The sequence below is a fragment of the Rosa chinensis genome, chromosome 5 (genome assembly GCF_002994745.2).
Source record: "Rosa chinensis cultivar Old Blush chromosome 5, RchiOBHm-V2, whole genome shotgun sequence".
Lineage (NCBI taxonomy): Eukaryota > Viridiplantae > Streptophyta > Magnoliopsida > Rosales > Rosaceae > Rosa > Rosa chinensis.
The window spans coordinates 4,129,682-4,269,668 of NC_037092.1; the positions used below are offsets into that span (position 1 = coordinate 4,129,682).

The 139,987-nt window shown below is 37.1% G+C and overlaps 16 protein-coding genes, 1 long non-coding RNA gene and 3 pseudogenes across 27 annotated transcripts; 10 read left to right on the top strand and 10 right to left on the bottom strand.

The window, feature by feature from the left end:
* Positions 1–6,979: 6,979 nt before the first annotated feature.
* On the bottom strand, positions 6,980–9,914 carry LOC112165614 (transmembrane protein 184C). The gene is made up of 5 exons (XM_024302192.2): positions 9,759–9,914; positions 8,823–9,120; positions 8,615–8,737; positions 8,007–8,297; positions 6,980–7,450 (listed from the first exon to the last, which is right to left on the bottom strand). Exons 2-5 carry the CDS (start codon positions 9,084–9,086, stop codon positions 7,241–7,243), a joined length of 888 nt encoding a protein of 295 aa, XP_024157960.1. The 5' UTR covers positions 9,087–9,120; positions 9,759–9,914; the 3' UTR covers positions 6,980–7,240.
* A 1,913-nt stretch (positions 9,915–11,827) lies between these two features.
* LOC112202948 (probable disease resistance protein At4g27220) lies at positions 11,828–28,534 on the bottom strand. Its single transcript, XM_024343992.2, has 7 exons — positions 28,306–28,534; positions 17,243–17,303; positions 15,838–15,928; positions 12,604–15,463; positions 12,399–12,433; positions 12,165–12,257; positions 11,828–12,054 (listed from the first exon to the last, which is right to left on the bottom strand). The coding sequence occupies exons 3-7, from the start codon at positions 15,842–15,844 to the stop codon at positions 12,038–12,040; spliced, it is 3,012 nt and encodes a 1,003-aa protein (XP_024199760.2). The 5' UTR covers positions 15,845–15,928; positions 17,243–17,303; positions 28,306–28,534; the 3' UTR covers positions 11,828–12,037.
* On the top strand, positions 18,042–25,338 carry LOC112202949. Its single transcript, XM_040505686.1, has 10 exons — positions 18,042–20,068; positions 20,807–20,902; positions 21,626–21,679; positions 22,207–22,242; positions 22,539–22,676; positions 22,779–22,925; positions 23,028–23,087; positions 23,183–23,233; positions 23,317–25,262; positions 25,306–25,338. The coding sequence occupies exons 5-10, from the start codon at positions 22,541–22,543 to the stop codon at positions 25,336–25,338; spliced, it is 2,373 nt and encodes a 790-aa protein (XP_040361620.1). The 5' UTR covers positions 18,042–20,068; positions 20,807–20,902; positions 21,626–21,679; positions 22,207–22,242; positions 22,539–22,540.
* Positions 28,535–33,503: 4,969 nt separating the features above from the next.
* LOC121049562 lies at positions 33,504–35,136 on the top strand. Of its 3 annotated transcripts, none has more exons than XR_005800739.1 (6): positions 33,504–33,820; positions 34,010–34,082; positions 34,173–34,218; positions 34,349–34,427; positions 34,620–34,686; positions 34,796–35,136. It is a non-coding gene; the product is annotated as an uncharacterized LOC121049562 (long non-coding RNA). The 3 variants fall into 3 exon arrangements; XR_005800740.1 differs by having other exon boundaries at positions 33,548–33,623; XR_005800738.1 differs by having other exon boundaries at positions 33,504–34,082.
* Positions 35,137–35,145: 9 nt separating this feature from the next.
* Positions 35,146–35,643, bottom strand: LOC112202950 (disease resistance protein RPS5-like). Its single transcript, XM_024343994.1, has one exon. The coding sequence runs from the start codon at positions 35,641–35,643 to the stop codon at positions 35,146–35,148; it is 498 nt and encodes a 165-aa protein (XP_024199762.1).
* Positions 35,644–35,874: 231 nt separating this feature from the next.
* Positions 35,875–43,097, bottom strand: LOC112165611 (annotated as a pseudogene).
* A 4,445-nt stretch (positions 43,098–47,542) lies between these two features.
* Positions 47,543–52,602, top strand: LOC112165610 (beta-galactosidase 8). Its single transcript, XM_024302187.2, has 19 exons — positions 47,543–47,835; positions 47,970–48,065; positions 48,177–48,289; positions 48,419–48,485; positions 48,602–48,694; positions 48,796–48,939; positions 49,111–49,199; positions 49,330–49,435; positions 49,531–49,618; positions 49,696–49,814; positions 49,961–50,125; positions 50,303–50,484; positions 50,569–50,675; positions 50,825–50,934; positions 51,109–51,216; positions 51,344–51,454; positions 51,529–51,746; positions 51,856–52,186; positions 52,303–52,602. Exons 1-19 carry the CDS (start codon positions 47,659–47,661, stop codon positions 52,411–52,413), a joined length of 2,535 nt encoding a protein of 844 aa, XP_024157955.1. The 5' UTR covers positions 47,543–47,658; the 3' UTR covers positions 52,414–52,602.
* Positions 52,603–52,646: 44 nt separating this feature from the next.
* LOC112165613 (quinone oxidoreductase PIG3) lies at positions 52,647–58,387 on the bottom strand. Of its 2 annotated transcripts, XM_024302190.2 has the most exons (7): positions 58,252–58,387; positions 54,443–54,815; positions 53,975–54,154; positions 53,755–53,836; positions 53,573–53,680; positions 53,308–53,466; positions 52,647–53,103 (listed from the first exon to the last, which is right to left on the bottom strand). In XM_024302190.2, the coding sequence occupies exons 2-7, from the start codon at positions 54,692–54,694 to the stop codon at positions 52,907–52,909; spliced, it is 978 nt and encodes a 325-aa protein (XP_024157958.1). In that variant the 5' UTR covers positions 54,695–54,815; positions 58,252–58,387; the 3' UTR covers positions 52,647–52,906. The 2 variants fall into 2 exon arrangements, with proteins under 2 accessions (XP_024157958.1, XP_024157959.1); XM_024302191.2 differs by lacking the exon at positions 58,252–58,387 and having other exon boundaries at positions 53,582–53,680; positions 54,443–55,031.
* On the top strand, positions 55,231–58,423 carry LOC112165615. 2 transcript variants are annotated; one of them, XR_005800737.1, is made up of 4 exons: positions 55,231–55,386; positions 57,195–57,366; positions 57,526–57,661; positions 58,285–58,423. XR_005800737.1 is itself a non-coding variant. In XM_024302193.2 (3 exons), exons 2-3 carry the CDS (start codon positions 57,196–57,198, stop codon positions 57,592–57,594), a joined length of 240 nt encoding a protein of 79 aa, XP_024157961.1. In that variant the 5' UTR covers positions 55,231–55,386; position 57,195; the 3' UTR covers positions 57,595–57,874. The 2 variants fall into 2 exon arrangements, 1 of the variants encoding a protein (XP_024157961.1); XM_024302193.2 differs by lacking the exon at positions 58,285–58,423 and having other exon boundaries at positions 57,526–57,874.
* A 1,224-nt stretch (positions 58,424–59,647) lies between these two features.
* On the bottom strand, positions 59,648–62,090 carry LOC112165612 (quinone oxidoreductase PIG3). Its single transcript, XM_024302189.2, has 6 exons — positions 61,791–62,090; positions 61,416–61,595; positions 60,996–61,077; positions 60,762–60,869; positions 60,488–60,646; positions 59,648–59,990 (listed from the first exon to the last, which is right to left on the bottom strand). Exons 1-6 carry the CDS (start codon positions 62,040–62,042, stop codon positions 59,794–59,796), a joined length of 978 nt encoding a protein of 325 aa, XP_024157957.1. The 5' UTR covers positions 62,043–62,090; the 3' UTR covers positions 59,648–59,793.
* Positions 62,091–62,780: 690 nt separating this feature from the next.
* LOC112168245 lies at positions 62,781–64,436 on the bottom strand (annotated as a pseudogene).
* A 1,378-nt stretch (positions 64,437–65,814) lies between these two features.
* Positions 65,815–69,187, top strand: LOC112167251 (endonuclease 4). Its single transcript, XM_024304254.2, has 9 exons — positions 65,815–66,058; positions 66,454–66,628; positions 66,855–66,962; positions 67,057–67,112; positions 67,284–67,367; positions 67,592–67,684; positions 67,806–67,876; positions 68,335–68,408; positions 68,690–69,187. The coding sequence occupies exons 1-9, from the start codon at positions 65,945–65,947 to the stop codon at positions 68,806–68,808; spliced, it is 894 nt and encodes a 297-aa protein (XP_024160022.1). The 5' UTR covers positions 65,815–65,944; the 3' UTR covers positions 68,809–69,187.
* LOC112167250 (endonuclease 1) lies at positions 69,156–71,636 on the top strand. Its single transcript, XM_024304253.2, has 9 exons — positions 69,156–69,329; positions 69,539–69,719; positions 69,804–69,911; positions 70,053–70,108; positions 70,213–70,296; positions 70,434–70,529; positions 70,646–70,710; positions 70,849–70,922; positions 71,047–71,636. Exons 1-9 carry the CDS (start codon positions 69,189–69,191, stop codon positions 71,202–71,204), a joined length of 963 nt encoding a protein of 320 aa, XP_024160021.1. The 5' UTR covers positions 69,156–69,188; the 3' UTR covers positions 71,205–71,636.
* A 2,317-nt stretch (positions 71,637–73,953) lies between these two features.
* Positions 73,954–78,309, top strand: LOC112167737 (internal alternative NAD(P)H-ubiquinone oxidoreductase A1, mitochondrial). Of its 5 annotated transcripts, none has more exons than XM_024304788.2 (10): positions 73,954–74,322; positions 75,006–75,025; positions 75,065–75,684; positions 76,190–76,403; positions 76,517–76,677; positions 76,776–76,841; positions 76,924–77,087; positions 77,194–77,308; positions 77,630–77,806; positions 77,906–78,061. In XM_024304788.2, the coding sequence occupies exons 3-10, from the start codon at positions 75,088–75,090 to the stop codon at positions 78,059–78,061; spliced, it is 1,650 nt and encodes a 549-aa protein (XP_024160556.1). In that variant the 5' UTR covers positions 73,954–74,322; positions 75,006–75,025; positions 75,065–75,087. The 5 variants fall into 5 exon arrangements, with proteins under 5 accessions (XP_024160556.1, XP_024160555.1, XP_040362603.1 ...); XM_024304787.2 differs by having other exon boundaries at positions 73,954–74,240; XM_040506669.1 differs by having other exon boundaries at positions 75,006–75,684.
* A 24,588-nt stretch (positions 78,310–102,897) lies between these two features.
* Positions 102,898–106,048, top strand: LOC112166768 (PAP-specific phosphatase HAL2-like). Its single transcript, XM_024303670.2, has 3 exons — positions 102,898–103,351; positions 104,614–105,301; positions 105,594–106,048. Exons 1-3 carry the CDS (start codon positions 102,976–102,978, stop codon positions 105,895–105,897), a joined length of 1,368 nt encoding a protein of 455 aa, XP_024159438.1. The 5' UTR covers positions 102,898–102,975; the 3' UTR covers positions 105,898–106,048.
* A 3,362-nt stretch (positions 106,049–109,410) lies between these two features.
* Positions 109,411–110,273, top strand: LOC112202099 (glycine-rich cell wall structural protein). The gene has a single exon (XM_024343010.2). The coding sequence runs from the start codon at positions 109,549–109,551 to the stop codon at positions 110,002–110,004; it is 456 nt and encodes a 151-aa protein (XP_024198778.1). The 5' UTR covers positions 109,411–109,548; the 3' UTR covers positions 110,005–110,273.
* Positions 110,274–110,591: 318 nt separating this feature from the next.
* LOC112202098 (secretory carrier-associated membrane protein 3) lies at positions 110,592–114,812 on the bottom strand. Its single transcript, XM_024343009.2, has 12 exons — positions 114,529–114,812; positions 113,810–113,926; positions 113,660–113,722; positions 113,158–113,191; positions 112,877–112,999; positions 112,435–112,497; positions 112,233–112,326; positions 111,815–111,860; positions 111,656–111,723; positions 111,366–111,414; positions 111,100–111,165; positions 110,592–110,987 (listed from the first exon to the last, which is right to left on the bottom strand). The coding sequence occupies exons 1-12, from the start codon at positions 114,586–114,588 to the stop codon at positions 110,901–110,903; spliced, it is 870 nt and encodes a 289-aa protein (XP_024198777.1). The 5' UTR covers positions 114,589–114,812; the 3' UTR covers positions 110,592–110,900.
* Positions 114,813–115,846: 1,034 nt separating this feature from the next.
* Positions 115,847–120,835, bottom strand: LOC112202096. 2 transcript variants are annotated; one of them, XM_024343006.2, is made up of 16 exons: positions 120,315–120,835; positions 119,693–119,788; positions 119,493–119,612; positions 119,345–119,374; positions 119,028–119,135; positions 118,769–118,849; positions 118,578–118,696; positions 118,192–118,293; positions 117,703–117,819; positions 117,555–117,620; positions 117,136–117,202; positions 116,828–116,881; positions 116,580–116,675; positions 116,454–116,471; positions 116,323–116,358; positions 115,847–116,201 (listed from the first exon to the last, which is right to left on the bottom strand). In XM_024343006.2, the coding sequence occupies exons 2-16, from the start codon at positions 119,750–119,752 to the stop codon at positions 116,061–116,063; spliced, it is 1,215 nt and encodes a 404-aa protein (XP_024198774.1). In that variant the 5' UTR covers positions 119,753–119,788; positions 120,315–120,835; the 3' UTR covers positions 115,847–116,060. The 2 variants fall into 2 exon arrangements, with proteins under 2 accessions (XP_024198774.1, XP_024198775.1); XM_024343007.2 differs by lacking the exon at positions 120,315–120,835 and adding an exon at positions 120,017–120,058.
* Positions 120,836–124,799: 3,964 nt separating this feature from the next.
* Positions 124,800–126,181, top strand: LOC112202951 (annotated as a pseudogene).
* A 235-nt stretch (positions 126,182–126,416) lies between these two features.
* On the bottom strand, positions 126,417–129,603 carry LOC112165428. Of its 2 annotated transcripts, none has more exons than XM_024301926.2 (5): positions 128,992–129,603; positions 128,432–128,481; positions 128,140–128,217; positions 127,207–127,804; positions 126,417–127,124 (listed from the first exon to the last, which is right to left on the bottom strand). In XM_024301926.2, the coding sequence occupies exons 1-5, from the start codon at positions 129,142–129,144 to the stop codon at positions 126,588–126,590; spliced, it is 1,416 nt and encodes a 471-aa protein (XP_024157694.1). In that variant the 5' UTR covers positions 129,145–129,603; the 3' UTR covers positions 126,417–126,587. The 2 variants fall into 2 exon arrangements, with proteins under 2 accessions (XP_024157694.1, XP_024157695.1); XM_024301927.2 differs by having other exon boundaries at positions 129,011–129,146.
* Positions 129,604–139,987: the final 10,384 nt, after the last annotated feature.

Here is a 139,987-nt window from a genome sequence, read left to right on the forward strand (position 1 = left end):
GATAGTGGGGTTCAATCTGGTTCTCGCTAGTTTTTTATGTTTTTTTTTTTTTTTTTCTAGTTACTAGTTAGGTGACAAATCTGCCACCTCCAACCCTAACCAAAACTAGATTTTTCCAGTTTCCATCTCGTCGCTCGTCCGGCGGCTCCCACCAGTGGCAAGCCTCTGGCTTCGTCACTGTGTGAAGAGTGCGACCGGAGGGGAATGTCTTGAGGCTATGGCTCCGGTGGTCTGAAAAGTTTGCTGCCGCTCGGCAGGTTTGTTGAGGTAGTGGGGTACTGATTTGGAGCCTTCGATGCGCGGCGGTGGGATGTACAGAGATGGAACTTGGGAGGTTGGTCATGGCGGCATGGTCGTGGCGTTGATGTTCATGGCGGCGTTGTTGCAGGCGACTTGGGTGTCGTGGCAGGCTAGACCGAAGGCAGGGACACCTGCTGTACGTGCTACAAGAACGTGGAGGAGGGGAAAATTTGGGCCAAGTGCTGATCCACCTGCTAGGTTTGGGTCGTGGCTTTTCTATGGGCTGCCCTTGTGGGTTATTCTATTTAGTTAGTTTTTTGCTTTCTAATTAATTTCCTATTGTTTTTAGGGCAACTATGAGTTTTTACCTTAAGCTTGCTTATTTCCTATGTTTTTTCATAGTGTATAGGTTTGCTTAAATAAGTGAGTATAGGTACCGTCAAATGATCTGACATAATCTATGTATCGCTGTGGTTTACCACAAACTCTTTATCTACCCAGAGATGGTAGAGGGAGGATATGTGATGGTCCTTTTCTGGCCTGAATATTAATATATCGACATGATATTCTTCAAAAAACAAAAAAAAGTTAGGTGACAAATCACGGTAAGCTTGATCGGGTTTATCTTGTCTAGAGAGGTTGGGTTTTATATGTACATGCAACGTGTTGGGCCTTATTTAGGCAATTGTAGTTCCGGTCTCAAAAGTAGTACGTAGAGCTCTTGGAAGCTAAAATTAAAGCAAAAGTTTTGGTCTCTTCTTTTTTGGTTATTGTGGATGGCAATTAACCCTCATTTAGTCTTACTTCTCATTCTCCAACTTTTTGGAAAATGGTAAGCACTGAGGTTTATGATATATAAAAATGTTTTCGTTTTACTTTATTTTTATCAAGGGAAAATAGGAAATCACTATTTATATCGACTTCATGGTGCATTTAAGCCTAACTTAAGTACAATAGAGATCACCACTCTTCTTGACAATTAATTTAGCTATTTCATCTACTACCTTGGTGCATTTTATTTTGTTACAAAAATTTTGTGGTTGCCCACAACTAAAAATTTAGGCGTAACTGCTAAAATACACCCTAAGTCTAGCAATAATTGCCAATTTACACTTTTAACTTGCAATTGCAAAAATTAACTCTCTGAACTTGGCGAAAACTGTTGATTTGCACTCGCTCCATCAAATTTAACGTTTTCCATCCAAACATGAGGGGGTAATATGAACATTTTATATTTAGTTATTTGAATAATAACAATAAATGAAAAAAAAAATCTTTGGAAGGAGATTCATGCCCTTCCATCTACTTATATATTTATTTATTTGTACAATTTCATCTACTTACAGAGAGTCTAGAATGAGTAAATAAGTAGATGAAATTGTAAATTAAATAAATAAGTAAATAGAAGCGCATGAATCTCCCTCCAAAGAAATTTTTTTATTTAAAAAATGAATATAAAATGACCATATTACTCTTCATATTTGTATGAAAAACATTGAATTTGACGGATGGTGCAAATCGGCAGTTTTCATCAAGTTTAGAGGGTCAATTTTCACAATTGAAAGTTAAAGATGTGAATTGACAATTATTGCTAAATTTAGGGTGTATTCTGGCAATTATACCAAAAATTTATGACTTGATCCTCTAGACATCATTCAACCTAAATGCAAAAAGATTGTTTAAACTAAGCAAGGATGCGCGTGATTTTTATTCCCGGGTTTGATGTCTCCATCATTGAACCTCTATGACATGCTTATAGAGGCAGAGGGTGTTGCTTCTTGTATGCCGATCCCTGAAGAACAAAGATTATTGACCCAGCTATTACATTTGATTTTGATCAGGAGCAACATGATAAAGGGGAACAATGCATGCTTTGTCCTCGCTCCATGCTCGTGTACAGGGGCTGCAGTCGCCTCAGGCCACCGGCTCCGGGGGGCCTCGGAAGTTTTATAATATGATCTAGAATAGAATATATGGATGTTTCGCTTTTATAAACACCGAAGTGTTGCTCCAGCGGGAGTGGTCTTAGCCTACAGAGGCCCAACCAAGGTTTGAGTCTCCCTCTTGTTTCACTTCTTTTTTTTTTTCCTCCCTTTTTTTCAATTAGTGTGTAAAAGAGTTATTTGATTCTGTTGCATTGGCAGCTCTTCTGAAAACAGCAACAAGTGCTGCTGTAACAGATGGTAAGAATCTGACTTTGTACACTGTGCCCACCTTACCATACTCTCCTGCATTTGTTGTTAATTCTAGAGTGAGTATTAGTAGAGATAAGAGAACAATGATAGGGGATGGTCGTAATTGTAACATGGGTACTTCTTTGGGTACTAATAAGCTTATAAGTGATGCTTTTAAATCTGGAGAAGGTTGTAAGTAATGGCAACAATTGGAGAATCAAGTACCACCACTTATCCCTAATGTATTCCTCAGATGCATGCTAATTTTGTTAACCCCAATTTTCAGCCGATTTCTTCAGTGCTAATCAACTGTGCCTTACCTAAGTGTTGTAGGTATGGAAAGGATATTGGTATCTGCTCTGTAGTGAATGTTTTTAATGCTTTGTGTTTGTGTGTAACGCTTAAGCATTACATTGAGGGTTCAAAGAAGATTAGCCACCATGTACTGCAACTATGATTCTCTGGATTCGATAAGAAGGTTGGTGATAAAGGTAGTACTCTCTTAACAGATGAACTTTTTATGGAGTACTTTGCAGAGACAATGGCATCTGGTAATAACTTTCACTGATATTTGCCTTGATTGAATTTTTGAGTTGTGAATATGTTGCCAAAAAAACGAGATGGTTTACCAAGATTTCAGTGACTAGTATTACTAGTGGGTGCATGGATATGCACCATGATCAGCGGCTTATTTCTAGTGGCATTGAATGTAATAGTTTCTTGGTGAATAGAACTGATGGATGCATGGTTGTTCTTTGCCCCAACATGTTCAGAGATGGGTTTAATTTGGAGAACAAGTGGGAGACAAAAGGGTCTGGATTTGCTTATGCTGGCTCATCCTCTACATGTGAAGCTTCTGAAGAATGATGCACTGGTTTCGAATCAGTTCTATGTGTTGGTAAAGGAGCTGGGGAGAGTAGTTGCTATTTTGCCTGTGAGTTTGCTCTCAAAATTACGGCAGAAATTAGAGAGCAGATTAAGCTTCTTCACCGACAAACAAAAAGGGCAGAGTTTTATGTTGACTTAAACATGTGAAAAGGAGAGAAGAGCTTTTGGCATTAATGGGGGGCAACAATGGGAGGAACAAGAAGAACAAAGGGTTTGTAAACTTGGTTATTGATGAAATTATTGAATTTCTCCAAATCAACTTAAGAGTTCTCATCTTCGAGGGGTACTGTTCTGATCCAGTTGTTCTAATGACTACAATTGCTATTCAGTCCATTGCGCTCCTAATTTTCCACACTTTCTTGCCGTTGATTCCTGAACATAAGAGCAATATTGACAAGAGCACTTTTCTTCTTAAATTACCATTTGTTACTCTGGTGGCACAATGGTTGCTTTTGAAGAATGTATTGGATCTATTGTCAGCTGTGTTATTTGTAATTATCTCACATATTTTTGAGTCTTTGGGTGTTATCCTTGTTAATAAGCCGAATCATAAGAATGAATCACTTGACGTTATTTGACCTTCGGCCATCTTTTTTGTTCCTTATGTATTGTTTTTGCCTACGCAACTTGTGGAGATATATATGCCACTTCAAATAGTGGAGTTTACTCAACAGTACATGAAAAAGAAAGAGTTGGCCACTTTTTGGATTTGGGTTCCTACAGCACTGTCAAGTTCAACAGTGTGGCTACTTAACTCGCATGGTTTGATTGTGATCAAGGCTCATCTGTTAATTGGTGACATATTCCTGGTAAGAGAGCTTATGTTTCATATTGAATTTCACTCCCACTGGAGCAGTTGCTATAGGACTTGTACGTTTTTTATTCTGGTGAAGACGTGCATATTACCAACTCAGATTCACATATGGCTCACTATAACATGTGTTCGCGGCACACAAAGGGCAAAGTGAGGGATATATTAAGCAACTTTGGTTTGAAAAGCTCAATGAATTATGAGGAAGAGATTTCAAAGCTAGAAGCAGAAGCTCAAAAGCAAACAGGGAGTGGTGGACAAATTGTGGCATGCAATTTAAACAATCTCATATCCTTTGTTTCATATTGCAATTCCATGGCTTTCGTAGCTGATGATTTTGAAACAACCAACAATGAAGACGTCAAAGTGCTAGGTTCTAGACTCTGCAACAGATATTATGATCATTCCTCATCTTCTCAATTCATAATTCCCAACATCTCAGATAAATTTTGATAAGGTGGACAGAAGCTTATTCACGTGGCCTTTATACCTAACTATGCACTGAAGAGTCTATTGCATCAATGCTCCAGAAGTTGGATCATCACCATTATCTTCATATTCTTTTACATTTCTGTTGTTAAAGCTGCAAATGATAGTTAACAACTGAGTTTCTGGTGATTCTGGTGATTGAGAAGTACTTGAGGGATGCAATTGAGTTGTGGTTGGATGGAACTTTTGGTAAAAATGGTTCTTGTGAGAGTAAATGGGGTGGCAATTTTACTAAACAAGGATCATTGGATTATGGTGCAGACTTCGAGTTTGGACTTTACATTGATCGCGATTATCACTTGTGTTACTTTTTGTATAAATTAAGATGCCCTTGATGATCCCCAGACTTCCTTTTAGACTGCGGAAGATTATGACAAATTAGCCATGGCTGTAGGTGCATTTCTCATTAGCAGTCTACGAAAGGCATCGCAAGTGAATCAGTACCTATACGAAATGCAGGTTCCATCATTTGATCCCAGAACATGGTTTGTTGAATGAAATGCTTTTTAGTATAATGAAAAATGGTAGGAAGGAAGAACAGAAATATAGAAAACGACATAATTGTTAGAATCCGTGTTCTGTAGCAATGAGCGGTTTCTAGATTCAGAAGGCACAAATTCTAGTTCGCAAGTCTTTTGACTCGCTGGTCAGAAATTGCTTTACGAACTTTGAAAATAATAGATTCTGTTTTAAGTTGAATTCTAGTGAACATAATTAAAGTTGTGATGAATGCAAGTGCGAGTGTTTCATTAAATTCAAATTTAAGAAAAAGCTGGTTCGAACTCAGTTATTCACCTACAGTTTATCTCAATTGCCGCCAAATATATAGAGAAACCACGCATCAATCACATATATAAATAAGCAAACGTTCTCATTGCAGAGTTCTGAAGTTCATTTTAAAACAAAACTAGAAATTGAGAGTAATGCAAATGCAATTTTTCGATAGATAAGCTTGTTAGTTTCATCACTTCTTCATCTTAACCACACTATCAGACTCGGGCCTGCAAATGAACCAAAAGTCCGAGTTAAGTCACCGAAATCACATTAGCATAAGAAGTTCTCACTAGAAAACTGTTTAGTCTCTAATAGCTGTCATCAACTCTCTGCATACAAACCTCACAACTAAAATACCAATGACAGAAATTTGCTATTTTGGAATTTGATTGGCTGGTATAATTAGCATATGAAGCTAGGCCCTTGCAACAACCCCCTTTTCATACATCGATCCTGTCTATATTTAGCAACAATAAGCACAATATAATAGCACATTTGCAATAGTGAAAGAGAAATACAACGAAGATTAAAAAGAGGTGCCAAGGTGCAAAATAAGACCTGGTGGCCCATGCCAGCAATGATAATCGGGTAACAGGCAAGAATGCGACGACGAATATATATGCCTTGTAATCTAATTGTATCCTGACTCCTAAGACCACCCAAAACTAGCTAGCTAGCTAGGAGCTTCACATTTTTTAGGGCAAATTTTGCTGCAACAACTTACAGGAACAATAAGCAATTTGAATGTCCAAAAAGATCTATCGGACTATGATGGAATGAATGATTTGACCAATGAATATTCAATTCTTCTTTCAGTTTTAATTCGGAATCGAATCACAAAAATTCATTCATCCATCATACAACAGTAACTCACAAGATTCTAGTCTAAAAAACTAAAGCACAGCTCAAAATAAAAAATTATCGGAAGACTTTACCTACCCATACATGATATTAGGGATGCTTGATAAGTGCAAAAACAGAACTGCAAATTAACCAAAAACCACAACATTGAAGAATCAGAACAATTCATATGTAACAAAAAATTAAAATAAATGAAATTCCAAGGACATTGAAAATTATAACAAAGCAGCGATCAATTGATGAAAAAAAATTCTTACTTCTTGGTCTCCTTAAGCATCTCAAGTTGGTCACGCTTAATCGAGAGCTTCTCTTTTCTATATGTCTCTTTGTCCCGACGCTTAGCAGAGACATGATAGAACAGAAACCCAGCTGACCCAGCTGTCATTACAGCCGCAGTGATAGGCAGAATCAAATTTTTTGAGCCAGCATCATCCATGTTTGTCCTATGAGAATTTAGGTTTCGGATTTAGGGTTCACTAGCTAATATAGGATTCCTTCTCAAGATAGCCTTTCTTCACCACTGGGTTTCCTATTGTTACTTTTTTGTACTTTTGGTAAGAATACCTAGATCATAAGTTAAGGATATAGTTTTGCGTACGAGTATGATAACACATTTCAGACTGAAATGAGTGGTGTGTAATTTGAAAACACCATATACTTGAAGGGTTCAATCTACTTTAAGAACGTATAAAAGTAAGATGCCTTTGATGATCCCCAGACTCTCTCCTTTGGATTCCGAAGATTATGACAAATTAGCCATGGCTGTAGGTGAATTTCTTATTAGCAGTCTACAAAAGGTTTCACAAGCGACTCAGTACCTATACTAAATGCAGGTTTCATCATTTGGTCCCAGGGGTTTGTTGAACGAAATGCTTTTTAGTATATGGTAGGAAGGAAGAAAAGGAACATAGAAACGACTCGTTTTGAAGTTCCAGTCTCAGGGCTATCGTGTAATATCATGGAGAGGTTAAAGATAATACATAAAAGAATGGCATTCTTGAAATCATTCCTTCTTCTTGTTTAATCTCATCTTTGTTTCGACGTCTCCACTGTAAGGTGCAACATGGTAGGCATACTGCTGGAGAACAGAGAAGACGACCATCTCAAGACATACCAAGACATTCTGAATAGCTTCTTCAATGTGCTCCACATCCAACCAGAAATGATGAGATCGAATGATACCGATAGCAGCTAATATCTCAAGGACCACTCCCTGCAGATTGTTAAACACTTATCATTTGATAACAAGTAAAGCAAGGTCGGTAAGAGACGACTAGTTTTAAAAGAATCTCTAGGCAGTATTGCACTACGAACCAACTAACTACTTGGGCCAACCTTTGGCCAAAAAAATAAAAAATAAAACAACACTCAGTCTTAGATGAATCCCTAAATGGTGTTCAATCAGTTAAATAAGTCAATATTCACTCTTTGAAGAACAACTAAAAACTAAATGGTGTTCAAATTTCCACTCTCAACATGGAATTGCTTCCCCCAGTCTAGAACCACAGAATATTAAAAAGACTTGAAGTGCAATAAATTCTATACAATTGCAATTCTGCCAAATAAGGAGAGGAGCTCAAAACAAGTTATGACCTTCGTCCAAAAGACTAAACCAACCACTCAAAGTCAATACTGAGGGGATTCATATCATCGTCTTTGGTGTCTATATATATCTATGTTATTCTAGATCCTTGTAAACATTTTTTTAATTTGGGGCAGCATATATAAATCAGACATGCAAAAGAACTGAAGAGGTTGATAAACTATACCTGCCAAAAGCAGAAGAAGACAATTCCCTTGATGCACATGAACTTTGCAAGGGGTTTATGTGGTTCCAGTTCCTTTGGAAACACATGGTAAAACACAACCAGAGAGTACAATGCCAATGAAACGGAAACATTAAGAATGATAGTGAAGGTCCAGCTCAACCAACTGGGATAAACTCCAAGTACTTGTAGTGTTATCATCAAAACAGAAAAAACTGGGCGGATGACGACGAACTGCCAAGTCCAATATTTGAGTAGCTTCAGGGTTTGGTGGTTTAGCCGAATAGTGTGAGGCTGCAGTTAGTTAAGCCACAATTATTCTTAATTATAAATAGATTAACGCAAAATATTATATGAAGTGCTTTTAACTACAAAGAGAAGCTTATATATTCCATAGTGTATGTTATCAGGAGCCAGGACCAACATGTTCATTGTATTGGCTTGGCACAAGAGTTCACCAATCCACATAAGATCCGTATCTTTACTTTAAAAAAAAAAAAAAAAAAAAAAAAAAAAAAAAAAAAAAAAGAGAGAAAAATTCAAGCCCTGACATATGACATATGCATAGAAACTCTTAGTAGGAAATAGAACGAGCATGAGCTATGCCATACCTGAAAAAGAGTCATTGGAAAAGAGTGGTGGATTTCTCTTCCTTTGATTTCGTCTGGCACAATACTTTTGCTTATAGATATGTTCAGGTAACTATACATTAGAGCCAAGAACTTAGCAATCACCTGAAAGTAGAACACAAGAACTTAGGAATTCTGACAAGCCATAAGAGAACAAGGACAAAGTCATAGTTCAGTTGAAACCACTAACCAGAGCCTCATAACACTCCTTAATAGAGTCTAAGAGCATGAAAACTGCTTTGCTTCCTTGAATATCCAATAAACCTACAAATGAGTCAATTGCATATAGTGGAGCCATAAGAATGATAATTATTATAGCTTTCTGTTCCTTTGGGTTCTTCCAGTAAAAGAGATGTTGCGACAATAACTGGACTGTGAAATGCATTGTGAGCATCACACAACCAGCTGATCCTAGCAGGGTCAACTGCCCGCGATCCATTGTACTCAAATCCATTATGCAGCAGTGAAATGGAAGCCGAGGTTGGAATCTGCCCAAAGAATGTTAAGTGAGCTTCAGATTCTACAGGTTAACTTCATTAGTGTAAGGTACTAATTAAACAGTCACAGATAGCATCTACAGGAGCAACAATTCAAAAAGACATTTGCAATGTTCATACATCATCCAGCGAGTTACACTTCTTCATATTAGCATTCAATTGTTCCGGTTCTAAGCTTTCAATTCCATCCATCTAAAAACTGAGCCTAACTGTTAATATAGGATACTTCCTAACATAATTGAATCTCTCACTCACTCCAAGTTTTCACCCTGCAATTGGTTTTTGCCAATGCACCAATAAAATCAGACATCAAGGTCTTAACTTTCTCAATTACTACAGATACCCTTTACCTAAATTTTCGATTTCATGAAAGGGGGTATGTTAAAAACCAGTTCTTGCATACACCCATGAAGATTTTCAGCTCAAATTTACCAAAAAAATCACACTCAAGAAACCAGTTCTTCCTTAAAAACCCATAACTGATCGCAAGGAGCATTAAGCAAGCATGAAGTATAGCATAAACAAACATCAAAGAGTTCCAGATATAAAGTAGTAAAGCGCTTTAAAGGGTTGATTGCAATTTATAAGAACAGGGGAAAAAACGAGTTGGGTAAGCAGCAGAAACTCACCGAGTCGTGGATGAATCAGAGTTTACCAACCCACTTCTGGGTTTTTTTTGGTCAATACCCACTTCTGGGTTCGAACAACCCTCGAAGGCTCAAAATCTCAAATTCAAGTTGGCATTGAATTACTAAGCAAATAGGTGCCTGCTGCCATTGGCTGGTTTTTGTATTTGTATACGTGTTCGTATTAGCCAATCATCGTATTGGTATTTGTAATCGTATAAAACTCGTAAACACAAATGAGTATTCTTCATTTTTTTTTTTTTTACTTTTTATAGATTAGTGTAATGCCTAGTTATACTTAAGTGTGATTAAAAATAAAAATAAAATAAAAAAATTTTCCCGTGAAAATGCCGACGACTTCATGATGTTTGATTTTAGATCTCCATAATTGAGATGATCATTTTTCAGTCTCGTGGTGTCTTTTCGAACGTAGATTATTTTATAATACATTAATGTATCAATACATTAATAGACTAGTTCGACATAGAAGTAGACTAATTTGATATCAAGTCAAGTTAGTCTACTTATGCATGGATTGATTGTACATTTATGTCAAATATAGTGTAGTTAATGTATTGATACATTGATATACTAAAAAATTTATTTGAATGAGTAAATAATAATTGGACTTGGATCCTCTGAAGTTAATTTACCTAAATTTCATAAAATCCTAATCCTTCTTCTAATCCAATGAATTTAATTGTGCCACATAAGCTAACATTGTTTTTTGGACTTCTCTTCCTCTCAAATAAATCTTAACGTCGTTAAAATACCACAACTCCACCAAAAAACAAAAACTTAGAATGCCAACTGAATTCCATCTATCCTCTGATTCCCCTCTATCGTCTTTTTCTCCTTCTCCTTTCTTTTTACTCCAATCTGTCTTTCGGAATCAAAAGAGTTTTGCAAGTGAAAAGGACCTGAAGGTTGAGATGAAAACTCTCAAAAGGTATTAGAAGGGTTTGACATTGAAATCTACCTGAAGCTTATTGGTTTAAAGCTGATGTCCTTCTGTTACCCATATTATGACTGTTTAGGACTTTGATCATTGTTCGTGGATTTGGGGAAATGAGGATAGTAATGACCGACTTCTGTTTTGAAATGGCATGAGAATTAAGGCGGTTGCCATATTTTATATTAGGTCGTATTTCATGAAACGATTCGGTGATCATTAGCATTTGTGTTGTCTGTTCCCTAGTACAACTGCATTGGTGGCAAATCCCAGTTCGTCAGCTCTTCATTAGTTTGGTTTTTTTGTTTTTCGTCTTCGAGTTAACGGCCACGTTATGAAAGTTGGGAAGAAAAATGATTTGAGCTGATGTGGCTATGTTTTAGCCATTAAATCACTTGGAAGCTCCAGATTTTAGTAAATTTACATAACTTCACACCCTCTGCACTGCAGAGGAGCCAGATCCATAATAATTCCTATTTGTATTGTTCAAATGCTTGAAGTGTACATTGGGATGGTGATGAATGGTGTACGGTATGAGCCCATCAGCAACTCCTTAGAACACAAATTAGCAGCTGAGAGGGCTCAGTTTTTCTATATCAACTGGTATTAACTATGAAGTTGTACACTGGTTCTCAGGCATGGAAATAAGAGATCTCACGCTGGAACTGAATGTCCTAAAGTGATCATTTTATCTTATTTTGACTACCTATATGTTGTACATTGGTTAGTTGATCGGCCTTTGAACCTGTTATCATTACTTTCTAGCCTTCTTTATAATCCAAGTCATCCTTTTCCAACGAGGCACCCTACAATTTGTAGTTTGTAAGTCTCAACCCCAATATGAATCTTCGCTGGATTACCATACTTGTTCATGCACTCGATATGCAATGAGACTTTCAAGGGGAAGACCACTGAGTCTAATATATTTTCTTTTTATTTCTTCTTCTTGTCTTCTAAAGTATTTATGGTTGAAGTTGGGTTATGTATAGGTCCGTCAGTAGCTCCTGTTTGTATTGTTCATATTTGTAACATTACAAATGTTTGAATAGAACCATCCTTAAGTGAAAGCATTTAAATTACACATTATAATAGTGTTAATGTTATTCCTAGGAGCCTCTCTAATAGACTTATACTCCACCATTAGAATAAATCATAATGCAGTACAAATTATTAATAACCAATTCGGAAAGCAAAGACTCTATTTCAAGTTCAACCAGGAAATAAAGCTCTCTAAGAGTTCAGTCCTGTATTATTAGTACAACCACTAAAAGAGTTTGAAAAGAGTAGTCATGGCTGATTTCAATAGTTAGTTCCTCTCTGATTTCAATAGTTAGTTCCTCCTCCATCCTGCATATGACATCGAACTGCTTTTAGAAAATATAGTAGAAAGAGCAAACTGTTTCTACAATCACAGAAAATAAAGAAAAAAATATTAAATTTGCTTGGCGATGTATTACCCTTTGCAGCATTACGAAATTTGGGTCCAACGGATTCAGGAGCTTCCGCTGCATTGATATTAATCGAGTCCAGCAGTATAGTCTCCTTGCCATCTGAATGACAAAGGAAAGGGTTCATCGAATCAAGAAACAAATGCGAGTCCAATGTGTGTATGTTCTTTGATGTAATTCCGGAAGTCAAAGAGTGTAGCAACATTTTTTCTCAAAAGAAATGGTTATGGAGATAGTACGTACCTAAGCTATAACTCCTTTGTAGTTGATTGCTCCCACTGTTTGATATGATAATTTCATGCCAAAAACAAAATCAGAGTCAGCAGCGAGTACCTAATTTTGATGCTGGTATAACAAGTTGTCTTAAAACTGTGGTTTATATAGAAGGAACATTTGAAGAATGTGAACATGAAAGCGAACATAGCTGAATCATCTGTGCCATACTAACCTTGGCCTGTGAAGCAGTTCTGCAGGCAGAGAAGTTATCATTGGCATCTTTAGAGCTGGACAGTTCCAAATTGTTTCGCGAGAGTTCCACTTCATTTCTCCATTATAGATGCATTTTAATTCTTGCAAATCAACCAATACTAACTCCTGTAACTTTGGAAGAATTGCAGGGTAGACATTTGGCTCTTGTGACTCTATTACAACTTCTATCATCTGGCATCGTTTGATGGAGATCTCTAGGAGCTCCGGGAAGTATTGCAGCATCTCATTGTTGAATAAGTAGACCAAACTTTCGCAGTCAGAGATACGGATGACCTTTAGGTGTTTCAGACGAGGTTTAATCATGTCATCAGATTCTTCTGGCTCTATCAAGCTCACGATCTTTGGACATTTCTCGACTAAAATGGTTTCAAGGTTTGGAAGATTCCCCAACATGTCAATGGTGAATAAATGGACCAAACATCTGCAGTCACAAATGTTAATGACCTTCAGGTTCTTTAGATGACAATTAACTTGCAAGCAAGGTAGATCCTCATTGCTTATGACATGCAGTCCGGATGTGTGTTCTGGGAGTGAGACTGGTTCTCCATTCACAAGGAAGTTACCCTTGAAAACTATGCTGTTTTCAAGTAACTTTTCTTCACAAGAGCCACCCACACCGAACCTGAAACTGGGCGGACAAAGATGCTTATCAACATAGCTAACAAATGTTTCTGCATTTAGGAAGTTGGCATGGAGAATAGCTAAATTTTGGCAGGAGCTCAGCTCGCTGATATGTGCTCCCTTGGTTGATCCCCAATAAAAACCTGAGTCATTAATTAGCATCAACAGTTCTTCCAGATGTGCTAATGCAGGTGCTAACTTAGATGGAAATATCTTCACATTGGTGCGAGATATGTTTAGGCGAATAAGTTTGGTCATTTTCTTCATCCCGGCTGGTAATTCTGCTACAGGAGTATCAGAAAGGTCAAGAACAAGGAGTTTCTTGGACTGTTCCAAAGAAGGTACAGTTTTTAGGTTGCGACAATGATGCAAGAGAAGTGCACTCAGTTTTGTCAATTTAGAAAAAGATGACTGTGGAAGGGAAGTGATATCAGTGTAAGAAAGGTCAAGAACATTGAGATTAGGCATACTACAAAAGAAATTCTCATGCAAGTATAAACCTATGGGGTTATGCTGCAGAAGTAATGTGGTTAGCTTGGGCCATTTGGGTTCTCCCTGAAGAAACTTAAACTGGTTTCTCATCAATGAGGCTCTCTCAACATCTTGAAGCCACTCCCCTTGCAAAGGAAACATTTCTAGCTCTTCTCCAGCTTTGGTGAGAAACTGAGGGCTTGTTTTGGTCAGGTGGATTGCCATATGCTTAGCTAAGCTGCGCATCTTAATGGATTCTTTGCCCCCTTCTTGACTGACTGTTTCCAGAAGGTAAGATGTTGCGAGCTCATCGAGGATCTCTTTTGCTTGTATCATATCTTCTATCCTTCCATCTCTCTTTCTGGTATCTAATAAACCCTCCCAAAACCAATACTCCACCAACTCTCTTTTTTCAATTTCATGGCCAGACGGGTACAATGCACAATAGAGGAAACATTGCTGAGCTTCTTTACTCAACATGTCATAAATATGCTTCAAACGAGTAAATGCCCTCTTAGTCATGCTTTCTAAACGAACTGGAGAATCCTTCAGCTTAGTCAAAGCTGTCTTCCATACTTTATCAACATCATCAGAATCATTGGTCATCAATTCTTTCAAGTTTCGTGCCAGCAAGATAATTGTGATGGGAAAACCATCACATTCATCTATCATCTCCTTTGCAATGGCTCGAGTATCCTCCCCTAGATTTGAAAATTTAATTCCAGCTTCACTCTCAAACAGTTCTTGTGCCTCTGCAGCAGATAAAGGTTTGATCTCAAACTTTTTATCAACGTGGATGTCGCTGCACACCGGAAGTGATCTGGATACAATTATAACCTTGCAGCGATTCTCTTTGTTTGGCCTTGGAATGCCGATTGCCTCAAAAGAGAGTTCTGTCTGCATATCATCCAAAATGATCAGAAATCTTAACTTGGCCAAGGCACTTGCCAATGCATCATCTGCACTACTTCCATTTTCCTTGTGAAGATCAATTTGTAATTTATCTGCAATCTGCTTCTGCAGATCCTCAACGGATGCTTTGGTTGATCCGAGCTCATTCTTTACAGTCACAAAAAGAACCTTATCAAAATGGCCATTTCCTGTGCTGTTATCATCATCTTCCTCCTCATGTAATATCAGGTCATTAACTTGCGATACAATATTCGACTTGCCTAAACCAGCCATTCCATAAACACGTATCGTCCCAACCTCTTCTCCTGATACACACTTCTTTATCTCTTCAACTGTAGCATTTGCCGTCTCCCCCATGAGCTTGCTTCCGCGTATCATTTTCCCAACCACATCAGACCCCTGCATATTAATGAATTTTTCGCCTTCGGTTATTAGTTCAACCAACCGGTCAATTCTTTCAGAAATTTGTTTTCCAGCTTTATACTGTGACCTATAGTTGGGTAGACCACAGCAATACTTCTTATGTATACTCTCCTCAAACTTCCATGCAGCAGCTTCCTTGATAATATTCTGTGTCTCTTGCAACCACTCAGAACTTCTCACAAACTTACGCACCACCTTCTCCTTAGATTCCTGATCTACCTTACTCCTTTTCTGTTCCAGCTCATTCAGTTTAAGTAACAGAGCACGAAGCTTTTTTTCTCGTTTCCTGAAGAAATCATATTTTTCCGTAAGGGGTACACGAAAACAGGGTGCCACCAGAGTTACAGCTACGGTTAGGCAACCAAAAACGCTGGAAACAAGTGCAATTGTTTCTGCAATGGGGAAATATACTAGGGTGAGCTGATATCAGTTCATGTCATCATAGTTTAAGTAAAACCAATACGAACTCATGTTAAATAGCAAAACTGCAAAAGCAATCTGTTTTGTTCTTACAAACTTGGAGCAAGTTTAATGAATTAGATTGGCTGTTGACATTATTGTAGGCATATCAGATCATTAGTTCTGATGTAATATACAACTCGTAACTTAACTAACTCTTATCTACGAGACATGCATAAATGATTCAGGAGAGTTACTTCCAAGTATAACGAGAGAAAGACTGAGAAAGCTCTTGAGTTACGAGGAGAGTTAAATTGAAGTTGTAACGAAGTTGAAAATTATAGAAAACTCTTAGCTGGTATCATACCTGCCATTTGCAACTCGTTTGAGTCGCTGTTTCACATCTAACCCCAATGCCAGGTTTTTACTCGGTCATGAACTTCAGAGAAGAATGAGAGCTGCCCCAATGATAATACGTTGAGAGTAAAAACAAATATCAGTAGTGAAAGAAAAAAGAAAAACAAACAACTTTTGGGAGTCCCACCCACCAACTCGATCCATGTTGCTTAGTTACAGTTGGTGGATTTCTGTTCACATTGTAATGAGGAAGAATGCTACCCCAACTTGTCAGTACAATGATAAATTGATTCAGAAACAATGAATCTAGATACAGTATGGTTAATTAAAAGCTAGAGCCACAGAGAAATACATTAAAAGCAATTACAGCAGTTCACAGAAGAAAGTCAGAAAAAGCACGGTAACATTAACCACTCAACCAACTGACAAAGAGACAGATATTCAACCAAACTCCTAGCTAGCTTATTCATACCCGGTAAAAACAAAATAACAAAGTAAAATACTTTTCAACGTTAAAAAGTTGAAAAACCTTGTACTTGGAACTTGGAAGAACTTGTAGGGAGAGGCTTGTTTTGATTCTCATGGGACTATAAATAAAAAACCTCATCTGCGGAACATTTTTGTTATCTGTAAGCACTCGTACTGGTTCTGTGCATCTTGAAATGTCTAAACCAAAATTCATGAATACAAGCATTATGAAAACAAACCAACCTGAGCTTTTTCTTGCAAACAACAAAGTATTTCACTTTCAGCGATTCATCAACTGCAACTATAAGTTGGTTAATAAATAAGCATGAGGATAACGATTGATATTTAAATTGCAGTCTCCTTTTCAAATTTGAAACCGACAGCTCTTTAATTGAAAACGAAAATGCAGGGTCATTTGCCAACTTGTTACTATAATGATAAATTCATTTAAAAAAATAAAAATAAAAATGATAAATTAATACAGAGACAATAAAATCTTGCAGCAATAAATGCCCAGGATATTGTATAGATGATAAACCACTTAAGCCCACTTCATAACACCAGTTTAACACAAGGAAGGTTAGGTTGGTCAGGACTCAGGACTAGCTAAGACACATGCATGTGGATTAAAGCTAGAGTGAGGTAAACCTTCAGAGGAGTACTGTTCTGGTAAAGAGAGTCTCTTTTATTGTCTGCTGCCATCCACAATATGCCTCAAAACTTTCCAAATATTTCAGTTCATTATTGTTGGAATGGTGCATGGGAGAATGATATAAGCAAAAGATTATGCAAGATTGATGAGGGGTCCTGAGTTTGACTCATGGATAACTTTCTCTTTTTAGGTAGCCAAAAAGGGTAGTAAAAACCAAAAACAGCCTTTTTAGTTACATTAGTTATTAAAATCCATTATTAACATAGAAAAACCAATATGATGAGTAAAGAAATACCTTGTTTTTTAAAGTAGTACTATGCCCTTCGGCTTTGGTATTTCAACAAGCAGCACTTCCTCTGCAACCAATTACCAAAGTGTGCCAAATACATATATATCAGTGCATCCCCAAATGGCTAAACCAAAATTCACTTTACCAACCTGAGCTCTTTCTTGCAAACAAATAAGTATTTCACTTTCATCGATTCACGAACTGGAACTATAAGTGAGTGATTAAATAAGCATGAGGATAAGTATTGACCCAAAATGGCAGGGTCATTGTTATTTGTTATTTTTAAGAATATTATTCCAGCTTAGCAGTGGTCTGTCTTTAAGTCTCCTTTTCACACTTGAAACTGACAGCTCTTCGAAAACGAAAATGCAGGGTCATTGTTAATAATATTATTTCGAACTTGTTACTATAATGATAAATTGATACAGTCAATGATTCTTGCAGCAAACAATAAATGCCCAGGATATTATATGGATGATAAACCACTTAACTCCACTTCATAACACCAGTTTAACATAAAGAAGGTTGGGTAGGTCAGGATTGGCTAAGACACATTATACTATATACGAAAGGCCGGTTTGGGTGGGTACTGTTACTACTGTTCATCAGGTCTTGAAAAGTCGCTTTTGCCCTTGCTTTTGGATTCATGTATACAAATCTGGAAGCCTCTATCCTTTGCTTTTGGATTCATGTATACCGACCTGCAAATCTGGAAACCTCTATTTACGCCGACCTATTCCACCGACAAAGCCCTCTATCAACATCTTCGAATAGAGCATGGAGCCACTATATATACCGAAATTCGGTGATTGTTTCAGGTTGCCACAGAAAGTGCAGAAATCCATCAAGCAAATAATCGTAGCCCACCGGTGTACACCCTTCTACTGAGTTACTGAGCCAAATCTTTAGAGTGAAATAGAGAGAGAGAGAGAGAGAGAGAGAGAGAGAGAGAGAGATTCAGGGAAGGGGATTATCACCTCATCATCTCAGTCTTTCTGAGCCGATTTGCCTTCGAATTTCTGGGTTGTTGTTATCAGTTTTTGATTTGATCTGTTGAATATTTGGGCTTTTCTATTCTGATGTTGTTTACAATCTTGATATGATATATAGTGAAAGGGAGATAGTTTTGATAGAGTTTTTGTTGTGGTTGGTTTTGAATTGATAATATGAGTTCTTGAAGTTTCAACCTTTATTGCTTTGGATCGTTTGTCATTTCGTTTGTTTAGATTTTGGTGAAAGACGTATGAGATTGAATAAAGTTACTGTGATTAATGAATCAATTCACATTTTGGTTTGAATTTTATGTGCTTCCCTCTGATCATTTTCGTACTTCTGAATCTGTGTAATCATCTATGGACCATAAAGATCCAATCTTGCCTTCCGTGTTTTGATGGCTTCACAGGTTCTTAGTCATCTTTTTCGTTTCAATAGGTGTGATCACGTTTTGTTTCTCCTAATTAGTTTGAGCCATTATCTGGAATGGATCTATTTTTTCAGTTGTCCTAATAAGAGACTTCTATTTATCATACCCTCTCCAATTGAATTTCTGTACTTAAGTTTTTGTTGCTGCAAATTCCTAGAACAAATGTGCTATATGAGGAGAAGCGTGATTTTGGTTTTATGTTTAGATGACTCATCTGTATTCAGTTTTGGTTTTTTGGTCCAAACTCTTGAATATAGACCCTAAAACAATATGCTAAACAATGTGGAAGAGTTTGGACCGCTACTCATGACTATAATTACTGTTAGGAAGCGAAACCTGGTCCTAATTCTTCCCTATAGACTGGAAGAGAGGTAGAGGGTTTTTAGGTACCATTCTGTTTTCTCTTTTTTTCTCTTCTACCAGTTTCTTTACGTTCATGTCTCGATCTTCTTCTGTGTTGATTTCAATGATCTTTTTCTGTGTTGATTTGAATGATTTTTATTTTTATTCTAAATAGAAGTTTAGGTTATGGCTTTCTTGCCTTTGCTTTTGTTCTAAGTTTCTAACCTTGGAATTGATTGTAGGCTATGTAGAAATACTCCTCCTTCTTTCTTCATTTCATGATCAGACTAATCAGCAAAAGAAGAAGAGGTTTCATTTTCAGCCAAGGCAAAATAAGAATTGGGGTTCTTTTCTTGGTATTAGGTGTTCTTCGATTATGTCGTATTGTGGTTTTCATTGAGTTATTTGTTTGTGAATTTTATGCGACACTAGATGGTGGCTCACTTGATTTGATGGCTTCAATTGTATGATGCCTATTTTCTTTTTCTTTTTTTTCTACTGGTAAGTGATAAGATTGTGAGTTTGTGATGACGTGATCAGAGATGTATGAACATGCCTATTCTATATATTCTAAAGTTACTAACTGATGTATGAACATGACCGAAGAACTCATAGATTACAGTAGAAACAAATAGAAGAAACTCAGGTTTTTGGAGAATATGAATCACAGTGGATTTGCCGTAGAACTTATGGGTCTGTCTCCTCGAGCAACCGAGAGGGATGTCTATGATTCTTCATTTTTTCTCCTTCTCTTGCTCAATTGAGAGCATTGAAATGGTCAGGTATAGATGAGCAATTTGTGTGAGAGCTCATAATTTTACCTTATTTTTTTATTTCCGGTAAATCATATTTTTGTTGTTTGGTTTGAAAAATTACAGATCCAGTGAATGTGCATGTACTGCCTATGTGACGTCCAAGGATCCGTACTCTCATGAGACTGCTTGCTTGCTCAGTGCGAGTCTTTCCTCAACTCTTTGCCCTTTATGTAGTGATTAATATGTTTGCTTTGGTCAGCTTCAAATGCTGAATGAGAAATAATTATAAATTATAGTTATCACAAATTGATTGTAAGTCTACCATTGGTCATTTTTATGGCATAAGAAAAGATGTTGCTTTCATTGGATATTTGTCTAAATAAAACTAAATGGTAACTCCCAAAACTATTGATTTCCGAAAAGTAGATTTGATGAACTAAGCCTCACCTTGGCTAATAATGGCTGATATGTTCGCATCAGTTGAATGAGATAGTAGGTAGTGGTTGCTGCAGATAACATGTTATGGTAGTAGATGTCAGCATAACTATGTTTTTCATTCAACCTCTGGGTTTCTTTCATTTTGTTCGAAATTTTTGTTTGTCTTTAATTGGACAAATTTAGTTTGAATCCATAAGAACAGTGATGGTTGGAAATGTGGCTATTGGCAGTGAACATCCCATAAGGATTCATAGGAGGTATCAGGCTGCATGTCACAATGGTTTACAATTGCTTTAGCCTACTTTTTGTATCTTCTGTTAATGATTATGTCTGGGATTTTGGTTTACTTCTTAATGTCATCCTAAATGGTCAATTATCGTACTAAGCTATTAAAATCTGATTTGAGTATCTCCTAGGCTACAGTACATAATACAAATGGAAAACAAGAAAAAGATAATATGTAACTTATACTCTGCAAGTACAATTTTCGGATCACTTAATTTTACATATTCCTCGCTTCATTTAAAGATCTTATTCATCTTTGTTAATCAAACCATACGAACGAACGAAATCTGCAACTAAGTAATCATTGCGTAAAAATTCTACCTGCAGCAACGCGCGGGAAACATTTCTAGTAATTACTGTTAGGAAGCGAAACCTGGTCCTAATTCTTCCCTATAGACTGGAAGAGAGGTAGAGGGTTTTTAGGTACCATTCTGTTCTCTCTTTTTTTCTCTTCTACCAGTTTCTTTACGTTCATGTCTCGATCTTCTTCTGTGTTGATTTCAATGATCTTTTTTTGTGTTGATTTGAATGATTTTTATTTTTATTCTAAATAGAAGTTTAGGTTATGGCTTTCTTGCCTTTGCTTTTGTTCTAAGTTTCTAACCTTGGAATTGATTGTAGGCTATGTAGAAATACTCCTCCTTCTTTCTTCTTTTCATGATCAGACTAATCAGCAAAAGAAGAAGAGGTTTCATTTTCAGCCAAGGCAAAATAAGAATTGGGGTTCTTTTCTTGGTATTGGGTGTTCTTCGATTATGTCATATTGTGGTTTTCATTGAGTTATTTGTTTGTGAATTTTATGCGACACTAGATGGTGGTTCACTTGATTTGATGGCTTCAATTGTATGATGCCTATTTTCTTTTTCTTTTTTTTCTACTGGTAAGTGATAAGATTGTGAGTTTGTGATGACGTGATCAGAGATGTATGAACATGCCTATTCTATATATTCTAAAGTTACTAACTGATGTATGAACATGACCGAAGAACTCATAGATTACAGTAGAAACAAATAGAAGAAACTCATTACAAATCAAAATTCTGTTTTGCTTATTATTCTATTAGTTTTTATGTAATACAGTTTCTATTAGATTATCTATATATTGTTCTCAATTTTTTAAACTGATACCAGTTTTTATCTTCTACAGATTCTGTTTGCCCTGCAATTTCACATCTAGGTGATTAATTAAAACAACTTCAAGGTATGCTTTTGATCTATCACAATTTCAAACTTTTCACTACTGATCTATAGCATCTGCTTTGTACTCTTAATTTCAATAGTTTCTTCCAGTAAAACTAATTATCTACCAATGTGTTTTTTTTTTTTTTCTTCACAATGATGTAAACTTTAGGCACTTAAGTGTCTATGAATCTATAGTTTAGTTCATAGATTGTTTTGAGTTCTTCAGATTTATAATAATTTCTATGCAAAAAGGTGTGTGCGTGGTTCTCTGAGCGCTGTGCTTTTTTAGATTGTTTGCTGTTATTGTGAAGTTGTATGCGTCTTTAGGCATGTCAATTTTAGTGTTTTTTGTGGATTTTGGGTATAAAGCTAATATGTTGGCAGTTGTATTTGTTCATTTATAAGTTTAAATGCCTAACTTTCAAAATGTATAAGGCTGACTAGGACTTTCCCCACAGTATATCCTTAGTTCTTTATGTTTGTGTTTCAATGGATAAGCAAGTTAAGCATCTATTTATTTGATGCTGCATATTTATGTGTATCTAGCTAGCTTACCTCAGCTCATTCACAACAAAATTCAAGGTAATATAGTTGAGCTATCCTTTCCTGTTTTTTCCTCTCCCGTGAGGATGAAACAAATTTAATTGAGCTTTGATGAGGAGGGTCAAAAGTTAAACAATTTCATCTGATTTTAATAAATTATGATCTTCTGTTCACTATTTATCATTTTTGATTTTGTTTTTGTAGTATTTTAGCCCTAAAAAGAATTCAGAATAATGTTTAGTCTATTACTAATTTCTTTAGCAATTATGATTAGTGTGTCTATTATAAGGAGTAATCATTTATCATTTGTAACTATTATGTACTTTTAAATGCAGTTATGGCACCAAAGATGAGGCACAGCAAGATGAAGAGATTATTACAAGAACATCAGGCTGGAGATCATAATGATAGAGAAAGAATGCAAGAAATGTATGATTATCAAAATCTTTATACCAGTGTAACTAAGGCTGAAGGTGTTGTTTCCAGTTTAGATTAATTATTGAATCGTGTTCCATTGAATGAATGCTTTAGCTGCAAAATCAAGCTAACTAACATTTTTTAGATTTTGTTTACAGGATTGACTGAATCAAGAACTTCTCAATGCAACAATGTTGATGTATTTCAGCATCAAAAGAAACGATTAAGAAGTGATAAAGGAAATGTTACTGCAATAGAAAAGGAGCGTGTGTTCAGCAATCCAAACTCAAACGTTTTTGCCTCAGGTATATGACACATAATCTGTACAATTGGTTTAATATGACGAACATTAGAAAACACACTGAAATAAATAGTATTAATTTCTTTAGATTGATTTTCACGTGTAGAGGCACAACAGTGTTTAGAAAACGATTGTTCTCAATTTGTGCGTCCAACTGAAATAAGAGGTTTATTTTTTGTAATTAATAATCAGTTCATGTTTTTACAATACAAATAGCCTTTATTTCTGGGGTTAATCGTTTTCGCCAAATTTGGTGTTCAGGTCAAGCTACGTATTCAGTTGGGCAAGCAGTATATCAAAGAAGTAGACAAGGTAATTCATACTTGATTTCACTTACTATTTTGAAATAATAATATTATATGAATTGCTGACAAGATATCAAATTTTGATTACAGTATCAACTGTGACGTATGAAGATTCAGGTGATAATATTCATACATGCTCCTACTGTAACGCATCTTTTTGGTTTGGAGAGGCGCTTAAACGATCATCATCAAATGAACCTCTTATTTATACAAACTGTTGCAAGAAAGGCCAAATCAAACTTGAAAAGCCAAAGCCAACACCTGCTTTTCTTGAAAAATTATTGGATCCAAATAATGGTTTAGAAAGCCGACTTTTCAGAGAGAATATCAGAGTTTATAATTCAATGTTTTCTTTCACATCAATGGGAGCAGCAATTGATTATAAAATAAATACTGGATCAGGACCTTATGTTTTTAAAATTAGTGGTCAAGTTCATCATTTAATGGGTTCTATGTTACCTTCAAATGGGGAATGTCCTAAATATGCTCAATTATATATATATGATACAAAAAATGAGGTTTTAAATCGTCTTAATGCTATTGATCCTACACATGATAATATAAATATTAAATTAGAAATTATTGAAGGACTTATTAAAATGTTTGATGAAATTAATGAATTAGTGAAAGAATTTCGAACAATAAGGGATAAATTTGAAAATCGTTCATTACCTTCATTGAATATGACTATACTTAATCGTCAACTTACTGATAGTAAACAATATGAAGAACCAACAAGTGAAGAAATTGGTGGTTTAATAGTCGGTGATATTGGAGAACACAATTCAAATAGAGATATTATTATCGAATTAAATAGTGGAAAGCTGCAACGTATTTCTAAAATACATCTAAAATATATGTCACTACAATATCCAATACTTTTTCCATACGGTGAAGATGGATATAAAATAAATTTACAAATGCACCAAATTGGAGGAAGTTCCACACAAAAAAGACAAAAAATATCAATGCGAGCTTACATTACATATCATATTCAAGATAGAAATAATGAAATAAGTACTTTATTAAAAGGTGGACGATTATTTCAACAATATTTAGTTGATGCTTATGCAACAGTTGAAGAAGATCGCTTGGATTGGATTAGAAGGAATCAAAATAATTTCCGAAGTGAAACTTTTAAACATCTTTGTGCTGCTGCTTCAGCTGGATTTAGTAAAGGTCGTGACCTAGGACAAAAAATTATTCTACCGAGTTCTCATACTGGAAGTCCTAGAGATATGATTAACAATTATCAAGATGCTATGGCAATTTGTAGACAATACGGTAATCCTGATTTATTCATAACTTTTACGTGTAACGTAAAATGGCCAGAGATAGAAAGATATTTAAAAAATATGCCTATATACAAAGTTGAAGACAGACCTGATATAATTTCAAGAATGTTTAAAATAAAATTAGATGATATGATAAAATATATCAAATCTGGAAAACCTTTTGGAGAGATTGAAGCAGATGTTCATACAATAGAGTTTCAAAAAAGAGGATTACCTCATGCTCACATGTTATTCTGGTTGAAAAAGGATTACAAATGTTATACAGCGACTGATATTGATTCTATTATTTCAGCAGAATTACTAGATAAAAACGTTAATCCCGAGCTTTTTAAAGTTGTTAGTGAATTTATGATCCATGGACCTTGCGGAGAAATAAATCCAAAATCTCCTTGCATGCGAAATGGAAAATGTTCTAAATTTTTTCCAAAACCATATAATACAAACACTATATTTGAAACAAATACGCCTCCAATATATAGACGTCGAGAAGATCATGCAAAATTTGTGGTAAAAAATAATGTACATATTGGAAATAATTTTGTTGTCCCTTATAATTCAAATTTATTATTAAGATATAATGCTCATATTAACGTTGAATCATGTTCTCAATCAATGTTAATTAAATATTTATTTAAATACATTAATAAAGGTCCAGATCGAGCCCGACTATTGCTGCATGATGACTTAAATGATGAAATTACAAGTTATTTGAATTGTCGTTACTTAACTCCTCATGAATCTGTATGGAGATTATTTGAATATTCAATTCATTCTCGACATCCAGCTGTACAACATTTGCATATTCACATGCCTTTAGAGCAAAATATTGTATTTAATGAATTTCAATATGTTCAGTCAATAATCAAAGAAAAAAGTACAGAAGATACTACGCTTACTGGTTGGTTTAAAGCGAATTCTATTTACCCAGACGCATCTAAATTAACTTATACAGAATTTCCAAGCAAATTTGTTTGGAACAATCGAAATAAATGTTGGACACCAAGAAAACAATGTCAGACTATTGGTCGAATAGTACATGTACCACCAACTTTAAGTGAATTATATTTTATGAGAATGTTATTAAATATTCAAAAAGGTTGTCAAAATTATGATGCAATAAAAACAATTAATGGTATTACATATAATTCATATCAAGAAGCTTGCCAAGCTTTGGGATTATTAGGTGATGATAAAGAATGGACTGAAGCACTAAGTGATTCTTTATATACTGCAACGGCTTCTGAAATCCGACAACTCTTCGTTACGATAATTTTATTTTGTGACGTTGCAAATCCTGAAAAGTTGTTAAATCTGTTTTGGTTAAATATGTGTGATGATATTTTGCATAACACTAGGATTGAAGTTGGAAACCCAAACTTAATTTTGTCAGAATCAGAACTAAAAAATAAATTATTATACGAATTAGAGCAAATGTTTAATAAATCATCAAGCTCACTTAAAGATTATCGATTGCCAATGCCTAATGTAGATAAAATATTAAACTTAAATAACAGATTGTTAAAAGAAGAATTAGATTATGATTGTATTCGATTAAAACATGAACATGCAAATTTAGTTAGTCAACTAAATGCAGGTCAAAAAATTGTTTATGACGAAGTAATTAAAGCGATTAAAGAAAAAACATGTAACACATTTTTTGTTCATGGTCATGGAGGAACCGGTAAAACATTTTTATGGCATACAATAATATGTAAATTAAGATCTGAAGGAAAAATTGTTTTAGCTGTTGCTTCATCTGGAATTGCTTCATTATTACTTCCAAAAGGTAGAACTGCTCATTCTCGATTTAAAATACCTTTAACAATCAATAATTCATCGATATGTCTAATAAAAAAAGGTACCCATCTCGCAGAATTGGTTAGTAAAACAGAATTAATTATTTGGGACGAAGCTCCAATGTCTAATAAATATTGTTTTGAAGCATTAGACAAATCTTTCCGTGATATTATTATCTAATCCAAATAAATTGGAAACTAATAAACCATTTGCCGGTAAACTCATGTTATTAGGTGGAGATTTCAGACAAATTTTACCTGTTATTGCAGGAGGAACTAAAGAACAAATAATTGAAGCTTCATTAAATAGTTCATATCTTTGGTCATCATTTAAAGTATTTCATTTAACAGAAAATATGAGATTATCAAGAACAAATTTAACTAATGAAGAGAGAATAAATATTTCAACTTTCGCAAATTGGCTATTGGAAATTGGAGAAGGTTGTATATGTTCAATTAATGATGAAAATGATATAGATACATCTTGGGTTGAAATCCCAAGCGATCTTCTTATTTACAATTACACAAATCCAATAGAAGCTATTTTCCTTGCAATTTATTCAAATTTCAAAACTAATTACGATAATTTTAATTATTTAAAAGAACGTGCAATTGTTACACCTCGAAATACCACAGTTCAAGAAATAAATGATTACATTATTAATCTATTGCCAGGCGATAAAACAACTTATTTAAGTGCTGATAGTATTTTATTAAATTCTGGAGATAATGAAAACATTAATGCCTTATATCCAATAGAATTTTTGAATAAACTTGAATTTAATGGATTACCATCACATAAATTAATTTTAAAAATTGGAATGCCCATCATATTATTAAGAAATTTAAATCAAATGTCTGGCTTATGCAATGGTACAAGATTAATAATAACAAAATTATTTGATCGATTAATAGAAGCAAAAATATTAACAGGAAATAATATAGGTCAAAAATGTTTTATACCAAGAATTGTTCTTACTGCATCTGAAAATAAATGGCCATTTATTTTTAAAAGACGACAATTTCCAATTAGACCATGTTATGCTATGACTATTAACAAAAGTCAAGGTCAATCATTAAATCAAATTGGTATATATTTACCAGAACCTGTTTTTACACATGGACAATTATATGTAGCACTTTCAAGAGTTACTTCAAGAAATGGGTTAAAAATTTTGATAAATAATAATAATAATATGCCAAATACATATACCAAAAACATAGTATATAAAGATGTGTTACAAAATTTATAAATAGAACCATATGTAACATTGTGTCACTAATAAGTCTCTATATATTCTATACATTGGCTATCAATTCCAGTCAAAATCGAGCAGAGAAGTGTCTATGATTAATAAAGTGAATAAGACTTCTACCTTTGCTTATCACTATTTGGAACAATATCTAAAACATGATACAAGCTCTGTGTACAACCTCTTGACTCAGTGTCGTTGACTTCATTTTGTACTTTTTGAATGCATTTGAATGAAACTCATTCAGTGCATTTTCTCTAGCTGCAACTACTGTAATTTAAGTTTTTGGACAAATGCAGCTAGCTAATCAGCTAAAATGTTTTGTACAAGTATGACTGGAGTTACCAACTTTTTGAACAAACTCCAGTAAATATGTGAACAAACCTGTGGCATTGCGCGGTTGATTTTCAATAAAAAAAATTCATTATTTCATTAAACTATTCATTAATAACAATCAATTCCGCAGCAAAGCGCGGCACTATTTCCTAGTGTTGATTAAAGCTAGAGTGGGGTAAACAGCCCAAGAGGGTTAGCCAACTTAACCATAAAGGAAAACCATTAAAGCAATTACAGCAGTTCACATTTCACAGAACAAAGTCAGAAACAGTAGGATACCATTAACTACTCAACCAACAAAGAAACTCTAGCTACCTACTCAAGCTTCAAGTTTCATGTATGGTAAAAACTATACAGAAAGAATGTAAAATAATTTTCAAAGTCAGAAAGTCGATAAACCTTGTAATTGGAACTTTGGAAGAACCTGCAAGGAGAGGTTTGTTTTGGTTCTCATGGGACTTTTAACAGGCACCTAATCTACAACAAAAATGTTCCAAATATTTTAGCTCATCTACAACAAAAATGAGCTTTCTTTTCTTCTTGAGCCCTGATCATGGGTAGAATTACTGAAACTTTCTACCATTTGCAATAGAGCAAAACTGAGATGGTACATAAGACTGAAAGACAAGTTGACGACGATTTACCCAAAACTTGAGGGTCGATCATTTTCTAATAGCTCTCTGGTTCTAGAACTTAAAGGTTTTCCAAATTCTCTCAAATGCATTTACTTTGTTATTTTAGAGGTCATTCTTTTATTATAAGAGAAGGATAAAGCCAGAGACCAGACTTATGATAAGTTCATAACATAACGGTTCAATTTGGTTTGGTTTGGACCTCAAAAAATCAAAACAAACCAATCCATCAAAGCAAATCTCGCATCATACCTACCATCTGCAACTCATTTGAGTCACTCTTTCACATCTAATCCAAATGCCAGGTTTTCTGAGTCATGAACTTCAGAGAACTTGGAAGGAGAGGCTTATTTTGGTTCTCATGGGACTATTAACGAGCACCTCATCTGCAACAAAAATGTTCCAAATATTTCAGCTCAGCATTGTTCATATGGCCTAATAAGCCTAAATAAAATGAACCCATTAAAGTTATTACCCAAAGAAACGTACCCAATTCCCATAAAAGTTGTATGAAACCAAACCAACCTGAGATTTCTTCTTCTTCAGCTTCAAAGAAATGATCATTGGTTAGAAAGAAACTTTCTACCATTTGCAAGAGCGCAAAAGTGAGACAGTATATAAGACTGAGGACAAGTTGATGACGATTAGTTGGGGGTCATTTTCTAATAGCTCTATGGTACTGGAACTTAAGGGTTTACCTGTACCTCTCTAAAATGCACTTACTTTGTTACTTGTTTTTGCCACCACTCTATGATAAATGCAAGCACACTGAAGAACTAAGCTATCCAATCATACATACACATCATACGTGGACACTTTAAGCCACATTGTCCATTAATTAAACAAATTCATCATGGAGTACATATTATTCATACAAGTCACTTTGGGAAAGCAAAGAGTCTACATCAACCAGAACAAATATAGGCCTTTCTATGCTTGGTGTTACTAGCAATACATTATGTATATATGACTGGAGTTTGGTCCTGTATTGTTACTATGAGATAATTAAAAGTGTAGATAAAGTACTTTCTGCAGGAACTCGAATCAGGCATAAGAAAGTAGGTACTGCTGGAGGTAGTCAAACCAGCTTATCGATAGATATTTCGACCCTGCATTTATAGAGAGTTGGATCATCAGAACTACAAATAAAGAGAATATTGTCTCCAGAGCCACGGATAGAAAAAAAAAAAAAAAAAGGGCTCCAGTTAATTTGTTTTCAGTTCTGGAAAAATGTTATGAGATATGGATACGATGCATGGTTTGGCAATAGATTTAAAGCACTCAAATGCAGCTAATCCATTTATCGGTATTTCAATAGAAATATCGGGACGGGGCATCCGTTCTTTCTCTTGTTCTTGAATCGATTGGAACGGAATGATGAATCTATTTCTTCGCCTCTTTGTCAATAAAAAATTATCATGGCGAATATAGGGGAAGGCAACTAGCTAGGGTTCATTTTAAACTAATATCTTCCTTTGATTTTTCTTATCGAACAAGTCTCGATCTTCTTTTCTCATGATATGAGACATTCCTGGAAATTAAGCCATCAGTACAGGGAAGAGTTGACGACTTCAAATCGTTTAAGTCTAGGTCTTCTTGTATGATCAAGAAATTGGGATAAAATAAAATGCAATATTTTCTTGACTATTTATCACGTAAATTGGATATATACATCCACTGTTCCACAAATAGGAGAGCTGTCTCATTAGGGCTAAGGGAGAATGTGAATTCATGACCATTCCAGCAGAAGAAAACAAAATTGCCAAATCGGATTCAAAAGTCCACAAGGATTGTTTCAATTGTAAAGGATGACAAGATGACATTGTATAGTAATGGGTGACATTCAAGTTATAGTATTTCACGTTTTATGAAATCCTAGATAATGAATTTTGTTGAAAAAGATTTCGACATTAGTGTGTGCTGTATCATTATTTTTAAATTAATAGACTAGTTTTACTTTTTTAATGCAATATATATATATATATATATATATATGTATATATATTTTGAAGTAAAGAGCTCATATAATTAAATATGGCCCTTAATTGCTCATGATAGTATAAAGAAGACTACTCTATTTAGATAATGGAAGCGCAAGGTAGTCTATGCTAACAAAATCAATTCGCCTAATAAGCAACCTATTCTATCTAACTCTAAACGCCAAGCTAGCTGTTGTGGTACGCTCAAGCTAAATACTTCACTTCTAGGGAAGCTTCTACTAGCATAGACATTATTTTAAATAAAACAATTGAACAACTGCGGGCTCCTTCCGGTGAAAAAGGTTGGAGCTTTTGACAAGCTCTAGCAGCCCAAAAATTGGGACCAAGCCCAAAGGCAGAGTCCCAGGCCCAGGCAAATCCAAGTTAACAGGAGAACGATGCTGCACCTCCTGCCAATCCATCGCCGCCGCGGCCTCCAAGCCTTCTGGCTGCCGGTCTTTCCACCACTACATCAAGGTTGAAATCCTGCAAGTCGCTCAGCTGTCTCCCTAAAATCGCTGACAGGATCGACCCCAATTCGCTTCCCCAAACACCTGCAACCAATTGGCTGCGATGCCTCGCTGCAAACCCAACAAACTCATAGACTTCCTGTTCCCAATTCCTGCCGCCGACACCACTCGACCCAGACAACAAACCTCTAGAAATTCATCTCCGATCGCTAACTCTGTCAGATCGAATAGACCCAAACAAGACTCACTCCTCCAGCTAAGAAGCCCTACGCCCGGCGTCGCTGAACACAACGGGCGGATAAGCGCCGCTGCTGGACTCGAAACATAGGCAATGAAGAAGATATGTAAAAAGGAAACAAGTTGAAGTTGATTGGGTTGGAATTTAGAAATGATTCAAGTCAAGTTTTGGTCGGAACTCGGAACTACCTCACGAACCGAGTCAACCGCCTCTATCACAGGGGCGGAGCTATTAATTTTCATGGAGAAGGGTTTAGTTTTCTAAAAGCATAGAGGGTTAAGTTTTCCGCCTTAAGAAAAATCTTGTATTTAATAATATAAATTATCAATTACAGACTGAGTAACAAGTTGAAAATCAGGGCATTAGGATTACAATAATGGCTAAGATTATTTCATGAAACATGGAGCATCATGCACGTCGTAGAATTTGCGTCTCTGTGCCTAAACCAATTACCTTTTGACATTCAAAATCTAACACCACCCGCGTTGCTTTCGGTAGTTGGCGGTTTTTCTTACTTATCCGAGGAAACCTTTGAAACTATGGGCCTAGAAAGAAAACTTGGGCCTAGATGAAGCCCAATGGCTTTTTCAACTTGTTTGGTTTCAGACTACAGCTTTCAGCTTCCCTGAAGGATCCGACCCGGCCAATTTGGGTAGTGGGGACGTAGGGTTTGGGCAGTGGGCTTTGGGCCCTTGCCCTTTGGGGCTATGGAGATGTAGTCTGATGAACCGGACCTAGGATGGTCTAGTTCCCCTAGCTTTTCTCTCTCACTTGAATTGGGTATGGTTTGGGTTTTTTAGGAGGTGGCCTGTCCTGCTCTAGTCCTACATTTGCTCCTAGCCTGTTTGCTGTGGCTGTGTTGGCTATTGCAACTTACACTCAGAGGTCTTAGGCGTCAAGATGATCAAGACGGTGGTTTCATGGTTAGGCAGTGTAAGATTAGAGAGTTTTTAAATTATGTATTTTGTTTTATGCAATTCCTCTAGGATTTTAGTTACTAAAGTTCCGTTTTGGATTTTAGTCATATTTACTTGAGCATCGATTTGTAATATGAGAGGTCTGAAGACCTCTCATGCTTGACCAAGTGAGGTTGTATGATTTTATATCAACAGATTAGTCTTCTGTTGTCCTAAAAAATATTTAAAAAATCGTTTGCTTCTAACCATTTTGAAGTATTTGAAAATACAACCTTATCTAGAAGCTCAGAGTTCTAAGCGTTCTCAATCACTAAAATTATGAACTTCTATCAAAGGTACGTATATTTACTGATTTCTTGACAAATAAAGTCTAGGTTTTGCAATATGTAGAACAAGATAATTATCAAATTAAACTAGTACATATCTAAAAACAGATGAAAGCTTTATAAAGCGCACCAACCTCAGCTTGAGCTGGCTTTTCGTTTCCTCAGAAAAATGGTGGTTGGAGAAAAACGGAGCTCTAGTTCATTTTCAGGTTCTGGAAAAATGTTAAGAGAGATATATGATGGCTCGGCTCATTAGATTTAAAGCACTCGATCGAAGGCAGCAAATATAGGGGAAGGAAACTAGCTAGGGTTCATTTTAAACTAATATCTTCCTCTGATTTTTCTTATCAAACAAGTCTTGATGATCTCTGCTAAGCCAAACACGATTTTGCAGCACACCATAGGGGCCGGTGCCCTAAGCTAAAAATACAAGTAGATCGATCTTACATATAAGTATACATTGGTGGTAGATGTCCGTGGTGCGTGGTCGATCCATAAAGGAGGAGGATGGAGTTGACAGAGATGGTGGAGTCTGGGAAGAGGATGGCGGCGGTGGAGCAGACGACGGAGGCAGTGATTCAACTAATGGTTGCGACTCAAACACGTCGGAGGGATTAGAAGGAGGCGGAGGAAATGGAGACACGGAGATGTAAACGGATGGAGGTGAACGGAATTGGAGCGGTGGTGCCTTGGACTAACATGGAGGAGGAGGTGAAGGATACGGTGGTCGTAGAAATCTGTAGTGGTATCATGGAAGCGAACACTACCACAAGGAGGGTGACTAAAACTGAAGCCCACATGGCTACTGAGAAATTAGTTACCTAATTAATGTCGTAGTTTATTTATAGAGGGGGATTTGTGCCCGTTTCTTAGCTGCAACTTTACCAAAATCAACATGACAGTGACTACTGAATCTCATAATTTATTTATAGGGGATTCTTAGCTGCGTCCTTCCCCAAAGTTACAAGGACAATTTGGTAAAATCAACATGATAGTGCCCCTTTTTCTTTGGTAAAAGGACAATTTATATAATTTTCAATTTATATAAATTTAGAGGTCAATTTCTCAAGTCCTATTCGGTTTCTGATTGAATCAGGCGATAATTGTCAAATGCTTGATGAACTGCTCCTTGTCTTTTGGGTCTTGAGGAATCAAGTAACTGAGACCTATTTACTTATTAGGATTGATTTTCTGTAAACTAGTTGTCAATGTAAAGTTGTCTTCGTTTTCAAATTTGCTTTCTGTCCAATTTTTGTTGGATTCGGATACTATTTGGATCCATGTTTGTTTTGGTCAAACAGTATTTCAATTGCTTGTATCGTTGAGTATATTTTTTATTCTAATTGAAATGGGTAGGTGCTGTTTTCTTTGATTTCTGCTTTCATGATTTGTGATTTTCTCTTCTTTGTTCTGAGAATCAATTTGGAGGTTGAGAAAGTGTGGTTTTTTAGTCTAGTTTTAACTAATTAATTGAAAGATTGAGGAACATTCTCCCATCTTTTTGTCTAATTTGATTTTTACATTGTTTTGGGTGTCCTCAGGGGTTGTCATGAACTTTTCACATGATATGGATGATGAATATGAGAAAATTTGCAGGAGAATGAACCCACCAAGGTTTGCAAGCTCATTTTCTTCATTGTTGCTTAAAGTAGATGAAATTTTACCATACCTGTTTTGAGATTTACACCTCTAGTGTCTTGTTAGGGTTGTAGTTGATAATGAAGCCTGCAAGAATGCTACGGTAATAAGGGTATGGTCGCCCTCTCTTATCCTTTTGTGTGGCTTTTTCGCTTTGTTGAGTTTCGTATGCTTCTCTGTTGAGCTCCTTTTCTTATCTGAGTTTATTTTCACATATAAATTTTTGGTTCTCTCTTAAATAGTTGGGCTATCGGCCGCTGACACAGTTGATCAGGTGAAGTGTAAAACAATTGCTATCTGCCTGCATGAAGATCACCAAAGGTATGCTGTTTTCCAACTATCAGAATACTTCAGCAATTAAGAAAACATGCATGAGTGTGGCTGTAGAGAATCTTGACTTATGAGATCACTGAATGAATAGGTTCAATTTGTGGAATATTAACCGTCTGAGATTGACTGATTGCTACAATTCATAGTTGACCCGCTTATCATTATATTTATGAATTCATGCAGCCTGGTTCGATTGAAACAACAATCTAATTTAAAATATGGTGTAAAAGTTGTGAAGTCAGATGAACAGGTTGTATCCTTTTGCATGCTAATTGAATGAATCTTTCTTTTGGTGTTTTATTTCCGAAATTCTTAACTGTTGGCTGATTATTGAATGGGTGTTTGTGACCTTTTTTTAGGTTCATCTTGTTAAAAGGATGAGCAAATGTAAGCCGTCCAAACTGAATTGAACAGCATTGAAACTCGTATCCACAATCCTTTAGCATTAAGATGCCAATAGCAGCACTTACTCAACTGGCACAGGAGCAATCTCAACAGATCCAAGAGTTGCCATCAGTTGCAATGGAAGGGTATGTGTCTTTACTTGGACACTAGGATGCGAAACTTTAGGAGAGTTTGTTTTTGAAGCATATTGCTGGTATCTATGATTCATCTCATAAGTAATTATTATGGACGTCTGGGAGAACAATGACCCCTTGTATGTTGCTCGTCAATGAATGAAATCTGTGTAGGAGGCTAATCTTTGGATTCAGTGTTTTTGAAATAGTTGTTGAACAGTACAGAGGTGATTGTGTAATGTACAGCACTGTGTAATCTCAACCTTCTTATCAACTTTGATGTCACTGAACACTGGAAGTGATCTGGATGCTATTATAGCCTTGCAGCCATTTTCCCTCGTTGGCACTGGAATCCCAATTAGCTCAAGAGACAGCTTCTTCCGCATATCATCCAGAATGATAAAAAATCTCAACTCCTTCAATGCACTATCCAATGTGCCTGCTCTACTCCCAGTGGCTTTATTCAGATCAATTTGTAATTTCTCTGCAATTTTCTTCTGCAAGTTGTCAATAGATGATTGAGTTGGTCCTTGATTCTCTACAGTAACCCAAATAACTTTGTCAAAATGGTCTTCAGTGTATCTACTGCCGTTATTGGTACCTTGTGGGGCACAACTTCTGTAGTCATTCGGTATGAGGTCATTAACTTCTGACACAACTGCTGTCTTTGCCAGAACCAGCCATTCCATAAACACGTATAGTGCCGACGTCCTCTCCTGTTACATACTTCCTAATCTCTTTAACCATACTTCTTGCTGCCTCACCGAGTAGCTTTGTGCTGCCGCCTATCATATGTCCAACTTTTTTGGATTCTTCAAAATTGATGAGCTTTGTGATTTCACTTTTCAGTACATTCACCTGTTTAATTCTTGCTGCTATATCTTTTCCTGCTTTATACCGTGACCTATTAGTGTGATAGACCGCAGCAATTCTTGCTTATTCTGACTGCTTGAAGCTCTGGATCAAAGCCACTGATAAATTGATCTGCTTTTTGAAACTGAATAAGAAAGCATATCGTTTGTTCCTACTGTTCTTGATAATATACCTGTAATCACAACAACAAATGGCAATAGTTAATCCTATTTTTTTGTAGTGAGGTGTAGAATTACTGGATGACATTAAGATAGCAGTAACATGTAGATTTCGCTCCATAAAAACATGTGAAAATCCTAGTTCTATCTGGTGAGATAATGAATCCAGAAAAAGAAATGACCAAAAATTCGGACAAGAGTGCGTAGGCATACAACATGCGATTGGTGCTTCCTCCAGTATAGACTTTCTTTTTTCAGTCTGAGCCTCTAGTATAGACTCTGCAAACACCAAAAGAAAATCCTAATTAACAAATATAATCAGGGAGAATTTAAGGTCTGCATAAATCATATATTATAGAACAGTGCTAAACATCACTACATATGTTTGCAAAAAATAAAAATAAAACAAAAGCTTGTTTTCTGAGTTCAAACTTCAAATGCAAACAGAAAGAGTACGCGCAGTGAAAGCCAAATGCTTCAGCCCTAAGAAGAGTTAAAAAGGAGGAAAAAGATCCGCATAAGAATTGGTGTGAAAATTATTTGCGGAAGAAAGGACGGACCAAAGCTGCGATTCCTTTGCAACTGGTTCGCGCCGCTCAATGGTGTATTCCTGAAAAATACAGACTTCATAGTTAGTAAAATTCATGCAAGGTAAATCATAAAACCAACCAAACTTCTTAACTTGAAATCTGCAAAAGTATAAATTCTATTGAACATCATTTGATAACCACTAAAACAACTGTCAAGTGGGTTGTTCATATCGTCTGTAGGCTAAAGAGTTTAGGTTGACACCTTACACTGGTTAGTATTTATAAGTCTTGAACATGTAAATTCACAGAAGGAGAAGTAGAAGAATTTGAACATGTATAATGAATCAATAGCAACAAGGCATTATTGTATGTCTGTGGTTTTGTGGCATACTAACCTTGGCTTGGGTGGCAGAGAAGTTATGATGCGCATTTTTAGTTCAGGAAAGTTCCAGATGGTTTGCTGAGAATTACCCTCCATTTCTCCATTACTATAAATGCTCGTCAACTTAAGTGGATCAACAAACAAACGTTCCTGTAATCTTGGATGAATAGCAGGAGGATTATATGGCTCCTTTTCCACTTCCATTGATAACTGGCGCTGTCTGATGGAGATTTTTTGAAGATTTGGCATGAATCTCAGCATCTCAATTTTGAATAAGTAGACCAACTTTTCACAGTCAGAGATATGGATGAACTTTAAGTGCTTTGAATGAAGTGAATGATCAGGATATTCTGACCACTCTATCAGTGCCTCCATCTTCTGACATTTTTCAACTGAAATTGTTTCCAGGTTTGGAAGGTTGTACACCATTTCAATGTTGAATAAATAGTCCAAACTTTCGCAGCCAGAAATGTTGATGGCCTTCAAGCTATCTAAGCAACAACTTGGCAAGCAACGCAGATCCAAGTTTCTCATTACATGCAGCTCAGAGGTGCCTTCATGCAGTGAGAATGGTTTTCCTGTCACAAGGATGTTACAATTGATGAAGGCTATGCTGTTATCAGGTAACTGCTTCTTACAAGATTCGCCAACACAGAATTTTAACTTGGACAGAGAATGAGTCCTTGAATTGACATATCTATTAAAGGCTTCTGCATCTACAAAGTTGATGTGAAGTATAGCTAAATGCGAAAGGGCTCCCAGCTCCTCATTACTTGCTCCTTTGGTTGATCCCCACAGAGAACCTGCATCATTTGTTATCATTAGCAGTTCTTTCAGATGTTGCAATGCGTGCACTAGTACAGCTTTGAGTTCTCCCACATTGGTACGAGACAAGTTTAGGCGAATAACGCTTGTTAGTTGCTTCATCCCATCAGGCAATTGTGTTATGGGAGTATCAGAAAGGTCAAGAACGAGTGGTTTCTTAGAGGTTGACAAAGAAGGCAGAGATTGTAAGTTCTGACAATTTCGCAACAGTAATGCCTTTAGTTTTGTCGAGTTAGAAAAGGTTGATTTGGGAAGGGAAAAGATACGAATATGAGAAAGGTCAAGAACTTTGATGTTTGGCATACTACGAAAGAAATTATCATGCATGTGAGTGATGGGATTGTGCTGCAGAAGTAATGTGGATAGCTTGGGAGACTTGGGTTCTTCTCAAAGTGCTTTGAACTTATTTCTCATCAATGAGGCTCTCTCTACTTCAGACCAGTACTCGTCTTGTGATGGGAAGTCAGAAAGCTTCTCCTCTGCTTTGATGAGAAACTGATCAGAGCTCATCTTATAAGATGGACTGCCATGTGCCTAACTAAGTTTCTCACCTTGATGTATTCTTTGCCACCTTCTTGACTGTATATTTCGAGAAGGTGAGCTCCATTCAGCTCATCTAGTATCTCTCTTGCTCCTTTCATATCTTCGATCTGCCCACTTCTCTTTCTGCCATCCAATAAACCCTCCCAAAACCAATACTCCACCAACTCTTTTTTTCAATGTAATGACCAGCTGGGTATAATGCACAGTAAAGGAAACACTGCTGAGCATCTTTCTTCAACATATCATAGCTACGTTTCAGACGCGCAAATGCCCTCTCATTCATGCTTTCTAAGGGGGCTGTAGATTCTTTCAACCAAGTCAAAGCTTTTTTCCATTCACCGTCAACATCCTCAGTATCGTCGGTCTTTGATTCTCTCAAGGCTCGTGCCAGCAAGATAATTGCCAAAGGAAAACCATCACGTTCATCTATCATGTTCTTTGCAGTGGCTCGAGTATCATCCCCTAGTTGTGATAACTTAATGCCAGCTTCAGTCTCGAAAAATGCTTCTGCATCTGTACCTGATAGAAGTTTAATCTCAAACTTCTTATCAATGTGGATGTCACTGTAGACCGGAAGTGATCTAGACACAATTATAAGCTTGCATCCATTTACTTTGTTTGGCCTTGGAATCCCAATTGCCTCGAGAGAGAACTCTGTCCACATATCATCCAAAATGATCAGAAATTTCAACTTCTTCAGTGCCCTCCCCAATGTGTCTGCTCTACTCCCCGGTGAGTTATTAAGATCCACTTGTAACTTCTCGGCAATTTTCTTCTGCAGATTTTCAATGGATGCTTCAGTTGATCCCAGATTAGTCTCTACGGTGACAGAAATAACTTTATCAAAAAGCTCATTTTCTTTGCTGTTATTGACATCTTCTGAGGCACAGTTTTTGCAGTCATTTAATACAAGGTCATTCACTTCAGCTACAACTTTTGTCTTGCCACATCCAGCCACTCCATAAACACGTATCGTCCTGACTCCGTTTTCTGTTACATACTTCTTAATCTCTTCCACTGTTCTTGCTGCCTCTCCCACTGATTTTGTGGTGCCGATCAGTTGGCCAACCACATTGGACTCTGCCACATTAATGTATTTTTCACCTTCCTTCTCAAGTGCAGTCAACTGTGTAATTCTTTCTGCAATTTCTTTTCCAGCATTATACTGTGACCTACAGTAGGGTAGACCAAAGCAATTCTCAAGTAGTCTGTCATCAAAATTTGAGTCAGTAACATCCTTGATAAATTTTCGTGCCTTGTCCAACCAGTCGGATACTTTTAAAGACCTGCTCACCACCTTCTCCTTGGATTGTCGTTCCACTTCACTAATTTGCTGTTCCAGGTTTTGAATTTCACTTTGTAAAGTAGCAAGGTTTTCTTTTCTTTTCCTGAAAATGTTGTATTCTTCTGATAGGGGATCACGTAAACAGGGTGATACCAGAGTTACAACTACAGTTAGACAGCCGAAGACGCTGGAAACAACTGCAACCGTTTCTGCAAGGTAAAATGTCAAGGTCAGTCAAACATGTGGTTAGCGTACTGGTTGTAAATTAAGCCCCAGTACTCAGTACAATCTCAAATTGATAAAGCAATCAGATATTGTTATTAAATTGGAATGGTTGATAGTGGTAAAAGATTACAGCATATGATATAACCTTTTTTCAATGTATAGGTCTTGTTATAACATTAAATGAAATGAGAACAAATTGTCTGTTAGAAATATGGCAGTGCCACAATCTTTTCTTTATATCTGTGGATTTGATTTGAATGGTGGTTAGAAACATATGGACGCCAAAATGAAATAGACAAGGAGACATCTACGAAATTCAGGAAAAAATTCAAAGGGGACAATTACAATTTTCTTTTTCAAAAGCGTAATGAGTGAGAGAGTGAGTGACAGATTTTGAGAAGAAGAACAGTATCAATTATGACCTGTGGTACTCTTGATTAATTCTTAAAATAGTAAAAACCAGTCATGGTGAACAAATAGATATAGCCATATAGGCAATCTGTGGATTTGCCGAACTGAGTAAATTCCTATGGCACAACAATACAAGTTTACCAGAACTTTTCCCAAATTTTAGTCACCAAATGATATAACAAAACAAAATCATATGTAATGCTGAATTGCAGATAAAGATAAGTGTAAGGATATGTGATCCAGCCACCTGATTTAAAAGTCTATATTATTTCTGTAGTACTTAAAATTCATATATGGAGCACAATAATTATCCTTTTTGTTTCTCTGCCTTCAATTTGAAATTCAAGTGTTACTGCCTCTGTAGAAGACTATAAAGTTTTCTGGTTTTGCTTTTCTGTCCAGAAGAAACTTATATATATATATGTTGAGATGAACTTGAAACTATGGAAAGTAGTATTCAGTGGAGAGACTAATAAAAAGCCAGCTAAAAGAGTATCGTACCTGCCATTGATCCGCAATCTTTTTACTCGCTCTTTCCCATTTAGCTCATTTTCCAGCTTTATATGGCCCCTAAACATGAAAATAGATAAATAAATAAATAAATAAACGAAATATAAAAAAAAGGGTAGAAGAAAATAACTACAAAGTTCACTTGAGAACCTCCCACAAACTCTTTGAAATGAACTCAGTGTTGCTGATATTTAGTGATGATACAAATTATCTACAATCTGGTGATGACAAACAATGCTTCTGAGGTACTAAGATGATTGTAATTGATATTGGTTGGCTCTTTCACCAATATTAATCTGTTTCTGGGGAATAAAGATCTGGAGCTCAAATATCTTGCAGTACTCAAGCTTCTTATTAATAAATAGTTCAACTCCCCCCGGTCGTCATAATGAAATGCAGCAACTTTGTTGACAATAATCTGATTGTTTGACAAAAAGAAGAACACGCAGGGAAAATGAATAATGATCGTAGCTAAAGAAAACATAATGGTGATTTAGACTCAACAGCTGCCTAAACAGAAGTCTTACTGTAAAGGAAAGTTTTATGGATCTATGAATCTAACAATAGAGGTTTGTCAATGCTAAGGCCCTATGTTGATTGTAGTATCGAACTGGTGTCAACTTAAGGCTCTCATTGAATTGGATCTGATGAAGCCAATAAAATCCATTTGGACCGCAATCTTCTGGCTAAAGTTTAGCATGGAGCAGAGATATGGGAGCAAGCTTGTTTGTCTTACTTTTATCTTTTTCATGCATTAAGGAAACTCAAAGTGGGAAAGAAAAACCTTCAAAGGAGTACTGTACTGGTAAAGAGAGCCTCTTTCATTGTCATGCTGCTTCCACAAGCGTATGGTCTGCACTCAAAAGTTTTCAAATATTTCAGTTCATTATTGTTGGTATGGTGCATGAGAAAATGATATAAGCAAAAGATTATGCAAGACTGATGAGTCCTGAGTTTGACTCATGGATAACTTTCTTTTTTTGGTGGCCACTCTATAGCCAAAAAGGGTAGGAAAAACAAAAAAAAGAAGCCCTTTTTAGTTAAAATAGTTATTAAAATCCGTTATTAACATAGAAAAAACCAATATGATGAGTAAAGAAATACCTTTTTCTTTAAAGTAATACTATGCCCTTCGGCTTTGGTATTTCAACAAGCACCTCATCGGCAACCAAAGTGTGCCAAATATATATATCAGTGCATCTTGAAATGACTAAACCAAATTATTCATGAATACAAGCATTATGAAAACAAACCAACCTGATCTTTTTCTTGCAAACAACAGAGTATTTCACTTTCAGCGATTCATAAACTGGAACTGTAAGTGAGTGAATAAATAAGCATGAGGATAAGGATTGACCCAAAATTGCAGGGTCATTGTTAATAATATTATTCCAGCGTAATGGTGATCTGTTTCTAAATCTCCTTTCACACTTTAAACTGACAGCTCTTTAATAGAAAATGAAAATGCAGGGTCATTGTTAATAGTATAATTCCCGGCCAACTTGTTACTATAATGATAAATTGATACAGAGACAATAAAATCCTGCAGCAATAAATGCCCAGGATATTATATAGATGATAAACCACTCAACCCCACTTCATAACACCAGTTTAACATAAAGAGGGTTAGTTTGGTCAGGATTAGCTAAGACACATGTTGATTAAAGCTAGAGTGGGGTAAACAGCCCAAGAGGGTTAGCCAACTTAACCATAAAGAAACACCATTAAAGCAATTACGGCAGTTCACATTTCACAGAACAAAATCAGAAACAGTAAGATACCATTAACTACTCAACCAACTAACAAAGAAACAGTTGAGTTCAATCACCTCTAGCTAGCTACTCAAGCTTCAAGCTTCATGTATGGTAAAAACTATAAGGAAAGAATGTAAAATACTTTTCAAAGTTAGAAAGTTGATAAACCTTGTAACTGGAACTTTGGAAGAACCTGCAAGGAGAGTTTTGTTTTGGTTCTCATGGGACTTTTAACAAGCACCTCATCTGCAACAAAAATGTTCCAAATATTTTAGCTCAGCATTGTTCATATGGCATAATAAGCATAAATAAAACAAACCCATTAAGCTTATTACCCAAAGAACAGTACCCATTTCCCCTAAACGTTGTATGAAACCAAACCAAACCAACCTGAGCTTTCTTTTCTTCTTGAGCCCTGATCATGGTTAGAAAGACTGAAACTTGCTACCATTTGCAATAAAGCAAAAGTGAGATAGTACATAAGACTAAAACTTGAGGGTCTTCTCCTAATAGCTCTCTGGTTCTAGAACTTAAAGGTTTACCAACTTCTCCCAAATGCATTTACTTTGTTATTTTAGAGGTCAATTTTTTATTGAGAAGTATAAAGCCAGAGACCAGACTTATCATAAGTTCATAACATAACGGTTCAGTTTGGTTTAGTTTGGACCTTAAAAACCAAAACAAACCAATCCATCAAAGCAAATCTGGCATCAAAGTTGTTCTCAACTCTAATAAGCTAGCTTCCCTCTTTTTGCCACCACTCTTTGATAAATGCAAGCAAACTGAAGTAACTAAGCATCCAATCATACATGGATACTTTAAGCCACATTAATGTCCATTAATTTTAAACAAATTCATCATGGAGCACATATTATTCGTACAAGTCACTTTGGGAAAGCAAAGAGTCTACATCAACCAGAACAAATATAAACCTTTCTGTGCTTACTGTTACAAGCAATTAAGTACATTATATATTACTCGAGTTTGATCCTGTATTGTTACTATTATCTCAAGTGTAGATATACTACTTTCTGTAGGAACTCAAATCAGGCATAAGAAAATCGGTACTGATGGAGGTAGTCAAAGCAGGGCTTATCGATAGATATTTCGACCCTGCATATATAGAGTTGGATCATCAGAACTACAAATAAAGAGAATATTGTCTCCAGATCCCAGATAAAAAATATATATATAAATAATCAGATCACCATCAAGAAACTAATAAGATTAGTCCGTAATCATATCATCACAATAATTGCTGTACTAGAAAAACAAATTAAAAAGGTATTGCATAAAGCCATAAATTGCAAAAAAAAATAAAAAATCAGTAAGCAACTAGAAATTAAAATATCACCTGCTACTCTATCTTTTCGAGTCACACTCCAAATATCGATCAGGTTTCTTTGTCTCCTGTATTTTGGAGAACAGTGAGAGCCCTATAAATAAATTAAGGTTTTAAATTAAGGAATATATAGTATACAAAATTCACATAAGAGCGCCGATCCAATGATTATCAACTTTAACCATCTTGCAGATTTTATAGCTAAGAGCTTGAAACCATCTTGATGATTTGAAAATACAATCTTAGCCAGAAGCTCAGAGTTATGAGCGTTCTCAATAGCTAAAATTATGAACTTCCATAAAAGGTCTACTGATTTTTCTTGACAAATAAATGCCAGGAGAAACAACAGTTTTCCAATATGTAGAATTAGATTATCAAACTAATCAATATATAATAAAAACGTACAGATAAAATCTTTATAAAGCAAACCAACCTCAGCTGGAGCTAGCTCTTCAATATATTCCTCAGAAAAAATGGTGGTCGGCCAAAATGGTAAGAGATATCGATATGGTGCATGGTTTGGCAATAGATTTAAAGCACTCAAATGCAGCTAATATAGGGGAGGGCAACTAGCTAGGGTTCATTTAAAACTAATTTCTTCCTATGATTTTTCTTATCCAACAAGCCTCTATCTTCTTTTCCCATGATATGAGACATCCCTGGAAATTAAGCCATCAGTACGTAGTACAGAGAAGAGTTGACGACTTCAAATCGTTTAAGTCTATGTCTTCTTGTATGATCAAGAAAATGGGACATAATAAAATGCAATACTTTCTTGACTATTTGTCACGTAAATTGGATATATACATCCATAAATAGGAGAGCTTATTGTTAGGGCTAAGGGAGAACGTGAATTCATGACCATTCCAGCGGAAGAAAAACAAAATTGGCAAATCGGATTCAAAAGTCGGCAAGGATTGTTCAATTGTAAAGGATGCCAAGTGGACAATGTATATTAATGGGTGACATATGCTAAATAAGGAATTTTTATTTGAAAAGATTTTCGGCATTAGCATTAATGTATGTGCGATATCATTATTTTTTAGTTTAATAGAAAAATTGGGTTGGAATTTGGAAATGACAAATCGTCGGAACTACCCCTCGAACCGAGACAAGTCAGACAACCGCCTCTAACCCCAAGATTAAAATGGCAGGGCTATAAATTTTCATTGAGGATTAAGTTTTCCGTTAAGAAAAATTTTGTATATAATAATATAAATTATCAATTTTTTTTTTTTTTTTTTTGAAATAATGGTAATTCCATTGATAATAGCGCATGTCAAGAAGACCATTACATACCCATCCGCTGACACATAACAATGGCCAGGCAAGACTTCGTGGAGGAGCCACAGTGATACATAGGATAGACCAACTATATTTGAACTTATCGCTCGCATAACAGCGAGCCTATAAGCTATGAAAAAAACATAGCAAATAGACAAGCTAAACAAAACACTCGTTAGGTTCCTAACACAAGGGAACTAAATGTAATTAGACAAAAAGCTAAAAACATAGGTTTGGGCCAAGAGCCAAAACCCTAGCCCAAAATAGTAATGGACTAGAGCAGAACCCAGCCCAATATTTTGTGGCCCAACAGGGTAGTCCAGCAAGGAAATTGCACCAGGCCCATCAATTCGGTACGGTCCAGTCCACCTTTTCCTCCCCTCCCCTGACGTGCATCACCGTCCGGCCAAGTTCCTGTTGACACACATCACCCGGCCTGCGTCGTCTCGATCGCCCTGCCACGCCATCATCCCGGCGATCCAAGCCTTCCCGAGCTACGTTGCCGTGACGTACACCAGCACAGAAAAACAATCTGGATCCAGGCCTCAAATTTCCACCACCTTGGATTAATATCCATGGCAACGCCGATCCAAAAACCCAACAACACAGATCGCCACCGAACAGTAACGCATGAACCCCGCCGTCGCCAACCTCCCAGCCGAAACCTTATGACAAAACCCAAGCAAATCCTCCGATTGAGTCCTATGGGCATTAGATCTCCCGTCCGGCAGCAAACCCCATGACTGCGGCAAGGCCGGAAGCCCACCCCCATGTCCGGGCGCCGCCGGACGAGAATGAGAATTCGAACGGGGTAGGCCTTAGGGTTTCCCGAGGTGAGAGAGAAACCTTATCGGTGGTTTGGTATATAAATTATCAATTAAATAGTAAGTAACCAGTTTAAAATCAGGGCATTAGGATGAGAATAATGACTAAGATAATTTCATGAAACATAAAGCATCAAGCGTCCTAGAATTTGCGCCCCTTTGCCTAAACCAATTACCTTTTTAATCAGACTAAACCACCCGCATTGCTTCTACGTATAGGGGTGTAAATGAGCCGAGCCGGAGCGAATACCAAGGTGATCATGTTCGGCTCATTTATTTTTTTATCGAGCTCAAGCCGGGCTAAAGCTTAAATTTTTTTTTCCATGCTCAAGATCGGCTCGGCTTGAATATTTTTCTTAGGCCCGAGCTAGGCTTGGCTCGGCTTGATTTATTGGATGAGCTCGAGCTTGAATAGGCTCGGCTTGGCTCATTTGACTTTAAATTAAAAAAAATAAAATAAAAAATAGAAAGAAAATTTAAAATAATAATCCAAATTTGATGTCTAACCATCATATAAATCCCTTTTATTGTCTAGAATAAACTCAAAATGATGAATCCAACTCAAAATTGCACTTAAACTAATTAAATAAGAATGGGGCCTTCAACATAGCTTCAGTATCAAAATTCTAAGAATCGTTCTATGCGTTTTGACTTTGAAAAGTGAAAACCTTATGGCTACCCGATCTCAATTCTTTTCTTTTTATAGTGGTTGCTAGGGTTTGATTTAATTGTTGCACAAATATTGTTATTGATTGTAATATATTTTATTTAAATTTTCAAATTCTCTTCCAATTGAAAAGGAATGTAATAAAAAGAATTGAAGAATTGAGATTAGAAAGATTATATTTTTATAGTATAAATTTTCATTAGTCGAGCTTTAACAAACGAGCCGAGTTTTAACAAGCTCGAGCTACTCATGGAAAATACGAGCTACTCACGAGCTAGACGAGCCGAATATATCCTTGCTCAAGCTCGGCTCGTTTTTTTGTCGAGCTTAATATTGAGCTCAAGCTCGGCTCGTTTATCTTACGAGCACGAGCCGAACGAGCTAAAATCGAGCCGAATACGAGTCGAACACGAGCTGTATCGAGCCTACTTACAGCCCTATCTACGTACAGTATGACGGTTATTCCTACTTATCCGAGGAAACTTTTGAAACTATAGGCCCAGAAAAGAAAATTTGAGGCTACACGAAGCCCAATGGCTTTTCCAACTAGTTTGGTTTCAGCCCAACTTACAAAAATCCACAGTTTTTGGCCCAACTCACAAACCTCTTCAGAATGTACTCCCATGAACTTTGCAGACTCATTTGGCTGTTCTCTGTTGGCATCAAAACCTTTGTTTTTATTCTTAAACCCAGCGCCATCAGCTTCCCTCCAAAACTAGCTTTGTAAATCTCGTCTGGATAAACATGATAAGATAAAAGCAATTATTGAATACAACAGCTAAAAGCATGCTTTCTTTGTCTCTTGTCAATTTCACTTTCTCTGTTTAATTCTTTAAAACATTCAGGTACCATTCTTTAACTCCTAGCACCTAGCACATTGTGCATTTTCAATACAAGCAAACAAAACCCAGTATAGCTTTCATGTGTAGTTTGTCTCTATATAATAGTTGCACCAATGTTATGCTCTTTTCATCTTGATGTGAGGCTCAGACTGCACTATGGGTTTTGGAATTTATCGGAGAGTTTTGTATGGTTAAATTTATGTGGTGTGTTTTGCATTCTGGGTTTTGTTGTTTTGGTGAAACTGAATAATGGGTAGCAAAAGTTGGGTGGCATTGGTTCTGTTTGCGATCATAGTTTTTGAGGGTTATTTCATTGAACCAGTAAATTCTGCCACTGTGACATATGACCATAGAGCACTGGTTATTGATGGGAAGAGGCGGGTTTTGCAGTCTGGTTCTATCCATTATCCTAGAACCAACCCTGAGGTGAATTCTGAATTCTGAAATCTGTATTAAAGGGTTCTGATTTGTTTTGTTTGAGAAACTTTGAAAGGCTATTAGAGGATCAATCATAATGGTACTGATCAAGGGATTGAACTTGTTTTTGGGGTACAATGCAGGTGTGGCCGGAGATTATTAATAAGGCCAAGGAAGGAGGACTTGACGTGATAGAGAGTTATGTTTTCTGGAACTATCATGAGCCTGTAAAAGGCCAGGTATACATAACTTTATCATTTGTTGTTGGTAGTTTACAAAGAAACTTCAGCGCCTGGTATTAAAGTTAGAAACCTTCATATTAATGTGGATGGTTTCTTTTGGTGTTGTAGTACTACTTTGAAGGCAGGTTTGATTTGGTGAGATTTGTGAAGACAGTGCAAGAAGCTGGCCTTCTAGTTCATTTGAGGATTGGCCCTTATGCTTGTGCTGAATGGAACTACGGGTTTGTTTCTGTTTCGTGTTACCTTTTTGTGATGTATTGACAATGGCATCAGTTTCGTAGTTTTCTTACTTTAGTGGAATATTGTTGTAAAATTTTACTGATTCTTTTGGTATCATTGTCTTATGGCAGGGGATTTCCTATTTGGTTACACTTTATTCCCGGAATTCAATTCCGTACTACAAATGCACCTTTTAAGGTTAGTACATGTATTCTTGTCAGTGGAAATAGTTTCTCACAACAAATGCACTAGTCTCAAGTCGGTTTATATTGATGTCTTATGAACAAGGGAACTTCTCTATTTGTCAAATGCAGAATGAAATGAAGCACTTTCTTGCAAAAATTGTTGAAATGATGAAGGAGGAGCATCTCTTTGCATCACAAGGGGGGCCGATCATTCTTGCTCAGGTGCTTTTTCTTTCATAGGTTAGCTACAAGTTTCAGAAATGACACATCATGCTTTGAACTTTAAATTCTTATATGCTCATTACTTATATGTCGTCTAATAGGTTGAAAATGAATATGGAAATGTCGAAGGGTCATATGGAGTTGGTGGAGAATTATATGTCAAATGGGCTGCAGAAACTGCTGTTAGTCTTAATACAAGTGTACCTTGGGTGATGTGTGTGCAAGATGATGCACCTGATCCAATCGTGAGTGTTTTACTTAATTTTCCATGAAACGGTATTGCTACTCAGGAGATTAGTTTGCTTTTCTTAAAAGATTGCATGAACTTTAACTTACCAAATTATCTCGTCTAGACCACTTTTTTTCTTTTCTGGTTTCTGTACAAAGGTTTCATTATTTTCATAAACTACCTGCAGATAAACACATGCAATGGATTTTATTGTGATATGTTTGCCCCAAATTCTCCAAATAAACCGAAGATGTGGACAGAGAATTACAGTGGATGGTAACAATCTAGCTGATTTAGTGTGTGTAGCTATTTGCCTATTAGCCTATATACAATTTATATGAACAAAAACCAGCTTTTTTGTTCATTTTAGAAACACAAAATATTGAAGATCATATCTTATTTATAGGTTCCTTGGATTCGGCAATCCAATTCCTTATAGACCTGTTGAGGATCTTGCTTTCGCTGTTGCACGGTTTTTTGAAACAGGTGGTACATTTCAAAACTATTATATGGTAAGCCACGCAGGATTCTGCTTCTGTAGTTCCAGCATGATTGATAGACGGATTATCATGGTCATCATCATATAATTTCTCTTATTTCCTTGCAGTATTTTGGTGGGACCAACTTCGGGAGAACAGCTGGAGGCCCTTTGGTTGCAACAAGCTATGATTATGATGCTCCTATAGATGAATATGGTAAACTATCCAGCAATTGGTTTGAAATGCTACTAGTCATTTTGTTAATAGGAATTGCACTCCATCTTATCATGCAGGTTTTCTTAGACAGCCAAAATGGGGCCACCTGCGTGATTTGCACAAGGCAATAAAGCACTGTGAAAAGTATCTGATCAGCTCTGATCCCACTCGAGTGCAACTTGGAGTAAATTTAGAGGTGCTGAACGTATTTTAATCGAGAAACTTCAATAATCTATCTGGTCTTAAATGCAGTGTCTTTTTAGTTCAGTTTTAACCAGTCTTTTCCCTTGATCGATCTTATGTCTTACTCCATTCTGACTTATGTTTTTCTTTCTGTGTCAGGCGCATATCTACTATAAACATTCCAATGAGTGTGCAGCCTTTCTTGCCAATTATGGAAGTAGATCAGATGCAAATGTCACATTCAACGGACATGTTTATTTCCTTCCAGCTTGGTCTGTAAGCATCCTTCCAGATTGTAAGAATGTTATATTCAACACCGCCAAGGTACTTCCTGTAATTCGTACTGCAATGCAGTATTTCATCTTGCACATTCAATACGTATTAGATCTACTGGAGAGACGGTCCATTATATGATCATAATTGAAGGTCTCATTAACGATTACACGCCTTTATTGGCCATCTTTATGAAACTTGTTCTCACAACAATTATCATCCTTGAAGGTTGTCTCACAAAAAACTCTTGGAGATCCTCTTTTTGCCAGCACAACACTGAAACCATCTTCATGGGGATGGTACAAAGAAAGAGTTGGTATTTGGAGTAACAGTTCATTTAGTAGCCCAGGCTTACTGGAGCAGATAAGTACCACGAAAGATACTAGTGATTTTTTATGGTACTCAATAAGGTATGATACATAACAAATCCCCGGCGTACTTGTATTCTAGTACTGATCTGACAACTCATTTGATGTGCTTCACCATACTGGCAGTATCAATGTGAATGAAGACATTGCACCTGGTCAAGGGAAAGAACTGTTTTTAAATATTGAGAGCCTGGGACACGCCGCTCTAGTTTTTGTAAACAAAAAGCCTATAGGTAGGCACTCTTCCCATCAATTTGTAGTGGAGTAAAAGACTTGCCACCAAAACTTTAGTCCTGATGTATCTATAGAAGTTTCAAATAATATACTGTTCCTTTTGTGCTTCTTTCTATCCAGAAGAACCTTCAATATCACTATCTTACAGGATTTGGATATGGTAACCATGAAGATGCTAGCTTCATCCTTAATGAGAAGGTTGCTCTGAACCCTGGAAACAATACCATTGATATGTTGAGTATGATGATTGGTGTACAGGTACATACTACTATTTGATGTCAACTTTCATGGATGTAAAATGATCTTGTGGAATTTCCTAACTTATTGTTAGTAATCTACCATCCTCTTTAACATACTCATCGCTTCTTGATATAGCATTCAGAAAATTTGTGTATTAGGTTTACTAACTATTCTCTGTGTGTAATTGTCCAGAACTATGGACCGTGGTTCGATGTTGCAGGAGCAGGAATTTTCTTTGTTGTTATTGCTGACTTAGAGACTGGAAAAGTTGATCTTTCTGATGAAGAATGGACCTACCAGGTTAAAGTCTAATAGCTTCTACATGAGAAATATTGAGTTTCAAAATCCTTCCGCTGGAAATATATATTTTCTATTTATGCTACAAGTATGATATCACATTATATACTTGATATTTCCTTATTTTCAGGTAGGAGTGGAAGGGGAATACCTTGGATTGGATAACATAAGTCTCGCAAATAGTTCACTGTGGACTACAGGGGCTACTCCACCAGTTAATCAGACTTTGATATGGTACAAGGTAAACAATTGGCATGCATAGTTCGATGTTCTTTCTTTCACATGCTTGGGTTGATGTTCTTTCCTCATTCTCAGGTTTCATTCCTTGCTCCTGAAGGAAAGGGTCCTTTGGCATTAGATCTTGCTAGCATGGGAAAGGGGCAGGCCTGGGTTAATGGGCAGAGCATAGGGAGATATTGGTCCACGTATCTCTCACCATCTACTGGTTGCAACAGTAGCGGTGTTTGCGACTACAGGGGAGCCTATGATGCAAATAAATGTCTAAAGAACTGTGGTCAACCAGCTCAAACTCTGTAAGATTGGATAATTGGTTTGCTTGTTTTCATTTCTATATAAAAAATGTACTATTTGTCTATTGCACAAGGACTTTAGCTAATGAGAATGAGGATATTATGATTTTAGGTACCATATTCCTCGTACTTGGGTACAAGATGGAGAGAACCTTCTAGTTCTCCATGAAGAGCTTGGGGGTGACCCTTCAAAAATCTCTGTGAGGACACGAACTGGCCAAGAGATATGTGCGTATGTATCAGACACTGATCCTCCGCCTGCCAGTTCTTGGAAACCAAACTCTGAATTCATGTCCCAAAATCCTGAAGTTCAACTGACCTGTGAACATGGATGGCACATTACTTCAATTAACTTTGCTAGCTATGGAACTCCTATCGGAAGCTGTGGTGCCACTTTCACTCTGGGAACTTGCAATGCTGATGTCTTAACAATCGTTGAGCAGGTAAGAGGAATCTTTTCTTCTTTCTATATTATAATGTGGAATTTGTGCATTTTTTGGTAAGAGTTGGAGAAAGCTCAAATAAGCATGCTTAAAACTTTGTTTCAATAAACTTGCAGGCTTGCCTTGGCAAAGAAGGATGTTCGATTACCATCTCCACAGAAACCTTAGGTGATCCTTGTCCAGGTGTATTAAAGAGTTTAGCTGTTCAAGCTCTTTGCAGAAATTGAGTGACCATCGCCTTACACCAAAGACAGTTGAAAGGATCCTTCCTAGGTGCAATGGGATTTTGGTGTTTCAAATTTGGGATCTGATACCGATGTCCCATATGATTTGTTTCTGTGATCTGATACTGATAAGTCACTACGATTTTCATTTGGCACCTTACTCGTGACAATGTAATTGACATTGTTCTTACACTAGGCAAGTGAGTGCATCTTGAATGATTTCTATCAAAACTCCATATTATCAGTGCATCAGTCACATCTTCACTTTGATAATCATAGATATCAGTTCAGTATACATCATCACCGGTTACTAAGATGAATCAAAGTTACAAAAATCCATGGGACGGCATGAAGCACCAAATTACAACTGAATGATGGACTAATCCCAGAATGTAAGAGCACAGCAGTACATAGTGAAACAATAAATGCACATTAACCTTTTATTCATGAGGTCTAAGCATGTTGTTTGCTTAAATACACCCCAACAATCATATCATCACGGAAAAAGTAGAATCTTTCCGATATGCTGGCTACTTTCCAATAACTGGTGAGCCTCTGCAGCTTCAGACAAAGGGAAATGCTTGTAGATCACAGGTTTCACCTTGCCAGCCACAATTGCAGGCCACACATGGTCCTCCACCTCCCTAATTATTACTGCTTTGTTTTGTGGACTTCTGACTCGCAAACCAGCCGCTGCATACACAACAACAATATGATACAGATCATAAACAAGGTGCAGCAACTCTTTGCAAAAGAGCGGTGGAAGGCATCACTAAATTAGCAGGATAAACTATCGTAGTTGCTCAATTATCTATATATCAGAAAATGCACAGCAAAATAACCTGTGGAGCAAAAAGCATGTGGTACTAGAAGTATATGAAGTGAAAATTGTAGTACCTTGGATGGTAAGGCGCTTTGAAAGCACCACACGGAGATCTAATTCTGTGACAGAGCCACTCATTGTCCCAATGAGAAAAAGCCTCCCATCAAAATTTAAGCTGTCAAGGTTTCGCTGAAAATAGGCTTGCCCGAGGCTATCCAAGATGACATCAACACCTGCCAATGGACATACTTTTCATGTACAACAGCAACAGAAAAGAACTCATAAAGGTATAGTAATCCTTTTTGACTAATACTAATGGGGTGTTAATATAGAACAAACCTTTGCCACCTGTTTCTTCCTTTACGCGTGCAACAAAGTCCTCTGTCTTGTAATTGATACATACATCAGCGCCAAGATCCTTACAAGCTGCTAACTTTTCCTCATTACCTGATGATCCAAGATTAATATACATAAATACGAGAAAACCAGTTTTGTGCCATATATGCAATAGTATGACTTACCTGCTGTGACAAACACCCTAGCTCCCCAGTATTTAGCCATCTGAATCGCAAATGTACCAATTCCGCTAGAGCCCCCATGAATCTAAAATTTCGACAATGTTAAGAGGTTACACAAAGCTATACATCAGAGACAGAGAAAAAGCAACCACAGATGCTTGGAACTTAAACAACAGCATTTGCAATGTGATGATTATATACCACATTTCCATAAGGAAGTTACCAAAAGTATTTCACCGGAAGATAGCCGGCTAATCATAAAAATAGTGGACCAAACAGTGCACGCCACTTCGGGAAAGCTTGCAGCATCCTTCAAAGAAATACCAGGTGGAACCGGAAGAACCTGTCCTGCCGGAACAGCCACCTTCTCGGCATACCCTCCTCCATTAAGTAGAGCACACACCTACATTATCCGAAAAAGGTCAAATCTGATTTCCCTGATTGAACATAACAAAGGGTCATTTTACATTATAACAATTTTATGGAAACTTAGATTGTAACTGATTAACTACTAGACCCTAGTACTCGAATGACAACGAATCAATGAAGCAAATTCCAAATCTGATGAAAACAAAATCCAAAACCATGATCAATGGTTTTGAGCTCATGTAATCAACTTAAGCTACTCATCAGCAAAACCTTAATTTGGCTTATGATTTACATCCAATCTTCTAAAGACAACCCATGTTACCTGATCGCCGACTTTCCAGCGTGACACGTGTCCTCCGACGGCCTCGATGGTTCCGGAACATTCGAGACCAGGGTAGGGACTAGCACCCGGAGGTGGTGCGAACACTCCTTGCCTCTGAAACGCGTCGAGCTTGTTCAGCGCCGCCGCCTCGACTTTGATGAGGACCTCGCCGTCTTTGAGTTCTGGGTCTTCGACTTGTTGTAGTTGGAGGACCTCGGGCCCACCTAGGACTGTTATCACTACGGCCTTCATTGACTTTCAGATTCAACTGTGTCTGTGTCTGTGTCTGTGTCTGAGTTCCGGCGGGCTTTGTAGTGAAAACAAGCGAGGCGTCGTGTGGAATGACAAAATCATGCATGATTAAACGAATCTTCTGAGATCATGAGTCCCATTGTTATTAAGATCATATTTCGGATTTTTCTATTTCTCTTAATAATTTAGACCATCGTTTTTCATTTAGCATTTTCTTACTGAGAGAGAGTTGTTATTACGAATTTCATTTTCAGACTTTCAAACTACATGTCCACCTCTAGTTGTCCTTGGTCTGTGTGTTGAAGATTTTGTTCGTTTGCAACGTCGAAAAAGGCGCATAGAAATCCACAAGTTAATTTATGTAAATTCAACTAGTGGCATTCAGGACTACATACATACCTGTGAACCATCCAGAAGCTGTTCTTACACTAGAGGTTTACCGTAATGTGAGAATTGAAGCTGGATTTTACTATATACTAAGCGTCCTATACTGTTGCGGACAGTATAATGACGGTTTTACCCTCAGTTTTTCCCTTCAGTTACGGTCCTGCCATTATTGAGATATGAATAAGAACGCAGGCGCATGCGCATGGAGATGAAATCGGTAGAGAGAGTGTGGAGAGCGAAGAGTGAAGATCGGAGGTGGTTCGATCTTCCTCAGCATCACAGGCTCATCGATCTACCCGTGAAAGGTAATCATCGATCATTTGGTCTTCCCTTTTTAGTCTTTCGTCATTGCAATCATCGATCTACCCAATGAAATTATTTACTCAAATTTCCTTTTGCCCAATCCAATCATGCTTTTCCATACCCACCCATTGCATCCTTATTGAGTTTACTATAAATATGTGGTTCTACGGCTTCTTCAAAGGTGGTTGATTCTATTTTTGAATCTGTATTCTTTTCCCCCTGCATGGTGATTACTTTACTTCAAAGAATTTGATTATGTTTGGTTTTTGGATTAAATGGCTTTTGTATGATCATCCAGCCCTTTCAGTCTCTCTTGCTTTAGCTATCCCTAAATACAATGCCTCTTGATTCTATTTTTAAAGCATACCCATACCACTATATGCATTAAATTTATGCATAAACTGGATATAGTCAATTACAAAAAGAATATATGCATTAGTATTCTTGCAGTTTATGCATTAGTATATACTAAAGGTACCACTATTTTCTCTGCGTGTCATTAGCTGCCTTTTTTTCATTGTTGTTGTTGCAAGCAGCTCAAGTTCTAATTTAACAAAAACTTATCAAGGCGTTATTGAGTCTTGATTTGGGGAGGAAGCTCTCAGATGTTTCTACTCTTTGTGTGAATATTTGTTTGTTTTTCTTTTCTATCACACATGTTTTGAAAAAACGGTTGCATGATGTTTACACACCTACATGGATATAAATATTTTCAGCGAAAAGTGTAAAATGTTGTAATCCATTGCAGTTCAACGCTTTACTACTAGCTATATGAGATCTGCCAGTGTTTTTACTTGGTCAAAATTATAGAGGTTTCATTTTTGTTAGGTACTCGATTGTTTGGATATATGACTTTATGTTGGTAATAAAATTATATTTGTTTTTTGATTAAAGATTTTTGGTAACTTTATAGATGTGAATGTGATAATGAGAGTTTCTTAGGGGTTAATAAATCCGGAAGATTAAGTCCTTTTCTGACAAAATCATTTTTGTGCAAGACAACTGAGATTCCAAATTCTTTTAGTCTGTGCCTTGGGATTTGGTATTAGTTAGTTTCTAGTTCTCAAATTCCCTCTTTTATACCTTTATCAGTGAGGTGGATTGGCAAATTTGATGGGCATTCACATTGTACTATGGTTTTGGATTTTGGTTGTTGAGATTTATTCCATTTTCTTTACATTCTTTGTAATGAGTGATGATTTTAGCAGAAGTATAAATCAGTATATGATGCTAAAATTACTTTCTAAACAAACATTATTTGCTCTTTACTTATTGAGTTAAAACACAGCAGAATCAGGGATCCGGAATGGATTACTCGCCTTGTTTACGATAAGTCTTTCTTTAGATGATATGAGGAGGCTGAATGCTAATCTTGGGACAAATTGGGGTTTTGAAGCATTGAACTGCAATGGATTACAACATTTTACACTTTTCGCTGAAATATTTATATCCATGTAGGTGTGTAAACTCACATTTTTAGGTTTTCTACTCTGTCGGAAATTACATTCGTGCATAAATGCCTTCCACTTATGAGAAACTTGTCATGCTAGCTTAAAGAAAAAGGTAATGGTAGTGGTCATGGATGGAAATGCACTGATCATTATTTGAATAATTTGTTTGTATGCTTCAATATCCAAAAGTGAAGTATGTAGTATTATACTGAGGATGGTTCATAACTATAAAAGGATGTCCAGTGATTCCTTTTTATTGTAATTTTATTTGCCTTTAGATTTGTATGTCTGATCCTTGTTTCTATAATTGGGCGAGCCTGACAGTTTCTTGCTTTCTCACTTATTTGTGTTAATCACAGAATGGGTCGCAAAGCAGGTTCGATATACATTAATCCAAAGAAATTTGGTGCTTTTCACAAACCTTGCATGAAGGAAATGGTGACATTTCTCAGTTGCTTGGCTCTTAACAGCAACTGTGATGAGAAATGTGTAAGGCAGAAGGACCTTTTGAGTACTTGCATGGATTCTCAGGTACATTTTAGATTTCCTTTGTTGTGGGTTCTGCATGTTCACAGTTTCTTTTCCCCTTTTCTTTCTCATCATTTTCTATTAGGCTTAAAATCTGTCCCTTTCTTCAATTAGCAAACTTTCTTCAAAGACTGTCTCTAAAATATCTGGCCTTTATTACAGAGCAAGAAAAACAAGTCAATGGGAAGCATTAATTACCACTTGCAGAGGCTGAGCAGGGGAAGGAAGTAGTTCGCGTCTTGTAGAGAGCAAACTTAAAACTAAGGTCTGATTCTTTGGAGTCATTGGGTGGCAGATGGTAAGTTAGGGAAGCTGTTCTATTGTTGCACCTTAGAATGTTCACATGTAATTCTCCATTTTGATTGTAGTAGTGCCTAAGCTGTGAGAAATTATGGATATATTATTTTCAACTATTCTCTTGTAGTTGAATGATATTTCAACGAATTTTGTAACCAGTCTTGAACAATTACTCCTCTAAAGAAACATAATATCTTCAAGAAAAGTTTAGAGATACTGAAATTGTAATTTATGAAGGTGTTACCAATATATGCTGAATTGGGTCAACATTCTCAGGTGCAGCAAATTCTGACAAACACACAAGCGCATTGCAATATGTTGGTTGTGTTTCGTGCAGATCGATGCGCAGCTGAGAATGCTGAGCCAATTTAACATATGTTGGGTTCTTGCTGTGCTTGGTGTTTTCTTTTCATCTAAGATAGAGATAGATTTGACCAAAAAATAGAAACAATAAAAGACAGGCAGAGACATCTAGTGGGAATCCATTTTAGGTGGAGCTAACATAACTAGCAGTTGTGGAAGGTATAAAAGGCTCACGTACAATTGCCTCATTATAGAGTTATTGACATGCACAAGACAAAGTTTATGGACCTGAAATTTCGACTTGGTGCTGGATATATCTGGATTGTCACCAGGGAGACTGCAGGCACACCATTGTAATTAGAGACATGCGATTGCTTCATCAGGAGGATGTGCAGGGCAGTGCAGTTTATCCCATACTGTTATTCCAACTGAAGCTACATGTACGAAAGTGTAATGTTTGTAGGATACATAGAGCTACCAAGGTGACTGTAGATGACAAATATGCTCTGAAGAACCCTTGCTACTTCTGTAAGCAGTGCTATTACTGTGGAGGGTAATGGTTCTCTGCATTATCAGGACTTCAAAGTGTATGATTATCAGCATGATCAACTGCGTTGATGTGTTGATGTCTTTGTAGAATGCCTCCATAGTACCTTCCTCTTCATGTATTTATATTACTTCTCCTTTTATTCCTTGATTTGGCTGTCTCTGCAAGTCACAGCAATGTGAATATGAAAATTGGCCATCATTAAGCTCATGAATGTGCTGTGCAATTCTGTAGAAATCGAATATCTGCATAGTACAGTTCAATATCTGCAGAGAAAAGCGTGATTGTATATATTGCATATGTATCTGAAGGTTGCACTCATCTGAATATGAAATTAGCTGAACCAAGTCCATTTTTTTGTTGAATACTTTGATTACAAGCCTATTCTCCTTCAATGACTAGGGATTTGATTATTCTTACATGAGGTATTGCAACTACTTCACAAAGAGGTTATTGTTAATAAGCTCATAATTTTGCTGCATGATTCAATTGAACTGGGGTTGTGGCTGACGATGTTATATCATATGAGAACAAGATCCTACAATGACACAGAAGGGAAAGAACAGCGAAACACACTAGCTCTTTGATAATAAGAAGTCAGTACCATTGCAAGTAAAAGAAGATGATAATGATGATGGATTTTGGAAGATCATACTGGGGAAAGTACCAGATTAGCATCAGTGCATTAGCTCTTTGAACCTTGAAGACTAGTAGTTCAATTGCTCCAAGATACAGTGCCTAAATAATTGTTCATGCCTGGCTTATGCAGTTGTTAATAATATTGGGTGTTTGGTCTGGTCCAAAGACCTTATTGATATACAGGAATTTTCCAAGGGGGGAGTTGATACTTATATTCGCCTTGCACGCTAAGAACTAGATAAATGATGACAATGTCTGCAAAACTGTAGTTAGCAATATTTTATATATTTGTTTTCATATTGTAAATTAATTGGACAGGTGAGGAAGAGCCAATTATGTTGATTGCCGGCCTTACAGCAATTGGTTTAGTGATTATGTTGGTTGCCATGGTGTTGGCCTGTTGGGTTTGCACAGGTTGCGAGCTAACCATTATACAGTATCGTTATTTACTGAGATGCATCAGTTTCACAAGAATTCTGAGGGGGAGCACGAAGCACGAAGCACGAAATTACAAACCGTATGATAGATTAAGCTTCATGTATCAGAAAATAAGAGTACAGCATAAATATAGCTAAACCAGAGTCACATTAACCTTTGCTTTATTCCCAGAACATAGAACCTGGGTGCATGAGGTCTGAAGCATATCACGGAAAAAGTAGTATCTTTCCAATATGCTGGCTTGTTTCCATTAGCTGGTGAGCCTCAGCAGCTTCAGATAATGGGAAACGCTTGTAGACAACAGTTTTCACCTTGCCAGCCACAATTGCAGGCCACACATTCTCCTCCACCTCTCTAACAATTACTGCTTTGTTTTCTGGACTTCTGTATCTCAAACCAGCCGCTGCATGCACAACAACAATTTTTTAGAGATGTCTAAACAAAGTGCAGCAGCTCTTTGCAAAAGAGGAGGGTTATCACAAAGGTTTTAATACTGAACTCAAGATTTGATCACTGTTGTGGAAGCAGATATGCAAGATGACATGTAATACTGAAACGTAGTAATGTACTGACATAAATCTATTAAGGAACAAAGGAACCGAAGTTGGAGAAAACACATTGTGCTAAATGCTAATTAAGAATCATCAACTCCATAAAAGGTCACAATACTAGGGACAAGTCAACTTCTGGAAATGCTTGATATTGATAGCCACAAGGATGCTTAAAAATCACAAATCATTTTCAAACATGGGTATCCAGTAGTATTTTCCTCTCAAATGAAACTCAGATTTCATCATAAACTATCATAGATACTCTATCATCGGTATATGAGAAATTTCTGAAAAGCAATATACGAGGCAAAAAGCCTGTGGTACTAAAACCAAGTAAAAATTCTAGTACCTTGGATGGTGAGGCGCTTTGAAAGCACCACACGAAGATCTATTTCTGATACAGCGCCACTCAGGGTCCCAATGACAAAAAGCCTCCCATCAAAAGCTAAGCTGTCAAGGTTACATTTAAAATAGGCTTGCCCAATGCTATCCAAGATGACATCAACACCTACCAATGAGCATACACCAATATGTTATTCATACTCAACAGTAACTGAACGAACACAAAAGGCCATGTAATGCTCTTGCGTAAAATTAATCGGGTGTTAATAAATAGAACAGACCTTTGCCGCCCGTCTCTTCCTTCACCCGTGTAACAAAGTCCTCCGTCTTGTAATTGATACCCACGTCAGCCCCAAGCTCCTTACAAGCTGCTAACTTTTCCTCACTACCTGATGATCCAACATCAATAACCTTAAATGTGAAAAACTGAAACTTGATTCTGTGCCAGATGTGAAAAAGTATGGCTTATAAACTGAAAACTGATTCTGTGCCACATGTGCAAAAGTATGGCTTACCTGCTGTGACAAATACCCTTACTCCCCGGTATTTAGCGATCTGAATAGCAAATGTACCGATTCCGCTGGAACCCCCATGAACCTGGAATTGCGCCTCTGTTATGGAGATACACAAAGCTAAAGCAATCCACTTGTTCAATTATTTTATGCCTAGATCTAAAGCTTTGTTCAAGACAATATAAGCAAAACAATGCCATAAATACCAACATAAAGATCATCTACATGATAGAAATTTTACTTCTAGTAGTATATTCCATACATCATCACGAAAATGTATCAAGCAACAATTTGAGAAAACCAAATACTGCAAGTTATTCAATACAGAAACAAAAAGCAACCAGAGATCGATGTTTGTAACTTAAACAACAACATTTCCAATGTAACACTAATACACCAGATTACAATATGTAAGCAAATTACCAAAAGTGTTTCGCCCGAAGATAGCCGGCTCATCATAAAAATAGTGGACCAGACAGTGCACGCCACCTCCGGAAAGCTCGCAGCATCCTTCAAAGAAATCCCAGGTGGGACCGGAAGAACCTGTCCCGCCGGAACAGCCACCTTCTCAGCATACCCTCCTCCACTAAGTAAAGCACACACCTACATAATAATCCGTCAAATCTCATTTCTCTAACTGAAAGTAACAACAGGGTCATTGAATATTCCTAATTCCAATTCCTTGTTAGCAAATATCATTACATTTTTTCTCCCTCTAAACTTTACAACCAAAAACGACCAATTCCTCTGAGAAACAAAACACACAAAGCATAAGATCAATTTTTTTCTTCAGATTACCTGATCGCCCACTTTCCATCTCGACACGTGTTTCCCGACGGCCTCGATGGTTCCAGAACATTCGAGGCCGAGGTACTGACTGGACCCCGGAGGTGGTGGGTAGAGTCCCTTCCTCTGAAAAGTGTCGGCTCGGTTCAGCGCGGTGGCCTCGACTTTGATAAGAACCTCGTCGTCTTTGATTTCTGGGTCTTCAACTTCTTGTACTCGGAGGACCTCCGGTCCGCCGGGGGTCGTTACCACTACCGCCTTCATTGAGCTTCGTCGGCTGTGTCTGAATGGTCTGACTACCTTGTCTTCTTCCTAGCGGGAGGGATATATATAAGTGTCACTGCGGCGGTGATAAAACGACGTGTCGTGGAATTAGGATGCTATCCTTTTCCAACAGCACTATCTTGAGTTCAGCACTTGAGCTCATGCGTGACGTCTTTTATACCAAGGCAAAATTATCCATAAATCTGAAAACAGTTTCCGGGTGAGTACGAAAGTTTTGATTTTATGTCTTTTTAGTCAAGTGAGAGTCACCATTTCTTATGCCAATGAAAATGGTTCAGATTATGAACTTTTGCGATACTATTAGTGAAGTTGAACTTACACTAAACCCTAAACCCTTATGGGGTTAACATCAATTCCAATGTATTGTTGTTGATGGCAGATGGACATAACATTGCTACTGTATCACAACTATCACATTATGGTCGAGCGGTACCAATGAGAAGGACCAGAAAATGGGCAAGGTATGAAAACAATGAATAACGTCTAAGCATTTTGAATTATTAGTGGAGGCGCCTCAATTTTACTGTATGACGATATGGTATATAAGAGTATAGTAAATTATTAGTATATACTGAGATGAAATAGTTTTACATTAATTAATCTGAGGCAGAGCATGATACAACCACATACAAACATGAACCTAGCTTAGCTTTATTCTCAAAATATACACCCGGATTCATGAGTATGTTGTTCAAATGAATATTGAGAATAATGGAATCACGGAAGGAGGAGTATTTTTCCTACATGTTGGCTACTCTCCATGAGCTGATGTGCCTCTGCTGCTTGAGAGAAACGGAAAATGCTTGTAGATCACGTACTGTTTTCACTTTTTCACCTTGCCGGCCGCAATTGCAGACCATACATTTTTCTCTGTCTCACTCACTATGAATGCTTTGTTTTTCTCGACTTCTAGATCGCAAGCCAGCCGCTGCATGCACAAACACGAAAGGATAGAGATGTTGCATGTTAAACAAAAGGTCAAAAGGTCATAAACCTCTTGCAAAGAAAAGGGGAAACAAATTCTAGTACCTTGGATGGTGAGGCGCTTCGCAAGCACAACACGAAGATCCAATTCTGTAACTAAACCACCCATGGTCCCAATCACGAAAAGCCTCCCATCAAAGTTTAAAGCGTCAAGGTTTCGCTGAAAATAGGCTGCCCCAAGGATATCCAAGATGACATCAACACCTGCCAACGAGTATATATCAGTATGTACGACATCACTGGGGTGTTTACACAACAGAGCAAACCTTTGCCACCAGTTTCTTCTTTTATTCGTGCCACAAAATCCTCCGTCTTGAAACTCAAACCACCGGAGATTTTTGAAACTCAAACCATTACGGCACGCATTTCATCGGAACAATTAATACCACAGTATTAGACTATGTTGTTACCAAAAATATTTCCCCAGAAGATAGTCGACTCGTCGTGAAAACAGTCGACCAAACAGTGCATGCCACCTCTGGGAGACTAGCTGCATCCTTCAAAGAAATACCGGGTGGGAGTGGAAGAATTTGTCCAGCCGGAACAGCCACCTTCTCGGCATAGCCTCCTCCCGTAAGAACAGCACACACCTGCATTACACAAATTGTTACAGTTCTGAAAGTATATGCATTCAGCATTCATGATTCATATACACTTCAATCACAAAACCGAATAGAAAAAACAAGATCAAATTATATTTGCCAGTAGAATTAGTGTTTGATGGGAAAATTGGGTTCCTTTAACCAAACCTTTGTACTCTGTACTCTAATTTCAAACCATTGATCTAGCAATTCAAACTCTGATGAAAGTAACGCTAGCTAAAATAATCAAACTAAAACCTCATTTCACCATTTCAGTAATCAAACGCAGCATAAGAACAAAGAACATTCACATTCCAAATCGATCACCTGATCACCGGCTTTCCAGCGTGACACTTGTCTCCCGACGGCCTCGATGGTTCCAGAACATTCCAGGCCCAGTAACTCGCTGCAACCCGGAGGTGGTGGGTAGAAGCCAAGCCGCTGTAAGCTGTCGGCCTGGTTCAGTGACGTGGCCTCGACTTTGACTAGGACCTCGTAGTCTTTTATTTTGGGGTCTTCCACTTCCCGTACTTGGAGGACCTCCGGTCCGCCTGGTGAGGTAACCACTGTGGCCTTCATTGATCTCAGCTTCTTCAATTATATCAGACTGAAGTGGTTGATTTGAGGTTTCCGTTTGAATGTACTGGCTTCTCCTCCCAACACACACACACACAGAGACAGATTTATATATTATGCATGTGTGTGCGTGTAACTCTCGTCTCTTTCTTTTCATACGTTCATAGTGGTTTAGTACTAATTCAATTGGTTGAGATTATAAAATGTGAACTTGATCAAGCATTCAAGCTCATGCGTGACGTCAAAACTATTTAAAGCTCTATTGATTTTCTTTCGAGACTTATGTGTGAGTATATTGGGCAATTACCATTCAATACATGATTTCCCATTGCCACAAGGAAACCGGAACTTCAAGGAAACAAAGAGGAAGATACGATCAAGCATAGTTGATCCACTGATCTTGAGTTTAATATATATTCGTTCCAAATCATGTTACACATTTTAAATTGATTTACATGTCTATTAAATTGATTTGGTGCATTTTGCATTAAAGACTTTTTGCATGCAAAACAAATAAGTTTTGATATCTTTCTATATCTATCTTATTTGGTGTTTAAAGAAAAAATTTGTTTGAGGGGGAGTTTTCCTCTTGTATAAAAGGCTTCGAAACTAATACATGTTGTGGGGGTTTTCATCTGCAGTATAAAAACGTTTGTTCATTCTTGAACCATGAGTTTCTGTCAAAAACTATTTTTCTGAAAACTCTCTTTATTTGTTTCATGCTTTATCTTGTGTTGTCCGGTACTTTCATAAATTATTCTCAAAGATCAGTGAGACATTGAGGACAAGAAAGATCAGTGATTTGATTAGAGTTGATAGATTGAAAATCAAGTACATGTTAGATCAGTTGTAAATCAAGTTAGCATTTGTTGCTAAGTGATTGTGTATGTTATGAACAACACAACTTGTGTACTGTAAACTCATTTGATTCATATTGGATTGATCTTTCGTGTTGGCTACGTTAAAAGCCACGCAGTGAAGTTTCCTCAGTGGAGAGGTTTACACTGCGTTAGCAAATTCTGTGTCCCTATTGATAAAGTACTTTTGTAGTTAAGTTGGTCTTTGGGTTATAACACAATATCGTTCCATTTGGTATTTTCATTCTGTTTTTCTTTTTCATCTCTTTAGGATCTTTACATGTTATTTGCCTCAAGAATCAAGATCTTTTAATAACATTTTATCGGAATTAAATTTTATAATAGATGTTTTTGCTTCTGAAAGATTTGTCATCGACCGTCTTTTACTTAGTAAATATTACAATACCTATGTACGCTCAACTTTTATGTTTGATCAAGTTTGTAGGGGTTGTGAACTTGTGATTGGGTCTCTATTTTTTTTTCTTGCTCAATTGTTAGGTACAAGAATTTAAGCAAATTTTAGTTATATATATACAATAATGCAGAAATTAAATGTGGGTTGGAATTATTCTCAAAAAAAAAATGTAGGTTGGAATCAGATATGTTTTTCTCAGATGTGACCGGAAAATTTTTCTCAAAAAATTCCTCATCTTTAACCCAAATTTGTGGGGACTGACGTGACCCACCATATATTTTTGTCTTCTTAGTAATTTTAACCAAACGGGGAGCAAACGACATGTCGTGTGTGTATCAAATAGAACTGGATTTTGTTCCTCCTCTTCCGTAAACATTCTGGGAAAAAAAAAGAGAGAGAGAAAGAAATAGAAGAAAGCAGGAGACTTTGGTTCAATCCAAACCCGAAAAGCTACCATTTTTAAGATAGATGGGTTTGTTTGGGCTGTGGTGGAATGGAAGTGCGGTAGGGTTTCTTCTATTGGTGCCTGGAATTCTGGGTTGGGGCAAAGAAGGCCATTATGCAGTTTGCAAGATAGCAGAGGTCAGTGAGTTTTTACAGTACTAAAGAACTCATCTTTATTTATTTATTTATTTTTTAGATATTGGGTGCTCTTGGTTTTGTATGATACTGCTTTGAAAATGTATTAGTAGAATGATGTGATCTTGCTTTGATATTTGTATACAATTTTGCTGCTACATGGAATGGCCAGTAAAATTTGATGTGGTTGATGAAAGAGTGGTTTAACATGATGGGTATTAAATTTGGGTAGTAGAGTTGTCAATACCATATAGTTGGAGCAAAATGTGTTTGAAAGGTCAATTGATGAAGTAAGGGAGGTTTTGTAGACATGTTTGCGCCTATATTGTTACTTTGAAGATGGTGGTGAGGTGGGTTTGGAATCTTCAATGCTGATGAGATACCATTGTTTTCTTCAGGGATTTCTGAGTGAAGATGCTTTAGCTGCAGTGAAAGAATTGCTACCGGAATCTGCTGGAGGTGAACTTGCTGCAGTTTGCTCCTGGCCTGATGAGATTCGCTTTCATTATCATTGGAGTAGTGCTTTACACTATGTTGACACACCCGATTTTCTGTGTAACTACAATTACAGCAGTGAGTAGCTAGTTTTCAGATGGTTCAGTAATGCTATTTGATGTATCATATGTTTCATTTTCTGAATGTTTCTCTAATTAGATGACTGAGATTCTCTGTTGTGCTATATATGCATGTGTTATTATTTCAGTGACTTCTGCCTGCAAGTTGAGTGCATGTGTTAATGCAGGCTCTATTTTGCCTAGCTTCTCGCTCTTACTTTGATTCATGTTGATATCTCTAATAGGAGACTGCCATGACTCTGCTGGACATAAAGGGAGATGTGTAACTGCAGCAATATACAACTATACGATGCAACTTTTGACTTATCAGGATTCCATCTCAAAATCAAAATGTACGCACACATATTTATTGGATTCACTCTGCCATTCCGAAATATTAATATTCCTGAATATCAAAATCCTTCATCTTTTTGTATTTTATCACAGACAACTTAACAGAGGCACTTCTTTTCTTGTCTCACTTTATTGGGGATGTCCATCAGGTTTGCTCTTCATACTTGTTCCTCAAAACGTAAACACCTATAAGAAAAGCAAACCGTGCAATGAGTCAATCACATACTATCTGTGTGTTTAGAAGCTTATACATTTTGGCTTATTTTAGAAGAGAGGAAGTGATTTTCATTTTTCCTGAACGTCATGTATGGTGTTGACAGCCCCTACATGTTGGTTTCACTGGAGATCTAGGGGGGAACACAATAATAGTCCGTTGGTATCGCAGGAAGACAAATCTTCACCATGTAAGTCATACTTTCCCTAATTGCCAGTATAGGACTTCAATACACGTTTATGCTCTTTCCCTATACTTCCACTTTAGTTCCCTAGTCTTTCTTTGTGGTTTTATTTTTTATGTGAATGATTGTGCAAAGCAACGACCAGATATTATAGGTTTGGCTTACATACTGTTTATGTTATTTATAAGCAGAATGAAGTTAGGTTCTCTAAAAGAATGTTTTTGTTCCAGGTGTGGGATAATATGATCATTGAATCTGCTGTAAAGACAATGTACAGTGAGGATCTTGGACTCATGATAGAAGCCATTCAGAGGAATATTACGGTGTGAAGTTCATCTCTTATTGTTGTTTTGTTTGTTTACTTGATCTTTTGCCCTGACAAGAGGTTTATATACCTGTGCAGCAACATAATACTTACGTTTTTTTAATTCTTACTATCCATAGGATGCTTGGTTCAATGATATGTCATCATTGCAGATTTGTACAAATAATCGGACAACTGTATGCCCAAATGAGTATGTACATGTTCCTTTTAGTTCATTTATTGCTCAGTACCGCTTTGTGTGTAACATGATACCTAATAGCATGAGGTGCTTGATATGCTTATATACCTGATACTTGGTCTTTTTACTTCCCAAGTTCTAGTTTACATATGTGTGAACTGTGAAGTAGATGGCATCGTATATTTTTACTTTATTTTAGTCTCCTGAGCACCAAGTTGATAGTTCAAAGCTGTTGAAAGTTGTGATGAGTCTGGAGGATTCAAATAGATTCTAGCAATTGATTGGTCCTGAAAACATGCATATTCAATTTGGCGCCAATGATTCGAATGTCTTATCATGGCTGAAAGAGTGAATACTAATGCGACTCTTAGACATCAATGCATTCTATTAGTTACATTGTTGTCTGGTAGAAAAGAAATTAACACATTAAATCTAGTATGAAAATATTTAACTTGCTTTTGGTCTTGCAGGTATGCTTCTGAAAGCATTCGTTTAGCATGCAAATTTGCTTACAGGAATGCCACTCCAGGAAGCACTCTGAATGGTATTTTCCTTTTTCTTCTTTCTAACCGAATTATAGAATAAGATGATATCAAACCCTAACTCAATAATCACTTTCTTAAAATGGAAAAATCTCAATAATATTGAACTCTAGCTTCTCTACTGGTTTGCTCTGGTTGACTTTTGCATCAGCGACAACCTAACATTGCATATTCTAGACATATTTATATGATCACATCACATGGACACACAGCATTTTCTTTTGATGCTCTGTATATTCTAATTACAGTGTTTTCGTTTCTAATCATGTGATTATGTTTACAGATGATTACTTTCTTTCTCGGCTACCTGTCGTGGAGAAGCGGCTAGCTCAAAGTGGGGTTCGCTTGGCTGCTACCCTCAACCATATCTTCTCTTCTGAACCAAAAATTGCTGAAGCATGAAGATAAAGAAAGGATAGGGATGGTGATGCATCTGCAGAAGAACATAATTGGGCCCAGCATTTATTGCTTAAAAGCTATTAAGATTGAAGACCTTGAAGTTCCTCATACGCGAGTCGTCTGCTTAATATATTCCTCATATGTTGGTGATGATCCCTTTATGCCAGAATATACCCCATAAACCCACCTTGCTTCTGTTAAAGGTCAACTTTTGGGGTACACTTATAATAGTGGGAATATCAAACTTGTACTCATTGACAACCTTTGGTGACTTGTAAATTTACGTAACTAAGCCCTGCCAAAGGCCTATAAATAATCTGTATAGTATCCTTATATTGGAGGAACATAACATTTGGTCAATTAACCAGAGAAATTTCTTCCAGATGGATAGTTACAGAGGCTTTGGAAGATTTGCCAATTATTTTAGTGAATTTGTTTTGTTGCTTGCATTTGTTTGCATTTTAGTCCCGAGAGCTCAGGGATGGAGCAAAGAGGGTCACACTATGACGTGCCGGATTGCACAGGTAATGTCAATTCCATTCTTCTCCGAATTTGGTCTTGTTCTGTATGGAACAACGAATTTCAAACTTATTGCCCAACTAGTTGGTAACAACGCGTAAAATAGTCCCTATAGAGCATCATATTGCGTAACCAAATCAGAACTTACAAACTTAAAACCCATTAGGTTGGAGAATATACTGACTAATTATTGATAAACGACAACTGCATGCAGGCACTCCTAGAGCCTGAAGCTGCAGAAGCTGTTAAAAATTTACTACCTCATGATGTCAATGGCGATCTGTCGGCTCTGTGTGTGTGGCCTGACCAGATCAGGCACTGGTACAGATACCGGTGGACTAGCCCTCTTCACTTCATTGACACACCTGATAATGCTTGCAACTTTGAATACTCAAGTAAGCCTAATTAGAACTGCTTATCATCGAGGATTATCACAAAGTTAATGCAGTAATTAAATTCATTTGGATATGCATTAACAGGAGATTGCCATGATGAACATGGTTCCAAGGACATGTGTGTTGCTGGTGCAGTCCAGAATTTCACATCTCAGCTTTCACACTACACAGAAGGAACATCTGACCGTCGATGTAAGGAAGCTAATCGACCAAATTAATATCCATTTTATATATTGATGATATTGCTTGAAGTTTTGTCAATGGCTAGCTTTCTTGTATTGTACCACAACATCACTTAACATGGTCTCTTTGTCATTGACTTTTTGTTTGTAGATAATATGACCGAGGCCTTGCTTTTCTTGTCACATTTTATAGGTGATCTCCATCAGGTATATATACACATACGTGAATGAATTTGCAGGTGGAGTACAGAGAATGATTTCTTTAATTTAAGTTGTCATGGTCATCGTGACCATCTTCTTGTTTTTCATAGCCAATGCATATTGGATTCACGACAGATAGAGGAGGAAACACAATAGACTTGCGTTGGTACAGGCACAAATCCAATCTTCACCATGTAAGCATGCACTTGTTGTTGCAGCTTATAAGAGGAACAATCAGATAGTAGTTCATCATTTTAGCTAGCTGTTACTAATATTTTCTTATTCATTAAAATAAATTAGAAATGATGATAAGAATTCAAATTGCATGCAGGTTTGGGATCGAGAGATTTTACTTCAAGCTCTGCATGATTATTATGACAAGGACATGGAACTCCTCCTGCAAGACATACAGGGAAACATCACAGATGTAAGTGCCGGATGATAACAATATATAGTTATCAATTAATTACTAGTCTAACAAATTGTGCTAAGTTCTTAAAAGAGTAGAGGCGTTAGTTATGTTGTTGATTTCTTCGTAAACAGGGAGTCTGGTCTGATGATGTTACCTCATGGGGACATTGTGATGATATCAGTTCTTGTATAAACAAGTAAGCTCGCTCCAATCATTCCAGATTTTTGTGATCATTTAGTGTTGTATCTGCATTTTCATATTCTATTATTGTTGGTTAGTACTTTTCATCGATATTTACATCCTCAATGCTAATACCTTGTTAATGTCAATGTAGGTATGCTACAGAAAGCATAAACATAGCTTGCAAATGGGGTTACAAGGGCGTTGAGTCCGGTGATACTCTAACAGGTATATACTACATTTGTATATGCACAGAGTTTGTAATCAATCTTGACCCAATTCTTTGTTAGTTCTGCATAATATGATTGAATGAGAATTTATGGTTTTGTTGTAATGGTGTGAATTATTGTAGAGGATTACTTCCTCCCTCGGCTACCTATTGTGGAGAAGAGGATTGCCCAAGGTGGAGTCCGGTTGGCAGCTATCCTCAATCGTGCCTTCTCCTCTGAATCTGAAGCACAACCTGCTGATCATCACAAAAACAAAAGAGCATCACATTCACCCACTTAGAACTACAAACAGTCTTCAACTAGAAAAGGAGCTGCTGGTCAAACTAGTTCCATTGTTCAAGCATGAAGCTAGAGAGATCTTTCAAAGCTGCTTGAAGACTAGCTTATAGTTCTAATTCGTTCCTAATTGTTATTTATTCTTCCTCCTCTTGTCTAAATCTAGAATGGTAATTGTATTAATTTAGAGAATTTTTAGATATCATTTTATTCCCATTTCCTAATGTATCCATGGCGGCAGAGGGATTGGTTTGAGCCCAGCCCAAATTGTAAGCCCAACTTGGAGGCCCATTCCTTGTTCTTGGTGCATCAATTCTTCACGGACTCTATTGTGACGTATGTATATAAATCTACATCCATCCATGACGCAATTGAAACTATATTCTCTTCGATGGTCGGATTATGTTTCAATTTCAAGCCGTATATTTTTCAGTTCTCTGCAATCTTTGCCCTCTTCTTCTTTTGCACGCAAGCATTAGTCTATTCTCGCAGATTGTAAGTATCAATTTGTATTATTGTTTCAGTTGCATGCGAGTTTCAGGTTCTGAATCCGCCACCGCCTAATACCATAATTGGCCATGGCTTCTGCGGGATCTAATATGCAAGTATTATCAACTTTGGAGCTACTGTTATTATGTGCCACTGATACGTACTGCTCTATCACAGTCTTCGGACTCCTAGCTCATTTTGGACATAGGATGATCATGGTTGCCTCCAGACATAGACCAAAAGAAATTATAAGTAGCCCGAAAATCTACCTCCCCTTCGTGTCGTTAGCGTTGCTAGATATTATAGAACTCCAGACTTTCCAATTGACTAACATCAATCTTCCCTTGATAACACACTCGCCTTGTATGAACTCATTTGTGTGATGAGGTTACACTACTATGCACTTGCGTGTTTAAAAGCCATCGTCGGGCTACTGCAAGGCAATGCTAGTGACAATAGGACCGAAGGTTACACAACTTTCAAATATCCAATGAAAAAAGGATCGGGATTGTTTACGTGCTTAGGATTGCACTTCGTCCATAATGAATATATGTAAGGGGTTTATCTATTTAAGCATCGATCGTTTGGATTCTGCTGTGCTTGATTAAAGTGAAAGTAATAAACGGAGATGCTCTCAGTTGGGATGCTGCGCAGACAGAAGCTCTAGTTAGTTGGGATACATGGAAAGATATTTACTTTATATTTTTGGTAGAGTTTTACGTCCTAACTAATTGCGGCGAGTTCAACTTTGCGCATGCATCGGTTGGATGGTATTATGCAGGATCAGAAACAGAGATGCACGCTCCGAGTTGGATTAGGTGGATGGAGCTTTGCGATGAGTTTTTGCTAGAACTTATGACTGAATTTTTGGCAGCGTTTCTTATGGGATTTAAGAAGGTTAAACGGCTTGAATATGATTGTTATCTGGTATTGAAGGAAACTATCATATGTTTCATGCTATTACCCGCAATTATAGTCATAAAACTCATATCTGTTGGAAGAGATGATCGGGGTCGGCTGAGTCTACAGCCCCATGATGAGCTGCCTGAATCGTCTACTTTGATCCGGCCACCCACCCTTTGCATGTTGACTGATGGCGAGTACCCAACAGCTGAAGGAAATGAGCATTGAAGTGAATCAAGTGATTATGTTAGCATAATCTGGAGAAACAGGCCAATTAGTCTATTTCGCATGTACGGAGTTAATTTGCAGCAGTTGAATTTTTTGTTAGTTTTCACTTCTATATAAGAGACTTTTGAATTTTCGATCATATGTAATTTTACCCTTCGAAGTTCGAAGTTACTTTATTAATTTTGCTCAGTCGAACAAATTAAGAAAAAATTAATGTTGTTGGAGTTGTTTTTATAAATGACTTTCTCAACTTATGGGAAAATTTTATATAGAAGCAAGTCTACGCAGCTAACTAGGAGTGACAGACATGAAGATTATTAGGCTTGATTGGTTACTACTTACTACACATATCATCTCTACCGTAAAAGGCGATTGTTCTAGAAGGTTCTGACTACACTGTGATATTGTTTAATTACCATCGATAATAGTAATTTTCATACAAAAATCACTTTGTACGAGGCAATTAATAACCATGTAATGAGGTAGCTCTTGTTGGCTAATTAGCAATCCGAAAGCTACATAACACAGTCAAACAAATTGAAAGCCTAGCTATGCAAACAATTATGAGTACAAAGCACAACATGTAACTTTTGTGCACGTGTTTGTAAGAAAAATTCATATCATATGAGATGTAAATATTTGTATGGTATAGTTTTCAAATACGGCGCGTTCGTCTCACGTAATCCTTAAAATAACAAGAGAATGAATTGCCTTACCCAATCAAACAAGCAATGCAAAAGCAAAAAGCCCGTTTGAGTTTCTCATATATAATTTGACAAGTAAAACAAACCAACGGAGCTGATGAAGTCATTTGGATGTGACACAAAAGTCCTGGATCAGACAATTAGGCCCATGTCTATTAGGTAAATTTTCCAAACTCAATGAGTCCACAAGAAAATAATTAATAATCAAAATTAAATCACATTGAAATGAAATGACAGCCGCCTACTAAAAATTTGGCACACCCTCAGTCTTGTCTCTTCACCACTGACTAGGGTTTTAGGAGGGTTTTAGGTTGCCTTTAGGTTTTAGGCAACCAAACACATCCTATTTAGTCTATACATACAGCTGGAGCCGTTTCAAGAACCTCTTTTACTGATTCAACCACGCAAAACGACACCGCTTCACGTTCTGCAATCGCCAAACTTGCTCTGTATTTTCTTTTCAGACAGCTCTGATTTACCAAAATACCAACCAAGGCATATGCTTCGATCTGCTTCCTTCCCACATGACTAACACAACCAAAACCCTTTGTAGTTTCTCTTCCATTTTTTTAATCACGACCAACTTTTTTTGACCACTACTTAATCAAAAGCACTTCTCAAATCTCAACAAACCAACTTGCTTGCGCCCCAAGTCGGCTCCTTTTCAACTCCCAGGATCTTGGAGATCACGCAGCTCTGTCTAAACAAGAACCACAGTAAATCGTCTTAAACCCTTCTGCTTCATAAAGATCACATTTTTATTGGTTTTCTCTGTTCATGTTTCAATGCTTATCAATGGTTTGTATTCTCTGTGTTTCTGTTCAATCTTCTTAGGCTCTTCTTAGCTTTAGTGTTTCTGTTTCCCCAGTTTGTATGCATTTTCTGTATCTTTGTATTCGGTGTGTATAAGATCTGGGTGTTTTGTACTGGAGATTGGTTTTTAAGCTTGAAAGTTCTTTTTTTTGTTGTTCTGGGTTTAACATTTTTCTGCCTTTCATGTTGATTTTTCATATAAAACAGAGAGCTTTTGTTTACATTAGAGAATTCATGATTGTGATGGCTGAGATTCTAAATTTGACATGTTAATCACCTTAGTAGAAAGACTGATGAGTTGGGTTTGTCGATTATTATGTGTTTTAGCAACGTACAAGTAAAAAGCTACTGTCTTTTTAGCTTTTTATTAGCTGCTAAATTTACAAGAGCTTTCTCTTTGTTTCTGCCATCAACTGATGACCAAAGCAATGTTGGTTTTTGTTTTGCTGTCATGTAGTCTTGGAATCCATCGTTGTCCGACTTAATAAATTTACTTTGTTTAATTTGGAGTAGATCTTTATTTGTCCTGCCTGCTGTCATTATCTCTCCACATTTTTTGGAGTGGTATATACAGCTACTTATAAATATGTGTGCCTTCAAATGTTACTTCTATAGGTGTTTGCAATTTGCACAGCTCACACTTTTTCATCTGTGATTCAATTCCACAGGTTGAGCAAGTGATCATTTGATTCCGTTTAGAGGGTTTAAAGGGTACTTATTAGTCTTAATTGAGGGACTGATACTTTCGAAATGGCTTTAGAAAGGATTGCTAGGACTGCTAGGAGTAGCTGCAGAAGGTCAGGAGGTGCCTTTGGTGGTCACAAAAGTGAAAAGGATATGTCCTCTGAGGGAGCATCCACGCGCAAATATTGTTCCTTACCTTCACTTGAACGTGACACCAGAAATAGCAATTTTTCGTACCTTTCCAGCATTCCAAAGGTGAATCACAGTAGCTTTTGGAGCAGGGGAATAAGGACAACCCCAAGTTATCAATTTCCATCTGCAGAGAGGATTGTTGAGGAGTCTGATTTGGAGTGTAATGATCCCAAGTATCCAGGTTTAGAGGCAACTAAGCCAGGTGAAAAGCCAAGAGTGGTTGTTCTTGGTACTGGCTGGGCTGCCTGTCGATTCCTTAAGGGACTAGACACAAAGATTTATGATGTTGTTTGCATATCACCAAGGAATCACATGGTCTTCACTCCCTTGCTTGCTTCAACTTGTGTTGGTACCTTGGAATTCCGTTCAGTTGCTGAACCTGTCAGTCGTATACAATCTGCACTGGCAACAAATCCCAATTCATACTTCTATCTGGCTTCCTGCTTTGGCATTGACACAAACAAACATGAGGTACTCAAAGTCTCTTTAACCAGTTCTCCTGTTCATTTACTTAATTTGGTTTAAGGTGTATAGGGTCGGTGACATATATAGCATCTGATACATATAGGTTTCTCACTAGATGCATTCATACAGCATGTTCCTCCTTTGCATGCAGTTCCGTAACACAATGAAAAATGATGTCAATATGCTTGTTTTATGGCTTTTATATGTGTTGACAGTGTTCTTCAATATGAAGTTGAAATACAGCATATAGTTCTGATATTAAAAATCTCTCAAAGTTATGATTGTTTGTGAAGTAATGCATACTAGACTTAACTTGACACGAGAATGGATGTTCATAAGTTATAGCTTGATCTGAAATCAGTACCTGATTTTTTCCAAATGGGGAAAATGTATACTTTTTTTGCCCATTGATCAAACATTTTTCCCCGTTGATCATTAACATACTGAACATTAACAAGGAAGAAGAATACAGTCAGCAAGCAAAAAAGGTTAATCCTCTTCTCTCATATAGGTGTACTGCGAGACAGTCAGCAACGGTGGTTTGCCTAATGAACCTTACAGATTCAAAGTTGCCTATGACAAGCTTGTCATAGCAGCTGGATCCGAGCCCTTGACATTTGGGATCAAAGGTGTGACAGAAAATGCATTTTTCCTCCGAGAAGTGAATCATGCCCAAGAGATTAGAAAGAAGCTTCTCTTGAACTTGATGCTCTCGGACAACCCAGGTGAGTGTTATCTCTTAGAGGATGGCTGTTCTTCTCTCTAAAGGGTGATTGAAAAAGAATATTGCCAAACATTGGTTTCCTCTCGCAATCATCTTATGCATTTTCATTTACAGGCGTATCAGAGGAAGAAAGGAAACGCCTCTTGCATTGTGTTGTTATCGGAGGTGGCCCTACCGGGGTGGAGTTCAGTGGTGAATTGAGTGATTTCATCATGAAAGATGTCCGTGAAAGGTATACTCATGTTAAGGACTACATCAAAGTCACCCTCATTGAGGTACTTGTTTCTTATTCACTCCTATACGTATAGTCATATATACATTTCACTTTTGGCCAAGAAAATTTGATTTTCTCTCATGTATTTTCCTGGAATAGGCTAATGAGATTCTGTCATCCTTCGACGTTGGATTAAGGCAGTATGCAACCAATCACCTGACCAAGGTTAGCAGATTTTGATTTTTGTTTTCTGAGGGATATTCTTGTAGTTCGGATAACTAATTTGAAGGTTGAACTTTTGCATCAGTGTGGTGTTAGCCTTATGCGAGGTGTTGTGAAAGAGGTGCATGCAAAGAAGATAGTTCTTAACAATGGCACTGATGTTCCATATGGCCTATTGGTCTGGTCTACAGGCGTTGGTCCCTCACAGTTTGTGAAATCACTTGATCTTCCCAAGTCCCCTGGTGGAAGGTATATGCACCAGAATTTCTCTCTGCTATCTCGTCTTTTCTTGGTGGACTGTTTACTTCTATTGAATGTATTAAGCATCTAAAATGAGTGCTATTGAGTGATACAGGATCGGTGTTGATGGGTGGTTGAGAGTTCCTGCTGTGGAAGATGTGTTTGCACTTGGAGATTGCGCAGGTTTTCTTGAAGAGACAGGGAAGCCAGTGCTTCCAGCTTTAGCTCAGGTTAGAACCGGTTTTGTGCTCTACAGAATGTAAATTGCTCTCAAGATTATTATGTCTGTGTTATATCAATCTTGCTACTTTTAAAGACTGATAAAACAGATGGAGGTAATTGTAAAACCACCTTAGATTTCTATATCTGACTGAGAAGTTCTAACTTAGCCTTGTTCCCTAACAATATGGAAAAACAAATCTAATTGCATGGTAACATTGTCATTGCTATGGCATTTCTTCTGCAAAGTGCTCATCAAGTTCAAGAATGTATATTAGTCCTAGATTTTCGAACTCATCTAATAACAATTCATTTCACATTGCCTGAAATAGGTGGCAGAAAGGGAAGGAAAATTTCTGGTGGCGTTGTTTAACAGGATTGGGAAGGAGGCAGGTAAGGCCATGAGTGCAAAAAATATCTATCTGGGAGAGCCTTTCGTCTACCAACACCTCGGAAGTATGGCATCCGTTGGAGGTTACAAGGCACTTGTTGATCTGCGCCAATCCAAGGTTAGTTTTCATCAAAACTTTTACTCTGGATGATGATGAATGTGCTTCAAAAGCAAAAACTAGGCATTGACTAAACTTGTGAGTATAATTTTGTTGCAGGATGCAAAGGGCATAACGCATGCTGGATTTGTTAGCTGGTTCATCTGGCGCTCTGCTTATCTTACCCGAGTTGTAAGTTGGAGGAACAGGTTCTATGTTGCTGTCAACTGGGCTACCACGCTGGTGTTTGGCAGAGATAACTCAAGAATAGGTTGAACTTTGAAGTTAACTTTCCCTACTAATCTACTATAGCTCGTACTTTTTATACATGTTAGGAGGCCAAGTCCTTGAGTTAGATTTAGGCTTTTCGCTTTTCTTCAACTTTGTTCTCCCTATGTGTAATTGGGTGCGATTTTATTATACACTGCCAGTTAAATGCTTCTTGTGCAACAAATGAAGCACTCAACTATACTGATTTGCTGCATCTCAGTTTCTATAAGCCTTGAGTTGATTCCATTCATTCAGACACTAAAGAGTAAAACCCCCATGAATTTCAGTCCAAAAGTTTACTCTTTGATTTTGGAAGTTACATGAAGACAATCGAGATTCATGATCGAAATAACAGATCAAAACGAAGATAAACCAAATGCAATTCACTAATCTGTGAGCTACAAAAATTTGTACAATGCACAAAACAAAAGCTCAAGCTTTCCAACCACTCATCTAAATCTCTCACACCAAAAAAAAAAAAAATCCAACACAGACCAATCAGCTAAGAGAAATGATGAGCATCAGCACCACCACAACGGTGAGAGAACATAGAAGAAACAGAGTGAAGCAGAATCCCCACTATGGCCATCTTCACCTGACCCCTCTTTGGGATCAGACGAGCAGTAATCCTCTGACTCAAGTTCCCACCGTTGATCATAGCACTCCTTGCACCTTCCATCTAGTTTTTGCTTCTGGGTTTGCTTTAAAATCCAAAAGGGTCACTGAAACTGAGAAGAGAAGCTTGAAACTTTGAAGCTGTGTTTGGGTTTGTGATTCTGGGTCTCCTTGCTTGTGCATTATATAGTACTCAAAGACCCTGTAGGCCACCTCATCAGTGTGCTTTCATTTTTCTAACGTCAACGTTGCTCGTAGAATTTGACTGCAGTTTTTGTTTGATAAAGACAATCTTGACTTGCCCGAGTTGATTGGTCGTGCTCAATGTGAACACCCCCGGGTTTCTTGTCGTGTTTTCTTTAATAAAAAGCCAAAACTTTCACCTTGTATTCACAACCGGAAAAGCTCATCTTCACGGCGACTTGACCTTGAAAAGTCACTCTCCTCTCGACAATGGTGGGAAACCAATCCGGACACAGCTCTATATTCACTAGCAACAAAACAAAAGTCGCTACATTTTCTGAATACATATTTCTCTAAAGTAAGATGCTGAAAGGGTTACAAAGTTAGGCTTAATTAATAGCCTCCCAACCCTACGAACCGTAAGGAAGGAAAGGAATTAAAGCAAAGATTACATTGAATTAAAAGGGCAATAAAAAACTAAATGCACTTATTCAGCAATAATCAGCAAGGTAATTGTGCAAATCAATCACACTTCAATAGCAGCAATACCAAATGATCTGCTCCTCCTTTACTTGTGGACACAAAGTCTTTGAGGTAAGGTGGAGTTTGGGTCTTAAGAGAAAGCTTCTTGGTATCAAACAAGACCCGCAACAACTTTGAATCATGAAAATTCTTAGTGGGATTAGTTTAAAAAATTAAGCACGTGGTCAATTGGTTCTGATATAAATCACAAAGATTAGTCTATTTTACGCATTGAGTGCTCATCTTTTCCCGGAGAGCCAAAAGCTAGCTCATCTTTTTTCGAAGAGCCAAAGGATCCGGGCCCTTGTCCACATGGACCAGAATATTAGGGGACCCCGTCCATACTACCAAACCTTCTTTATCTCCTTCTTTCTTTATGCCCAAGTTTTCTTTCTAAATTGATGAGATAGGGACAAGAGACCAACTCCCAAATATAGTGATGCAGTGGTATTCTATCTTCAAAGCACATACTAAGGCCTAGTTTGATGTAACTTTGCTTTTTAAATAATAAATTTTAACTGTGTTGAAAGAATAATCGGCTTACAAATTAAGTGGCTGAGTGTTTGACAAAATATATTTTTAAAAATATTGTGAGTACAAAAAGTAGTGTTTAAGCGTTTGGTAAACTTTAATACTAGTGATGGGAGTGTATAAAATGACCAAAGTCAATCAGCTTTTAAAAGCCCAGCTTATAGAAGCATGATATTTGCAGCTTCCATAAGTTGCATAGGAAAGTGTGAGATTGCACTTTAAGTTGTTGGCTTTTGTTTTATTAAACATAAATAGCTGCTTCAATTATTTTATAAGTCACAATCTCACAATCACCTCGGGACCAACCTGGGCCTAAGAAGTGAGATAGTTTAGAAGTGGAATTTACTGTTTGTCTATTTTGAGTAATTGCATGTGCTTACAATATAATTCCGTTTGGATCATTTAAAATCGTTCATCTTTAAATTTTACGTACCTGTGTCAAATTAACAATATAATGATTATTACTTGTGTCTTTATCTTCTATCAATCATCATTAGTCTATCTCATTGTAAGAAAATATCAATCTTCCACGTTATTATTATCATTTGTAACAAAATAGTTTAAGAATAGGAGAAAAAGAGTTGCCACGGATGAACTGTTAATTACGAGATTAATTAATGTTGATCCCATCATTAATTTCATATTATTCCCAAGTACAATTATGGGAGCAATACCATTCACTGAATCTGATAGAGGAAACACCTTGATTCATTGTACTTTCATGCATCTATAAGCTTAATGGGCACAATATTATAATCATGTCATGAGATTGTGTTTAAGGGAACAGATCGTATCTAATGATATTGATTAGGACCAAAATTATAAGGCTGCCAATTGAACCCAATGTTTAGTTTAATAATAGCTGTGTGTTCAATTATAGAGGGACCCTTTCAAGTGCTCGTAATTCATATGCAGCATATAGAGAACAATTAAGTTACACTTGCCAAATATGAGAAAGGGGTCTAAAAAGTAATGAGAAAGGGAAAACATCCTCATTTTCAAGTCTTCGCTCATAGATTTTGATTTTCAGTTGGCAATTTTGACCTAGCTAGCTGTTTACTTGCTACAATTTCATCAATACAAGTATACAACACATTTCTAGACTGGTTTACATACTATCAACTATCAAGTGTTTGGTATCTGAAGGCATAATTGTTAATACAATTATAAACAAAAAGATGATTAACATACCTAAAGTAAGGTTTACTTTAATCAAGCTAAAGTACTGAAGTAGGGCAATGTTTACCCTTTCATAAATGCTTGGTTCCTGCATGCTACCGACTAAACTCACACGCCCATAATGCTCCCACTACAAAAAAGAAGTCAATTCTCCATGACCCAATGTGCCCAGTAAAAGCCGGCTTTCAGGCAATTATAATATACTTAAGGAGAACAAAATCAAATTAGCCTTCACTAATCAAAGAAGATCTTGCAACCTCTGTTTAGAAGAACCCTTTTTTTTTTTTTTGAAAGGAACCCTTTTTTTATTATAATGGGAATGACTAATTTTATCAGAAGACCTTGATGTGTGGCTATTATTTTCTGAGAGTAGAAGACAGAAATAAAGTTAAAGAAGAGCCTGAGAAAGAGTGTGATCTAAGAACATTTCATTATCACAAAAGTTTATTTGAATTGTATAATTAGTTATGACCATATGTTATAATTTGAAAGGTACATAAAACCATAGTACCATCATTCATTGAATTTAATTAAATTGTACTGAAAAGGACTACTAAGGTTCATGTATGTACTTCTTCTCAAGATCTATAGACAGTACACATGTCCAAAATTATGTCTGATTGTGTTAAATAGATTCGGATCTAAGCAGTGGGATTATGATATTAGAATTTGGTTGATGCTTGTTCTTCATATAATAATTCACTAATATATCTTGGTGTGATACATGGGATGCATATTACGGGTTTGGCTTCAGCTCCCTACGGCATCTGCAAGTATTTTTTTTATTAACCTTCCCTAGCATCGTTGATGTTCTCTAAAGGCTAAATGCGCATATTTATGAATAGAATACGGATGTGTATTATGTTATGGAATGAATTACATGAGGTCATGAAAATCAATGAGTACGATTGTAGCAAATTTTACAGAAATTAAGGCCCTTTACGAAACGTAATGATAACCAGGACTCCGGTCCGTGACTCATACGTACTCGTACTCTCTCACCAGTCTGGACGGTGAGGCTTGAATTAAACAATGTTGTGTGGAAATCGGTTCATGACTCATGATTCTAACTAAATAGTAAAACCCACATGAATTTCTTTTTCGATGGGAACACCCACATGAATTTCAGTCCAAATGTTCACTTTGGAAGTTACATGAAGACAATCGAGATTCATGATCGAAATACCAGATCAAAACCAAGATAAACCAAACACAATTCACTAATCTGTGAACTACAAAAATTTGTACAACCTTTGATGCACAAAACAAAAGATCAAGTTTTCCAACCACCCATCTAAATCTCTCACACACAAAAAAAAAAAAAAAAAAAAAAAAAATCCAACACAGACCAATCAGCTAAGAGAAATGATGAGCATCAGCACCACCACGACGGTGAGAGAACATAGAAGAAACAGAGTGAAGCAGAATCCCCACTATGGCCATCTTCACCTGACCCCTCTTTGGGATCAGACGAGCAGTAATCCTCTGACTCAAGTTCCCACCGTTGATCATAGCACTCCTTGCACCTTCCATCTAGTTTTTGCTTCTGGGTTTGCTTTAAAATCCAAAAGGGCCACTGAAACTGAGAACGATATAAGAAGATCGAGAAGCTTGGAACTTTGAAGCTGTGTTTTGAGTTTGTGATGAACAAGACTCTTCCAGCTTGTGCTTTATATAGCGCTCAAAGACCCTGTAGGCCACGTCATGAGTGTGTTTCATTTTTTAACGTTAACGTTGCTCGTAGAATTTGACTGCAGTTTTTGTCTGATAAAGACAATCTTGACTTTCCCGAGTTGGTCATGTTCAATGTGAACCCTGGGTTTCTTGTCGGGTTTCCATATATAAAAAGGCAAACTTTCACCTTTGTATAATATATTCACAACCGGAAAAGCTTATCTTCACGGCGACTTGACCTTGAAAAGTCACTCGATCCCAACAAGAACCGCAACAAATTTGAATCATGAAAATTCTTAGTGGGATTAGTATAAAAAATTAAGCACGTGGTCAATAGGTTCTGATATAAATCACAAAGATTGATTAGTCTATTTCACTCATTGACAGAGCACTGGCTCATCTTTTTCCGAAGAGCCAAAGGATCCGGGCCCTTGTCCAAATGGACCAGAATATTAGGGGACCCAGTCCAGACTCCAGACTCACCAAACCTTCTTTATTCTCACAAAAGTTTATTTGAATTGTATAATATGTTATAATTTGAAAGGTACATAAAACCATCATTCATTAATTTAAATTGTACTGAAAAGGACTGCTAAGGTTCATGTATGTATGTACTTCTTCTCAAGATCTACAGACAGTACACGTGTTGAAAATTATGTCTGATTGTGATTCGGATCTAAGCAGTGGGATTATGATATTATAATTTGGTTGATGATTGTTCTTCAGATAATAATTCACTAGTATATCTTGGCGAGATACATCATATATGGAATGCATATAGTAGGGTTTGGCTTCAGTCCCCCTGGGGCATCCGAAAATATATTTTTATTTACATTAATTAAGAAAACTTCTCTAGCATCGTTGATGTTTTCTAAAGATTAAATGCGCACATATTTATTATATGAGTAGATTGCGGATGTGTTATATATTATTAAATGAATTACATGAAGTCATGAAGATCAATGAGCACGATTGTAGCACATTAAGGCTCCTTTATGAAACATAATGATAAACGTGACTCGAGTCCGTGACTCGTATATACTCGACTCTCTCATCAGTTTAGACGATGAAGCTTGAATTGAACAATGTTGTGTGGAAATCGGTTCATGACTCATGAGTCTGACTACGCTCCCTCTATTACTTACATATTATAGAAATTTCCCTAAATTTAGCTACTATGACGGTGTTTCGTTTACCTTGACAGTATTAATGTTTTACTCAATATAAAGCTAGTATATCTAGTCGATATGGACTTGCATACATCTAACTCTGCAATTTTCCCCAAGATCTGAACCAACAAGGCAGTACGTGTTGGGTGCCACAGATCGTCGACCTTGTGAAAATCAAGATTGAAGACCAAATATATATAGGTGAAATTATACGACAGTAACTAGTGATTGTTAAGTGAACTTGCAATGGAATGAGTTACTAAGTAATTTTGATGAAAAATTGGAGAATTATACCAAAGAGAGGCATGTTATTTGAATTCTAATCTTTGAAGCTTGTTCTATTGGGGGTTCCATTTTCAATTCGCTTGAAATCCCCTGCTTCTTCTAGAGGATAATTTGAGATTGAATACTAATCCCAGCCAAGTTGTGAACCAAAGAGAAATATAGAATCCATTTCATATTTGATGCAAAAATCTACAATGTACAAACTTGAAGATCCACCAGTACATGGAGCTCAAATCTTTTCCGGGAAAGAGGGAAAATCAAGAGTCAAAAGATATCTGAAGCACTACAACTTCCAAGCACTATTCCTAATACTTAGGAGTCAGAAGAATGCTGCTTGTACATGGCTGGACGCTGAGGAGTGAAGATGGAAGCAACTGAGTTGGCCAGTCCCACCACTATCCCCATCTTCACTTGACCCCTCTTGGGAACAGGGCGCCCCGAAGGAAACCGCCGCGAAAAGTCACCGGCGTTCATCATTCCTCTTCCGGAAGTGGCAGTGGCTGTGGAACTTTTCATCTGTGATAACTTCTCCGGACTCTGGAATGTGTTGGAAGTGTTTGTGATGAAAGTATAGAACTTGGTTTTGCTCTGTGCTCATCCAAAGCTCAAAGCTTTCTTATATAGTAGTTCTCGGTGGATTGATTGAGCAGAGAGTTGTGTAAGGGTAATTCAGTCTCATCCGTGTTGATGTAAGCATAGTAGCAAATAATGGAGATGAAGTAAATTGGGCACTCCACTACAAAACTTAAAGTGGTGCATACGGTTCACATGGGATTTTAGTTTGATTTCGTTAAAAGAGTTGGGATACCACCACGACCACAAACATCATGTCGCACTGTTTGATTCCTTGTCCTTAACACAAAATTCATCTCATTGGCAAAAGCAAAAGAAGTAGATTTGTCACAATACAAATATTGTATCCGTGTCCTGCTGTACGTTTAACCAACTTCCTTTTTTGGAGATACGATTGCATGGGCCTTAAAGAGTATCAATAACCTGTGAAAATATTGATTCCTGCCTTTACACCATAAGTAGTCCTGTGCTCTACCCTAAAAATAAACTCCATAAAAGTCAGTCACAAAGGACCGGTAAAAACGATCGATACAAGCAACAACGAATTGTAAGTATTTGAGTTGGTTTAGGATTTAATGAAAAGTAGTTATATATGACAAAAGAAAAGCACCGTGTAATACTATATGTGATTGCTTAACCGTTATTGCGAATATATAGAGTACAAGTATAGAAAATTGATTTGTAGCTATCAGTTTAGTGAAAATCGTTAATTTGGAACATTATTATAACAAGTTTCTCTACACTTAAAAATTTAAGTTCAAGAACACTAGGTCTAGAGTACAGCATAGGACTAATTATTTGCACAGTATGATAAAGTAGTCATATCACGTTGCATACGGTCAAAAACTAAAAATAAAACTTCTCTGAAATGATAATTTTCTTTGCTTTCTTCCTAAACTCTAACCCTTTAGTACTGGTGGTCGGCTGCAGAACAAAAACTCTAACGGATAGATACTCATTGTAGACGTACAAAAACTCAAAAACCCTACCCTCTATTTTGCTTCCGTAGAAGTGATCGATTATGGTAGAGTGATGTAATGAATGGCAGTCTGAATTGAAGAACAGCTCAATCGTGGAAAAAGAGGAAAACCTGGTTTGCTGCAACCTGCAACTTTGGCATTCGGTGTCCAAATCGCGATTGCTATAGTTTTCGGGAAATGGAACGACTCAAGGAACAAAATTTGTGACTTTGCCACAATGTGTGGGCTTTTTCGAGCTTTCGAGGTCGTTTAGGACTTCAAAACTGCAATTTACTATTTTTTAGAATTTTCGGTTTTCTAGTTTGTTTTTAGATTTGTTTTGTTTTAACCCGTGAGCTTTAGAGTTTCATTGTTAGTCGCCCTAAAGTTTCTTTTCTCTTATATAACCAACTTAAACGGCTGCAGAACCTATCTTTTATCATATTATCAATCAAATTGAGAGTTTTCTCATTTATCTTTGGTGGACTCCAAAATTCTTATTTTAGGTTTATTGCTTGTAAACCTAGGATTACTTTTCTGACTGCGTCACATTCCATACTACCAAACGTTAATACTTTATCTCCTTCTTTCTTTATGCCCAAGTTTTATTTCTAAATTGATATGGTAGAGACTAGAGATCAACGCCCAAATATAGTGATGCAGTGGTAATGTGGTATTCTACCTAGGAAAGTTATACTATACATACATGTATGATATATATACAGTATTTGATGATGTGTAAGTTATAAGTAAATAAAGTAGACTTAATGAGTGAGCTAGTTAAGAAGTGAAATTTATTGTTTGTCTATTTTGAGTCATCTTTATAATGCAATCTCATTTTAATTATATAGTTTATTATTAAAATGTGTCCTAAATTAAAAATACAATGGTAAAACCGATTAAAATCTAAAAGAAAAAAAAAATGTTGATTAATAGTGTTCTCATACCATCTTTAGCAGACTCTCTATTTTGGCTTTTTAGCTATTTTAGAGAGTAAATTTAACTTTTTATATAGAGAAAATATTTCAAACAGTATCTGAACTTAGGCCAACTCCTAACTTCAGTACCCGACTATACAAAACTATCACTTTGGTACCCCAAGTTTGAAGCCTGACCCAAGAACGGTACACGCCGTCCATGACGGTGTTAACTAACAATCCACGTGTAGAGGGGTATTTTGGTCATTTTGTTAATGAACCTTCTCTTTAGCATATCCCTTCTTCTTCTCCTCGTCTCCTTCATCTGGGTTTTGTCAGCTTGTGATTGGAAAAGTCGAAAGCACTCGAACATACAAGAGCTCTCAAAACCAATCAAGCAAACATTCCATTAACCAGGAAGAGAAGAATGGGTCTAAGACAAAACAGATGGTGCCATCTGTGGCTTTCGGGCTCAGGTTCTCTTTCTCAAGGCCACCATTTTTGCTCTGTGGGGCTGCTGGAAACTCAGGGGAGAACTTGATGATGAACTGGTATTCAAGCCTCAATGACCACAACCTAGAAATCTTCAGAGTTTAATTCCCACGCAGGGCCAGGCCTCGTCCAGAGAAGCAGTTGAACCATAAACTAGGCAGGAATGAGTCGAGAACAACCGGAAATGTCGCCGGTGTCCAAGAACACGGTTGCCCTAGACCAAACCCAGAAACCAAGTCATTAAAACCCGATCAAATTCAAAAACTACTTGCACAGGCTTGTTGGTCATGACGAGAAGATGAGATTTCATACCACAGGTAGCCAAAATGGTGGTCGGAATCGCCTGGAATTGCAGAGCTCGCCAGAGAAGTCTTGGAGCTTCTAGTCGTCATTGCTCCTTCTCCGTTCAATGCATGAGTGATCCAAAGGCACAGGGACGCAGGCGACGCAGAGACGAAGAGAATGGTGACTGTGCGCAGTCGTGGGGTGGCCGGACGTCGTCCCTCCAGTCTGGTTTCTTTCTCGGGTCGCGGCTAGTGTCCCGGTCAGAGAGCACCGAGCTCTCTCTCTCTCTCTCTCGCGTAGGGACAAGTGTTTTTGGTGAGACCAAAAAATTGGTCTCATAATTTTTTTAAATTAAATTATTAAAAAAAAAGAGTTGGACCGAATTACCCCTCAAAATATGCCACGTGGTTAGCTAGTTAACGCCGTCATGGAAGGCGTGTACCTTTCTTAGGTCGGGCTTCAAACTTGGGGTACCAAAATGATAGTTTTGCATAGTCAGGTACTGAAGTTAAGAATCGGGCTAAGTTCAGGTACTGTTTGAAATATTTTCTCTTTTATATATTTTAGCAGCTGTACCAGACTTCTAAGTGGCTCTCCATTATAACTTTTAACTATCTCGCTCATAAATATAGAGAGTAAGGTTTAGAGAGTTGTTGGGAATATATAGAACGCGCCCCACGCGCGAAGAAGAAAGGAAAAAACCTGAAGTTGCTCGTTCTCTCCCGGCCGAACGCTACTGGCGATCCCGCCGCTAAGTTCCGGCTCAGGAGAGGATGCCGTTGCGGATTAGTGGCAGGCCCTTAGTGCAGAGATGCAGTCCAAGGGAGGTGGGTGGGCTCTTGACATCAGGTTGGGCATATCATTCTTGATCTGTCCTTCTGGGTTCAGAGGCGATGACGGCGGAGGTATTGAGGCAGTTTGTTTCTTTCCGGCAATGGGACATGGCATCATCGCATAGGCGGGCTGGATTGTGGCGGAGGAGGTCAAATCATGGCAAAGGGGATCGCCATAGGGATATGTTTCTATAGTGCTTTTGGATCTGGTTGCAGTTGTCAACAAGATGTAGATCTTGTCTGCAACTTGGTAAGGTGGAGCGGCGGTGTCAGGAAGCGGTGAGGCAGTGGGGTGATGACGATGGTGTTTGCCGGTGGTGGGAATGGTTGTCTGCAGTGCTTGATTGTTGTTGGGGGAAGTGGTGTATGGGCCGAGCCCCTGTCTTTGGCCCTTGTTGTCATCTGGTTTTAATTAGGGTTTTTTGTTTGGTTTGTTTAGGTTTAATAAGTCCCTACTCTTATGAGCTAGGGTTGGTTTCCCACTCTTTTGAGCTAGGAATTGGTATAGGTGTTATGCCATGCAAATGGTGTCATTCCCGAGGACGAGGACGATTTTGTTTAACTCTAGTTTACTTTTGTTGTCGATTTGCTGATAAGCAATCCTTAATTTACACGTGGTCTAGCACTTTCAGACACGGTGTTGAAGAGGACGATGTCTTATTTGCTGTTGATTACGAGGTTTTACTGAAATTTTCGGGATTATATGCTCAAAGTAGCCTTGGAAATAGGTGTTTGGTGGTTAGAGTTTGGGCCCTTTGACCTGATGGTCTCTGTAACCGCAGTTTCTTGGGATTTTGGTTCCCACCCCCCCCCCCCCCCCCCCCCCCCCCCAATTGTAAGCTTTGTTAATTAATTGGTTATTTTCTTTTCTAAAAAAAAAAATATATATATATATATATATAGAGAGAGATGATGCTCTCTATAATTTAAAAACTTCATTTTGAATTATTTTTATGTAATTTATAATACATTTATACTATTTAATGTTAATTTAAAAAATAATATAAATTCAAAACTTGTTAAAATAGAGAACACTGATGCATAAAAAAAAAAAAAAAAAAAATCGTCCGTACAGTACCTGACATTTTCCCCATTCTAAACTTCAGTATCTCACGTTCAGAAAATATCAGAACGGTATATGTGGTTTTGACCCCGACCAAAAATTGGTAACTGGTGCCGTTAGCTCTGTTACAAAAATTAACGGCTGAAGGATAATTTCGTCTTTTCATGTCTTAATTCATTATTCTTTTATCTAAACTTTTTTTTTTCTATTTTTTTTCTCTCTCCCTATTGTTCCTCTCTCTCGTCCCCATTCAAACCCAGAACTCTCTCTCTCTCTCGTCCTTTCTCGTTTATTCAAGTTTGGAGTCTTTGGACTAACCACTCTACTATCAGTTTCCTCTATTTCTGTTCTCTGATTATGAATCTATATCAGCTATCTCTCCTATCTATTTATTTCACACAAAAATCAAAATCCAAAGCATATTCTGATTCAAGAACACAGTGGCCCAACAAATCACAGTACCCAAATCTACCAATTATTCACTGAAATAATCAAAACCCAAAGAGCATAATCTTCAAAAGACAATAATTGCAAGCAAACTAAAACAGATTGGCTGGCCAGAAGCTTGGAAACTTGCCGGAAATCCCAAAATTATTCTCCCCTTCGATTCTTTCTCATGTCTTATCATCTGGACAAACCAACACGATGGATAGGTCGGCGAGGTCGAAAGGAAGCTTCTGACACCAGTGAGAAGCTATGACCAAGCTGGAATCGGAAAACTCGTCGGCAAACCCGAGAAGTTTCCGGGCTTCTTCCTACCTCCATCGCCAGTCTTTCGGAGCAGGGACGACCGAGCTCTGGTTAACAACGCCGAGAGGAGTCGAACGACGCCTGTCTGACGTCGGGTGCTGGTCTGGGGCCATCATTACAAAACAGTCGAGACTGAGGTCGGTCTGGGATGTAATCTGGTGCTCCTTAAGCTGGTTCAACTTATATATACTCAAATCCAACGGTTGAGATCAAACGGTGATTAAAATGGATGCTCCAGATTAAACCGCCTCTAATTTCTATTTTTAATTATATTTTTAGATATTACCAAACTTCCAAAAATTATTAAAAATAGCTCGGGTGTACGAAAAAATCCTCTGAAAATTCTACAATCTTGAAATAGCATCTAGTTTAATCGTACGGGCTCAAAAGATAAAATTTGACAACCAAAAATTTAAATAATTTTTCAAAACTAATAGAATTTTTTTTATTATATATAAAAAAAAATCAAGAGAACAAAAGGGTAAGTTGGTCATTTAATGATCAAAATATGCCAACCATCAGTTTTTGTAACAGAGCTAACGGCACCAGGTACCAATCTTCGGTCGGGGTCAAAACCTCAGGTACCATTCTGATATTTTCTGAACATGAGGTACTGAAGTTTAGAATAGAGAAAATGTCAGGTACTGTACGGACGATTTTCCCTAAAAATAATATAAATTCAAAACTAGCTAAAATAAATAGCACTAATGCATAAGTATTTCTAAAGTTGCTAGCCAAAATGACTTTTTAGCTAATTTGACTAAAAAATTACTAGAATTACTAACGATGCTCTTATCTTCTATGAATCATTATTAGTCTATCTCATTATAAGAAATTAGTTTTAAAAAGAGTTGCCATGACCTACTAGTTATATAAGTCTCTATTTATCCCGTCATTCACTGAATCTGATAGAGGACCTGGATTCCTTGTACTTTCATCTTCACTTAACGACACAATATTTTAATCATGTCAGATTGTGTTTAAGGGAATAGATCGTATTTAATGGTTTAGATTAATTATGAACAAAATTAAGGGCTGTCAATTGAACCTAATACTTAGTTTAATATATAATAGCTGTGTGTGCAATTATAAAGGGAGCCTTTCAAGTGCTCATAATTTATGTGCAGCACATAGGGAACAATTAAGTTACACTTGCCAAATATGATAAAAGAATCTAAAAAGTAATGAGAAAGGAAAAACAACCTCATTCTCAAGTCTTTGCTCATAGATTTTGATTTTCGGTTGGCATTTACTTGCTACAATTTCACCAATACAATTAATACATTTCTAGACTGTTAACTAATAATATCAACTATGTAGGGTTTGGCATCTGAAGGCATATTTGTTTTTATAATCATAAACAAAAAGATGATTTAACACACCTAAAGTAAGGTTTACTTTAATCAGGCTAAAGTACTGACTAATGAAGTAGGGCAATTTTAACCCTTTCAAATTCTTGGTTCCTGACTTCCTGCATGCTATGAACAAGTCCACATAAGTCACATGCCCGTAATGCTCCCACTACAAAAAAGAAGCCAATTCTCTATGACCCAATGTGACTAGTAAAAGTTTTGCTTTCATGCAATTATTAAATACTTACGGGGAACAAAATCAAATTAATTAGGCTTCATTAATCAAAGAAGATATTGCAATCTCTGTTTACAAGAACCTGTTTTCCAATTATAATGGGATCGAATGACTTGTATTATTAGAAGAACCTTAATATATGGTTATTATTTTCTGAGAGTGGAGGACAAGAATAAAGTTAAAAGAAACGCGTGAGAAAGAATGTGATCGACCTGAAAACATTTCATTATCACTTTCATTGAAAAAACATTTCATTATCACAGAATTTTATTTGAATTGTATAACTAGTAATGACCATATGTTATAATTTGAAAGGTACATAAAACCACATATAGTACCATCATTCAATTCATTGAATTTAAAGTGTACTGAAAAGGACTACCGAGGTTCATGTATGTACTTGTTTCCAAGATCTACAGACAGTACACATGTAATGTCTGGTTGTGTTAAATAGGCATGTATTCGGATCTAAGCAGTCGGATTATGATATTAGAGTTTGGTTGATGATTGTTCTTCAATTAATAATTCACTAATATATCTCTTGGTGAGATATATGAGATGCACATAGTAGGATTTGGCTTCAGTCCCCCCTGGAGAAGTATTCTTTGATTTACACTAAGAAAACTTCTCTAGCATGCATGGTTGATGTTCTCTGACTAAATGCGCATATATATATGACTGCAATACGGATGAGAAATATGTTATGGAATGAATTATATGAAGATCGATGAGTACTATATATTAATTGTAACACATTTTACATAAATTAAGGTCTTTTATGAAACGTAATGATAAACATGACTCGGGTCTTATATACTCGTACGGACTCTCCCATCAGTTTGGACGGTGAGGCTTGAATTGAACAGTGTTGTGTGGAAATCGATTCATGAGTCAGACTACGCTCCCCCTGTTCAATCGATTCAATTTGCTTGAAATCCCCTGCTTCTTCTAGAGGCTTATTTGATATTGATTACTGAATTACTGATCCAAGCCAAGCTGTGAACAAAAGAGAAATATAGCAGAATCCCATTCATATTTGATGCAAAAATCTACAATGTACAAAATTTAAGATCCACCGGTACATGAAGCTCAAATCTTTTCCGAAAAAGAGGGAAAATCAAGAGGCGAAAGCTATCTGCAGCACCCCTACTTCGAAGTACTATGCCTAATAGTTAGGAGTTACTAGAATGCTGCTTGTACATGCCTGGACGCTGAGGAGTGAAAACGGAAGCCACAGAATTGGCCAGTCCCACCACTATCCCCATCTTCACTTGACCCCTCTTCGGAATAGGGCGCCCCGCAGGAAACCGCCGTGAAAAGTCACTGGCGTTCATCACTGCTCTCCCGGAAGTGGTAGTGGCTGTGGAACGCTCCATCTGTGCTAACTTCTCTGGACTCTACTGTGTTGCAGGCGTTTGTTATGAAAGTTTAGAACTTGGTTTTGCTCTGTGCTCATCCAAAGCTCAAAGCGTTCTTATACAGTAGTACTCGGTGGATTGATTGAGCACAAAGTTGCGCGAGCGCAGTTCAGTCCCATCCGTGTTGATGCAAGCAAATAATGATGCAAGCAAAGTAGCAAATGATGATGCAAGCAAAGTAGCAAATGGATGTGAAGTATATGGGCTCTACAAAACTTAAAGCGGTGCATATGGTTCACATGGGATTTCAGTTAGGTTTGGTTAAACGAGTTGGGACACCACCGCGACCACAAACATCATGTCGCACTGTTTGATTCCTTGTCCTTTACACAAAATTCATCTCATTGGAAGAAGGAAAAGAAGAAGATTTGTCACATGTGTGTCCTATCATGCAATATAGTAGGTTTAACCAACCTTTTTTTTTTAAGATACGATTGTATGGACCTTAAAAAGCAAGGAGTATCAATAACCGATGAAAATATAGTAAGAGGATTCCTCTGAATAGTTGCAATGCCTATTGACCATAAGTAGTCCTGTGCTCTACACTAGAAATAAACTCGACAAATTCACAAACAACCAGTGAACACTATACGAGTGACAACAAATTGTAAATACTTGAATCAATTTAGAATTTAATGATATGTAGTCATATATGACAAAAGAATTGCATCTCATACACATTGTGTAATACTATATGAGATTGCTTAATTTTTATTGCGAAAATAAAGCACACAGATTTATATCTACATATCAGTTCGTGAAAATCATTAATCTAGTTCCACTAGCTGAAAACAATATTATAATGACAAGTTTCTTACGCTCAAATTAAAGTTGATGTTGAGGTTCAAGCACTAGGTCTAGGGAAGCCTTTATTTCTAGTGTAAACCATAGGACTAGTTATTATGGTGTAAATAAGTTTTATGATCGATAGTAGTCATATCCCGTTGCTCATAAGGTAAAATTAAAACTTAGTAGGATTTCTAATAAGAAATTAATTTCCTAGCATAATTAGTTAATTGTTTTCCTCATCTGAAATGATAACTTTCTCCGCTTTCTTCTTAAACCGTAAACTTATAATACTGGTGGCCGGCTGCAGAATAAAAAACTCTAACGAATAGACACTCATTGTAGACGTACAAAAACTCAAAACCCTAACCTCTATTTTGCTTCCGCAGAAGTGATCGATTATGGGAGAGATCTGATCATGATAGATCAATCACAAGCTGCCCTAGTTTTCATGCACGACTAGTATTGATGATCTCCTCGACGTTGTATTGGTTGAAATCCTTTATCGGCTTCCTCCCAATAATAAAATATTAGCAAATTACCACTATCTACACTTTTAGCTCATAAATTACTATCAGTAGACCTGTTTTTTTAAATTCCCATGCGCTAGCATGCAAGGCCCATACGCAAGGTATTAGATCTTGTGGTCAGATTCCTTCACTTTTTTAATTCTCTCTATTGACAAGTAAATTATGAAACTGCCCTTGTGCTTTGAATAATGTGAATTAACACTGCTGAATGTCAATAGCATTATGAAGAAATAATATTTCTACATTCTATCTTTGTTTTTCTTAGAAACAACTCATTTATTTAATAATCCCAAAAACTATTTATACATATTACAATATGAAACTTAAACACTATATCATTTATCTCTGACTTTGCTACTTTTACATACAAATTGCTCTGAATTTCAACTCTTCTCATGGTGAAGAAGTTTCTCCAACAAGATTTCTTCATGTTTGAGGCTCTCTTTGATTTTATTTTCAATTTGTAGCACATCTTCTCATGTTCTTCAATCGGTATATCCTCTTTGTCTATTGCAGCAGGCCAGCACTCTTTGCCATTTGCGATTAATCTGTGTAAATGAGAAATGCAAACATATGAGTACTGATGCTCAGTAGTATACTGACCCTCAATAGTATACTGACCCTCAATAGTGTATTGACCATCAATTTGATTAAAAAACCATTATAGCTTATAAGAATGCAAAAGACCTAATCAAAAGATACTCACAGTTGCAGCAAATCAATGACCAGAATGTCAAGCATAAAATAAAGACTAACAACAATAATAAGATCAAATATCCATAGAGCCTATAGGTAGACATAATTGCAATGACCTTCCCATAAACTAAACATAAAGATGAGGATAAAATCAGTTAAAGCTACTGACCCTCCGAAATAAACATAAAAATGAGCTTGCAATAAACATAGGGTTGGTGAAATCATAAAGCTAAAGCTATTGACCCTCAGAAACTGCAGCTCATACAATTCATTTCGTACTATTGTTGGTCACAGAACTCATCATTTTCCATCAGGACAAAGAAATCTCAGAAACTAAAGCTACTGACCCTCAGAGACTAAAGCTAATGATCTTTAGAGGGTCCATATAATCATTGATTGCACATATTGCAAAATTTTAATGCTATTGACTCTCAATAATCATAGATTGCATATATTGCAGCATTTTAATGCTACTGACGGTCAATAAGCTCAAACAATTAATTTTGTACTATTATCAGTCACATAACATCAATTTTCGCCACCTAGCTACACATAAAAATGAGGTTGCAATACACATAGGTTTATTGATCCTCAGTAACATAAATGTTAATTTCTTTGTTAAAGCTACTGACCCTCAGAATTTCTCAACCATTGAGAATAATCAAAATTTCTCAACCAAAATTATTTACCTGAGGGAGAGACTGTGACAACACGAGGCTGAAGACACTGACCCTCAAAATTTCTCAACCAAAATTTCTCAGCTAAAGCTACTAAGCATAATCAAATTTCGACAGTGTTGAATGCATAACACAAAAATCAAGCTATAACTGTTACTGACCTTCAGTAACTATAAGTTTCTCTACTGATCTTCAAGCCCTAGCTTTGTAGGAGCCTCGCCGCTGGTGTCGCTCCCTTGCTTCGCCGCCGGGGTCACCCCCTTGCTTTGCCGCGGGAATCGCCCCCTAGCTTCACCTCCAGTGTCGCTCCCTAACTTTGCCGCAGGTGTCGCGCCCTTACTTCGCCGTCGGGGTCGCGTGATTACTTTGCTGCCGGGGTCGCTCCCTAGCTTCATCGCCAGGGTCGCGCGCTTGTTTCGCTGCTAAGGTCGCTCCCTAGCTTCGCCGGAGATGTCGATTTAGAGAGGATTTTGATTTTCAGTCGGTTTTGATTTTGGGATCGCTTTGATTTTGAGAGAACTAGATCTGACATATTTGGTTTGAGAGAAAATTGAAATGACAGCTGTGGCAATTGTCATAATTAACTAGAACTTGTTGTGCCCTTTTGTTTTTGTACAAACGTGCTGCTATTGTTACTCATCCTAAAGATGATCGCATGAGCAACAAAATATAAATCCTGCGCGTGGGAAGAATTAATGGCCCATCGTAGTTATTGGTAAAAAGCTCATAAAATATTCAGTTTTCAGTGCAAGTGTGTGTGTGTCGAAGCGTTGGTTGATTCGATCTCCTCTCCGATTTGCTGCTCGCTTTCAACGTCTGCAACTTGAGGATCACAACGGGCAAGTCCATTACATGGTACTCTAGCTGTGTGGAGACCCTTCTACTGAGTTCTACAGTTGTACGAATGCTTCATAATGTCCACCAACCCAGTTTTCAACACAATTGACTCGTCTCTGAGATCCCATATATATAGGGCCACATTTTTGTGAAAACTTTGTGGTGATGGAACATCGGAGGTAGTTAAAAACTTGAAAATGATCAAGACCTTTGGACCCTTGAATTTGCCTGTTTCTACCCATTTCTGCTTCCAGGTGGTCAATACCAGTTCCTAAACACCAACCAATATACGGTGCGTAGACTTCAGTAATCTTCAATCTATTAATTTCGGTCATTGATATATACTATATTTGATGTTTCTGCATTTGTAAGTTTTGTAACATATTACAAATTCAAGAGAAAAGAACTTTAAATCAAATTGTTGCTCACTACTAATTAATTTCTGCATATATAATAACGCTGGCTTTGTCGTTCAATCCTCTCATTCTCTCTTTACATTGCGCAGTGCAGATAACTTTTCTGAAAATATGTTTTAAATTGAATTTAGATTCAAGCTACAAATTGCAAATTGGAAATGTGGATTAGTTATTTGTGCCGTGTTAAAGTGGTACAGTTAACAATAAACGAACAACTTATTGAATAAATTTTTCCTTATCATCTGGTTTTCAGTCTTTCAGACTGCTGTTTGTCCTTCTGTGTAATATATATAGGCCATTACTTTATGAGAGTGGAGAACAGGAATAAAGCTAAAGAAAAGCATAGAAAGAGTGTGATTTTAAACATACAATATTCTGTTTGAAATCATCTAATTAATTAATTGTGAAGGGCAAAACCATATGGTACCAGCATTCACTGAATCTATCTAAATTCTAAATAAAGGACTACTAAGCAAGGTTCATGTATGTACATCTTCCCATAAACTATATATAGACAGTACGTACAGATATTCAATTATATATGTTTGATTGTGTTAAAGAGGCATAGCTAGATTCGTATCTAAGCAGTGGGATTAGAGTTTGATTAATGTTTGTTCTTCATATAATAATTCACTAATATATAGAGTTACATATCCTGGTGTGATAAATGAGAAATGCACATAGAACGGTTTTGGCTTTAGTGTTTGCATATATTTTTCGATTACACTAAGAAACTAGCTTCTCTTTCTCTAGCACCTTCAAGAATATCCAAAAAAATAAAAAAATGCACATACATATGAGTTGAATACGGACATGTAATTAATATGATGTGAAGTGATATATGAAGATTGATGAGTATGCTTGTAAACCTCATTACATAAATTAAGGTCTATTACTAATTACGATTTATTTATGCTCGCTGTACTCTCCCATCGGCTTGGAGGGTAAGGCTTCTTCGGTGATGAAATAGACCCACACACCACGTACTGTAACACCTTACAATGTCTGTATCTCCAAATTTAGCCAACATATATATACATATGGCTCTGGCTCCAACCTCACAATTTTCTCCAAGATCTGACCAATAAGGTGGTTTGGTGCCACTCCCACTTATTTGTCAAAATCAGGATTTCAGGACCATATAGATGAAATTATACACTAGGTATAGTAAACCAGTTGATTGTTAAATAAAAACTCAAGAGTGGACTATGAGTGTGAGTTACTGGGTACTTAAGAAGTTGAGAGCAAAAACTGGAAAACTATACCCAATACCCTAATAGCTAGTATTGAAATCTGATTCTTTGAAGCTGGTTAATTGCTTATGGGGTTCCAATTTTAAGTAGCTAGAAATTTCCTGCTTCTTAAGATTATTATATATTCATCCCATCCAGATTGTGAACAAAAGAGAAGTATATAATCCCATTTCATATTTGATGTAAAAATCTACAATGTACAAACTTTTAGACGAATACATGAAGCTCAAATCTTTTCCAAAAGAGGGAAAATTAAGAGGCAAAAGCTCTGGAGTACTGCTACTTCCCAAGTATTCCTAATCCTAGTCCTTACTTAGGACTTGGTTGAATGCTGCTTGTGCATGGATGGACCATGAGGAGTGAAGAGGGAAGCCACAGAATTGGCCAATCCCACCACTATCCCCATCTTCACTTGACCCCTCTTCGGAATAGGGCGCCCGGCAGGAAACCGCCGCGAATAAACTCCACTGTTCATCATGGCTCTCCCGGAAATGGAAGTGGCAGTGGAACTCTCCATCTGTTATAACTCCTCTGAACTGTTGAATGTGCTGCTGTGAATGTTTGATTTGGAAGTTTACTACTTGGTTTTGCTTGATGCTCATAGAAAGCCCCAGGCTTTCTTATATATACCGAGCAGTGAGCACAAGCTGTGTAAGGAGGGTAATTCAGTCTCTTGGGGCAGTGGGTGTTGATGTGAGAAAATAATGCTGGTGAGGTAGTGCTCAAGATATGGGCTCTACAAAAATTAAAGTTGATGAATTAAAATATTGGTGGCTGCTGCATATGCTTCACATGGTTTTTTTCGGTTTCGTTGCTTAAAAGAGCTGGGATACCACCACAACCACAAACATCATGTCAAACTGTTTGATTCCTTGTCCTATACAGAAAATTCATCTCCTATTAGTCTATTACGTGTGTTATATCATATGACTCGCTCCTGGCAAAAAGAAGAGAACCTTATCCCTTACTATGTGTGTGCTGTATCATATGATAGTGGCTTTAACCAATCTAATAGCCACTAGTCTATGGAGGGTTTTATTTACACTCGGAGCGTTATTTTTTGTACCAAAAATATCAATACATTTCACTAAAAGTATCGGTGTCTTGTACCCAAAGTGTTAACAGTGCATTTGAATCCATCAGTAAATGATAAAATAATACATGTGATGTTGGCCAAATACTCATGCATCAACAATTCAATTGTATTTCAAGTTTGAATAATATTATATTCATTATCCAAAACACATAAAATTTATTACATCATAATAAAAATACCGATACACATAACAGAGTGCTCATAATGGACTACCTTGTCAATACATTACTTCTTTTGAGCCAATCTCTTCTCACTTCTAACACAAAGCATAGACTCATAGTGATGAGATTGCTTGACTTTTTCTTCTTCTGAATAAAAATGGGAGGGTGCATCTCATATGAGCTATAGTTATCAGTTCAGGGTCTCACTCCAGTACAATAAGAAATCATAATCTCCACTAGCTGAATAACATTATTTTGAAGTTGACAAGTTTCTTTACACCCAAACTCCAAGTTCAAGCACTAGGATTAGGAGAGCTTTATCTTTAACTTTTTTTTTCCTAAGATTAGATAAGAAAGAAAAGAAGATGAAATCCGATTTCAAAACTTTGAAATTGATTGATCGAGATTGCAACATCAACGCACTCAAGGATTGCTGTGCTGCTCATTCTGTTGATATAAATGCTAAACCCAAGGAATCTGGATATATTTTCTTCCACAACAATCAATAGTTTTACTTGTAGAATCTGGGTTGGTCCTGAAATGGCAACACGACCAAAAAGAATTCATTACATTCAGGTGGGAGCTCAAGCCCATAGCTCAACACTTGTTGGGCCTTCTATTGTTCATCTGCCTGGTCTTGTTTTTGGTGGCTCGTACGAGTACTAGTAAATAATTTGAAGATTGACAAATTGTTGGATAAAATGTCTCAAAGAAATTGAAATATGCAACTTGAAAAGAAAAGAAAAGAAAAGAAAAGGTTTGGATATCCTACTGCTTCGAAACCGATGTTCTTTTATTGATACAACATGAAAGAAAAGAAAAACTTCGAATACCCTACTGCTTCGCCTTGATTTCAATGTTCTTCTAGTGAACACAACATGGAACTAGGAGATGCTACAAGTCTTAACAACAAACAAGCATACAGCTATACAAGAGACGCCATCTAAAAAAAAAAAAAAAGGCATACAAGGGACAAAATCAGACTGCGTCATGCTGTTGAAACGCTGAAGTAAGTTGAGCTCAAGCTGTTCAGCCTAAGGAGTTGCAGATATGCCATCAGTTTGTGAATTGCGGCACGCCGCACCTATTACTAATCCTAATGCCTTCTACTTTCAGAATTTCAAAGAAAGTAGGCAGGAGTGGCCACTAGAGAGTCTCCGCAACTTGACCTATTGAGCGACCAACTGTTTTTCCCAAGACAAAAGATGGGTTTGAATCCCTCCATGGCTCCATATCATGCAGTGAAATTCTTATGCAATCATAGAAATTAAGAATGATGATGCTTGAAAGAGGTCATCTTAATTAATTAATAGTACATATGTTAAAGTTAAACATTGGTCATCCGCAAATCAATTATTGAGACCAGGCTAAAAGTGATTAGATTCACATTATGACTCATAAACGATCGATCTGAAAATTTCCAGCACAATCATATTATCAACTTCATAGTCTTTGATATCATATATGGTAAATTGGTAATGCATCATGAAGTCCCAAATTAGTACTGAGAAAATGTACTGGGTTTATGACTGGCTTGATCCTATCCAATCTGTTTGATCATGGAGAAAAGATCGATGTGTTCCAATTCGGGACCCCAAGTACTTCCACAGTTCCACTCACCTGAGCAATGAGCACCAGTTTCCAAAAATAGTATAATCACTTATGAATCACACTTCCTATGAGACTATTCATGGAAGATAGAAATCCACAAGATAGAAATCATGAAGGTCATGATTAGGGAGGTGGATGAATACAGTTCCCACCCAAAACAGACTGAAAAGTGAGGATCCCGTCATCTACCAACCTGAAGATGGACTCATCCACTTGCCTAACAATCTCCTGCCGACGTGGGGAACTTGCATACGCGTTGATGAGTTCATAATGACTCGAACACTACTATTTGATAAGTTTGATAAAAAAATTTGGTTTAACTATGGAGTATAGCTATGATACATTAATATTTCTCATTCATGTCATATTACATGTGCTATTTACACTTTAAGAACTCATGTTATCATTTCAATGACTCATGTGGTAACTAGAAAGAAGTCCTTATTGAGATAAATAAAGTTCTCATTATGATACGTTAATATTTCTCTTACATGTCATATTTCATGTAATATTTATACTTTGACAACTCATGTTACTATTTCAAGAACTTATGTGGTAATTAGAAAAAAATTCTCATTGAGATAAATAAGGTCCTCGTTAGAGCAAAGTATGTAATTAGAAGAAAAAAAAATCATCATTAAGGTAAATAAGGTTTTTGTTACTTAGTTAGAATAAAATAGATTCTCATTTAAGTAATTAAGTCTTAAAAGTGATAACCGTATTATATCATATGTTAACATATTGTAGAATTTTCCTTAACTATTGGTCTAGAGGTATTCTTTTGACAAATATTGGAGTGATTTTAAGTTTGAAATTTTTTGGTTCGTTCAAAAATTTAATATTTAATAATTAGGAACATGCATGAAGTAATGATGATGTTATTATGAGCTATGCCTATGAGTGAGTGAGCTCTCCAACATGTACTGGTTTTCACAATGTCTCCTCAACTTTGACGAGGCTAAAAATGTCCTAAGAGGAATTTCAAACGGTAATTTCACCTGGTCTAGTGCATTTACTATTGAATATTGACTGACGTAACTTTTCAAAAAGAAACCAAGTTTACTATCATTGAGCAAAAGACCAAAATCAAGATAAAACGACAGTGCACTGTCGGTTATTTTAATTTTTAAAAAAATAACAGTCATTCATCTAATCCACTCTTTTATATATTTTAATATTCAAAAAATTATATCCATTCATATTGCAAGTACCTATGCACTGACGGTACATGGAATACACTCTCTAAAAACTACATAGAACTATGTTGCATAAATTATGTTTGATCGAATCGGTTTTCAACTCCCAAAAACCAACCCGGTTGAATATGATTATTGTTGAAAATCATACTCTAATCTATTTAACTAGATTATTGATTGGTCAATTTGATCAGTTTAGTTTGGATAGTAGACATCTATCTAGTCATAATTTCATAGTACCAAAAATTCACCTAATTGCTTCTACTATAAGAAAGAAGAAAGAATTTACCGAAAAATGGTTGACATGGATTAGATGATTTAGATCACACCTGATGGTGTCTCATTATTAATAAATAACACTTGTATACAAGTTATATCACAAAGACCCTTTTTGCTTCGACTTGTCCTTGGCTCAATTTTGTTCTTAAAGGGTAAGGCAAAATCAAATGACATAAAAGAAAGCCCAAGTTCCAATTATGATGCCATAAAGCTATCACTTTCTCTTGTGTTTTTCCTTTTATAAGAGCACCCCACATACCAAAATTCCCACACACACATAAATAATAGAAAACCACACGCAACACAAACACACACTCAGCTCATATTTTTTTCTCTACATTGATGATATGCCTTTACATTGTTCTAGTATGGCTATAAAAGCCTCTCACAATTTAGGACTTGTGAAATTGAATGACAAGCGCAAGTCCATAATCAACCACGTAGGAACAGTTAGCTTCTCTAAAACCCACCACCACAGAATCTCAAAACCCATTGGCTGCTTATCCAAGCTCAGCCAAACCCAGTCTTTTACAGTAATGGAGGACCCAAAAAGGTTGAGTCTTTCATCCCTACAATCCATGAAGCACACCCAAGAATTGGAAACTGCAGTCAGAGCTGTGCAAATGGCTTGTTCACTCTGCCAGAAAGTTCAGGAGAGTTTGATTTCCAAGTCCAGCGCTGTGGTTCAATCCAAAGGTGACAACTCTCCAGTCACTGTTGCAGGTTTGTTTCTTCACTCTTACATTTTTTTTTTATGAACTGGGTCATTGGAAATTGTGTTGATTTGAACTGGGTTTTCTGTGATTATGATTATGTAGATGCTTGCCTTTCTGGGTTTCGGAAATTGTTCTTCAATAATGACTGATATTATAGTTTATGCACACAAATTAACATGTGACGTATTGCTTTGAGTTGTAATTTGCTTTAGTTGAAAGTGCTATAAATTTTAATAAAAATATGATCTTGTGCATCTGTTTTGGCGGTTTCCTAGTGGCAACTTTAGCATATGGGAATATGGTAGTCCCATGCTAGTCCTTTGTCTCCTAGAGTATCTGAAAGATGCCTGCTTTATTAAGCATTTGGTTTCAGTCTTTTATTTTATAAACCAGGCATTAACTTGTATAATGTGTGAATGTTGAACCGAATCACTAGAAGGCACAATTTGGATTTTGGACAGAGCATATAGGCAACTTGAGCCTTTTTAGAGTGTCTATTCCAGCAGCTCTATGTTTATTCTACCTTCAATAGCAATCTTTCTGTCCTTAAGATGAAATAATCATAATTGAACCGAATGTTTCTGTCAAAATTGTGTCTTGGTGTAAGAGTCAGCCATTTTGTTTGTAATTTATATAGAGAATCTCTCTGCATCATGTCATGGAACTCGGCAATTTGTTAAGAACCTCATATTTTGCTGTCTCTGGACTCATTATGATCGCTGTTTGGCTGCTCCCTTAGATTCCTGATTGAGGAAAATTATCCCAATTTGTCTTTAACTTGAGCATCTCTGACAATTTGAACAAAATTCAGCTTCGACACCAAAGATAGCTTCCAAAACACTGTGATAACTTCTCATCATCCTCTTAAGAAGTTGCTGCTGGTTTATAGTTTTCGACATCTCTAAATGGAATACCTTACAATATTTTGTTATTATACTGGAGTTCTAAATTACAAAAAGTGAAACCTGTGGTCTGAAGTATGTGACCAAATAATTACATATTAAACTCTATTGCTTCAATGTTATCATTTCATTGATTGATGCCTTATGAAGTGGAAGGTTCGGCATTTTAGGTGAAACTTTATGGTCAATCTTTAGTACACAACGTTCTACTTTATGAGAAATCTCTCTGATGTGCGTGTGTGTTTTTTTTTTTTTTTTGGGGGGGGGGGGCGCGGGGGGTGTTTAAAGGTGGAGGTTATCCTTTCTGATCTTTTTAGGCATTTTGTGTGTCTTATTCTATTGAATCTTGATCATATCATGCAAACAGATTGGAGTGTCCAAGCAACTGTGAGCTGGATACTGTCGGAGTCTTTTGGGAGTAGCAATGTGTCCATTGTAGCTGAAGAAGACATTCAAAACCTGTCCAAGGCTAAGGCAGGTGGAGTATTGGAAGCAGTAGTAAAAACTGTAAATGATTGTCTAGCTGAAGCAGCTCGTTTTGGACTTCAAGGTCCGAAAAAGGCCCTTGGGACTACAGAGGTTCTTGAAGCCATCAGTCGGTGCAACTCAAGGGGAGGCCCTACTGGGAGATTTTGGGCTCTTGACCCTGTTGATGGAACATTGGGTTTTGTACGAGGGGATCAATATGCTATAGCTCTGGCTCTAATAGAGGATGGAGAAGTTGTGCTTGGAGTTCTTGGATGCCCTAATTACCCAATGAGAAAAGAATGGCTAAACTATCATCACCGGTATCATAGAATTATATCCAAATTGACTCCACCAACATCAGAATCATGGGACAAAGGCTGTGTAATATATGCTAGAAGAGGTAGTGGTGAGGCTTGGATGCAACCCTTGCTCCATGTAAACAAGAACTTTTTGTGGCCAAACTCTGCAAAACCTGTCCGAGTGTCCTCCATTGATAATCCATCATTGGCAACCTTTTGTGAACCTGTTGAGAAGGCAAATTCAAGTCATTCCTTCACAGCAGGACTAGCTCACAGTGTTGGACTTAGGTACATATGTTCTGAATTCGTTTCTCTTTGCCATGTGTGTACTATAATTTGTCATGAATTCGAAGGAACTCACATAAATTATATTGATATATACTCTGCCATTCTTAAACAATAGTTACAGGCATTTTACCCATTGTGATTTGTAACCATGAAATCAGTTTGTTAAGCTGAGTCCCTTATAACATGATTGCAGATGAAAATAAGTTCCGGGTTATAACGGAAGCCTGGAGGTACAATAGATATGTGCTAAAATGCACCAGGTTTAGACTAATAGAGCTTGTTATGACTGCAGGAAGCAACCATTAAGAGTATATAGCATGGTGAAATATGCAGCTATAGCTCGTGGGGATGCCGAGATTTTTATGAAGTTTGCAAGGGCTGGTTACAAAGAGAAGATATGGGATCATGCAGCTGGTGTTGTCATCATACAGGAGGCTGGTGGTGTGGTTTCAGACGCCGGGGGGTGTCCACTGGACTTTTCAAAGGGTATATACTTGGAAGGTCTTGATCGAGGTGTCATAGCTAGTGCCGGAGCAAACCTACATGACAAGATCATCAGGGCTGTTGATGCTAGCTGGGACTCCTCTAGTCTGTAGTACCTGCTGCTCAACATAAAATTGCACATAACTCCTTCCATGACAGACAGGAGCATTGTATATTAGTGTTTTCATTTTTCTATTTTTGGTTTATAAAATAACATAAAACATCAGTTTGCTTCAAAAGCAATCGGGGATCTTTTGGTGTTCAGAGTCGATTATAACGGAACTTTTAGGGGAGAAAATCATCCAATTGTATCAGAAAGGTGGAAATGCTTAGGAACCAATTATTGAACCCCAAATAAAAAATAAAAAATAGCAACCTATTGCCTTCACTGCCTTGCGTAATGATGCAAAACCCATCACCCAAATAGAGTATGCAACAAGGCTTGGGCCTATGGCCCCAACTCAATGAGTCCCAAATTTTTTTATACAGAGATAGAGGTTACCAATGTCCATGCCCACGCACGCGCCCAAGCACACGCTCACGCTCACGCTCACGCTAATGCAAGTGAGGCTACTAGTGTCTCCTCAAGCAAGGTTTAGTCCCGTGAGAACCGAACTTTCTCCTAAAAAATAAAAAATCTGTGCGTGGCCATGATTTTCTGTAAAATTGTTAAAAAAAAATTGGGTCGAGATTTTTAAGTTCCATCAATTAGAGAATTGTTTAAAAATCATGATTTATAAGTGAAAGATTTTGGTGAGAAAAGAAAAATATGCGATTTTTGAGAAGGACAGACACACAAATTTGATAAATTGAACGAGAAATGCTAGCAACTGTTTCTACTGATCTTTTCCATTACTCTTCACATCCAAGCAAGGGCGTAGCTACATGGACATCAGAAGGGTCAATTGACCCTGCTCACCATCTTGATGAACTCCATTTTGCCTGAAGTGTTTGCTTTTATGTAAGAAAAATATGAGCTACTTGACTCAATTTGCCCCTTCTAAAGTAACAAAATAGTTACTTTTAACTAGCTTATGACACCTTATTCTTACAAACAAATGTGTTTCTTTTTGTATATCTATTCCTCTCCTTGATTTGTTTATCTCATCCTTATGTACAGATTTCTTTTTGTTTTTTGTCATCATAGGAAAATAGTTTGGAGATAAATAAAACTGTATTAGGTGATTATTTGTAGATTAGTAAAGAGTATTTTAAATCGAGTTGGTTATTATTTTTATTTTTTTCACTTAATCGACTAGTTATGTAAGTTTGACCCCTCTTAACTAAATTTTTGACTACGCCACTGCATCCAAGTTATGCAATTTCCGTAGTAACTTGGCAATAAACAGTCCACTCAAATTTGTGACAAGGACAATGTTCCACTCTGCATCTCAGCAAAGAACTTATAAAAGTCATACGTGTTCTTAACTGACATGAACTTCTTGACGTTGACAGCTGCTATTGATTAGGAAAGGACGAGTAAGTGCCTATAAATATCGAAGCTCCGTGTCCAAATCGATATTTAATACCAGATGGAATTAAGCAAAGTGGTCGTGAGGAAAGATTGAGATCACTAATTAGTTAGATGCAAAACAACTCATTTTCTTGATAGGCATACCTGTATGGACTCAAATGTCAACTAATTAAGATAAGTAGATTGGTCGGCCCTAGAGTTTAATGGCTCACTGCTTAGCTCCCCCTGTTGATATCTTAATCGACCAGCTACAATGCCTGGTTGTCGAGATCTAGGATACTCATCAACAGTAAAAAAGAAGTTTTTCTACGATACTTATCGAATCTAACATAAAAAAACAATCTATACTTCAAAGAAAGTGAGAAACCTTCGATATAAACCTTTGGTTTAGCCTGCTCGTTTAGTATAGTATTGCTTGTTTATAAACTACCCTAACCATAAGCACAACATGATTCCACATTTCCATGTACATATCATTTTTCTGAAATTATTTACTGCATCATTTTGTGAACAAGAAAAGGATGAGTTCAACAAAGTCGGTTCACTTTAATAAAATTCTTGTAACTAGCCTATAGGCATATTTGCCTCACTATGAGGAGAATAAGTGGATTCAACTTTAATGGGGTAGGGATGGGTCCAAATGATACAACCATTGGACCACACTCATACAGAAGTTATCAATGAAAGTTGAAAGGTGGGGATTGATCAGAGAATTGAAACTGCATTTTCGATAAGTAAAAGTTCAGATAATTAAGCAACCCAGCTCTGCATTATGAGTTTGGCAAAACTTAAGTGCAAAATTAGGTGTTTAGATTGAATATTAATCTATCCAACACTGGTTTTGTCATCTTGACATATATTGTTAACTCGTATTCCGATCATTTAATGTATGGAAGAAGAGGTCTCGTCCGACTTCTCCATCCCCGACTACGTATGTAATATAACATCTGATACTTTCTAATAGCTAGGTGCACGTTGAGGCTGTACGTGAGAGAGGATATTAGCTAGCTAGGTAGCTACTGATCATTCGATCACAAAACTTTTGGGCACGATAATAGTCTAACAAGTTAGGCCATATAGTGTTGAATCTGTTGTGCTCTAACAGTCGTCCTAGTGATTGTAGCTTTGCCATAGGGGACTGCATGCGTAGACTATACACTTGAATTAAGGTGTATCCATCCCTACAAATTGTGACAGAAACTGAAAACGATGGTTTAGAAAATATGACCTATTAGGTCAACCATATTGAAGATTTTGGGAACCAAAGCTCAACTCACACATGCTGAGCTACTAGTGAGTAGTGACTAACATCTTTACAAAGTGCAGATGTGTCCCTCGAATGTGGTCATGACTTCAAGTTTCACCGTCGTCTTTAAATGAGTTTGCAGATAGGATGTTGGCTACATTTATTTCATGTCTAAGAGCTTAATTTAATGTTTCTACAACTCTTGTGACAGCTAATCTAACTTTATTATGCTTAGCAATCTTCAAAAATGCAGAGCATAACTCAATGCGTAATAAGATTGTATTCATACGTTTTTTAATCTTTCGTCAACTAAAGCTTAATGTGATTGTACTCTCTATGTTACGTTTACACCAAAAAAGTACATTTTGATTTTATATATTGAAAATTGTTTTCTCAGATACATCAATTTATATGACTCAAACTATTGTTTAGATAAATAAACCGTGATGAATAAGTAAAGAACAATGTCAAAATAAGCAAAAATATAAATAAAATGTTATATTTTGTTACTTATTCTCGAATTAAAAAAAAATTTCTACTAATCAAGACTCTATATCAAAATATCAAAAATTCTCTTATTGATATATTAATCCATCAATAGATGCTGAAAGCGTCACCCGAACTCCATGCAAATAAATGATAAGATGATACAATCTAATTGTATATTTGTCATCTCCTGCATGAAAGTAATCTAAAATCAAAGTCGGTGTACATCCGTGTATATCACTATCCCATTAACATGTGGGTTCCCAATTGTTCAATATTATCATGTAAAAATAGTGGGTGCATATCACTAAAAGAGTTACCAAACTTCATGTGTCAAACTTTGATGATCCAATAAATGAAGAGATGAAAAAAATTGAAGAGGATAATAATTGCACCCAACCTACTCACCCTCTGTAACTGTCCTCCAACACATCCTCCTCCTCCATTAATGTCCTTTGTCTTCCCACTATCATATATCCGCTTCAACTTTTGTGTATATATATCCCTTCCTCAAACACTACCTTCTCTTCTATCTCATCACACTCCTAAAGAGCAAACATGATCCCAACAACAAGTCTTCTCTTGGCAACTTTGATCCTCACTGCTTCACTTGGTGGCTTGTCTGCCCGACCTGAGTCCACCGGAGCCTTCTCAGCTGAGCTCAAGCACTCAAACAACAAGAACAAAGGTGGTGGAGCTGGTGGCAATAATGGTGGCGGTGGCGGCATGGGAGGGTTCTTTGGGCCCGGAGGTGGGTTTGACATACCCGGGTTTGGAAAGGGCTTTGGAGGCGGCTATGGTGGAGGGTACGGCGGTCCGAGCGGAGGCTCCTCCAAGGGTGGTATCGTGAGGCCTACTCAGGTGTGCAAAGAAAAGGGTCCTTGCTTCAATAAGAAGCTGACATGTCCTGCTAAGTGCTTCACCTCCTACAGCCGCTCAGGGAAGGGCTACGGCGGCGGCGGCGGAGGCGGTGGGTGCACCATCGACTGCAAGAAGTGTACTGCTTATTGCTAGAGGAAATAGGGCTGGTCTGTTCTTGTTATGATGGAACCAGTAGATGGTAAACTATTAGTATATAGAAACTATGAGTTTGTAATAGTTCCTATGAGACTATTCTATGTATTTACCGAGTCACTTCCTCTCTAATCTATTAGTTAAATAAAGAATTAGTTGGTAATGGAGGGGCTTATGGGTTTGTTTTCTAAAAGCTTTAGGGTTTGACTGGGTGTCGTGCTTCTGTTGAGAACCCATATATATGGTGATGTGAGCTCTACTTTATTTGAGGCAAGTCTTCTATACATTGGCAATACCATACCGAACTGCTAATTTAGCCACAACCACCTATTTTGAATACCAAATTGTTAGCTATATGTAACTGAGGAACTCAGGAAAGCAATCTCATAATCAGAAGCTTTACATTTCGCCGAAAATTACAGTGCGTCAAAGCAAATCCCAAACAGCAGAGAAGTTAAGCAACCTATCTGTAACTAATATGATGCTTCAATCCCCACTGTAAATATTGGGTCAGACGGAAAGATGTGAGACGGATCAGTAAGATGAAGTTACAGCTCTCAGAATTACTCAACTCTGTGACCGAGACGTGGTTCCAAAACATTGTACTGAGAATGATTGAATTAAACTCCAATACAGAATTCTTAGAAGCAGCAAAAATGCAGAAGACGTGTATCTAACAAGTTACAAGCCCTTGGATTCAAGTTTCCATATCACTCCAATATACTAAGAGAGGTAGTAGCACTTAATCAATTGTGAAATATGTAAAGGGGGTACAAATCAAAAAATAAAGGCTCGAGCAAAACATCTGTATCCGCAAATCCTGTAGCTAAGGGCATATACAACCTAAATCAATACAGAGTCGCCATCTTTTCCTTCTGAATACATGTTTCTTTGCCTTATATTGCTGCCCTCGCAACATGTCTTGCTCCTTCACGCCTCATTTCAGCAGCTTTACCACTTCCCCGGAAGTACATGTATACTTGCTGCATATGTAAAGAAAAAGAGGTGTTAAAAAAGAAACCAAGAATCTAGTGCTACAACAGAACCTGAGATATTACAAGTCCTTTTGTGACAAATTGACAAGGAGAACAAGACCTGAATAACCCAGATGCTAAGCACTGATTCAAGACAGAACATGCCAAATCCAATGAAGTAGAAGATCTGTAAACAGAGCAAAATCATCAATATCAGCCATCAGATTGTAATCAATAACAAAAATATCAAAACTATAAAATAATATGCCATCTACATGAACAGTCATGAGTCGAGTAGAATTTTGTAGTCTCATATATCCATTAAAAGAAGAGGCATCTGAAATCAGTGAAGGGTACATGGGCATAAGCAAAATTCTATAGTCTTACCCCAACCAAAGCATGATCGCCTAGAACATCAATTGCAGCCAGAATGCCACTGTTCCAAAAGCACACAACAGGAACATCATAAGTAGAGAACAGCAAAATAAAAATTTCAAATCATAAACAATGTTCAAGCATATTCCCAATTTTAATTCCTTACAAGCATCCACTAAATATTCACTTTTATCTGTGTATATAACTAAGAACAGAAATCTAGATCAAGCGTATTGCAGCATGTCTGGAGAGAATAAACCTCTGCAAACAGTAGAATTAAATTAAGGTTTCTAGGGACATACGTGAGAGATTTTCCTTTGAAGATTATAGGGGGAGCGACCGCAGCAAAGATGCAGAAACCAATGTGAAACTGTACAGAAAAGAATATAAGTATTGGGTATGCTAAAATTCCTGGAGTAAACTGCAAACCTACTACAACAGGAGATCTGAGACAACATTACCAGGTAGAACAGGAAAAACCATCCGTACTTCAATGCACTCTCAGACCTGCAATAAGATTAAAAGAAAGAATACCAATCAATAGCACAGCTAACACTATATTCAACAGTTAATGCATTATTCCACTTGCTTTCAAAACTTACGCATGCATTAGCATAAATTATCAGGAGGGAGGAAATTCTACAATGCACGTATTACTTATTTGAAACACATTGATTGATCATAACTAACAGAACATAGTATCATATTGCAACATGTTCACTATGCTTGTTCTCAGTTGCTTCATTATAGTCTAACACAATGTCCAAGCTTCAGAGAATTTCTTTGTGGCTTATTAACAAGGGAACAGTAAAACTGGAGCTTGGTAGTTAACTACAAAAGATATCAACAACCAAATTTATCACCAAGAGAAAGTAATACCTGAACACGCGGTAAAGAGGACGGTACCACAACACATAAGATCCAGGGGCCCCAGCAATGAAATATATAACCGCAAGGAACCAAATTTTCACCCCTATACCAATACAATGAAATAATCAATTTCACCAAACTCGAAACAGCAGATCCAAAATTAATACTCAAGCAATTGCAGGACAGACACAAGGTATATCTTTGTACTCACCTTCCCCCTTAATCCAGGCAGTAGTCACAGCTATTATATTCCAGAAGAGGCAAGCAACAATTCCTGCATAACATCACCATTCATCAATAAATCTCTATAGTCTTCAGTATATAGTAGAAAAACTTATTCATACAGTCTACCTGACACTCTAATCATGATAGCAGAAGACAAGTTCATGCAATGATATATGGATTACACAATAACAAGAACTGTTAAACATCGATTATATTATCTTTGACTGTTATAGTTTTAAGACCAACAAAATTGAGGCCTCAACACCATGTTACAAGGCCACCCATCATGGCACCAATAGTCACGATTTCAACTAAAGAAAACTATAGCCAGCAGATGTATACATCTTTTTTTTTTTTTTAATTGCATGCAATTAGAATCCTGACACATGTTATCAAACAATTTAAAAATCAAGCAACAGTTGACATACCTAACCATGTTGTAAATGCAACATACATCACCCTTTGTAAATGAATTGGTATTTCATTTGCAATATCATGATGGATAAGTGGAAAGAAAGGTGGCCAATTTTTTTCCTCGAGAACAATTCCAGCTGCAAAACAAAACAGAGCATGTCAAGACTGTAGGTGATCAACTTTCAGAGGATATCCACTTTCTAAGTTTTTAGATAAGGTTTTGAACACATTCATTTAACCCCAAATAATGAGAAGACTAAAGATATTTCTGCAAAATAAAGGCAAGGCATAATACCTCGTGCAGCAGCATCCTCTTTCCGTTTTACAATCTACATGAAGCACCAAAAAGAAAAAATGAATGTTGAAATTTGTATTGTATGGACCAATAAAGAATTATAATACGAAGTTACAGGAACATTTGATGCCATTTTTTTTTTTTTTGGGGGTTGAAAATGTAAAGTAAGCAAAGACAAACAACTGAACAAGAGACCCAAAAAAAAAAAAAAAAAATTAAAATTCTGCTCTAAGAATATTCAAGTAAATATCTCAGAAATCATTCCCAGAAATTTAGTCCTCGTAAGATACTCCTATTCATCCCTAACCAGAGTCACCGAAAAAATGCATAATGGCAAACATCAGTGCTCTACATCCTTTATGTTCAGGATAGTTATGAAAATTTTCAGTCTCATAATAAAAAAAAATAAAAATTTGATAAACAGGTTGACAAACATCAGTTCTCTACAGCAGAGTATTGAATTTCCATGCAATCACAATTTATAATTTCTTTCAAATCATACCTCTTCACGCTTTCTCAGTTCAGCTTCTTTAGCTTGGAGTTCCCTCTCCCTCTTTTTCAAATCCTAAATCAAATAATAATAACTAAAATTAGAAAAACACTATGCCAAAATACAAGTAGTCTAATTAACAACCTCTCAATTCAAACTTACCCCACTTCCATCAATAGGTATATCGACGGTTTCACCAATACCGTAATTGAAACCAGCACGTTCCGGAGGCAGAGGTGATAGTCTGGAGTTCTTGGCAGGAGCAACGCTTCCATGATTCTGGCAATACAAATGCATTAGAGCTCAAACAGGAGAAATAAAACAAGTATAGTTTCTATTTCTCTACATACAAAACCACCGTCTATGTTCTTCATGCCTAATAACTTTACAGTCCATGCACGAAAACTGAAATATTCAGGAAACTATCTTCCAACACCGATTTTTTCGGGTCATTTTGGTTCAATCTAAATATAAACTTCATCAACAGCCAAAGAAAAATCAGTTTCTACAAGCAACTCCGACGAAGTTTTGACTGATTATTTTTACACACAGAGATTTAGATCACAAAATTTCTATTGCAGGCTACTGTAACACATACTCAATTACACAGACTTCAAATCCATGGAGATTCTACCAATTCAAACTGAATAGCTACAAACTCAACACGATTCACTTCAATTTCACTGACAATCCAAAACCGAAAGGATCGCAGATCTTAAGATCTACTAAACCGCAGCCAAAAATCGCAAAGACTAGCTAAAAACCACAAAGCCTTTCAAGTCAACCTACCTTCAAATCCAAATTTGACTAGATTCAAAAACCAAATCATCGCATCCAAATTCATCACAACCAGAACCAGAAAATCGCAAAAGGACACTCACCGAGAACGGATTAACTTCCTCTTCTTCAGCGAAGGGGTTACTATCGAATCGACCAGCCATGGATGAGAGCGAGTGGTTCTGTACTGAGAGATCTAAGAGATTTGGAGGAATCGAAGAAGGAGAAACTTGAAGGAGAAGAAAGGGAGGAGAAGTAGAATTGAATATAGACGAAGAGAATTTGAAGGCACGAAGCTAAGTGAAGGATTGAATTAGAATTCTAGAGAGAGAAAATGAGTAAACGGTTGAATAAAGCGTTTTTTTTTTTTGTTCTGGAGAGAGGAAACGGAGGAGGATGACTCGTCTATAATCTTTTGTCACCTTTTTGGACAACGAAGGCGGCCTTTTCGTTTTGATTTTTGCATTCTTCAGGGGCAAAAATGAAAATTCGGGTTTTTTCTCATTGGGTGTTTGGTATTTCTTAAGATGTGTTAGTTGTATAGTTGGTTAATTAATCCATTATGCTCTGTTTTGCTGCTTTGGTTGTAACAAATTCCGTTGTTGGGTTTCAGCTGGGGAAGTCCCCTCTGTGTAGGGCGGTATTAAGTTTTTATGAATAAGTTGTGGCCGATTTTAGTCTGAAAGACTAAAATCGTCTTGATTACTAGTGCTTCATCCTGCGGTAATTGCTTCTAGGTTTTATGAATATGTTGTTACCTGATTGACACCCTTCCTTTTCAAAAAAAAAAAAATCTATTTTGTTTTTTTTTTTTAATGGTTGTATGATATTGTTGTCATTTTTCAATAAAATGAAGTAAAATTTGGATGATTCAATAGTCTCACTAGTCCGAGACCTTTTTAAATTGATCGAAATTAAAAATTAAGAAGTGTTGATGAAATCCAATAGATTTGGCTTAACCGTAAAACCTTAAGCAATTTGGCTTAATAAAAAAACAGAAGGTTCGTACGGCAATAGAAAATTATGCAAGCATTACATGGACTACAACTTGTAAAGTTATAAAATGACTTCTATTTTCCCTTAAAAAAAAATGACTACTATTTAATTTTTCGTTCTATTTTCCTTTTGGTCAAAAGTTTTTCATTCTACTGGAAAACCTGTTTTCTCATTATTAAGGCTAGAGCCGCTAGACTATAAGACTATATCAGGCACAAGCTGTAAAGACTTGATTTGATTATTATTCTCTACGCGCTATTAATATAGTCTTCTAGAATGATGAACAGTTTAAAATTCCTTGGTTTTAATATAATATTGGCCCAATGTATGTCGGCCCAGTTCTAATGAAACCCAACTTTCCAGTCCACATTGCACAGCTACAAGGTGGGCAATTTGGTTTTTGCAAGGATTAATGGGCTGATAATAGAACAATGAACAAGAACTGAAAACCTTGTATAAAACTAATGAAGAGCAAAAACAGCTGGAACAATTTACAGGGAGTTGCGGGGAACAAAGTTTTTCGAAGGTCCAAAAAATGAATAGATTATTGAGTTCAATGAACGCTACACATGCTAAACTATCGAGTATAGAGGACTGTGTATGAGAAGGTGCACTAAGAATTTTCTTAAGTTAAAAAGCTTCAATGGTTGTTGCGTAACCGCTGTTTCTTTCTCCGTCTTTGGTCAGTTCTGAATGGATCAATCCACTTCTTGTCCTCTTCTACAGCACGATTCCACCGTTCTTTGAACATTGTAAACTCCCGCGTTGATTGCCTCCGAATCTGCCCAAGTGCATGTGAAATGTAAGAACCATAAGTTCATCTAGCTTTCCGGAGGTGATTGTTTTTTATTAACAGTACAAGAGGTCGTAAAATATCTTAAACACATTAGATGGAGTCTCACCTCGGTTCTTCCATCGTGATTTGAAACAATACGTTTCTGAATGTCAATAAGAACAAAAATTAATAAGCTGGGGCAGTTATAGAACCTCTTACGAAAAAAGAGTTTTATCTATTGGTTGTAGTAAAGTTTACCTTCTTAGAATTGGAAACCTGCACATAGGGAGAGAAATCAGAAGTGTTAGTAGATTAATGTGCAGGACAATGTTAAGAGACAATCTGAACACAATGAAAATGGGGAAAGATGCAAGGAACACTAACCTTTTTTTCGGGTGAGTCACCCCCTCCCAAACTTTGTATACCCTTATGAAAAATAAATTCACTATCAACAACTCCAACATTCTTTGTACGGTCCCCCTGCAAAATGCCGTATTTTATTTATGACCTCTGCTGAATGCTTGATGTTCTATAACTTTATAGAAAGGATAAGAAACCTAAGCAATTTTGAGCAGTACCAACCCTTGGAGCAGAAAATGTTACAAGAAGATTAGTATGAAAGTAGATCTTACCTGTGCACAATACCCAAGCTTCATGTCCAGACCCCATCCATGTACAAGATCATTCTGACCAACAAGAAAGCAGCTCCATGAAGAATTTAATAAAGACATTTCCAAAGTGATATTTGACATGTTGGTGGTGCTCAAATTTAACAAGAGATAGTACTCCAGACGATACAATTACGAGTTGAAAATCAATACATTGAGGATATGGAGCTATTTGATAGTAAGAGTTTGATGTAAGTAGTAACAAGAGTATGATTTTCTTCATCATATTTCAAAATATTAATTGAAGCCACAGACCAATATATAGAGATTACCTGAATAAGATGCCAAGTGCAATGCCAGGCAGATCTTGAAAAGACCGGAGCCATACCTTCCACAAACCTGCATTTTGTAAACTTAAAAGACTAAGAAGGCCGGCCATTGTATTCTTTAGTTTTGACCCATACAGAAGACCAATGTATCCTGAAAACTGGAGTCCTATGTATAATTCTAGAATACTATAAAGAAGCAAATTTGTGTCTGCTTAGTTATGCAGAGATGGTGTTAATCCACATCCTAGCAGTCAATTTCCACTTTTAGGATGTGATTAAACCAACCAAATTTCTCATGGTGTCAAAGGAGGAGATCCTACATTCTAATCCTCAATAATAGATGGATCACCCCTATACAGTATGAACTTTTAGAAAGAAAGTAAATATCAGGAAGGTCGCTACTCATCGGAATGACTACTCACCCAGTGCATGGTGGTCCTCGACTTTCCTCCGTACACTTCACACTGCCTCTACTATCATAAACTCTTCTGCACAGAGTTAAAATGTTTTCTAAGTATAACAAGTATTCAGAAAGATGAGCAAAAAGTTTTCTGAAACCAGCCTATTTACCTATGGAACTTCTTTTTTTTAGAACGAACTGTAATTCTATGATGTATATCAGATGAATTTGGATGCAAAGCTGGCTGAGATATCTCCAGTCCTGCTTCTCTTACAATTTCAAGGTACCTGAGAAACAGCATCCAATATGAATTGACAGGTCTTCAAAGAGTGTATACAATCTTAATAACTAGAAAATAATTTCATATGCTGCCCCTACCAGACCAATTACAGATATTTTGACAAACTCTCTTTTCAGTGTGCCACATAAGTTTAATACTCAAACATTTAACAAAGATGTTTAAGTACAAGTAAGTGCAATGATGGAGTAATAAACTTGAATTCAATTGCCCCCCTACTATATATATATTTTTTTATAATCTTAGTGCATTTGCAAGATTTGAATCATCAAGATCATAACATTTTCTTTGGATATTCCAGCATGTATTCAAATAACTCTCTATCTATAGTAATTAAGGGCATATAACACCAGAATAGTACCTTGCTGGGTTAAAATCCTCAACCCCCAAATCTTCATCCCAAAGGAATATGTAATCATAAATGGACACAACATCTGGATGTAGAAATCGTTTTGCAAACCACCTAAAAACACCCAAAAAGAAGAGAAATGAGAAAATCCAAGAACAGCAAAAGTAGGACCTGCTCTTTGATAACTCCAACCGTGGGAGGAGACAAATTGCATTATTTTTAGATACATTACCACATTTCAGCAATACACTTCATACTTGAAATATTCAGACAGCTGCTAAACTTTGGATAACACTATATATATATATATATATATATATATATATATATAAAATAAAAAGAATAGTTGCTTAATGCCAGAGAATTTCACAGAATCATGAATGCAACTGCTAACATACCACTTTGTTTGGTTGTGGGCAACTATGTGTATGGCCTGATTACTCCACTCAAGATCCCACCACCCTTTAACATTCCCATCATAATGGAATAGTATAATCGTAAAGTTTTCTGGAAGAAACTGAAATTGATAAATTTAGGTCAAGCATGTCTCTTGATAGCATTTTAAACGTTGTGTAGAAAAATCTATTACCTTTTGCACAATATCATCAACACTATGTTTCTGCTTAATCCCAGCTGCAATAGCCAGTAAATTGCGATTGCTATAATCAACCTGAATCAATAACCACCACAATTCAGACAAGTGTCATCATCAGCACAATAATTACAATAAAGAAATTTCTGTTTATCCATAAAAGCCTACCAATCTAGCAATCATCTACCGGTGTTCAATTAAAGAGAGTAAGCAGACATGCAAGAAAAACATAAAAACGAGACAATTAGAGTATTACCGTTAACTTTGAACTAGTCAGCCATAAAGGCCTCAGCTCTAAATCCGACCTAGCTTGTATTATGCCACGAGGTAAACCGTCCAACTTTCTGGAACTCAAAAGAATTTCCTGAAGGCAAGCATCAGAAGCACCTTAGAATATAATGAAGATAGAAACATACATCCACATCTGATCGGCATGCAAGAATTATAATTGGTCTGGTTATTGCAGTGATTTGATAAGTCAATGATGAAGAACTACAGAAGCCTTACTTTAAGGTGTTACAAAACACAGATGAACCGAAGCAAGAAAAATTGATATGCGATATGAGCATTTACCTGATTAAAGGGATGCATTCTTTCTTCCATCTGATAAATTAGAGGAGAAAAAAATGTAATCAGTAAGAGTGACCACTAGGTAAGGATAACATTACTTTGAAGAATCAACATAAAGGTCAAGTTCAGGTAAATAGAAGGGTTAATTTACCTCTGTCTCCTTATAAGCCTGATATTGGTAATTGGTGGTTCTATACACGATGAATAACATTACTGTACACACAACTCCCATAAACGACACCTGCTTCATCTTTAATCCTCCGCTTTTTCCCTGCATCAGCAACATCTATCATACTCAATGACACTGACTTCTGAACTTAATGCTATAAAGTACGAGATTGCGGATCATACCCCATCAGAGAAGCTGTTCTTCTTCTTGAACACCCATATCCAAGAGGTTGGTGTCTTCATAGATATCAAAACCTTCTACTTTCTCTACATGACAAACTGCAAATCACTCAAATCAAACAGACACCAACGTTAGATATAATTCCAACCAACTGCTATCAGCTCCACAATTTTAACAAAAGAACCCTCATCCAAAATCAGTAGGAGAATAAGAAAACATTAAGTTATAATCTGGCATCAAGTAAACACAAGAGATTGCAGAACCAACCAAACTTCAATGCAAAAAATCAATTACTTAATAAGTCTTAGAAGCCAAGATAATGTAACCTGGAACCAGAAGTTTGCTTTAAGCAAGTCCTAAAAGCCTAGACAATGTAGTCTGGCACCATAAATTTGGTCTATATATTCAAAGAGATTGCAGAAAAAACCAAACTTTGAACAAAATTTATTAGTTACTAAATTCATACAAGCACAAAACACGTAGCCTTCTAATTTTTAACTCCCCCATCATGGAAAAACCTCAATAACAAATGGATCCCATTAGATCTTAATAACCCAATAACCAAAAAAAAAAAAAAAGATCCCCCCCCCCCCTTGCTTGATCACACTAAACAAAAAAACTTACCCGGAAAAAAAAAATAGCAGAGAAATTTGTAACGGTTCTTCTTCTCTGGAAACTCCGAGAGCAATAATCAGCAGGGAAACTATACCAAGATCAAATCAAATCGCCGAAAAAATAAGGCCGGAAACTGGAACAGTGTTGCAGCTGAGCTGATGAGATAGAAGAGAAAACAGAGAAGGGCCAAAGACAGAGAGACAACAGTGACTAGGACAAAAGACCCAGAAACAATGTCCGCGCGATTCGGGCAAAATCAGCAAGGGGAAGCCAAAGTCCGAATCAGATTGGATTAAGAGAGAGACTCGCCGGGTTTTAAGGTAAGCTGGGAGAGAAGAGAAGAGAGAGGTATTGGGCTGTGGGGATGTTGATGGGCTTCCCGCCGACGACGAGTGTCGCTCACTGTATCAGACACGCAACAGGAAGGGTTCGCTTCGTGTCTTCTGGTCCATTGTTATATAAAACTACTAAGGGGAATCCACACCTGTTGCATCTCTCTCTCTCTCTCTTTCTCTCTCCTGTTGTCGAATTTTATAGTGAAAATCCAAGTCCAGATGGAGCCGTTTGGTTTGGTGCGGGTTTCTTCGGTTTTTGGAATATTATTAAATTGGAGTTAGTGAGGAGTGGGTTTCTGGAATATAAAGAAATTGACAATAGCATCGCGTGTCACGTCGGATTTACTAATTAAATGATTGTGAAAGAAAAAGAAAGTGATATTTTCACTGATTTGTGTGATAAAATGAAGATGATTTGGGTGTTGAGCTTCTAAATGAGGAATTGTGATTAGTGAGTCACACATTAAGTGGCACAAGAATTTACTTAATTTGTATCCGCTAAGCGATGAAAGAATTCGACATGTCAAATGAAGAAACTCTTGAATGAGACGGTCATGCTATGTACATTTTAAGTATTTGTATGACAAATATAGAAAATTGAGGTGTGGAGTTTCAAAGTGAGGAATCATGATTAGTGAATCAACATGTCATAGAACGAAATGTTCACTAATATTGCTTGTCTATGACTAAAGATGAAGAGGATTCCAAGCACGGACATGCACTTACATAGTTGCACCAACATTAATGTAGGGTTTGATAACATTAAATACAATTTTTAGTTATTAAAAAAAAAATATTGACCGTAAATATCAATGATTGAGATTACCTAATAAGTGTTGATCACTTACACTGCCAATACATAGAATAATTCTCATACTAAAGAATTTCGTTGTATTCATATCTAAAGTTAATGCAAGGTATTGAGATTAGAACAATAAAAAAATATTCATTTAATCTCAACCCAAATACAAAAATTAGAAGTTGATGACAGCAATTTATTAGTGAGAATAAAGATTTAAAAAAAAACATCTGAAATTTTGAATTGGTGTTTTTGTTATTTTTCTACACCTGGGACAACACAAACAAACAACAATAGTAACCTGTTTTTTAACCTGTTCGGTCAAGTGTCGCCGTCTGTCTCACTCCAAAGTCCAAACTTCAATCTTCCCAATCTTGGAACTTTCCGGGGTTAGGCTGGGCCTTCGTTCTTAAAGATTCCCCCTTTAATATCCAAATCTCTGTTACTGAATAATAACTTTAAATGTAATTTCGTCCAAAAAAAAATATATTAATTACATTTGGGTTTTTTTAACTTGTTTCGGAAATTTCACAGATATTTCCTGAGATGTAAAGACTGGCTGTCTCCTTTTGATTTTTTTTTATCTCTTTGGGCAAAGATATTGATTTAAACATAATTACGAATTTAATACATGATAATGTAATAAATTTTATCCAAAGATTTTTGATGAGTCCGAACACATAACCTTCTAATTCTCAAATTAAAAGTCATTGTCTTTTCACTTCACCAAACACGTGCATCTCATTTTTATCCAAAGATTTTAGTTGAACTGATATTATGCTGCAATTAATAGCCTTAATCCTATCAATAAATCACAGTGAATGGGTTTGTTAGAGTTAAAGAAATGTGAGTTTATGAATGGAAATTATTCTATGCACCGACGGTGCAAATGAATCAAATCATCCCCCTGTTTATAAATAGTAAAGCAAAGATATGACAAAGACGGATTATTACATTGCTACACTACATAGCATCGATGATCAATTGTGGCAAACTAGGGAAAGTTTTCATTTTCATTTTGCAAACTCCGCTAAGGTAATCAAATCATCAATTTGGATAATGAATGAAGATTTAATTAGATTTTACAAGTTTATAATAAACTGACTCCGTCAAGCTTTATATCAACATTTTGTTGCTTGTAAATTGAAGAATATATCAATAGTTCACACTTTGTAATGTGTTAAGTTGTTAGTTTAAGATAATAATAACCGAACATGTCATTTTGATGCTTTTTACTAATTTGACATATATATATATATATATATATATATATATATATTCTTTGTGAAGGAAATTTGTGACAGTGTTCTGAAACCGCAAAACATATGGGAGTCGATGTCTTACTTCAGTGAATGGGTTTTTCTCTTTGGAGAGAGACTTGTGTGAGGCACTCGCACCATGTGGATATAGGGCTGACCAATCAACCCCTAGCAAAGGGTCTTTTGGGTATTGCACTTTTAAAAAGCATGGACAATTTTGGAACAAGGAAAAAAAAAATTTAATATCTGATTGGCTTGTCCTATATCCACGTGAGGGGCTTCCCCTACCTAAGAATTTCTCTTCTCTTTGACATATTCTTATCATGATCACTATGGATCTCACAATTAAAAAATAGAAAAACCTTAGCTCAAACGTGGGTTTAGAAACCTTAAAACAGAGACGGAGGGAGTTGGTATACGGTATACCATCGATCTATCAAATTATCAAAATATATAAGACTTTTTGAAGGTTTAAAGTTTAAACAAAGACAAAAGGCGAAGACTTCAAGATAATGGTTGGACAAACACGTTATCACACACTACGTGTTTAATAAGAATTGGAGGTGCACGATCTATAATCTATGGCTAGCTACTCCCCATAATATGGTCCTAATCATTTAAAATTAGTTAGGAGATAAACCAAATGCTTAGAGATAATCATTTTCTTTTCCTTTTGGCTCAAGCTAGGAGCCCAAAAAGGCAATACGTGTGGCTATGTGAATGGCCATAGTTGATAAAAAAAGTTGGGGAGCTAGTTTTGTCACAAATCGTTGTCTAAATTCACATGCATATGATACGATTGATGTACTCGTTGCGAAATCTCCCTGTCGATCTAAAAAGAAATGCTCGGACCAAAAAAAAAAAGATCAACGTGAACGATGGATTTGATTTATTTAGTTGTTGGTTTTGTGTGGCTTAGCTTTGTGATTATTGGTCCATATTAGATAGGGAGATGGTTAGGGGTTGTTGGGGAGGTTGAAGTGGTTTTATTTCCTAGTCAAACATTACCAATTTCACGTACCCCACGTCTTACTCTCTCCACCAGGAAAAATGAAACCCTTTACCTATCATAGTGACATAGTCAATGAAAGGAGGCTAGAGAGCCTGGTCCAAGAATATGTAATTGAAGAGGTAAGACCTGTCCGGAGTTGTCATAGCCCAAACATTCTCATGCGACTGCTGAAAATAATAGGTTGATTTTATCCGTTCATTTTTTTAAAAAAATAAGGATATATAATGTATAACTTACTTTTTACAATGTATCGACCTCTAAACCTCTTTAACAAGGATGATTGAAACTAAAATCAAAGAGGTGAAATCATTAATAGATCTACAAGAAATTGTCATAGTCAACATCTTTATGACCTATGAGATTGCCGAAAATTAACAGGTGGGTTTTACCTACTATTTCTTATAAAACTATAGTCTAAAATGATTTGTCCCAAAGTCATTTTGTTACATTTAATACATTGATCTCTAAACCTGTTTAGACATACTTGAAAGCTCATCCTTTGCGGCGAAAGTCCCACCTCGACTTATATGTTTCTTGCGTGATCCTATTACTATGTTCCATGTCCATCCTCGTGTAAAGAAGTTGAAATTGGTCATCATTTGAAATGCATGCAATTGCAGTCGTTGAACTTCAACGGCAAAGGAACAAAACTAACAGAGAAGCATGTTGCTGAGCTAGTCTCCTCGATCACCTGACGCATAACTTTGAAGAAGTCTTGTTCTTTGCAACTTGTTTTGGTTTGAAAACAAAGCATATGGAGATGTGGATCCATCTTCTTTTGTCAATGACGTTGTAAATCTCCCAACGAGTAACACTCAAAAGTACCAATTAACCAACCATATGTGATTTACTCCAAATCATCTGCGGGTCCAATATAAACAAGGGAGGGGTTTGATTAGTTGAATGGTTAAGCAAAACGCACATGGAGACACAAAATCTATGTCTTACTGGTATAAATTACTACACTGTAATAAAGAGGACATTCCATTTTACAAAGAACATAGAGTAAATTACAAATTTTGTAATTCAGTTTTAAGCAAGCTACTTTCCAAGTAGGACTGGGATTCCTAAACCCTTAAAGCTTCAAAAATGAAAGCAAGAATTACTCCAAGCATTTCAATAGATAATTGTGCACCCTGGGCAGTAGTAGCCGCCCCTGGGCAGCTCCATTTCGATGAAGTCCGCCCGGCAGATCCAGAGGCCGGTTTCGAATCTTTTGAGAAATTGCAACTTCTTGACCAGGGCATGCACTTATGGCGAAGTGTCCTTGGCTGAAGAAAAAAGCACTGGATAAATTATTAATTTAACAAAAAAAAAAAATTAAAGCTGGCGAAGGAGAATTATGAGAAGGAAGGCTTCCCCATCAATAAGAGAAATCTAAGATCCTATCACGAAAATGTCATCAAACTGAAGGAGGTTGTCAGTTTTGACATCTCCAAGTCATGATGCTGGTGACATCTATATGCTGTTTGAATACATGGACCATGATTTGACAGGTCTAGCTAATCAGGCGAGATTTTCAGTCCCACGTACAGTTAAGTGCTACATGAGCCAACTGTTGAAGGGGCTTCACTATTGTCATGCAAGTGGAGTACTTCATCGTAATATCAAAAGCTCAAATCTTCTTATAAACAATGAGGGGAATTTGAAGCCTGGAGACTTTGGACATGCAAGGACCTTTTCATCGAAAGATCATCACAATGCCAAGCTCACAAATCAAGTCGTCACGCATTGGTATAGACCTCCAGAGTTGCTTCTTGGGGCTACCAAGTATGGTCGAGCTGGTGATATGTGTTCTGCTGGATGTATGTTTGCTGAGCTTCATTGCTGCGGCAAGCCAGTTTTCAATGGTAAAACTGAGGCAGATGTTTTGACTAAGACTGTTGAGGTGTGTGGAGCTCCAGATGAGGTCAACTGGCCTGAAGTTTCAAGGCTTCCTTGGTTTAACAGATTCGACTTCAAGCAAATGAAAGCGCGAAAGAGGCCTCTTAGTGAGACTTTTAGACATTCTGATCGCCATTTTGGACTTGTTGGGGAGACTGCCTACTCTTGATCCTTCTAAGAGAATATATGTCAAGGATGCTCTTGATGCTGACCACTTCTGGACTGATCCAGAAACTCTTCCCCAGTATGTATCAACACATGAGCATGATATAAAGAAGCGTAAGCAGCAGCAGCCATGTGAACCTGAAGAAAATGATGCAAAACATCAGAAACCAGTGCAGTACCAACAGCAACCTCCCCTGGGCATTCCAGTCAGTCACCAGCAATCTCAACAAGCACAAGCCCGACTGCAACCTTACAAGGCCAGCTATAGGTCTCAGCCATCGGTTGCTGCAGGGCTTTGCCACCGTTACAAGGGCAGGCCTCCTTGGCCCTCTGATGGGACAAGAAGATATTATCAGAATGATCGTTCTGCTTCAGATTGGGACTCAAACATGAGGGGTGGAAGCACTAGCTATAAGAAGTGATGCTTTTACCTACTAATTAACAATGAGTGGGTTTTGGCCAGATAGCTAGAGTTGCTATAGGTTTAGCTTAGCATGGCTCCAGTTGTAATATGTTTTCACATCTGTAGATTGACCAAACTCTTGAAATGAAAAATTAGAACTTTCTTCCAAGAATTACCAGTTGTTATGATTAATGTGTAGAGTGTAGTTATGTAGTCGTTAAGTTGCACCAACCTAAATTGTTCACAAACTTTAATTCTCAATAACACATGTTATATTCAATCTAAAAGAGATTGCTAACTAAAGACGAAACAAAATTTTGATTTCTCTCGACTGCTGTAGTGCATTTTACAATGTAATCCTTCTAACGTTTGAACCAGGACTGTTTTGTACACAAGATCCCTACACACCCAATTCACACCTACATCTACTTTGTACGACCTCTTTTCCTTCCCTTCACAGGAACTACATTTTGTTGACCAACAGTTTTACGTCCCACTGTCCTTTGGTGACCAGATGTCCTTTTTGTCACAGCAAAAGATTGGACTGAAGGAGAAGAATCTGCATTAGCATTACCGGTTTTCTTACTTTTGTTTGAAGTCTTAGCAGCAGCCTTTCCGGCATTGGTAGCTTTTCTTGACAGCTTTTGGTTACCAGGGCGAGCACTTCTAGGTTTAACTGGAGGATTACACACTAGTGTATTGGAGGAGAGGTTTGCAGAGGTAGCCTTGCTGCTAGAATCCTTCAGATGCTGCTGCAATGTTTTGGTAGTGAGGTCTCTAAGAAGCAAAGCAGATTTGTATTCACGTGTGCTCTTGGAGTAAAACACTAGGGCATTGTTGGCGAGCAGCAACAGATCTCGAAACAGTTCCTTAACTGACATGACAGAATGGCTTGCAATTCGTGATCCTATTGTGTCAAAATCCATGTGCCTACGGATCATTTTCTTATACCTTCTTCTCTTCTGTATTGAATATGGTAGATAACTGTAAAGCATAGTTGTAAAGATCATTCTCTAGTTGAAAAGCATCAAATACTATCCATACCTGGCTATCAAGTCGATGACGAAAGACGGAAGCACTTTTATGTTCCAAAAATTTATTGAAAACATCCAACAACTTATTAGTTCCATCCTTGGTCAAACCTCTTTTCCAATCACCTGCACCAGAAGATCCCAAATCCTCACGACACTCACTGGTTGAATGTTCTATACACCGCAAGGCAGTTATAGCATCAGCTGAATCCAAAAATCCACTATCCCCAACACTCGCCTCCTTAACATCCCTACTACAATCCTTCCTCTTCCTCTTGCCCCTTCTCTTTCTTAGAGTCCCTCCAAGTCCACCGTAGAAAGCCCCAATTGAGATTTTTTCGTGCTTGAATGATTGTGAAACTTCTCGTTTAGTCTCAGTGTCTTCAGCTGACACTGTAGCTGGTATCTGGCATTCCGGTGAGCAGCTTGTCAAGGCTTCACATGTGAAACTGCCAGCGGATGGCTCATCCTTACAAATCTCTTTACCACAAGGGTAATGTCCCTCCGATTTTTGAGAAGGAACAGGTGATTCTGTTTGGCCAGAGCCATAGTTGATGCAACCACCTTGCGCTTTCTCAGCTTTAAGAGATTCAAGTTTTGATTCCAAAGACCTGTAACAGCCACATTGAGTAAATATCAACACAAACACAGGCAGAGGCTTTAGGACACCTAAGACTGCAAATAGACAACACTCCCCAGAGATACGTACAGCAAATTTTCTACTCAAGGTCTTGAATGCAATGCATTATAGATCAAAATTTTAATCACGTAAAGTGTCGTCTTCTTCTAATTTTAACTAATGACATGTTCAAGCTAGCTGATATTTTCATCTTAACGTCCTCAGAAGGGAAGCAAGTATTCTTCTAAATACCAATTGGGAAGCTAGCTGCTTTTTCTGACTAATTTGTAAACATAAACATCCTGAGAAGACAAGGAAATGACTCACCCTATTGAGTTCTCAGATTGTTTTAGAGCTTGCCTCAACTCTTCCATTCGTTTCTTTCGTAGTTCCTCAAACCACACCCTGCAGAGAAAAACATAAGATATGTAAGATGAGCACATATGGAACCAATTCAGAAAGTAAAACAGTCCAAGCATAGGGATTAAATATATCCGAGTATGTCAAAAGTATCCAGAAAATTGAAAGACACATGAAACAGTATGCTAAGAATTAGAAACTTAAACTCATAAGAATATGATGCAATGTGCACACTTCAGAACAACAAAAATCAGCTTACTTGCATCCAGAGTAACGCTTTTGCAAGTCCTCATATTTGGCTTTACAAACCTAAAAGCAATACACAGGTGTATCGAATCAGAGAATGCTAAAAGCAAGAAATCAGCCACATATATCTGACATTTTGCACATCAATGAAATCAACAAAATCCAAAAACTAATCAAATGGAAAAGCCTAGTTTAATAGAAACAATTCAAATTCAGCATGTTACAGAGCACATTCAAATACAATTAATTGGTATACAAAAATTTCACCAAGTGGTAACTCGAGTAACTTTACTCACAAGTCACATCTTCACTAGCCACGTACAAACATTTCCTTGTAATAATTTTGGCCTAAACTATTTATGGACTGACCCAACAGAACAAACAAAAACACAAAATTACAAGCTCCTACAACAGAAGGTAAAAACTATGGGTTAAAATTTTCACCCACCTTTCAATTTCCTAGAAAGAACAAAACTTTACATAAACCGAACTGAATACAACTTACGACATGGTTCAAATGTTTCTCACAGCAATCATTGAAATTTAAAAATGAAAAAAAAAAAAAAAAAGGACCTCGGGTGTAAATGCGTACGGACAAACGGTTCGGGCTCGGAGCTCCGCGGCGACCAGGTTCCAATCTCGGGTCCCGTATCGGATTACGGCCCCCGCCAAGAGAAGCTCAAGCCATGTGCCCCACCTGCTCTCTCCTATCACCTCCGCCACCATCTTCGCCCTCCACGTGTACGGCTCCGATGCATCACCAACCTCCACCACCACCTCCTTCCCTATTCTCTCATCCTACGCACCCTCCATGACCCCGGCTCATGTTAGCCTCCGCCGCCGCGTCAACCACCGCGCTTGAATTAAAATGGAAGGAAGAGACGGAATTTGACCAAATCCCTGTTTCTGGGTGTTTGAAAAAGCGGTTGTGGATGAGAGAGAAAGGTGGTTTTGGGATGATCAAGGTGGTATTGAAGGTGGTTTTTTGAGATTGTTTGTTTGTTTTTGTTGTTTATGGGAAACTCAATTATAGTATGCGTGAGACAAGGTGTTGACGGATTCTAGTATTCTAATAAGGTTGACGAGAATAAACTTTAACAAGGTTGAAATGAAAATGAGAGAGAGAGAGAGAGAGCTTTATATACGAATGCTGAGTTAAATTGGGTCGATCTTCCTAAGAATAGAATAGAGGTTTCTCTTTGGTCTTATAAGGAAATAGTAGAGGGTTGGGTTTGCTGTCCATTATAAAATACAGGTTCATATCTCCAAATTTCTTACAAAAATATTTTCGTTTTATTTTATTTTTATCAAAGGAAATCACCATTTATATCGACTTCATGACGCATTTCAGCCTAATTGAAATATAATAGAGATCAACATCCTTCTTCACGATGAATTTATCTATTTCTTGACTTGTTGCATTTATTTTGTTACAAAATTTTCATGGTTGGCCGTGACTAAAAATTCATTGTTACCCATCTAGACATCATTGAACCTAAATGCGAAAAAATTGTTTAAAGTAAGCAAGGATGCAAGCGTAATTTTTGTTCCCGTGTTTGACGTCTCCATCATTGAACCTCCATGACATGCTTATAAAGGTAAAAGATCTTAGGGTGGGTAAGGGTATAATTGTTTTTGCCAGACGTGAGAGATCTGAGTTCTATCAAGTTCTGCAAGAAGCCGAGTGTGAATTGAGATTTATAGAGGATAAGGGTATAATTACTCCATATTATCATTGATTGTAAATTTCTTTTGCATATATAAAAATACATGGAACAAAATAAACCATATTAAACCAAGGGTCTAAATCAAGGGACACATAAATTTACACAATTTTTGACACTTCTTATAGACTATTGATTTTAAATCTTTTAATGGTTAAGATTAATTGTGTGAATGATGTCAACATATCAGAAAAAGACAGGGCATGTGATGTGGCATCAATTTAATTTCACAATAACAAAATTGGATTAGAATAACCTTTCAGGAAAAAAAAAATTAGATTAGATTGATTTTTTTTTTAAATGCAATTAGATGAATACCTTCTAGAAAAAAAGATAAACAACAAACAAAGAACCCTAGCTCTTGTATATCTCTATCGTCTTCTCCAAGCTGGTATCAAAAGTATGGATTGGATTCTGTTTCCCTTGCCCAATTTCATCTTATACAATTAGTCAAAGAAGCCATTAGTCGTTCTTCCCCTTTCTTTTAATAAACTCCTTATTTCAACTACTCCTCTCATTGATATATTAATTATCATATTGTTAGCCTCCATTCACTTCTCTTCATAAGGATTAGGGACTTCAACTATATAGGTCTGGAGGTGTTTCTTCTCTTAAGTTCCTAATGAGATGTGTTTTGCTTTTTCTTCAAGAGGATTTGATCACGTTCTCATATATACTTTCGAACATAACCTAGCCTCTTGCTAACAATGTTTCTGGGCTAATCAAATTATCAAAGCTGAAATTTTGTTATGCAGCGTGGGAAACAAAACAAGATTGAACTAGTTTTAATACCAAATTGATACTGACAAATTCATGGATTAAACTAGTTTAATTACTAATTGAGATAGAGATAGGGTTCTTCATATGGGCGTTCTTGTTCATGTGTTTTTTTTTTGTTTTTTTTTTCTTCTTTTTTGATTGTGTTCTTCTGTACATCTACTCAATTAACTTGTTAGTTGTAATACTTATGTTCATCTTCTCTTTATATAAAGAAAAATTTAATCTAATTTAATTTTCTTTTCTTTTTTGGAATAAAGTCTAATCCAATTTCATTATTGTAAAATTAAATTGATGCCAGCTTGGAGAAGACGATAGAGATATACAAGAGCTAGGTTCTTTGTTTGTTGTTTATGTTTTTCTGGGAGGTATTCATCTAATTGCATTTTTTTTAATAAGAAAAATTCAATCTAATCTATTTTTTTTCCTGAAAGGTTATTATAATCCAATTTTGTTATTGTGAAATTAAATTGATGCCACGTCATATGTCCAGTCATTTTCTGATATGTTGATATCATTCACACAATTAATCTTAGCCATCAAAAGATTTAAAATCCAATGGTCTATAAGAAGTGTAAAAAATTGTGTAAATTTATATGTCTCTTGATCCGGACCCTTAAACCAAATATCAGATAACATAAATAGATTTTGACAAAATACTTGATTTAATGAGAATGACTAATTTTTGAGTCTCAAAACACAGAGACACCAAGGCATGCAAAAGATGACAATGACCCACATATAGACGTAGCAAAAACACCCGCATATATAGGAGTGGGCATAAATGACCGAAAGACCGAAAAAACCGAAGGAACCGATCCGGACCGGCCAGTTCGGGTCGGGTTTTAGACTGAAAATATGTGCTTTCAGGCCGGTTCGGTCCTAGTAGGCATGTCTGCGGGCCGATCCCGGTTATTGAATTCTCTTACCTTCTTGGACTGGAAAGACCGAGAAATACACATGCATTGAGCAATACACGTGTTTCCCCATTATTGGACCTAGCAATATAATACTAAACCTATTTACCCTACTCTCTCTCTCTCTCTTCCTCTTTTCACTGCCGCACACTTCTTCTCCTCTTTTCTTTTCTCCTCCTCTTCTTCTTCTTCGTCTTCTTCTTCTTCTCTCATCTCCTCTCTTATTCTCTGTTCATACCTTCTCTTTCTTCTTCTAGCTATGATTTTTGTCATCTTAGATACCCAAGATTTTCATTTCTATTCCTCCATACCTCAAATTTTGGTTCATATGTTGATGTAAACAGAGTTGCAAATCGGGAAGTTTCAGTTTCCAGATCCATGCCATGTTGGGGAGAGGGCCAAGAGAATCAGGGGTGAGAGGGGTCGATTACTTCATGTCTTCAAGCAATTTAGCATGTTTCTCCATCTATGTAAAGGGGATTTACCGATTTAGGGGTTAATTAGTGGACATAAGATTTAGGTTTTTTTTTTTTTTAGGGATTTTTGATAATGATCAGTAGCCTTGAAGGCTTGTATATTTCGATTTTGATTGCAATTTTCTTCAATTTCTTGTGTTGATCTTCTATTTTCTTCAATATCTTGTCATTCTTGTGTTGATCTTCAATTTGTGAAAAGTGAAACCAAATCATAAACCAAATCTCAAGATGGTGCAAAAAGCCTGAAAACCCGAGAAACCCGGCCCAGAAACTTCGGTCCAGGCTCTCTCCGGTCCCAACCTTCAGAAAACTTGATTTGAGACCGACCGGAAAACTTCGGTCTCGGTCCCGGTCCCTGTAAATATGGTGCCGGTTTGGGACCGTGCCCAGCCCTACGCATATATAGACGTAGATAAATACATAGCAAGGTCTTAAATTTTTTTAAAGAGACAGCCATATCGTAACACACGACACCCATTGCTATTTAGAGTTGGCATTCATACTATTTGGGTGATACACACCCAATAATAGTTTATGAGTAATACCCATCAAATTATTTGCGGGTATAGGTATTTACCCAACTCATTTCTAAACGGCTAAACTCATACCCACCCATTTTCAATATGGGCAGTTTTTTTTTTTTTTTTACTCACTATTTAAGCGCCTCTATTCCCGATCTGGGGATATTTTCAAATAGTTGATTGAGTATTTCAAATACTTAAGACAGTGTTTAAGAAAGAAATTGTTGGTTTAGTCAAGAGGAAGCAATACGTTTAAAACAAATATTTATTTCCGTAAAACAGTTTTCACAACTTGACGATTAAATGTAAAATAATAAATTTCGGTTCGTAAATGAACCATCCTCACGGATTACCTTTTGAATAGTCTTTTAACAATTATACGATGATCCAAAGGTCGGATCCCCATGGATCGCGTTCTGAATCGTCCTTTCACAATTATATGATGATTCAACGATCAGATCCTCACGGATCGCCCTTAAGATCATTCTCTCATAATTATACGAAGATCCAACAGTCGGATCCTCACGAATGACTTTTTGAATAATCTTTTCACAATTATACGATGATCCAGTGGTCAGATTCTTACGGATCGCCCTTAAGATTATCCTCTCAAAATTATACAAAGATCCAACGGTCAGATCCTTACAGATCACTCTTAAGATCATCCTCTCAAAATTATACGAAGATCTAACTGTCTGATCCTCATGGATCGCCTTTTGTACCATCTTTTCACAATTATACGATGATCCAATGGTCTGATCCTCACGGATCACCCTTAAGATCATCATCTCAAAATTATACGAAGATCCAACGGTCAGATCCCCATGAATTGCCTTTTGAACCATCTTTTCACAATTATATGAGGATCCAACGGTCAAATCCTCATCCGAGACCACACAAAATCATCGAAACACTTCTATGATCAATATATCAAATCTACAAGTCGATCGGACGGCCTGATCCTCACGGATCAAAACCCATTTACGCCAGCATATCGAAACTACATTTCGTAATAATTGAGACTTTATTAAATTTACGCCAAACAAGAATTAATACCAAAAATCTCGATCATTACATTTTGGGTCTCAGAGTTTTGGCTGCACAACACCTCCAATCATAGCGGCTCGTCTCATTGAAGTCTTGAAGGTGTATTTTGGGTGGGAAAGAGAAAGACCCCATATAGGTTTTTTTTTTTGGCTAATTACTGTTTAGTATCCTGTGATTTTAATCCAACATCATTTTAGTTCTTCGACTTTCAATTTCATCAAAAACACCCTTGCAATATCATTTTCTCATCCAATAGGTCCCTCCGTCAAGATTCCGTCAATTTCAGACGTTAACTGCTGACGTGGCAGTCCAACTCAGCAAAAGTGGGACCCACATGAAAGTCAAGTACCGAAAATGACCCTAGCCAACCATATATGGAAAAATCCAAAATAAACCCCAAATTTTGGGGTTAGGGAGATTTGAACCTAGTGTTTGAACCCAAAATGAATATTTTTCCCGACAAAGGCGATTCGAAGAAAACAGGGCCAATATCGGTGGCCCAAGCTATATATTTTCGACAAGTCCAAAATATATTATTTAGAGGTTAAATAAAGCCTACTTGGAGACCAAGCAATCTCTGCGCGAATCGGGATATTCCTTGATTTACTATTAATTATCAAATATTTGATAATTAAATATTATGATTTGCTTGATTACCAAGATTGAGCAGGAGGGAAGGATGTGGACGTGCAAGCATGAGTTCTTATTGCTTAAAGGACTAAATGGCGCGGACTTGCAGCTGAAGATATATATTACAATTAAAGATTGCTCGCGAAGAGATACATATGAGACATATATACGTGCATATCTTAGCGCTCGCATCTAAGAAGATTACGTCTAGGACTCTAAGAGGCAATTAATCTTAGCCTACATTCTAGCGGTGACAGAGGATAATTATTGATTATTGTACGATAGTTATCAAAACTATTAAGAGTTTTGATTTGATTCAAGGCCAATAACTGTGGCCTAAAATATAGTATTTCATTCATATTTGGAAGGAGAATCTACAAGTAGCCTATATATAGAGGCTAAAGACGACACAGCCAACTCTCCAATTAATCTCTACGATTACCCAAGTCTCCCCGGAGCAAGGTTCTAAAAAACGCTAGGCGCTAGTCGGGCGGTAGTTCGAGGCCTAGCGCCTAGGCGGGGACTAGGCATTTTTTTTTTTATACTTTATTTTTTTTATTTTTTATACTAAATACAAATGGATTAAATTATTCACATAATTCTTAATATTTTTTATTAGATAATGATATTCAAATACTAAAATCACTTAATAATTTGATTGAGTAATATATTCAAACACTAAACTGGTTTCACGAATTCCCAAACCTTATCATGTTAACGTGGCCAACCCACACACAACACCAAAAACTGCTCACTTCCTCTCTCTCTCTCTCTCTCTCAAACAACCTGCAAACAAACTCTCCCTCCCACTTCTTCTTCCCCAAACTCTCTGTCTCTCTCTCTACACACTACGGAATACCAAAAAAATGGAGAAGAATGAAACCCATCTCTCTTTTCCATCACCTTCACTTTCCTCCTCTTCCCCCCCCCCTCCACCCTCTCCCTCTCCCAACTCGAAAATCAAAGACAGTCACGGGCATACGGCGTCTTCGGCGACTCGGAAAGAGGCTGATGCATGCGAATCGGAAAGAGGCTGAGAAGAGAGGACCTTTGCGGCCGTGCCGGAAAGAGGGAGAGAGAGGAGCGACCGGCCAGAATGCGATTTAGGGTGGGTTTTGTCGATTTCTGTTTTGACTTTTAAGGTTTGAAAGGTTATAAACAAAACAAAAAAAATTGGAGGAAACACCTAGGCCCCGACCGCCCAGCGCCCAGCCAGACCCGCCCAGGCCGACGCGGACTAAGCGGCCGATTTTCAGCCCGACGCCTAGCTTGATCGACTAGGCCAAAAGCGGAACGGCATGGAGACGCCTAGGCGGCCGCCTAGGCCGATTTTTAGAACCTTGCCCCGGAGTAACCTCTCTTACCGGTGACCACACTCCAGTCCCAGTCTCTTCAAGAGCCGACTATCAGTGCCACCAAACCAACCCGACGATCGTACTTCCAGCCATAGTCTCCCCAGGAGCCGACTACCAGTACCACTGCCACTGAGACTATCTCAACCAGCGAAGCAAGGGTGACGCCCTGGCAACCCAGCGAAGCTAAAGTCACGCTTTAGCAAAACCCGTGCTTTCTCCAACTTCCCAATGATTGCTCTGCTTAGTCTACAACACTAAGTATATATCGATTCGGTGAACGCAAGAGATCACAACCAAAGTCCTTACCAGTAAGGTGAAAAGTCATTTTTTCAAAAGGCAAGAAAAGAGCCTTGTGACGAGGTTGGTGCTCTCCTCGTCCACAACGCTTGATCAAGAAGTCAGGTTAAGGGACGCCCCGACGACTGCACCCCACGGTGTTGGCACGCTCACGCATTCAAAAGAGACAGTTTGTACCATACTGGATTTTCGTGTCAAACATTTTGGCACGCCCAGTGGGACCACACTAGAGTCTTTTGTATTCACCATCATTGGGATGCCAGGGGAAAATCTTTACCAAAGGAAACTCCTAAAGTGAAAAGATGACCAATGTTGCCACCAATGGCGACACTATGACAAGAGAGGCTTTCGTTCCGAAGCCTATTCTAGAGGAAGCAACCTTCGACGAAAAACTCGCGATTATCATGGAGAATATCGAGAACCATCATGCGAAGGTAGCTGCTGACTTTGACAGGGAAACCGCAAAGACAAATCAGCTCATACGCGAATTAGACGAGCGTATCGCCTAACGGACTGAGGATACCAAGCGACAAAAGCAAGTCATGGAGGCCATCGCGAACCAAAACAAGCAGACCTCATCGGAGTTCGCGATCTTGGGCAAAGAAGGTTCCAGCTTGGTTACTTAAGTCAGTTCGCATCAAAGTGAATTGGAAAGTCAAAAATCTGCACGCAAAGAGGTCGTTTCTACAACTAACTTGCCTATAGGTGGTAATCGACCTACGGGTCTCGTTGTTGAATCACAGCCTTACATAGGGGCTGCACTTAGAGATGATGGTCCACAAAATTATTCTTCTGACAATACAATTGTCTCTGAACAAATATCTAATTTCTCTACTGATCAAGACAAATACGTGGCTACTGATCAGATGCATGGGGGGCAATATGTAACCCAAGTTCACCCCCTTAACAACCAGAAGCAGATGCATGATCAAATTAATTATGATTTTGCTACTGGAAGTCATCATGACTATGCAAAGGGACAAGAGCATGGTCCACTTAATTATCAATTAAGGCATGGCCCACCTTACTATTATCAATCAAGCTTTGGCCATGCTACTGGACGTCATGGTGAAGGTGGCCACAATCGTGGCCAATTTAATTATCAATTAAGGCATGACCCACCTTACTATTATCAATCAAGCTTTGGCCATGCTACTGGACGTCATGGTGAAGGTGGCCACAATAGTGGCCAATTTAATTATCAATTAAGGCATGGCCCACCTTACTATTATCAATCAAGCTTTGGCCATGCTACTGGACGTCATGGTGAAGGTGGCCACAATCGTGGCCAATTTAATTTTTAATTAGGTTGTGGTCTAGAGAAGCCAATTTGTGGCTTTATTGATCAATTCAAGTTGAATTTCTTCATCTGTGCTTCAAGGCGAAGCGGTGGCCTTGATATATGTGGAGGATACATCTGCAACCCACCTTGCAAGAATTGCCAGAATAATTATTCTAGTGGCCAGTTTGTCCTTCGCGACTGTAAGTTTGAGTATCACCAATACAAGTTAACTCTTGTTTACAATTATTCAACTTCAAATTTCTTGCAAAAGACATTTATATATGATGATACTATACAGTCCATAGAGGCATCTCAATATGATGCCTGGAAAGAAAATAGAGGCAAACAAATATTAGATATGCCTATCTTTGAAGAAGAGATCAATTCACCACTCTTTGGTGATTCTAAATATGATCTCAACATGGAGCCAATCTATGATGAGTATGATGAGAATTATAACTTAATTATTGGTTCCAAAAGTCATATGCAGAAGTTCAAGTTCTTTGAAGCTCTTGATCATGAGAATTTTGACCAACAAGTGGTCAAATACAAAAGCCAATTTGTGGCTTATTCTAGAGACACCATGTTCTATGACATGGTAGTTGGCGACAAAGCCGATTTTGGGACACCATCATCTCCAAAATTGCAATTGAAGATCATGCTTCGTCAACCAACAAAGATACTTGGGGGGCAATATTACTCCTTCTACGAGCCAAATTTCTTCCAAGTTTTTGACGCGAAGTATCTTTGTTATTTTCCTGCAAGCCCTCACAAGAGAGGTTTTCATGCATCTTTCATTTAGTTAAAAAAAAAAATCCAAAAAGAGTTTCAAGATGGTGCAAGCCCTCACAAGAGAGGTTTTCTTGCATCTTTCTTTTAGTTAAAAAAAAAAAAATCCAAAAAGAGTTTCAAGTTGGTGCATCGCGAAGGATGCAAAATTTGTGTTCTTGCCTAACAGTGGCTTGAATTTTTGTAGAGAGATTATTCAGAGCACCGCCGTGCACTTGCACCAACATAAATGAATGGTTAGATTGCATTAAATACACTTTTTGTTTATTAAAAATAAAGTTGATAATAAATATCAAGGGTTGAGATTATTTTATAAGTGTTGGGTCACTTACACCGTCGGTGCATAGAATAATTTCCAATTTTTGTAATATACTTAGAGGCCATTGGTTTTGGCCTGGGCACATATACAAGAGGCATTTAATATGCCTAGTATGGTGTCAGCCACAAAAGAAGTCAAATCTATATTTTTAACAATAATTGTGGCGAAAAAGGAGGCTTGCGAATTGTTCACAGCGAAGTGACTTTAGTTACACATGACATCGCGAAAAAACGACTCGTGAAGGAATACTGGAGGCTTATGCGCATGAAGTTATTATAGTTTCGTGGCTGCGAAATAAAGAAAAGAACTAGGTTCTTTGCTGAAGAAGAAGATTCTTTTGGAGACTTTTGTGTGTTCGCGAAGCACAGCAGCCTATAGGAAGAGTTCGCGAGTTAAAGGAAAATAAGAAGACTTCTTATTCCCTTCCCACAGTGGCCTTTCACATCGCAACCTGACGTGTACTTATGGTTGACATACTTTTGGGGGAGTACTTTATTAGCTAAGCCAGTATATGGCTGAGGTTGTTAATTAACTAATCTGCAATCACATGCAGAGCATGTGTAAGAAAAATTTTAATTGTAAAAAAAAAAGTTATCTGCAATAAATTGGGTAGTTATTGCAGAGAGAAAATAGTGGGAGAGAAAATGGGAGGTTGTGGGATAATTTCTTTTCAATTTTCTTAATAAAATCTATTTTATAATTATTCTATTTACCCTTGTGATTTAATTTGTTGTCAAAGTTTTTTAATCTTTCAGGGTTAAATCTGTCAAAATTTTCAATTTTGGCTAACAAAACCTCTTCTCTTAATAATAGTATAGATTAATCTAGGATTGCATGTGAAGTGATGAAGAGGGCATGACATGGCTATAGCACGTCCTTAGTGGGCCTGATGGTTATATATTTGTATAAAGCTACTACAGGGGCATGATCATGATGCCTAAAGAGGAAAAGCATGTGGCCATGTCGTAAGAGTGGCCATGCATGCATTGTGATTCTTAGTTGAAGCCATACGTGTCCCTCTACCTTGGCATAATTATCAACACCAACCGGCCTAAAAGCATCAAGGAGCAGGCTGCTGACACCCACTCTTCATTGCAAGTTTGGTCACCGCGAAGAGTCCAGAAAGGATGATTATATCAGTAAGTTCGCGAATGGAGCCCATTTTTTGCATTCGCTGATTTCATGAGGCATAGTGCGGGAAAAAGTTAGTTCGCGAAGGCCAATTGGTGGCTTTACAGGAGTTCAAATGCAAAGGCAGGAGTTTGATGTTTTGATATGCAAAAACCTTCTCGAGGAACAGTATTTCGCGAGGAACTTTCATCAAGCTCACTCAGATTTCGTCCTCACTAAGATCTTCCTCGAGGGGATTTGCTCCTTACTAGGATCCTCCTTAAGGAGATTTTCGCAAGCTTCAGGAGATTTTCGCAAGCTGATA

Coding starts and splice junctions, on each gene's coding strand:
- LOC112202098 (XM_024343009.2), bottom strand. CDS start 114,588: ATGGCTGGTCGATTCGATAGTAACCCCTTCGCTGAAGAAGAGGAAGTT. Junction 113,723..113,809: donor TACCTATTGATGGAAGTGGG/GTAAGTTTGAAT, acceptor TATTTGATTTAG/GATTTGAAAAAGAGGGAGAG. Junction 113,192..113,659: donor AACTGAGAAAGCGTGAAGAG/GTATGATTTGAA, acceptor TGCTTCATGTAG/ATTGTAAAACGGAAAGAGGA.
- LOC112202099 (XM_024343010.2), top strand. CDS start 109,549: ATGATCCCAACAACAAGTCTTCTCTTGGCAACTTTGATCCTCACTGCT.
- LOC112167250 (XM_024304253.2), top strand. CDS start 69,189: ATGGATAGTTACAGAGGCTTTGGAAGATTTGCCAATTATTTTAGTGAA. Junction 69,720..69,803: donor TTGCAACTTTGAATACTCAA/GTAAGCCTAATT, acceptor ATGCATTAACAG/GAGATTGCCATGATGAACAT. Junction 70,109..70,212: donor TTATAGGTGATCTCCATCAG/GTATATATACAC, acceptor TGTTTTTCATAG/CCAATGCATATTGGATTCAC.
- LOC112167251 (XM_024304254.2), top strand. CDS start 65,945: ATGGGTTTGTTTGGGCTGTGGTGGAATGGAAGTGCGGTAGGGTTTCTT. Junction 67,368..67,591: donor GGAAGACAAATCTTCACCAT/GTAAGTCATACT, acceptor TTTTTGTTCCAG/GTGTGGGATAATATGATCAT. Junction 68,409..68,689: donor TCCAGGAAGCACTCTGAATG/GTATTTTCCTTT, acceptor TTATGTTTACAG/ATGATTACTTTCTTTCTCGG.
- LOC112165613 (XM_024302190.2), bottom strand. CDS start 54,694: ATGAAGGCCGTAGTGATAACAGTCCTAGGTGGGCCCGAGGTCCTCCAA. Junction 53,837..53,974: donor CTTCCGGTGAAATACTTTTG/GTAACTTCCTTA, acceptor TCGAAATTTTAG/ATTCATGGGGGCTCTAGCGG. Junction 53,681..53,754: donor TAGGGTGTTTGTCACAGCAG/GTAAGTCATACT, acceptor TTGGATCATCAG/GTAATGAGGAAAAGTTAGCA.
- LOC112165615 (XM_024302193.2), top strand. CDS start 57,196: ATGGGTCGCAAAGCAGGTTCGATATACATTAATCCAAAGAAATTTGGT. Junction 57,367..57,525: donor GTACTTGCATGGATTCTCAG/GTACATTTTAGA, acceptor CCTTTATTACAG/AGCAAGAAAAACAAGTCAAT.
- LOC112202950 (XM_024343994.1), bottom strand. CDS start 35,643: ATGGAATGGCTGGTTCTGGCAAAGACAGCAGTTGTGTCAGAAGTTAAT.
- LOC112165610 (XM_024302187.2), top strand. CDS start 47,659: ATGGGTAGCAAAAGTTGGGTGGCATTGGTTCTGTTTGCGATCATAGTT. Junction 48,940..49,110: donor ATGATGCACCTGATCCAATC/GTGAGTGTTTTA, acceptor AACTACCTGCAG/ATAAACACATGCAATGGATT. Junction 50,126..50,302: donor TTATATTCAACACCGCCAAG/GTACTTCCTGTA, acceptor TCATCCTTGAAG/GTTGTCTCACAAAAAACTCT.
- LOC112202949 (XM_040505686.1), top strand. CDS start 22,541: ATGGCACCAAAGATGAGGCACAGCAAGATGAAGAGATTATTACAAGAA. Junction 22,677..22,778: donor CAGTGTAACTAAGGCTGAAG/GTGTTGTTTCCA, acceptor TTTTGTTTACAG/GATTGACTGAATCAAGAACT. Junction 22,926..23,027: donor CTCAAACGTTTTTGCCTCAG/GTATATGACACA, acceptor TTTCACGTGTAG/AGGCACAACAGTGTTTAGAA.
- LOC112166768 (XM_024303670.2), top strand. CDS start 102,976: ATGCCTTTACATTGTTCTAGTATGGCTATAAAAGCCTCTCACAATTTA. Junction 103,352..104,613: donor CTCTCCAGTCACTGTTGCAG/GTTTGTTTCTTC, acceptor TCATGCAAACAG/ATTGGAGTGTCCAAGCAACT. Junction 105,302..105,593: donor GCTCACAGTGTTGGACTTAG/GTACATATGTTC, acceptor TTATGACTGCAG/GAAGCAACCATTAAGAGTAT.
- LOC112165612 (XM_024302189.2), bottom strand. CDS start 62,042: ATGAAGGCGGTAGTGGTAACGACCCCCGGCGGACCGGAGGTCCTCCGA. Junction 61,596..61,790: donor GATGGAAAGTGGGCGATCAG/GTAATCTGAAGA, acceptor ATTATTATGTAG/GTGTGTGCTTTACTTAGTGG. Junction 60,870..60,995: donor AAGGGTATTTGTCACAGCAG/GTAAGCCATACT, acceptor TTGGATCATCAG/GTAGTGAGGAAAAGTTAGCA.
- LOC112165428 (XM_024301926.2), bottom strand. CDS start 129,144: ATGGTGGCGGAGGTGATAGGAGAGAGCAGGTGGGGCACATGGCTTGAG. Junction 128,482..128,991: donor CGTACGCATTTACACCCGAG/GTCCTTTTTTTT, acceptor TATTGCTTTTAG/GTTTGTAAAGCCAAATATGA. Junction 127,125..127,206: donor GTCATCGACTTGATAGCCAG/GTATGGATAGTA, acceptor TATTCAATACAG/AAGAGAAGAAGGTATAAGAA.
- LOC112202948 (XM_024343992.2), bottom strand. Junction 12,434..12,603: donor GAACTGCTTCACAGGCCAAG/GTTAGTATGGCA, acceptor CATATCAAACAG/TGGGAGCAATCAACTACAAA. Junction 12,258..12,398: donor ACAAAGGAGTTATAGCTTAG/GTACGTACTATC, acceptor TTTGTCATTCAG/ATGGCAAGGAGACTATACTG.
- LOC112165614 (XM_024302192.2), bottom strand. CDS start 9,086: ATGGATTTGAGTACAATGGATCGCGGGCAGTTGACCCTGCTAGGATCA. Junction 8,298..8,614: donor TTCCAATGACTCTTTTTCAG/GTATGGCATAGC, acceptor AACTAACTGCAG/CCTCACACTATTCGGCTAAA. Junction 7,451..8,006: donor TCTTCTTCTGCTTTTGGCAG/GTATAGTTTATC, acceptor AACAATCTGCAG/GGAGTGGTCCTTGAGATATT.
- LOC112167737 (XM_040506669.1), top strand. CDS start 75,088: ATGGCTTTAGAAAGGATTGCTAGGACTGCTAGGAGTAGCTGCAGAAGG. Junction 76,678..76,775: donor TCAAAGTCACCCTCATTGAG/GTACTTGTTTCT, acceptor TTCCTGGAATAG/GCTAATGAGATTCTGTCATC. Junction 76,842..76,923: donor CAACCAATCACCTGACCAAG/GTTAGCAGATTT, acceptor CTTTTGCATCAG/TGTGGTGTTAGCCTTATGCG.
- LOC112202096 (XM_024343006.2), bottom strand. CDS start 119,752: ATGAAGACACCAACCTCTTGGATATGGGTGTTCAAGAAGAAGAACAGC. Junction 118,850..119,027: donor TGACTAGTTCAAAGTTAACG/GTAATACTCTAA, acceptor TTATTGATTCAG/GTTGATTATAGCAATCGCAA. Junction 117,820..118,191: donor GAGGATTTTAACCCAGCAAG/GTACTATTCTGG, acceptor GCTGTTTCTCAG/GTACCTTGAAATTGTAAGAG.